At 35.5% G+C, this 123,129-nt stretch overlaps 4 protein-coding genes across 10 annotated transcripts; 2 read left to right on the top strand and 2 right to left on the bottom strand.

Moving 5' to 3' along the window:
* Window positions 1–3,436: 3,436 nt before the first annotated feature.
* LOC123545060 (TAF6-like RNA polymerase II p300/CBP-associated factor-associated factor 65 kDa subunit 6L) lies at window positions 3,437–29,828 on the bottom strand. 3 transcript variants are annotated; one of them, XM_045331330.2, is made up of 13 exons: window positions 29,744–29,828; window positions 23,508–23,675; window positions 22,541–22,627; window positions 21,687–21,849; window positions 21,147–21,197; window positions 20,113–20,201; window positions 19,184–19,261; window positions 15,727–15,828; window positions 10,877–11,001; window positions 9,951–10,083; window positions 8,003–8,131; window positions 4,263–4,667; window positions 3,437–3,999 (listed from the first exon to the last, which is right to left on the bottom strand). In XM_045331330.2, the coding sequence occupies exons 2-13, from the start codon at window positions 23,673–23,675 to the stop codon at window positions 3,454–3,456; spliced, it is 2,076 nt and encodes a 691-aa protein (XP_045187265.2). In that variant the 5' UTR covers window positions 29,744–29,828; the 3' UTR covers window positions 3,437–3,453. The 3 variants fall into 3 exon arrangements, with proteins under 3 accessions (XP_045187265.2, XP_053394893.1, XP_053394903.1); XM_053538918.1 differs by having other exon boundaries at window positions 23,508–23,683; window positions 29,744–29,825; XM_053538928.1 differs by lacking the exon at window positions 29,744–29,828 and adding an exon at window positions 29,534–29,552 and having other exon boundaries at window positions 23,508–23,683.
* On the top strand, window positions 27,552–29,312 carry LOC123524592 (uncharacterized). Its single transcript, XM_045302889.2, has one exon. The coding sequence runs from the start codon at window positions 27,552–27,554 to the stop codon at window positions 29,310–29,312; it is 1,761 nt and encodes a 586-aa protein (XP_045158824.2).
* A 54-nt stretch (window positions 29,829–29,882) lies between the features above and the next one.
* LOC123545059 (pyruvate carboxylase 1-like) lies at window positions 29,883–91,530 on the top strand. 5 transcript variants are annotated; one of them, XM_045331325.2, is made up of 23 exons: window positions 29,883–30,013; window positions 56,772–57,034; window positions 57,603–57,787; window positions 57,997–58,162; window positions 59,229–59,374; window positions 59,717–59,834; window positions 60,303–60,573; window positions 62,297–62,459; window positions 62,633–62,815; window positions 63,622–63,856; window positions 65,163–65,183; window positions 67,361–67,420; window positions 75,166–75,390; window positions 78,196–78,352; window positions 79,539–79,645; window positions 80,189–80,322; window positions 80,918–81,167; window positions 81,444–81,572; window positions 83,434–83,549; window positions 84,550–84,729; window positions 85,372–85,620; window positions 88,623–88,763; window positions 89,199–91,530. In XM_045331325.2, the coding sequence occupies exons 2-23, from the start codon at window positions 56,836–56,838 to the stop codon at window positions 89,457–89,459; spliced, it is 3,696 nt and encodes a 1,231-aa protein (XP_045187260.2). In that variant the 5' UTR covers window positions 29,883–30,013; window positions 56,772–56,835; the 3' UTR covers window positions 89,460–91,530. The 5 variants fall into 5 exon arrangements, with proteins under 5 accessions (XP_045187260.2, XP_045187261.2, XP_045187264.2 ...); XM_053538904.1 differs by lacking the exon at window positions 29,883–30,013 and adding an exon at window positions 55,235–55,360; XM_053538900.1 differs by lacking the exon at window positions 29,883–30,013 and adding an exon at window positions 55,341–55,460.
* Window positions 91,531–97,976: 6,446 nt separating this feature from the next.
* LOC123545061 (mediator of RNA polymerase II transcription subunit 29-like) lies at window positions 97,977–121,066 on the bottom strand. The gene is made up of 4 exons (XM_045331331.2): window positions 120,766–121,066; window positions 105,827–105,885; window positions 101,151–101,235; window positions 97,977–100,065 (listed from the first exon to the last, which is right to left on the bottom strand). The coding sequence occupies exons 1-4, from the start codon at window positions 120,913–120,915 to the stop codon at window positions 99,856–99,858; spliced, it is 504 nt and encodes a 167-aa protein (XP_045187266.2). The 5' UTR covers window positions 120,916–121,066; the 3' UTR covers window positions 97,977–99,855.
* Between the last annotated feature and the right edge of the window lie 2,063 nt (window positions 121,067–123,129).

Here is a 123,129-nt window from a genome sequence, read left to right as displayed (position 1 = left end):
TTTTAAAATCGGACCATCAGTTTCTGTCAAGAAGATTTTTGAAGTTTCCACTATATACATAATGGCCAATTGGAAAAAATAATCTTGATACAGCGTCACCCGAGGATCATTTGTGTGAAACTATTTTAAAATTCAGCAGTTTTTGAAACGAAGATTTTATTATGTTCCACTATGTAGATATAGGGAAAAGTCACCATGACCCCTGATGACCATGTTTTTGACAAATCATAACATCTTAAAAAAATTTTGACCTATAGTCTTGGAACCATATAGGAATGTTATTCAGCATGAGAATTTGTGCGCCTGAGTTTTGTTTTAGATTTCATTCTGTAAGACCAGAGTTATGACCCATGACTAAGCCAAAAATATGCATTAAAGGCATAAGAGATTTTGTCACATGTGCTTCAAAAAGAATTTGACATAGTCTTAAAACCATTTTTAAAGGAAAAATGCTCAAACGTTGTGTTGCATACATCTTAAGAATATTTCATCAAGAGCCACGAAACTGCACAGTGACAGGACGTGGGGACACCAGTGTCCAAGGACACTCATCTAATCTTCAAACAACATCTCCTCTCAAACCATTAGTTAAAACTTGCTGAAACTGGGCTTTGATGTTCCTTTGCTGGTCCTTTTCTGAAGTTTACCGCTTTGTCACACATATATAGGTCACCAAAGCTAAAAATAGAAACATCTTCAAACAGACATTGCCTCAAAGACTGCTGGTACGGTATGAAAATTATTTGGTGTTAACATAATTATGCAACACAAGCACTTATGTATATTTTTAGCTCACCTGAGCAATGCTCGGGTGAGTTTTTGTGATCGTTCGATGTCCGGCGTCTGTCTGTCAACATTTAGCTTGTGTATGCGATAGAGGCTGTATTTTTAAACGGATCTTCATGAAATTTGGTCAGAATGATTATCTTGATGAAATCTAGGCCAGTTTCGAAAATGGGTCATTTGGGGTCAAAAACTAGGTAACTAGGTCAAATCAAAGAAAAACCTTGTGTATGCGATAGAGGCTGTATTTTTCAATTGATCTTCATGAATTTTGGTCAGAATTATTACCTTGATGAAATCTAGGCCAAGTTTGAAATTGGGTCATCTGGGGTCAAAAACTAGGTCACTAGGTCAAATCAAAGAAAAACCTTGTGTATGCAATAGAGGCTGTATTTTTCAACTGATCTTCATGAAATTTTGTCAGAATAATATCCTTGATGAAATCAAGGCCAAGTTCGAAAATGGGTCATCTGGGGTCAAAACTAGGTCAAATCAAAGAAAAACCTTTTGTATGCGATAGCTGTATTTTTCAGTTGATTTTCATGAATTTTGGTCACAATGATTGGCTTGATGAAATCTAGGTCAAGTTCGAATATGGGTCATCTTGGATCAAAAACTAGGTCACTCGGTCAAATTAAAGAAAAAGCTTGTGTATGCAATAGGGACTGCATTTTACATCGAATCTTCATGAAATTTGATCAGAATGTTTGTCTGGATGAAATCTAGGTCAAGTTTGAATGTAGGTCATCTGGTATCAAAAACTAGGTCACCCGATCAAATTAAAGAAAAACCTTGTGTACACAATAAGGGCTGCATTTTACACTGAATATTCATAAAATTTGGTCAGAATGATAGCCTTGGTGAAATCTAAGTGGTCGAAAACTGGTCAAACTAGGTCACTAGTTCAAATCAAAGAAAAACCTTGTGTATGCGATAGAGGCTGTATTTTTCAACTGATCTTCATGAAATTTTGTCAGAATGATAGCCTTGGTGAAATCTAGGTCAAGTTTGAAAATGGGTCATCTGGGGTCAAAAACTAGGTAACTAGGTCAAATCAAGGAAACACCTTGTGTATGCAATAGGGGCTGCATTTTACACTGGATTTTCATAAATTTAGTCAGAATGGTTGCCTTGATGAAATCTAGGTCAAGTTCGAATATGGGTAATCTGGGGTCAAAAGCTAGGTCACTATGTCAAATCAAAGAAAAACCTTGTGTATGCGATAGAGGCTATATTTTTCAATTGATCTTCATGGAATTTGGGCAGAATGATAGCCTTGATGAAATCTAGGTCAAGTTTGAATATGGGTCATCTGGGGTCAAAAAATAGGTCACTAGGTCAAATCTAAGAAAATACTTGTTTACACTCAAGATATTTACTCCAGTTTTAATGAAAACTGGTCAGAATATTTGTTTCCATGAAATCACTAGGTCAAACATGTTTACACTGTTATGGTGTGTTTGTCAGGTGAGCGACCTAGGGCCATCTTGGCCCTCTTGTTCATTAAGCCAATGACCATAATTCTGGTCTGGCTGAGTGAAGTCAAAACAGAACATCAGATTCACAACTTCACATGCTGTATAAAACCCCTCTAATCAAACACTCTTTGAACTAGAAGATGCTTTTGTAGAAAAGCACATGTCTCCCCAAAAGCATAGTAGTAATAGGCAAGAAGTCAATAGGGGACTGGAGCGAAAGTCCGAGACAATGATGGTTGGCTTAGTGACTGAAATGCAATAGGGATCATCTACTCAGCATGTCCAATCATCCCATGAAGCTTCAACGTTCTGCGTCAAGTGGTTCTAAAGTTATGGATTGGAAACGGTTTTCAATGTTCTGATCCCTGTGACCTTGACCTCTGAAAGAATAGCCCAAAGATCAACATGGGTCATGTACTAGGCATGTCCAATCATTCCCTGAAGTTTCAACAGTGGTTCTCAAGTTATGGATCAGAAACAGTTTTCCATGTTCTGGCCCCTGTGACCTTGACCTTTGATCAAGTAACCCCAAATTCAATAGGGGTCATCTACTCTGTAAGTTCTGTAACAAAGCTGAATCATCAACAAATGTGTTCTTACTGGGGTTTATTTGACAATGTATACATTTCCAACAAAACACAAGTTTGTTAAAAGTCCTATATGAGTTTCACTATAGTTGTCTTATTTTTTGTTTTAGCTCCAATAACTCATAAATCACATAAATTGATGCTAAGATTATACTAATCAATTAAATTCATTGAACTGTGTCAGTTGTAGGCCTTTAGTAATATGCGTAGAAGATAGGAATAGTTTAAGAGAGATCTGTGGAAATATTGCACAAGAGTAATTTTGCTTCTTTGTAGCTCTGGCAGTTTCTTTTTTATAACAGTGGAGTAAAACTATCCGAAGGGACTGCTAGACTGCTACACTATGATTTAATTCTACTATGGAAATGAAAAATATTTGATGTAAAATCACTGCATTATTATGACAGACCAAAGTATCAGTTGAAACAACTTGGACAACCACTGTCACACACCCAGTCATAAAGTTCATTTGCACTCAATGTTTCTTTAAATTCACTTGGAGTTGTGAACCTTTTAAGGCAAGTAGCTTTCACTGTAAAAGAGAAATTTATGTCAAAATTTCAAAGACTGTGTAAACAAGAAAAAAAGTCATTTTGATACAAAATTTATTCCGGATAATTATCTTTCTTTTTAAATTTCATAGTGAGAGATTTCCGGCCCACACTACTGTCTGAACTCCCTTCTCCCTCTGAAGAATAAAGACCTAAATGGGAAAATGATGATGGCCCAGTTTCATAGTTTGAAATATCCAAATCAGGACTTAAAGAACTGTGCTTCCTTTTTCTACTATGTTTAGATTCTTTTTCCCTATAATCACCATAGTCACTGAAAGGGGAATCCCCACTAAACTGAGTTAGTTTTGGCCGTTTTGTGAACGTCAGTTTTATTCCTTGTCCGGGTTCTCCTATAGAGCTTTTCACAGCAAGAGACATATCTGCCGCTAAATCTTCCTCTGATTTCTCGGACTGGAAAGAGTTATCAGATTTGTCATTATCTCCCTCTACATCTATCTCTGCATCACTGTCACCAGCAGCACTGATTATTTGACGTTGTTGAGCTATCTGTAACTGTTGGCGACGGTCAGCTTGCCGACATTCATGCTCTCTCTTATACCTTACTGAACGTTCCTTCAACTCCAGCTCTTGTTTAACCTGCAAGTTTAAAATATTTGTTACACATAAGATTAAAGTCATATATAATGTATGGTCAAAGAGAATGGTTTGTCATATATGCTTTTTTCTGAAATACTTGCCCATAACTTAGGCATAGGTACTACAGGTCAATGTTATTTCAATATTAGTAATCCTACCTTTCATGTATTACAGCATAATTACCTTAAGATATTGTCAAATCTGTATAACTGTTCAAACAGTATAAGACACGTTTTCCTCCTTTAAAACTTTAGAATGTCTACCTTAAGATAGCTTTCCTGGTGTCTCAACTTCTTCTCCTCCTGTTCCTGTTTAACTTGTTCCTCTAGTTCTGCCAACAACTCCTCCCCAGACTTCTGACTCTCTGTATCAGTCAGGAATGTCTTTATCTCCCTTGGCGCTGGTTTAAAAACATCTCTTCTCAGTTCTAATATCTCGGGTAACCTCAAAGTCAAACTGTCTCCAAAATATTCCAACATTTCAATGTAAAATGTTACAGGAGATTTATCAAACATAGACATAAATCCACAACTGCTAGATAATCCTTGACCTTTGACCTTAGGTGGTTGAGGAATGCAAACACTGTCATTAGAAGTCTTAGTCTTTCCTGGTAAGTGTTGATCTTTGAACTGTTTGATGTATTTTCTCAGAACATGTTCCACACTCAGCTGCAATACAACAACAATAAAGCTTCTGTGAAAATTACAAATTGAGCTGCACCATGAGAAAACCAACATAGTGCATTTGCAACCAGCATGGATCCAGACCAGCCTGCGCATCCACGTAGTCTGGTCAGGATGCTGTTCGCTTTCAAAGCCTATTGCAATTAGAGAAACCGTTAGCAAATAGCATAGATCCTGACCAGACTACATGGATGCTCAGGCTAGTCTGGATCCATTCTGGTCACAAATGCACTATGTTGGTTTTCTCATGATGCAGCTAAATTATATCACCTGGAATTAAGTGTAACACTGAAATGTTATACTATTACAGTTCGGTATAGCTTGTACAAGACAGTGGTTATACAAACCAAGACAACTATACTGTGTATACATTTTCTTCAAATTTTTCCAAGATAATCATAATACATTATCATATTTGCTGCTTGAAATGTGCCATATATCACAGAATATAAACAGAAATTTACTTACAAGATCTGTCAAATGACAAATGGCCTACTATTTGAAACCCTTCCACCTAATACTCGCTTACATACAAATGCTTTAGCAAAATTTTCTAATTTGAACAATGGGCATAATGTTGCCAAATGTAAGCTGGAGATAATGACAATTGCCATGTGAAGTCATCTCATGATGCAGGAAAGGACTGGAGAAAATGAAAACTTTGGGTCCAGTAGTTCCTGCAATATATGCTTACTGAAACTTTCATAAAATAAAGACTAGAAAATAGATGTGTTTAACTTTGGAAGCATCTGGCCTTGGAGTTTTAGAGCAACTTGCTTACATGAAAAATTTCTCTCAAACAGACACAGATTAAAGGCTGACAACAGAAGTTCTACTTATAGTATAATATAAGCAATAAGTAAAACTTTAACATTACAATAAGCATATTCTAAGTCAAAAAGGGGCCATAATTCAGTCAAAATGCTTGATAGAGTTGCCTCCTCCTTTTTACAGACTGGGGTCATGATGGTAAACAAGTATGCAAAACATGAAAGCAATATCTCAATGGACTTTGAAAATATTTGGGGTGGTACGCAAACTTTAACATTTATTCTAACTCGAAAAGGGGCCATAATTCAGTCAAAATGCTTGATAGAGCTGCCTCCTCCTTTTTACAGACTGGTGTCATGATGGTAAACAAGTATGCAAAATATGAAAGCAATATCTCAATGGACTTTGAAAATATTTGGGGTGGTACGCAAACTTTAACATTTATTCTAAGTCGAAAAGGGGCCATAATTCAGTCAAAATGCTTGATAGAGTTGCCTTGTCCTTTTTACAGACTGGGGTCATGACGGTTAACAAGTATGCAAAATATGAAAGCAATATCTCAATGGACTTTGAAAATATTTGGGGTGGTACGCAAACTTTAACATTTGTGTGACGCTCACGCCGACGCCGGGGCGAGTAGGATAGTTCCACTATTCTTCGAATAGTCGAGCTAAAAAGGACATTCAGAAACTAGACGGTACCTTATTGGAGGAGCATGACCAAAAAAAAAAATCAACAAGAGATCATAGAGTTATCCTGGCACCCATCATTGAGCCATTTTTGAATGTTCCAAATTTCAAGACTAGCTCAAGGTCAAAATCAAGGTCAAATTTCATTTCGGTACACAACACTGTGCATGTGGTCCAAATTTGAAAGCTGTAGCTTGAGAAATGTTGAAGTAGGTCACTAGATCAATTTCAAGGTCAAAGTTCATTTCAAAACTATGCATGTGCTTCAAATTTGGAGGCTGTAGCTTGAGAAATGTGAAAGTAGGTACTTGGTAAAAATCAATGTCAAATTTCAATTCAGAACACAAAAATACGCATGTGGTCCAAATTAGAAGCCTGCAGCTTCAGAAATAAGAAAGTAGGTCACTAGGTCAATCTCAAGATCAAAGTTCATTTTGGTACACAAAACTATGCATGCGGTCCAAATTTGAAGGCTGTAGATTGAGAAATGTGAAAGTAGGTCACTAGGTCAAAATCAATGTGAAATTTCATTTCGGAACAAAAAACTATGTATGTGGTCCAAATTTGAAGCCTGTACCTTCTAAAATGTGAAAGTAGATCACTAGGTCAAGGTAAAGGTCAAAGATTTTTTCGGTGTAAAAAATTATGCATGTGGTCCAAATTTGAAGGCTGTAGCTTGAGAAATGTGAAAGTAGGTCACTATGTCAAAATCAAGATCAAATTTCATTTCTGAACACAAAACTATGTATGTGGTCCAAATTTGAAGCCTGTACCTTCAAAAATGTGAAAGTAGGTCACTAGGTCAATGTCAAGGTCAAATTTTATTTCAGTGCACAAAACTATGCATGTGGTCCAAATTTGAAGGCTGTAGCTACAGAAATGTGAAAGTAGGTCACTAGGTCAAGATCAAGGTCAACTCATGTCAAGGTTCATCTTGCCACTCAAAACTATACATGTGGTCCAAAGATGAATGTTGTAGGTATAATTGACAAGAAGATTTTAAAAGCTTTTCCCTATATAAGTCTATATGAACCATCTGACCCCCGGGGCGGGGCCATATTTAACCCTAGGGTGATTATTTGAACAAACTTGGTAGAGAACCACTAGATGATGCTACATTACAAATAATAAAGCCCTAGGCTTTGTGGTTCGGACAAGAAGATTTTCAAAGTTTTTCCCTATATAAGTCTATGTAAACCATGTGACCCCCCAGGGCGGGGCCATATTTGACCCTAGGGAAATAATTTGAACATTCTTAGCAGAAGACCGCTAGATGATGTCACATACAAAATATCAAAGCCCTAGGCCCTGTGGTTTTGGACAAGAGGTTTTTCAAACTTTTTCCCTATATAAACCATGTGACCCTCAGGGTGGGGCCGTATTTGACCCTAGGGAAATAATTTTAATCATCTTAGTAGAGGACCACTAGATGATGCTACATACCAAACATCAAAGCCCTAGGCTCTGTGGTTTTGGACAAGAAAATTTTCAAAGTTTTTCCCTATATAAATCTATGTGAATTATAAAAATAAACAAAGGGCCATAACTAACTAAAAAATAGTTGAACCAGTCTGATTTTTTAGGGGACACAACTAGGGTACCAATACATCATTCTGACAAAGTTTGGTCAAAATCCCCCCAGTAGTTTCTGGGGAGATGCGATAACGAGAAATTGTTAACGGACAGAAGGCAACGGACCACGGACGCAGAGTGATTTGAATAGCCCACCATCTGATGATGGTGGGCTAAAAATATGAATGGCATTTTACTAATAAAGCATCACTGACTTTGGAATGTAAATGGCTACTACCAGAAGATGGTAACAGATTTTGTACTGTAAGTGTAATGTAAGTTTCATACCAACAGGGCACCATAAACCATAGATGCACTGTGCTGTAGTTCTGATGTCTCTGGACGAGACTTGTTCAATCCAGACATTAAGTATGGCCAGTACATCCCTAGATGTGGCAATACCACTCGCTCAATATTCTGAAAATATAATGTTAATTATAAACAATATAATATACAAATGTAATATATTTGTATATTATCTGAAATTTAGTCAGAGTCAGCTGAATAGTCACTTAATAAATTAAAGTAAAAATTTTGTCTACATGATTATTTCATTGAAATTTATTTAACATTTCCCATGTTCTAACAATGCAAGTCCAGAGTGTATAGGTTATATTTAGTCTACAATGCTTTGACCTACATTGAAAAATATTATATCTACACTTCATACTGATCATATAATATATATATTTTTTTCATCAAAATCCCTTTAATAGTTGAAACTAGTTTTCACCGTATCATTTTGCAAGGGACATAATGAACTTCTATGTACACCCTACACTTCATATGTGGGGCTATAAAAGTCAGTATTGCTGATATTTCATGAGTATTGTATAAAGTGCATCTAAATTTCATCTATTTGACAACACAACACCTTTGCATGACAGTTTTGAGTGTTATTTGAATTGGACCGAAACTGCATGAGGATGGATGGACAGTTCAAACATTACAATTATCATGGATCTTCAACTGCCAGACATTCACTGATCACTATATTTTTTTACTTGTTACTTACAATTGCTCACTAATGAAAGCAATTTCCAAATTTGCAAACATAATTCAAAAAATCTGGAGACAATCCCCTTAAAAAACTCTGCAAACAAACAAAACAAGAGCTGTCACAGGAGACAGCGCGCTCGACTATTTCGATGCTGGATTGTGAAACTGTACACATCTGAGGAAACTGAAGCTGTCATTGGAGAGTTCAATGACTCCAATGGTGGACGAAGATATTGCACAACAGCTTGAGTCTGTGTCAAAAATATTAAGTGATAAGAGAGGTAAATATAAAGTGTATCAAAACAACATATAAGTATAATTCTAAAAAAAAAGGAGGCATAATTCATAAAATATTGATGCAGGAGTTATGCACCTTGTGTCATATGATGAGGGTGATGATGTGGAACAAGTACTTCAAGTTTGGATCAAATGCATTTTGTAATAACTGAGATACTGTGAAAATGCATCAAAATTAACCTTAAATTCTAAGTAAAAGGGGGCATAATTCATGAAACATTGGTGCCAGAGTTATGCACCTTATGTCATATGATGTGGGTGATGATGTTGAACAACTACTTCAAGTATAAATCAAATAATAACAGAGATAGAGTAAAAGTGCATCAAAACTTTAACCTAAAATTCTAAGTAAAAAGGGGGAATAATTCAAGAAAATTTGTGCCAGAGTTATGCACCTTGTGTCATATGATGTGGGTGATGATGTTGAACAATTATTTTAAGTTTGAACCAAATGCATTCAGTAATAACAGAGATAGAGTGAAAGTGCATTAAAACTTTAACCTGAAATTCTAAGTAAAATGGGGGAATAATTCATAAAAAAAATTGTGCCAGAGTTATGCACCTTGTGTCATATGATGTGGGTGATGACGCTGAACAATTATTTTAAGTTTGAATCGAATCCATTCAGTAATAACAGAGATAGAGTGGAAGTGCATCAAAACTTTAACCTGAAAATCTAAAAGAAAAGGGGGGATAAATCATGAAATATTGGTGCAGGAGTTATGGCCCTTATGTCAGATGATGTGGGTGATGATGAGGAATAACTATTTTAAGTTTGAATCAAATCCATCAAGTAATTACAGAGATATGATGAAAAAAGAGAAAGTGTAAAAAAACTTTAACCAAGGTGGGGACGCGGAAAGACGCCAACGCCGGGTCAAGTAGGATAGTTCTCCTTTTACTTCGTATAGTCGAGCTAAAAACTGACTGAATATCTCACCTCTGAACCAAGATAAAGAAGACCCATGATAGCTCCATAATGCGCTGCATATGGTTTGTTGTGATCATACAGTGTCTCACGTAATGTTTTCTCTGTAAATCTCTCTAAATGATTCACTGAGTTACCCCAGACACTGAAAATAGCAAATAAATGTACACTCATTATAACTTCATTTCCTGGTAAATGGCTTAAATAAAGTTTTGTCTCTTCCCAAGTTTCATAAGTATTTCTATAACACGGTGACAGTCAGTTAACTCATCCAGTGTTTCTGGATACTTCACCAGTTCTCACTGACTTTTTGCAAGTAAATGACAAACATGAATTAGAGGTGGAGGAAAACAGACTACAGACATACAGACTTCTGTCAAACTTTCACACTGAACAAATTCCTTGCCACATGACTGAACTTTTGACCTGAAAGTATGGCCTTGACCTTCAATCTCCTAGACATCTGTAGTCATCTCACGACAATAGACAATCATGTTATAACAAAACAATATATATAGTCTACTGACAGCAAGCAGTATATCATGAACATTAACAGTCCTGAGCTAAAGTATTCCCTGGTTATTCATTGAAACAGTTCTCAGTTTTTGAGTTAAATGCGACCTTGACCATTACAGGTCAAGTGACAACAGCCAATCATCTTATGAAATTCGACTACTGTAGACCAAGCAATCTTCAGTTATTGGTGGGAAACTGTTGTAAGTTTCAAGGCCACTGTGAGCTTGGGTTTTGACCTACTGACCCAAAAACAATAGAGGTCATGTAATAACCACAGGCAATCACCCTTTGAAGTCTTGAATACTTTGCAGGGCACAATAACACCAATACTGGGTAACCTGTGGTGACTAGAAATAAACACAAATATACAGGTAAGTGCCACAAAGGCCATGCTTATTTTTATCACGAGACTTATAAATTACCTGATAACATGAGACAGTAGCCTTGCAGCATAATCTTTCAGTGACCACTGATCACACGTGGAGCTACCATTATCTGTAAAAGGCTGCAGAAGACAATACTCTATACCCTGGATCAACTGTGCCAGCTGAAAAAAGAACATTACATTTATTGTAATACATCATAAACTTAGAAATAGAGGTGCAGGGGTTTATGCTTCTAACCTTGACCTCATGAACTTGAATCAACTGAAAGAAAATTTCTAATATTTTTTGCACCTTTTCCACCAAAGCTATACGTTTCCAGACCAGTCTCAAAACACCATCACCTGATTGAGTGTTTCTTAGCACAAATCTGACACTGACCAATGGCAAGGCTGCATTCTCAGTCTGTTTTATAACCTTGGAACTAGGTCAGAAATCCAACAAGAGGACCATGATGGTCCTGAATCGCTCACCTGTCCCAACATGACCCAGTTTTGAACTGAGTATGACGTCGTTTTTTTTCTATTATTTGACATAGTGACCTAGTTTTTGAGCTCATGTGACCCAGTTTTGAATCTGACCTAGATATTATCAAGATGAACATTCAGACCAACTTTCATACAGATCCCATGAAAAATATGGCCTCTAGAGAGGTCACAAGGTTTTTTCATTATTTGACCTACTGACCTAGTTATTGATGGCATGTGACCCAGTTTCAAACTTGACCTAGATATCATCAAGATGAACATTCTGACCAATTTTCATGAAGATCCACTCAAAAGTATGGCCTCTAGAGAGGTCACAAGCTTTTTCTATTTTTAGACCTAATGACCTAGTTTTTGACCGCAGCTGACCCAGTTTCGAAATTGATCTAGATATCATCAAGATGAACATTCAGACCAACTTTCATACAGATCCCATGAAAAATATGGCCTCTAGAGAGGTCACAATGTTTTTTCATTATTTGACCTACTGACCTAGTTATTGATGGCACGTGACCCAGTTTCGAACCTGACCTAGACATCATCAAGATGAACATTCTGTCCAATTTTCATGAAGATCCATTCAAAAGTATGGCCTCTAGAGAGGTCACAAGGTTTTTCTATTATTTGACCTACTGACCTAGTTTTTGAAGGCACGTGACCCAGTTTCGAACTTGACCTAGATATCATCAAGATGAACATTCTGACCAATTTTCATGAAGATCCATTCAAAAGTATGGCCTCTAGAGAGGTCACAAGGTTTTTCTATTATTTGACCTACTGACCTAGTTTCTGAAGGCACGTGACCCAGTTTCGAACTTGACCTAGATATCATCAAGATGAACATTCTGAACAATTTTCATGAAGATCATGTGAAAAATATGGCCTCTAGAGAGGTCACAAGGTTTTTCTATTTTTAGACCTACTGACCTAGTTTTTGACCGCACGTGACCCAGTTTCGAATCTGACCTAGATATCATCAAGATGAACATTCTGACCAACTTTCATAAAGATCCCATGAAAAATATGGCTTCTAGAGAGGTCACAAGGTTTTTTTATTATTTGACCTACTGACCTAGTTATTGATGGCACGTGACCCAGTTTCAAACTTGACCTAGATATCATCAAGGTGAACATTCTGACCAATTTTCATGAAGATCCATTCAAAAGTATGACCTCTATAGAGGTCACAAGGTTTTTCTATTTTTAGACCTAATGACCTAGTTTTTGCCCGCAGCTGACCCAGTTTCGAACTTGGCCTAGATATCATCAAGATGAATATTCAGACCAACTTTCATACAGATCCCATGAAAATTATGGCCTCTAGAGAGGTCGCAAGGTTTTTCTATTATTTGACCTACTGACCTAGTTTTTGAAGGCACGTGACCCAGTTTCGAACTTGACCTAGATATCATCAAGATGAACATTCTGACCAATTTTCATGAAGATCATGTGAAAAATATGGCCTCTAGAGAGGTCACAAGGTTTTTCTATTTTTAGACCTACTGACCTAGTTTTTGACCGCACGTGACCCAGTTTCGAACTTGACCTAGATATCATCAAGATGAACATTCTGACCAACTTTCATAAAGATCCCATGAAAAATGTGACCTCTAGAGAGGTCACAAGCAAAAGTTTACGCACGCACGGACGGACGACGGACGACGGACGCTGCACGATCACAAAAGCTCACACTGTCACTTTCAGGCTGTCTAGCATACCCTGACAAAAAATTAGGGCTAATTTTAGGGCAATTTGTACAAAAAAATAGGGTTAAAATTAGGACTTTGGTACAATTTTAAGGAAATTTTAGGGCTAAATTTAGGAATTTTCAAATTAAAATATGGACTTTAAAGACCATGTAATGTGCTTACCTTTATGTGACTGACATAAAAGTAACTCACAGTGCTTTATTTACAGAAAAGACGTCTACCAGCTTTCCACTGTTTTCAGCTATTGTTGGCTGTATCCTGGAAATAAACAGAAATGAGAATTAACTACTTTGACTAAAAGTACACATTAAAAAGAGCACAGTGTCACTAGCTATACACTTACTACGTCCGACTGTAGAGTTTAATTATGGCCTCCTCTTCTCCCCTTATAGCCATCACAATCCACACCATATTATTTTTTTAAACAATGAAACAATGCCAAAAAGTAAGAAATGCTGTCAACTGGAGTACAGTGTATTGCCAGCAAAAGTGCATATCAGAGTACACAAAATGAGAGTGAACTAAGACAAGTGTTCAACAAACTCATAACTATGATTAATTTGTACAGAAATTATAACACACTTATTACCAACAAATACATAGTTTTACAACATTCAGCATGGACATCAGGTACTTTATATACTTAGAAAATACAAATTAAACCAGCACAGGTCATTAAATTAGCAAATTCACAATCAAAGGCCTGAATGGCCTGAGTCGGCTAATGATTGATGTACTGACAGTATAGTCTACCAGTTTCAGTTTGTTTTTAGTTTTTTACTTAAAATTTCATAACACAGCTCGATATTTACCCAAAATATTATATCCGGATACGATTACACTTTTCTCCAGTTTGAACAATATATTTTACAAATTGTGATGATACGAAGACATTTAGCAGCAATTGGCAGTATCTGACATTGAAGTTTACGGTTAAATTACCTCTTGTTTAAATCTTTTCATAAAAAAGTTATTTGGTTTCGTGAAAGCAGCCAAACATAGATGATCTACTTTCGATTTCAAAAACTACAAGAAAATACAATTTAATGTTTCGCCGATTTGTTTATTTCTCGAAAAATAAGAATTAAAATCATTTTTAATATCAGTAGTAACTAAACAAACCAGTAAGAGCTTCTTCTTCCGATAATTTATCCGTTTACTGACTGCAAAATTCAACCCACGCAAAGTTTATAGAAATCATACGATGCGTGTTTACGTTCAATGTGGGAGAATTAAGGCTGATCGGCTATGTTACCTAACGCATCCAGACGATTCAGATTTTGTTTTTAAAAAACCATTGTGTGCGTTTCTGTAATTTTATATACGTTTTTATACGCTTAGAAATTATTAGACATGCGTATTTGCATTATTTCTATACGTAATTTACGCTAATACGCATCTTATCTGGAGCCCTGTGGAACTATTTTTTGTCTTTCGCTGGATGTTACCCAAGCTTTGTAAGCCTGCGCAATTCTTAAAATGCACATTTATGCTTAATGAGTTACATTCGAGAATTGCACAATTACAAGTCATAAATATGACAGATTACATCGTATATTGGTCATAGCAAAGGGAATTGACACAACTTAACTTCATTCATGCAATGAACTGTTTGAAGTTTGAGAAATCTAATGGAACTACATCCCTTCACTGTGTTATTTGGTCCATTTAGAGAATCGTTGGATAGCAAGGACTCGTCAAAAGGCTTTCAGCCTTTAGCCGACTCAAAAACTGTTTCCAAGCCATACATTTGACATCAGTGCATGCTTATGAGAAAAATCTCAAGAATCGTCTCCTCTTCACCCTTTTCAGCTATCACATTCCACAATAAACAATTTGTTAATTTGAAGCATTGACAGCTCAAAAAATTGCAGTGGGAAAAAATATACATCTAATAGTCTAATAAAAATGTTGATGGGCATCAGTTACATATTTGACTAGAAACTTGTATAGCTTGCAAACAATACATACATGTATAAAGAATAAATCTGAACTGTGATCACATATTACATAATTATGAAGAACAGGCCAAGTAAATAATCAGAATTTGACCTGATTTGTTATTATGTCTACACCTATATACACCTATTAACTAGGTATTACTTCTGCATTATGTGTATGCTACACTTCCAGCGAAGGAGCACTAAATATCCCTCAGATAATCTTCATTGGGAAATAGATCTATCAAGTATCACAATTTACCTTCAGAAATCCTATCTCTGTCATCTAGTCACAACCAATAACAAGCTGAACACATGGATCCACTGGTAAACTGCTTTGAACTGTGCTAAACTGTTTTTTTTTCTGAATTAGAAAAACTTTTAAACAACATTTAAAACATTTTCTCTTTTTGATCATTGCAAAAAAGTTAAAAAATTAGGAATCTTTGTGAAAAAATAGGGCCTTTTTAGGAATTTCCTTTGATTTTTTAAAAAAAATAGGAATTTTAGCCAAATTGAAAAAAAATAGGAAAAAGTAGGAATTTTAGGGACGCTAGACAGCCTGCACTTTGTGACATGTGAGCTAAAAATGAAATCAACTACAATTCAAAACAATAAAAGTGTATATTAGTGAACTTATTTAAATCAAAATCCTAATAAGGTAGGCAATAAACTGAAGTCAATAATGGTGACTTTATAACTGTTGCTGAAATAAAATGTTCTGATAACTGTACATTTAAATTGGAAATACTTACAAATGGCTGAGCTTCGAGGAATAAAGCACTGTTATATACAAGACTCTGTATCATGTATAGAAGCTGGCTAAGCTGCCTTAGGTCATGACTCACTGTCTTCACCTGCAGCAAAATATCAACATATAACACAAGAAACGCGGCAATGCCACGAAACCAGGTTTTCAACACTTTTCATAAGAATAAACAAGAGTGCCAGAATGTCACAATATATGCCCGTCAAAGCAAATTTCTTTACTCTAGCACCTGTATTTGCAGATGTAATTTTAATTTTGTGGTTGTTTAGTAATCATTGTAATTCTTTTGTTTTTCTAAGTCCACAAAAAAACTCCTTACCAGGTAGAGATACCTTAAAATACACCTAAAATTAGAAAGTAACAACTATGTTGTACCACAGAAAAGTGGTCTTGGTTTTTCCCTACGGTCAATTATAAAAAAGTTACAATATAAGTTATTTATAGTAACAACTAAGGGAAATTAATCTTAAAAAAAAAAAAAAAATAAAAAAAAAAAATACAAAAAAAAAAATACAAAAAAAAAATATTGTAAGTCCATACAGAAATCCTTACCAGGTAGAGATTGGTCAAAATAAACCTCAAAATTGGATGTAACATGCATGTTGTACTACAGAAAAGTGGTCTCGATTTTTCCCTACGTCTAGTAATGAAAAAGTAATGAAAGTTATGAAAGAAGATATGCTCCGGACAAAGTTTTCATTCTTGTATCCTTTGACCTCTAAGTGTGACCTTGACCTTAGACCTAGGGACCTGGTTCTTGCGCATGACACTCCGTCTCATGATGGTGAACAATTGTGCCAACATTCATCAAAATCCCTCCATGCATGTAGAAGATATGCTAACCCTAACCCTAACCTAACCCTAACCCTATTTTTAGTAACAATGACCTTGACCTTGATCCCAGAAACCCCAAAATCAATCCCAAGCTACAACTTTATATAAGTTTTCTATACACCAAGTTTTATCATGATAACTCATTCTTAAGTTAAGTTATTGACCGGAAACCCTTTTTCTATTTTAAGTAACAATGACCTTGACCTTGACCCCAGAAACCCCAAAATCAATCCCAGCCTTTGTCTTGATATAAGCTACATACATACCAAGTTTTATTCAAATATCTTTACCGAAACAAAAGTTATTGACCGGAAACACCAGTTTGACGCAGCCGCCGCCGCCCGCACACCCGACCGACATCTACCCCAATCTAATAACTCAGGTTTTCGTTGAAAACCTGGTTAACTAGAAAATGCTTTTGTAAAAAAGCGCATGTCTCCCCCAATGCAAAGTCCTATAGGCAAGAAGTCAATAGGGGTCAGGAGCGAAAGTCAAAGAGACACTGATGGTTGGCTGCAATAGGGATCATCTACTTGGCATGTCCAGTCATCCCGCTAAATTTCAACACTAGTGGCCTAGTGGTTCTCAAGTCACTGTTCAGGCTCCTGTGACCCTGACCTTTGATCAAGTGACCTCAAAATAAATAGGGGTCATGTACTCTGCATGTCCAATCATCCTATTAAGTTTCAACATTGTAGGTCAAGTGGTTCTCAAGTTATTTCCAAAAAATGATTTTACATGAACAGGGCACTGTGACCTTGACCTTTAATAGACTGACCCCAAAATCAATAGGGGTCATCTACTCTGCATGTTCAATCATCCTATGAAGTTTCAACATTCTGGGTCAAGTGGTTCTCAAGTTATTGATCGGAACTGGTTATCAATGTTCAGGCCCCTGTGACCTTGACCTTTAATGGAGTGACCCCAAAAACAATAAGGGTCATTTACTCTGCATGAACAATCATCCTATGAAGTTTCAATATTCTGGGTCGAGAGGTTCTCAAGTTATTGATTGGAAATGGTTTTCCATGTTCAGGTCCCTGTGGCCTTGACCTTTAACAGAGTGACCCTAAAATCGTTAGGGTTCATCTACTCTGCATGACCAATCATCCTACGAAGTTTCATCATTCTGGGTCAAGTGATTCTCAAGTTACTGACCGGAAATGGTTTTCAATGTGCGGGCCCCTGTAACCTTGACCTTTAACAGAGTGACCCCAAAATCGTTAGGGGTCATCAACTCTTTATGACCAATCATCCTATTAAGTTTCAACATTCTGGGTCAAGTGGTTCTCAAGTTACTGACCGGAAATGGTTTTCAATGTTCAGGCCCCTGTGACCTTGACCTTTAATGGAGTGACCCCAAAATCGATAGGGGTCATCTACTTTGCATGTACAATCATCCTATGAAGTTTCAACATTCTGGGTCAAGTGGTTCTCTAGTTATTGATCAGAAATGGTTTTCAATGTTCAGGCCCCTGTGACCTTGACCTTTGACGGAGTGACCCCAAAATCTATAGGGGTCATCTACTCTTCATGACCAATCATCCTATGAAGTTTCAACATTCTGGGTCAAGTGGTTCTCTAGTTATTGATCGGAAATGGTTTTCAATGTTCAGGCCCCTGTGACCTTGACCTTTGACGGAGTGACCCCAAAATCAATAGGGGTCATCTACTCTTCATTACCAATCATCCTATGAAGTTTCAACATTCTGGGTCAAGTGGTTCTCTAGTTATTGATCGGAAATGGTTTTCAATGTTCAGGCCCCTGTGACCTTGACCTTTGACGGAGTGACCCCAAAAACAATAGGGGTCGTCTACTCCAGCAGCCCTACAACCCTATGAAGTTTGAAGGATCTAGGTCAAATGGTTCTCCAGTTATTGCTCGGAAATGAAGTGTGATGGACGGACAGGGCAAAAACAATATGTCTCCTGGGGGAGACATAATAAATCAACAACAGTTAAACATTCCCCTTTATATACTCATTTTAGACAGTGACCTTCTCACTGAGAGTAAGAATCTGTTAGACTGGTATTTTAAAGTACTGTACAACCTCTCCAGAGCGGCCCTCTCTTAAGCAAAAACCTCTCTATAACAACATCATCAAAATTTCCCTAAGCTGAAATATACTATCAAATTTACCTCTCCAGATCAACAACCTCTAAATAACAGTCAATATTTGTATCTCCCAAAGGGTGTTGCTCTACAGAGGTTGCAATGTACAAATCTTTTGTATGAACTTGTTTCTCACAGACTAGGAAAATCTGGATTTGACACCACTATCAAACTTGCCAGACAGATTGCAGCTTCTGGCATTCAGTACAGAATATACTACTGTAGCACAGTACAGGCAACTGATCATCTCTCAGATAATAACAAACCTTGGAATTATATGCAAGGTACTCTGTTACATTTATGATGGTTAAATTTACCTCCATGAACAGTGCACAACTTGTGAATTTAAAACATGTGTCAATACCAACAGAATATTGCTAGAAAATAAATAGCTGTGAGCCATCAATTCAAGACAAAACAAGGAAAGCTGCCGACCGTTAAATGATTATTAAGAGAAATGTTCTATCAAAGAAAAATTACAGAATGATCTACTCACCCCATTGGCTACAAAACTGACAAAATGGGGCAATAGTGTAGATATATTAGCATTGGTTCTTAGGTCTGACAGGGCTGTCTACAATATATAACAGAAAATAGAATATTATTTATATGACTAATTGGGTGTAAACATTTCTGATTCATTTTATAACACAACTGTTACATTATACAATAAATGGTATGGTCTGCACTAGAAAATATAATGCTGACGGAGGAAGAAGTCAATTTCAATATTTCAGTATTTTTTGGTGCATATATAGAGGATATTTGTTTCTTTTGAGTGAATATGGAATATATCTCACTGAGGAGTGAGAAAATTTCAAATATTTTCACGAAATACAAATTTTCTTTTTATTTTAAGCTCAATTACGTTGAGATGTGCATTTTGCAACAATTTTTAATCTCAGCGCAGGAAACAGACACGCGTAAACAGACATGACGTCAGACGTGTTGTGACGTTAGAAAGACGCACACAACATAAAGTTCCATTTTATTTTATTTTTTGCTGTATAACGTTATGACATTCTCATTAAGTAAAATAATTTGAATCGAGAAATATACTATAAAGAACAGCTGAAAAGTTCAAACTGTTTTATAACTAGATATGAATCATAGCTTTCTATTTTTAGTATCTGTGAAATAGAGTGATTTTATGACCATTTTCAGTAATACCTCAACATCATAATTATATGAATTCTCATTGGTCAATTTCACTTATTTCATAACTGTTCAAAAAACATTTTTTCAACAAAAGTGAAAACTCTGCAAAAGCATATGGTATTTTGTACAATGAGCGATAATTCTGGGAAATTAGAATTCATTTATTCATAGTTCATATAATTGTAAATATTACTCATTATTTTCAATAAATCACAGGTAAACTGCTTTATTTCAACAAATACATAAAGAAGAAGAAAAACTCCCTACCTTCATCATTTCTGAATCCAGTCCAAGCACAGCTTGTGTTATTTTATCAAAATATTTCATCAGTGTCCCACTTGCCTCCACTTTGTTACCTACAATGTGAATTCACATTTATTTTAACCTTTACCCTGCTAAATTTTTACAATGGACTAGTCCATCATTCAGTCTGGGAAGTACCATTCATTATTCGAACGGGTGTTAACTAAAAATTTATTTACTTAACAGCGAACAGTGCAGACCATGAACTGCCTGCACGGCAGGCTGATCTTGGTCTGCAAAGGTCGCAAAGGCAGTCATTTGCTGCCAGCAAGCTAAAGGTTACGATACCTGAAGTGACTACTTCCATTAATTGTCTGATAAAATATCCATAATTATTAAATTTGTTACCATAAATAGGGCCCTCAACAAAAATTTACAAATTATAAAAACAACAGAACTATTCAGTCAGTTAAACAATAAACATTATAAAATTTTGATATTTCTCAAACATCAGTTAAGGACATTCAGCTAACCTAGTTGACCTTTTTGGTGTTCCTGTCCTGAATTCTGTTTCAGTACACATATATTCTCCCCAAAAGAGGTAACTGACAACTTCCACACATAAGTCAGAGGTTGAGGATTAATGACCCGATATGCTTTCATCTGTCAAGTAGTCACACAGACAATGTGACCATGTACTGAGCTTATAACAACATTCATATTCTTACACTACTGAGAAGAACCAATGAAAAAGGTTTAATTGTTTTTATCAACAGTGTTTCAGTTATGTAATAATGGGCAGTTAACCTAACCAGTGTTCCTGGATACTGTACCAGCACTAAACTGTTCTCTGCAAGTAACTGCCAACTTCCCCACATCAATCAGACATGGAGAACAAATGATTCTAGACACAATGTCTTTAATTAAACAGTTGTCAAATAGGACATATGCATTACCCAGGGAGCAGACTCACAACCCTGCAGTCCATAGACCTGTGCTCTTCCTACTGAGCTAAGCCGGCGGAGAGGAAGGGGTAAGGGAGGTAAGTAGAATATTACCTTGTGGGTTCTGTGCTGTTTTCTGTACTCCTTCAACAGCCAACCAGTGAACTATACACATTAAATATATAACCATCATTTTAGCCAGTCAGTGAACTATAAACATTAAATATATAACCATCATTTTCAGAACTTTGAGATACATATCTTTCAATAAAGGATATACATAACAGTACATTGTAACTTAGCCAGTACCGTTCGGGTGCAGTTAAACCTCTTTAGAGAAAACAGTACAGTTTAGGTACTTAAACTTCTTCAGAGAAAACACTCGGATAGGTTAATTTGATAAAGAAACTGGTTTGGTGAAAAAGCTAACATTAAATTTTAGACTTTACAGACAGGCAGAAGCCTTACAGAGGTATAAGTATGTGTGTGTGTTCGGGTTTAACGTCTTTCTCAACAATTTTTCAGTCATGTCCACCTGTAACAACAATGCTCAATTTCTGTTAGCCTTCTTTGCCATATGAGTTTTCAGCATAAATTTCCTGGATAAATTTAAAAGATACGTGTTTGAATAACATAAATATTACAATAATTTACCTTTAATTGTTGTATCACCAAGTTGTTTTGGCATGTAGTCATTTACTGCAACATTTGCTAGATTCAACTCTGGATCATCAGTAAAATGTATAGATTCTCCAATATCTGTCTTAATATGATGGAAAGGTGCCGGAGTCTCACTAGACCCATGCCCATGAACAGGCTGAAACATAAAATGAGCCATACCATGAGAAAACCAACATAGTGCCTTTGCAACCAGCATGGATCCAGACCAGACTGCATGGATGCGCAGGCTGGTCTGGATCCATGCTGGTCGCAAAGGCACTTTGTTGGTTTTCTCATGGCATGGCTCAAATAGTGCTTGCTAAATGGTGATACTAAGATTTAAAGATGAAAGATGAAAGTGCATCAAAACTGGAAAACCGGAAATTCTAAGTAACAAATGGGCTTAGTTCCTGGTACTGATGCCATAGAGATAGCCCTCATGTTGTATGATGCTGATGATGATATGGAACAAATTGTTTAAGTCTGAACCAAATCTATTTAATAATAACACAAATAGACGGAAAGTGCACCAACTAAAATTCTAAGTAAAAATGGGGCATTATTCATGAAATATTGGTGCAAGTATTATAGCACTTGCATCACATGACGGGAGTTTGATGAGGAATCACTATTTCTACTAGAAAGTCTGACACAAATCCATCAAGTAATAAAAGAGATAAAGAAAAAGTGCACCAAAACTTTAAGCAAAGGGTGTGTGGGTAGAGACGCCAACACCATAGCAAGTAGGACAGTTCACCATAAACTTTGTTTTGTCAAGCTAAAGTATGACCCAATATTTGAAATTTTACACAAACATTACACTGTCATGCAACCTTACAAGTATTTACCTGTATGTCACTGTGTCTACAAGCTTTGTTGAAGTCATCCGTATGTAAACGCTTTCTTCTAGCATGTCTCATAAACTGAGCACTTTTCTGCAGTATAAAGGCCATAATAAACTTGCAACTTTTAAAATAATTATGTAAAACATTAAATATTTTGCATATATTAATCTCTGACATCAATCAATTTTTTGTTAAATCTTTCCTTTTGAATACAAATTCATTGATTAAAGTAAGACACAGTCTGGCTTGTATTTTGAGTAATATGTATTGCATTTTAATATTATTATATGAATTACTCATTTAGAAATCAATAGCGATAGATAAATTATGCCATGTTTTGATGACACGCAAAAGGATTTTCTGTATGAAAAATAAAGTAAGCACACAAAGCATGTATTAATTTTTGTAATAAACTGCACTTTGTTATTTACTTTACATAATAATGCATCTTCATGTAGAATACATGTACTAACAATCCTGCTCATGTTTCTTTCTTATAAAATGATTAGATATAAACAAACAAGAGTGCCAAACTGGCAAAATATATACCCGTCCCAGCTAATTACTTTTGACTTTCATATTACTCCACTTATTGAGTTGACTATTGTCATCTTTCTCAATTTCAACTAATTCAAGGACCATAACTTCAGACTGACAAAGACTACATACCTAGCCGCTTTTCAACCTAGTTATTACAAAATGCCCATAAACAATGTGACTATAAGTGCTTAAGGTACAAAACGGACACATGGTGGGCTGGTGGTCTAGATGGTTATCAAATCTGAACAAGTCGATAAGAACTACTCAAAGTCTGAGAGCTGACAACTTTTGAAGATGCCGACTGTCTGTCGCCACAAGTTTTCCCATAGAATGTCCCCTTTTACATGTACATATAAAGCATTCATACACATGTTTTTCACATGTAGGTAAATCCTCCCAAAATCAAGCTCCAAGTTTCATAATTAATTACCTGTGTTATTTCTCTCAATCTGTAGCTCACATCTTCTCCTAAAATACCAGCAATAGTATCATCAATATCATCATGGCCACCTGACTCTGCCATCATTACTATAGATTCCTTTGTAACAATGGCATACCTCCTTTCATCAACCACAGACCTCCTCTCACCTTCTGCCATCTTCACACCTGTAAAAGTAAAGTTAGAAGTACTCACTTGTTCTTTTATTGTACAGAACTGCAATTACTGGACTGCATGATAGTTATATTACAACCTTTAGGAAATGTACCATGCTCAAATTTCACTAACATATTTTATAATTAGACAGGAAGTGTCTATCGGCACAATAGTTATGCCTATCATTTTTCTTATTCGCATGACAGTCTTGCTGACAAGTACCTTTATCTGCACAGAGTGCGTGTCGACTTAAGACTACATCTGCTATTTTGGCATAAGGTATATCACAGTTAAGGTAGTTCTGCACGTTTGGATCGAAATGTTTTCTACAATGTAGAATTTGATTAAACTCTGATTTTTCAAAACTCCAGAATATACCTAGAAAATTCAGCAAATAAAAAAGATAGGGTCGTGTGCTTGATTTTTTGCTAGACTGATTTGAAAAATTTGAACCTCACGCAATATTTCATAATGGGAGTCTATGGGAAAATCATAAATTTCATAAAATTTTCGGTAATAGAAATTTTTCTACAATGTAGATTTTGATGAAACTTCTCACACTTTTAAATAAACACATGGTCTATAATTTGGTGAAATAAAATGTATAGGTCCGTGTGCTTATTTTTGAGATATTTGACCAAGATTAAAGTGAACTGGACATTTCACGCTAACATTAAGACATTTTTTTAAATTTTTTAACGTGTCATATGTTTGATATCATATTTTGACTTTTAGAAATATAGCAATAGTGCCATTGTAATAAATTTACTCACAGGTTTTGATTAAATCATAAAATTATTTTCATTTCCGTACGCCGAATCCAGGCTTTATTCTACGTTTTCCGGATAAATGACGTAACGCCATCACTTCCGGTTTATCAAAAGTGCAGAACTACCTTAAATGACTTTTAGTATTTTATTAGCATCATGCTGATTGTTTCAAATATTGAATCAAATGATGTAAAATAGATAATAAAACAACATCACGAAAATGGTAATATTACCCAGACTCATAGGCCATACTGGTTTTCAATTAATTTAATAATTAAATTAGTCAATAATTATCAATTAATTGCAGAACAAATAAATCAAATGAATGCACCAAAAATCGTAAAATTTCGTACCTTAGATAACATGTTATTATACCTTAATTCTGTGTTTCTAACTTTTCAGGTTATGTTTGTAATTCAATATGTCGCAGATAAAACAAAATAATTATACCATCATTATTGCACATTGTCGCAGCTTGTTAGCTTATCAAAGGGTTGCAAGAAATAACTGGTACTATTGAGATATGATAAGCAGAAACAAGAGCTGTCAGTAAGACAGCATGCTCGACTTTTCTCAGTGCTTAAATCTGAATTAGAGCTTTGCCAGTAAAAAAAATTCTAAGTTAAAAAGGGACATAACTCTGTCAAAATTCAAATCAGAGTTATGGAAATTGTGTCTCCTGGTGTAGACTTTGATAGTAAATAACTATTTTGAGTTTCAAGTCAAAAGCTTTAACAGTAACAGAGATATCTGACTTTTAACAAAAAATTCTAAGTTAAAAAGGGGCATATTTCTGTCAAAATTCAAATCTGAGTTATGGATATTGTTTCTCCTGGTGTAGACTTTGATGGTAAGTAAGTATTTTAAGTTTCAAGTCAAAAGCTTTGATAGTAACAGAGATATTTATCAAAAACTTTAACCAAAAATTCTAAGTTAAAAAATTCTGTCAAAATTCAAACCAGAGTTATGGGAATTGTGTCTCTTGGTGCAGACTTTGATTGTATATAACTATTTTGAGTTTCAAGTCAAAAGCTTTGATAGTAACAGAGATATTTGACTTTATCAAAATTTTTAAAAAAAATTCTAAGTTAAAAAGGGGCATAATTCTGTCAAAATTCAAATCAGAGTTATGGGGATTGTTTCTCCTGGTGTAGACTTTGATAGTAAATAAATATTTTAAGTTTCAAGTCAATAGCTTTGATAGTAACAGAGATATTTGACTTTTTCAAAAACTTTAAACAACAGCAATGACGACGCCGGGGCGAGTGCAATAGCTCTACTTTTTCTTCGAAAAGTAGAGCTAAAAAATCATGAATAATTAATAACTTAATTTTTCATATGTACGGTATAGTATGTTTAGTCATATGGAACACAAGTAAAATCAACATGTTCCACTTTCAAGGCATGATTCTTGTGCATATAATGAAAATAATCATCATGATGGTTACCACGATGGTCCCGAGGATAAAGAATATTACCCACACTACCACTATGCAGATAAAGCAACTGTCGGCAAGTCATAGTTGTGCGGACTGAGAAAATGAATGGCAAGCCCGTCGTGCTGATAGCCATGGCCAACTAAATAATTATGCATTTACATTGAGTAACCAGTTTTCAAACCAGGGCCCTATTACGAATTTAGGGAAATTACTTAATATAATTAATAACTTTTACAGGACATGATAAAACTGTTATCAAGTCAAGTGGTGACTTAGAGCCTTTTAAAGGTAATGAACTTTTTATGTTAATGTAGTTCTTGATGTTACAGGCTGAAAATATTTCAGTCCTGACCGTGAATCAAACCCTGGACCTCTCACACCTAAGGCGGACACTCTACCTATAAAAGCTAGCTCAATAGCAAGGAAGTATGTTCACCCTTATACTCTACCCTACTACATACACCCCCTCAATTTTAGAATTCATCCTCAAATTCCTGGAATCTGAACCTCTGTGGGATGTTCCAAGGTGTCCATTTATATTTATGAGTTATTTACGTTGGGAGCCAAATGCAACAGACTTAAAATATTTCAGTCTTGACCTGAAATCAAACCCCTGACCTCTCACACTTAAGGCTGACACTACCACGTCGCCATAAAAGCTAGCTCAATTGCAAGGCAGTATAAGTGCACCCTTACACTTTAGCCCAACTAATTGTGCACAAAGGGCTCTTTGATATATATAGAGACTCCGCCCACAACCCACTAACCATTCAAAACATTGCAGAATGTTTTCCTTCAAACCATTAAGTTTAAATTCCGTCAATTTCACCACAGTTTTGATCCTAACTACTTGAGACGTAGAGGCAGTTATTCTGTGAAATTGGTCTTGCCTTAGTCTTGCAGTCGGAAAACTGAGACTACCTTATACTCTACCCTACTATCACTTCATCACTTTATAGCAAATACCAGTAATATCCTTGCCCAGGATATATCTATACAATACAACAATACAAATCTATTTAAATATTAAAATCTGTGCATATAATATATATTATAAACAGGAAAACATTAGCTATGTATAGCTATTTACCGACAATCTACACCAAATCTGTTTAATCTTGATTTTAGTGAAAATAATTCGACGTTCAGCTTGCGCATACTGGCGTGTACAAACGGTAAACGTTAATCGTGTACCATACATACATAGGTTAATTCACCAGAAAATTCGTAATTTTGGATATTATTTGATAATTTTTACATAAATCAATGAGGAATTGAATCCCTTTTGATACATGTTTTATTTGAATTTATGGCCAATTCGTTAAATAATGGGCATTTAAAACTACAGCATGGAAAATGTCGGCAGCAATGAAAATTTGATCGGAAATTGCTTCAACTATTTTGGCCTTTTGAGTGTTTGACGCGAGTGTGTGTATAGAGATTTGACTGTGGTGTGGCTTGACTTAGCAAACGCATACGGTTCAATACCCCATGAGCTGATCAAGAAGTCATTAGAACACTACCATATTCCTGACCATGCAAGAAGCCTCATCATGAACTACTTTGACAACATTCATCTGAGGTTCTCATGTAGTAGGTTCACCACTAACTGGTTGCAACTACAGAAGGGAATTGTCACAGGCTGTACGATCTCCGTCATACTATTTGTAATGGGTATGAATATGATCCTCAAGGCAGCTGAAAGGGAGACAAGAGGACCCAAGACAAGTAGTGGCATCAGGCTTCCATCAAATCGAGGCTTCATGGATGACATGACCGTGACAACAGAGAGCCACATTCAGACCAGATGGATCCTTAAGGCACTTGACAAGACAATAACATGGGCTAGAATGCAATTCAAGCCAGCAAAGTCGAGATGTCTGATCGTTAAGAAGGGAAAAGTGATGAACAAGTTTAAATTGTTTATACAGGATGAAGAAATCCCAGCACTTGCCAATAATCCAATAAAGTGCTTAGGGAAGTGGTTTGATTCCTCCATGACAGACAAAGACAGTAAAAACAGACTCCACCAGCAGGTTCATGATGGCTTACGTAGAATTGACAAGTGTGAGCTTCAAGGAAAGTTCAAGGCGTGGATATACCAGCACAGTTTCCTGCCAAGACTTGTCTGGCCATTGATGGTGTACGAGTTACCACTTACTACTGTTGAGAAATTGGAACAAGCCATCAGCAAACATCTGAGGAGATGGTTGGGACTACCCCCTTCCTTCACAAGTATTGGTTTATACGGACACTCGAACAAACTCCAGTTACCAATTAACTCCCTTGTAGAAGAGTTTAAGGTCGCAAAAGCTCGTCTATTGCTCACACTGCGAGACTCCAAAGATAACAAGATCAGTGGTGCAGGCATAGACATCCGAACTGGTAGAAAGAGGTCAGTAAGCCATGAAGTTGAAAGGGCTGAAAGTAGTCTCAAACACCAAGACATTGTTGGCTCTACGAACAGAGGAAGAGAAGGTCTAGGTACAAGAAGCCATCAAAGTTGGGCGGACGCTAACCTTCAAGAGAGAAGATCTATGGTACAGTCAGAGATTAGACAGTCTGAGGAGCAAGAAAGGTCAGCAAAGGCAGTTCAGTTTGGTAGTCAAGGCAACTGGACAAAATGGACAGTACCAGAGAGGAAACTCACTTGGAACGAGTTGTGGACTTACGAACCACTCCAGCTAAGCTTTCTCCTACGTTCAGTATATGACATGCTCCCAACGCCAACAAATTTGTACCAGTGGAAGCTGACAGAAGACCAAACTTGTCCACTTTGTGAGAAGAAAGGGTCGTTGCGCCATATTCTATCAGGCTGCCCTACCGCTTTGTCTCAGGGGCGGTACAGATGGCGGCATGACAAGGTCCTCGGCGAATTGGCACATGTCCTTGAAAAGGAAAGAAGGAAAGTTAAACCTCTGATTCCAAAAAGCCATTTAATCAACTTTGTTAGAGAAGGAGAGAAGAAACCTGTGTCCACAGTAGAGAGAGGTATCTTGCAGAACTCTAAAAGCTGGGACCTGCGGGCAGATCTAGGAAAGAAGTTACAATTTCCTGAAGAAATCGCCCACACAACTCTCAGACCTGACATCGTTATTTGGTCCAGAAATCCAAAGACAGTAATTATGGTGGAGTTAACAGTGCCTTGGGAAGAGAGAGTTGAAGAGTCGAATGAGTTAAAGAGGGAAAAGTACGAAGAGCTAGCCAACACATGCAGAGGGAACGGTTGGAAAACATGGGTCTTCCCTGTAGAAGTAGGATGCCGCGGCTTCCCATCCAGTTCAGTGTGGAGAATGCTTGGGGCATTGGGCATCAAAGGAGCAACAAGGAAGACATCAGTCCATGTCCTCAGCAAAGCTGCTGAGAGAGCCTCATGTTGGCTTTGGCTACAGCGTAGCAATACATGCTGGAAGCCAACACAGATGGGGTAGGGGTTGATCGCCCTACCTGCCCCACCATCAAGAGGGTGTTCCAAGTTAAGGGGCGAAACACCTGTTGACGGATGGAACTCGGCTGATGACGTCTGTGTATGCAGTATATCTGTATTTATCACATATTGCCCATATGAAAAAATTATCTCAATTATCCGAGTCAATATTTCCTAAGATCACGTCAAATTAGTTGGACTAATCTCGATTTTATTCTATGCTACCTGGAAAAATGACGTGATTCCATTACTTTTAGTTTATCAAATGTGCAGAACTACCTTGAGTTGTGGTAGGTTCAACTTATCCGAAATTAAATTAGACAGATACTATGTCACATACATTATAAATGCGGACTACTTTCAAGTATCCTATGCAATTTGGCGCATTTTTCTTCTTCAGAAGAAGAAATCAAGATATTTGAATTTTCTGTTTACCTTGACACCTCTATATTCTTGAAATTATTACTTTTTTTATCATAAAAAAAAAAGTGTTGCTTTTGTGCTAGCTTTACAATTGACAAATTCGAATTTGTAAAAAATAATTATTTAGATTAGAAATGACCTGAATGAAATTAAAAGGTTTCCTTATATTTTTCGACAAATTCTGATTTATAAAACCCATTTTTGAATCATACAGTCATTTTGTTACGAATCTTAGACTCCAAGGTGAAGGCCGCTTCTGCATGGGTTCATGAATGTCAATTGGTAATTTTATCAAAGATTTAGTGATTGTTATTGATATACTTGTTGTCAGGAGTTAAACTTGTATTTTATTGATTCTTTATGAACACAAGAAGTAATTGCAATATGCTTTGAACTTGCTGAATTAATATTATTTTTCAACTTTGGTAATAAATTTCCTTATCCAGGTCCCAGAAAAGTCACATTGCCATTGGCTATGGATATATAAGTTATTGCTAGATTTAGCTTTAAAACCAATAACAATAATGCAAAATATGTAAAAATCAAATGCAAAATGGTCATAATCGTGACTCAATGGTTTATGTGATGAAGACAATATAAAAACTGTATAACCAGTGATAATAAATTAAAAATTTGACAAATCAAGGGTTCATCGCAACAAGGGCGTATCTACATATAATTATTATATGTAGATACGCCCTTATTGCATTGAACCCTCGAAATGTGATAAGCACGTGCTGTGTTACTTGTATGTATGTTATGCATGTTTCAGTTGCGCATTGATTAACTTTATATTTTAATTTTGTAACAGTACCTTTTAGTTTGTTTTGTCTGCTCTTATTCTTTTATTGACTTCTGAAATGCAGCAGTTAATCATTCCATAACAAGGCTGATTTGATGTGGTAGATGGCGTAAACCATTTTCTAAAAACATAAGGGCTGTGTATTGAATGGAAAAAATCGATATGATACGTATTGCAATAAAGAAGGTAGTCCAAATAATAGGACGTTTCAGGACAGCATGATAATTTTTGACTGTCCCTGTAAAAGAAATATACAGATATGGGTGAGGCTTAGAGGGATGACAACTAAAAAATATCAGATCATAAAATAAGTCATCCTGATAAGCCAAATGAGTAAGGCTATAAAGAAGGATCAATACACGATACGTATTGAAGATTCAATACAACATCTAGTCATGTTAGTAGGACCTATAACTTCAAAGCTACTACATGACGAGTCCAAAATAATTGCTTGTTTCAGGTAACATGACCGTGAGAAACTGAAAATGTCTAGTTGTGTCGGCTCCTGTAAAATTTGAAGTCATTTAAATTGTAAAAGAAACGTTATGGCACAATCTTTTTATCTAATACATGTATCAGTCTATATTTCAGAACTACACGTTAGGAAAATGCATATATTTCTGCTTAAAGTCACAAATTTCGACTGAGAACTTGACCCTTATGCAAGGCCTTTATTAGTATACCAGATCTTTAACTTTGTTTTGTTTTTACTTATTTCTTTAATTATTAAGATTGTTAAAATTAAAACAGCAACACGCGCAGTAACAACATCTGTGTAAATGGAATTCCCTGCAACTGAAATTATGTAGCAGGTGCACCCAAAATGAAAAACTACCGTCGTTACGTATGGATTTCATTTCATTTTAGTGGGTAATTCCCAGTCAGTGCGAGAATGAAAATAAAAAGCCAATGAAAAGCGAGATTCCTTAAACATGTTAAATCACGTGCTTCATTTACATGAGACGTCATGCTTGTTGGCGGATGTCTTTGAACTTAGCTGTCAAAACAAAAAGTGGTTTACGCAATGACTGTTTGGGGATATAATGGCAGCCCGAGGTTACAAAATTGTACTTTTCTTTTAATTTCTCTGAAAAGTTTATTGTAAACTGATAAAAAATGAAGAAGTTTGATTTTATTTTGTGTTAAAAAGGGCGTATCGGTGTAAACATGAATATTCAATTCATATCAATAATACCAGTATGTTGATCCAGCCCTAAAAAACACATTTGTGTTCTTCTTCAAATTCAGTGTTTTAACCTCTATTTGCTTTTAACAAGTTTTTTAGGCCTAGGCCAAGATTAAGAGATGTATTTCAGGTTTAATCAAATTTGTATGCATTACTCATTACTGTATTACTGCTGTGATTTGCTAATGTTGTAACTCTATTTGATAGGTACACTTTTTTTGTTATTAAATACACTTTTGATATTTATGTTGGTCAATAGCTATACATAGCCAATGTTGTTTATATAATTATATAACACCGACTTTTAAATAAAATTTGTATCTTGTATCTTGACAAAACCAAAATAGCTTGCTGGATATGGAAAATACAATGTTAATGGTTTGACATGTTCTACCAATGTCCATTTTATTTGGTTGCAACTGAACAGATTCGTAAATTTCTTCTGATTGGTTTTGTTTATTGATTACATGCAATATCAAAATTTAACATGGTTGTTTTTTATCGTAATTGATGGCGATTAAAGTGATCAGAGAAAATAATTACAGTGTGAAAAATCAATGCACCAGATAGGACACCTGGTAGATTGGATTATCGATCAAAATTGGTAATAACGAGGTAATTAACACCGTTTTGTTGTGTTATGTCAACCAGCCTTAGATAATCGAGGCATGCACTTCCTGTATTGGATCTCGCACGTCTCTGTCGGTAAACAACAGTGTGTTTTACAGTAGGTAAAGCAAATTTTTGATAATGTTTTTTGCAGCTTCAGTATAGAATAATCGCCAGTATCTCTTGACATTTTTGGATTTTTTTCCGACATTTACGTAAAATCATCTCCATCTGGCAGTGAATTTTTTAACGTGTGCGTCCTAGACGCATAATCATTTCCATGGATGCACGTTTTCAAGTAATGTGCATCCACAGGACGCATTAAATTTATATCAAAAAAGTCTAATGATGTTTGTTTTCTCAGTTTTCTAGGGGAATCTACAAATTTGCCAGACTTTTTTACCCTTGCACTGGATAGTAATTTTATAATGTTGCTTCTGATTGGTTCTCATATCAGTTCTAAACAAACTTTGCAGCTCTAAATTTATTACTTCAGTACAGGTGTACAGGTAAACAAACATGGTCACAGAAACAGATGCCTCCAAGAAAAAGCCAAAACTCAAGGCAAAACAACCAACGCTGTCAGGTTTTTTTCAATACTAATAAGGATAACCTTGCACATCAGACTCGGCGACCGAGTTTATTGAAGCAACCTGTGTTACATAATTATGTTTCTAAATGAAATATTTTGTATTATAAATTATACATTATATGATATGGCATGAAATTTTTCCTTTAATATGTCAATATATGATATAAGGGAAAAGTTTCTTCTGTACCTGTGGTCCAGCTTGAACAGGACTGATGGAAGATAAAATGAAGAGACTCCACAGTTTTATGTGCAAATCAGCAAATAGAATGCTAATTAACATATATGATATGCTTCTAAATCTTTCACATACTTCTGTGCCTCCACATTGATCAGAGTCTTTTGAAAGCTTTCACTCACAACTAAGGCCTGTTTCAAGATTTTATTTATAATGTGGCTAACCGTATGACAGTTGAAAATGAGTAGAAAGAAAATTTTATGATTCACATTGAAACAGATATATTTGCACTTTGTAACTGAAGATTTTGGTACATAGTTTGCTTATTTAAAATCACTTACAAGTGTAATATAGAGCTGTCATCGATAGAAACGATATCGATGTATCGATGATATTTTTTGACCAATGGATTATCATACACATTTTAAAGTATCAATACATTTAGAAATAAATAGATCCACAAAATCTCTAAAAAAGCTTCTTCTTTCCCACCCGAAATCCTCGTTTTTCCTGCCCAAAAGCTCCATGTGGTTCTGGAACGATCTGTGTATGAAAAGAATTGGAACCACTGCCTTACCCTTGCATGATCGTAAGAGGCGACTAATAGGGTCTTAACACTTGGTTTTGCAGTAACTCTGTGATTCCAGCAGGTATGCAAATTTTGATTCCATACCTCATGTTTTTATTTCGATGTAAATGAGATGTGGAACCAAAATTTGTAGTCCTGTTTGGCACCATATAACCTATACTGTGTTGGTGCGCCGTAAAACCCAAATAAATAAATAAATAAATAATTCCTGCCCAAAAGTACTTTGCTATTATTATTATGCCCCTTTTTCGACATAATATCAGGATTGTTAAAAAAAAAGAACAACATTGCTGCCAAAGTTTAGAATAGAAAAAATCTTCAAACATATTTTCCTAAACTGTTGGTTTGATTAAATAATTATTTAATAAATAATTTTGCAGTAACGTTCATTGGGTGACCCTTTGCCATTATAATATAAATTAGTCAAAAACATCTATTACAAATAAATAGATCCACAAAATCTCTAAAAAAGCTTCTTCTTTCCCACCCGAAATCCTCGTTTTTCCTGCCCAAAAGCTCCATGTGGTTCATTGGGTGACCCTTTGCCATTATAATATAAATTAGTCAAAAACATGACAAATAGAGGGTTTGGTAAGTTTTGGAAATTCTAAAGTCATCCCATCAGAAACTGCTGGCGCAGTTCAAAATAACTTCAGTCTCATGAATGTTTTCTGGGTGACCTACCAGTAGTGTTCAGAATAATACAATTTGTCAAAAAACATCAATAATTATGGGTTTTCCTATATATGTGTATACATTGTAGAAACTTCGATAGATCCTTGTGTCAGAAAGTACTAGCCGAATAATATTATTTTGAAATATATTTGAAAATTTATTTTACTAGGATTGTTCAGATTAAACAGATTTGTAAGCAGCCAGAGGGTATGGTCACTTTTCCCCCATGTACACTTAACAAAATTCCTAATTGGTCAGTTTATATTGTATTACTTTTTTGTTAATAATGCATGTATTCATACGAAATTTCACCTACCGACATTTGAAATGGTACTGCAGCTAATTATTAATTTATTTTTGGCGACTCACAGCCAAAGTAACCGCATTAGGCGTTTTGACTAACATGATATATTTTGCACGTGCAGGGCGTGTGCACCAACATGCACGTGTTCGTTTACACTTTTGGCATTAGTGACGAAAGGCCTACTAGAAAAACACATATAGTGGTGAAATTGACACATGAGCAACGCAATCGAGCTGTCGGAATGTTGCTAGCTTGTGTAATTATTTTTGCAATTTCAAAAGAATTTTGATATAATTTGTTTGTAGCTGTTACTTTGATGGTTATTTCCATTTTTAACCTTATTTCCGTTTATAAGAACCTTCAATCGTTTGTTATCTACCATCCGTGCTCTTTTGGCAAAATTTAACCCAAGGACAATTCATTGAAGTGACCGATTTTGAATTTTGTTGTAAAATTCCGACAGCCCGGGCGCGTTGCTCTTGTGTCAATTTCACAATGATATATGTGTTTTTCTAGCAGGACTTTCGTCAGTAATGCCAAAAGTGCTCACTAACAAGTGCATATTGGTGCGCATGCCCTGCACGTGCAAAATATGCAATATTGGTAAAAACGCCCAATGCGGTTACGCTGGCCATGAGTCGGCCAAAAATAAATCAATAATTAGCTGCAGTACCTATTCAAATGTCGGTATGTGAAATTTCTTGTAAATACATGCATTATTAACAAAATAGTTATACAATATAAACTGACCAATTAGGAATTTTGTTGAGTGTATGTGTACATGTATTATAGATGAAGTTCTTAAAACCTTACAAGACAACCTTATCTAATTTAAATTAGTAATTTTGTAACCATGTACTTCTTGAACAAGTTGATGTGGTGTAAGACAGAACTCTGTAAATAATGGCTTGTTTGATGCAAGTTTTCTTGTATGATTGATTTTAATTCCTCTGGGGATCTTCATTGATCAACAACAGCTTCATGTTTTCTTACAGAGAGTTGTAAGACAATGTTCTAACTGTAGCAATAGTCAGAGGAATTTTTGGTTTAGTGTTTTGAATGTAAGTCATCTAGTTCTTGGACTAAAAACCTCATTTTTGTAAAAACATCCAGAAGGACTTCTCTACAAACTTTTGCTATCCTAAAATGAGTTAAAAAGTTTGATATGTGAGCAGAGCTGTAAGGGACTAATATTTTCAGTTTGAATTGCGAAGATAAAGTGAAAGTATGTATTAATAGCACTGATAGTCAGTTTCTGTCCAAAGGTAACCATTCAAAAATACACAGCAAGTCATATTACATTTTAATTGCTTAGAATCTGAAAATTGGTGATAATGTTTAGTGGACAGAATGATTTAACCCAGTAGTACATCTATATATATATTTTTTTCCCTCATCTCTTTGTTCTTACAAATTAATATTTAAAAAAAAACTACATGGTACTTGCAGGTGTATTATAGATACTTTTTTGTTAAAAATTAACCTTACAATATAAAAGTAATGCCTATAGTATTATCCTACGAATTGTTACACCTCCTTTGACCAAGTGCGGAGCAAGTGTTTCAATGTGAAATCCTTCTTTCTGTTTTGGTACCAAATTCTAACTGAATAGCTGATAGTCAATTTAATATTCAAGTTACAAAAAAGTGTAGATCCTTTGTCACATGAGTATTAATTTTGTATAATCAAATGCAGATCTCGTAACAGTAAAATTGCTATTCCACATAGGATTATTGTACCCCCCGACAACAAAGTTGTAAGGGGGGGTATACTGGTTTCAGGTTGTCTGTCTGTCCGTCTGTCTGTCCGTCCGTCTGTCTGTCCGTAGACACAATCTTGTGCGCACCATCTCTCCTCATCCCCTTGACACAATTTAATGAAACTTCACACAAGTGATCAGTAACAACAGTAGTTGTGCATGGGGCATGTTAGGTTCTTTCAGAGAAAAAATTTGCAGAGTTACGGGACTTTGTTTTTTGTTACTAAACTATATACATAGACACAATCTTGTGTGCACCATCTCTCCTCATCCCCTTGACACAATTTAATGAAACTTCACACAAGTGATCAGTACCAACCCTAGTTGTGCATGGGGCATGTTAGGTTCTTTCAACGACAAAAATTGCAGAGTTATGGGACTTTGTTTCTTGTTAACATACTATGTACATACAGTCTGCATATGCAGTCTTGTGCGCGCCTAATCTTCCGAACCCTTGCACACAATTTAATGAAACTTCACACAAGTGATCAGTACCAACCCTAGTTGTGCATGGTGCATGTTACGTCCTTTTAGATAAATATTCTGCATAGTTATGGGACTTTGTTTTTTGTTACTATACTGTATACATACAGTCTATATACATACAGTCCACATAATTATGCAATCTTGTGTGCGTCAAATTGCAATGTACTGTTTCAGTGCATGCGGGGAGTACATTCATCACCTTTAGTGATAGCTCAAGTTACATTCTATGATATTTTTGAAAAGGCCAAAGATATTGTCTTTGTTTATCCTTTTATGAAAAACAGTATCATAATCAAATAAATTAATGAAATACCTTCTAAATTATTGTACCCCCCGACAACAAAGTTGTAAGGGGGGGTATACTGGTTTCAGGTTGTCTGTCTGTCTGTCTGTCTGTCTGTCCGTCTGGCCGTCTGTCCGTAGACGCAATCTTGTGCGCACCATCTCTCCTTATCCCCTTGACAGAATTTAATGAAACTTCACACAAGTGATCAGTACCAACAGTAGTTGTGCATGGGGCATGTTAGGTTCTTTTAGAAAAAAAAATTGCAGAGTTATGGGACTTTGTTTTTTTGTTATAATACTATATACATAGACACAATCTTGTGCGCACCATCTCTCCTCATCCCCTTGACACAATTTAATGAAACTTCACACAAGTGATCAGTACCAACAGTAGTTGTGCATGGGGCATGTTAGGTTCTTTTAGAAAAAAAATTTGCAGAGTTATGGGACTTTTGTTTTTTTGTTACTATACTATATACATAGACACAATCTTGTGCGCACCGTCTCTCCTCATCCCCTTGACACAATTTAATGAAACTTCACACAAGTGATCAGTAACAACAGTAGTTGTGCATGGGGCATGTTAGGTTCTTTCAGAAAAAAAAATTTGCAGAGTTATGGGACTTTGTTTTTTTGTTACTATACTATTTACATAGACACAATCTTGTGCGCACCATCTCTCCTCATCCCCTTGACACAATTTAATGAAACTTCACACAAGTGATCAGTAACAACAGTAGTTGTGCATGGGGCATTTTAGGTTCTTTCAGCAACAAAAATTGCAGAGTTATTGGACTTTGTTTCTTGTTAACATACTATGTACATACAGTCTGCATATGCAATCTTGTGCGTGCCTAATCTACCAAACCCTTACACACAATTTAATGAAACTTCACACAAGTGATCAGTACCAACCCTAGTTGTGCATGGTGCATGTTACATTCTTTTAGATAATTATTCTGCATAGTTATGGGACTTTGTTTTTTTGTTACTATACTGTATACATACAGTCTATATACATACAGTCCACATAATTATGCAATCTTGTGTGCGTCAAATTGCAATGTACTGTGTCAGTGCATGCGGGGGGTACATTCATCACCTTTAGTGATAGCTCTAGTTTTTGTCTGTTTAGGAATTTTTCTTATTTTACATATATTATATATATTATCTGAATTTAGAAAGAACATCAGGGTTTTTTCCTGCTGTTTTAGGAACATAGCCTATACCCTAAAATTGGGAATTTTGATGCGTAAATGCCCCAAAATGGGAAATATTTAGTCCAGTAGGATATAGTAGGGATGTGTTTAAGCACTTTCTCATAAGCTTGTTAATAATAAAAAAAAATTATTGTACAACCTCTTTAACATAATGACATTACAAAATTGTCCATAATTTGGTCAATGTTTGTGCAATTTTGATGATTTTTTTTTTTCAGAATATAGATTGGGAATTTTTGCACTCATTTTGGGAAAAATACATACTTTTTGGCATTGGGAATATAGCCGAATAACGGCTATAAAAATGGCCAAATAAAACCTTGAACATGCTTTACCTTAAGAACCTGTTTGTATTTTAATTGCCCTAAAGATGTTTCAGATGTGATCAAACATTTTTGACAACGGGGAAACTCAAAAGTGAAGTTTTTGTATCTAGTTGCATCCATGTGATGGGGTTCATGCATATAACAAAATGATATTATATCTATTTTTCTAACATGTATTCTGTAGATTTTTTATGCCCCCCCAAAGGGAGGCATATTAGTTTTCAACTGTCCGTTCGTTCGTTCGTTAGTCACAACGTTAACTTTTTGCATGAAGGCACTTTACTCGCGAACCACTGCACCCAGGACCTTCAAACTTCACATGCTGATAGTACTCATCGAGTACACGACCCATACTGACATTGGGGTCAAAGGTCAAGGTCACAGGGGCTAATGTTAACTTTTTGCATGGTGGCACTTCACTCGCGAACCACTGCACCCTGGACCTTCAAACTTCACATGCTGATAGTACTCATTGAGTACACAACCCTACTGACTTTAGGGTCACCAGGTCAAAGGTCAAGGTCACAGGGGCCAACGTTAACTTTTTGCATGAAGGCACTTTACTCGCGAACCACTGCACCCAGGACCTTCAAACTTCACATGCTGATAGTATTCATCCAGTACACAACCCCTACTGACTTTGGGGTCACCAGGTTAAAGGTCAAGGTCACAGGGGCCAACGTTAACGTTTTGCATGAAGGCACTTTACTCGCGAACCACTGCATCCAGGACCTTCAAACTTCACATGCTGATAGTACTCATCGAGTACACGACCCCTACTGACTTTGGGGTCAACAGGTCAAAGGTCAAGGTGAGCTTTTGTGATCGTGCGGTGTCCGTCGTCCGTGTGTGCGTCCGTAAACTTTTGCTTGTGACCACTCTAGAGGTCACATTTTTCATGGGATCTTTATGAAAATTGGTCAGAATGTTCATCTTGATGATATCTAGGTCAAGTTCCAAACTGGGTCACATGCCTTCAAAAACTAGGTCAGTAGGTCTAAAAATAGAAAAACCTTGTGACCTCTCTAGAGGCCATATATTTCACAAGATCTTCATGAAAATTGGTCAGAATGTTCACCTTGATGATATCTAGGTCAAGTTTGAAACTGGGTCACGTGCCATCAAAAACTAGGTCAGTAGGTCTAAAAATAGAAAAACCTTGTGACCTCTCTAGAGGCCATATATTTCACAAGATCTTCATGAAAATTGGTCAGAACGTTCATCTTGATGATATCTAGGTCAGTTTCGAAACTGGGTCACATGCGGTCAAAAACTAGGCCAGTAGGTATAAAAATAGAAAAACCTTGTGACCTCTCTAGAGGCCAAATTTTCATGAGATCTTCATGAAAATTAGTGAGAATGTTCACCTTGATGATATCTAGGTAAAATTCAAAACAGGGTCACGTACCTTCGAAAACTAGGTCAATAGGTCAAATAATAGAAAAACCTTGTGACCTCTCTAGAGACCATATTTTTCAATGGATCTTCTTGAAAATTGGTCAGAGTTTTTATCTTGATAATATCTAGGTCAAGTTCAAAACTGGGTCTTATGAGCTCAAAAACTAGGTCACTATGTCAAATAATAGAAAAAACGACGTCATACTCAAAACTTGGTCATGTGGGAAGAGGTGAGCGATTCTGGACCATCATGGTCTTCTTGTTTGCATGAAGGCACTTTACTCGCGAACCACTGCACCCAGGACCTTCAAACTTAAAAATCTGATAGTACTTACTGAGTACACGACCCGTATTGACTTTGGGGTCACCAGGTCAAAGGTCAAGGTCACAGGGGCCAACGTAAACTTTTTGCATGAAGGCACTTTACTCGCGAACCACTGCACCCAGGACCTTCAAACTTCACATTCTAATGGTACTTATTGAGTACACGACCCCTATTGACTTTGGGGTCGTCACGTCAAAGGTCAAGGTCACCAGGTCAAAGGTCAAGGCACTGCGGGGGGCATTTTTCACCATTAGTGACAGGCACTTTACTTGCGAACCACTGCACCCAGGACCTTCAAACTTCACATGCTGATAGTACTTATTGAGTATTGATTTTGGGGTCGCCACGTCAAAGGTCAAGGTCACCAGGTCAAAGGTCAAGGCACTGTGGGGGGCATTTGTCACCATTAGTGACAGCTCTTGTTTTATGGTTATTGTGTAATCTGTTTTACCTTTAACCTAAGTTGTACTTTGAAAACTGAAAGAGTATAGCACCGTTGCTGCATTGGAAGGTCTGCTCAATATAGTGTCAAGACTGGTGGAAACATTTGTTGTGTCAGGGGTCACACTGTCGATCGCCACTTGAGCCATTTGCGACAAAAAATTAAACGTGGCTCCGAAATTTTCTAATTGGCGAAAATGGCCCGAAGCTATGTCTGTCTACAAAATTACAAATATTGCCAGTTTTACGAACCAAAAGGTGTGAAAAATCGATAATCTGTGTAGACACAACATCCGTTATTGAAAGGGAGGGAGCCAATTTGCAATTTGTTTATTTGATCAGGCAGTTAATTGGCGATAATTAGATTACTGAATAACAAACTGGATAATTATAATCTTCATTTTGTGCACTTGATACGATTTTATGAGCAGTCGGCCGTTAGACAAATTTTCTATGATTGCCGAGGGTTAGTTTGAGCAAAAACAAATAAAAATGCTTTAGACAAGCAGAAATTGTAGGTATTGAATAGCTATGATGATAGAAAAGCAATAAAACATAGGTATTTTATCAAATATTTAATTCTAACTTATGTTTTCCGAATTTGTCACCCGTTTTCGCGACCGCGATTTTCGGATATTTCTGTCATTTCTGGCAAGATTTTTTAGTGCAATCTTAATAAAAAGTCTTCATTTAAGAAAAATATGACAAATGTTGCAAAAGAAGCTCTAATTTTGAAGTAATTTTCGAGAATAAAAGATGCGAAGGCATCGAACCCCACCCACTTGTAGGCAATGTGCAAAATAAGACACTGTTTTTTTTTTTAAACATTTTTTTTTTCTTTTTTGACATCTTTATTTTAAATGTGATTTTCAGAATATTTTTTATTAAAGGGCAGATGTTTGTAAAAATGATAATATTAGAAATTAACACAAATTGATTTTTTAAATAGCTTTTTAAAGAGTTAATTACTAAGAAATATGTAATAACTACATAAATTTCTTGAGTAGTATGAGTACTTTGGTACATATAATGTAGTCCTACAAGAACGTCAGTGCTATGCGCTTCGCCGTTGTTGGCCTTATAATTATCTTCGGAAAAAGCAGTGGCTCAGAGATAAAAATTCCCAGTGTGACCCCTGTGTGTTAACTACTTGTGGGAAGATATTTTGGTTTGGTTATCTGTCCAGCTTTATGTTCATCAGACAGTTGCGAGTTGTCCGCTGTGTATCTTTTTCAGTCCCTGGAACATGACATAAATGTTGACCATAATTAAGGTGACATTTTGGTCATGCCAGTTCAAGGTCAATATTGAATGGTAAGATCAAAGGTCAAGTAGTGATATTTCATGCAAGTTGTAACTTAACCATGTGGAAGGATTTTCAAACAACTTACCATGACATAATATGTTCAGACGCGGTGCAAAATGCAACCATCAGTCCTGTTGGTTCAAGGTCAAGGTCTTGCAGTCGGATTAAAAAATGATTTATAATTCTTAAAGTTTCAATTTAAATGAAACCTGGGGTGATATGTACTTTATTAAAAAGCAATCTGTAGCTCTAATTTAACTGTATTTTAATTCCATCAGTAGATATTTCATATTGCTTAATATGTGACTTAAATGACAGTTTATAGAGATAGCACCTAAGTTTTTCAAATCATAGGTTTGAAGTTAAAAAGCTTTGAAATGAAGACAAATGTCCATATATTTCTCAAAAACAGAAATAAAGATAATATTTTAACCAGAATTTTGTGGAGTTATGAGCATTTAATATTTTCATGTTAAAGAAAATTTTGTGATCAAGGAAATGTAACTCTTCTTGAACATGGAGAGCATAAACATCAAAGGGACATAATGTAGTGAATATTTTCTAATTGGGTGCATTTGACTTAAAATTCAACTTTGATCTGGATTGCTAAATACTGATCCATGATACTGTGTGCTAAAAAATTAGAACATCTGGAACAGTCTAATAACAGCAAAACTATGCTTTAGCAGAATGCAAATAGTTAAGCTGTAACTGGGACTCGAACCCAGGACCTCTCACACCTAAGGCAGACACTCTACCACTTTCCTATAACAGCAGCAGCTAATAGCTATGCAGTTTAATTGCCTGGATTACATTGCGTGAACTGGAACAATAATAGATGAACTCCGGATTATCGGCGTATTCGCTTTGTTACCTAACGGCAATTTTCGTGTAAAGAAAAAATATAATCTAAGTCTGCCAACATCATAATCGGTCAAATCTGCCCAAATTTCTCTGATGTGTTGTTCAGAGTATGAACTTACTAACTGGTAGTACCAGTGAAATATAACTTACACTGAATCTTTTATATTTGCCCTTTTAGCAGCTGTCGAAAGGAAAAGCCCGTGAGCTTTGTCCAAATATAAGTAATTATCATGTCTCCCACCACACAGTAGTGTGGGAGACATATTGATTTACTCCAGTCTGTGTGTGTGTCTGTCACAAAGCTTGTCCGCACTCTAAGTCGAACATTTCTCAACCGATTTTCACCAAACTTGAACAAAATGTGTTTGACCATGAGACCTCAGCCAAGTTCGATAACTAGCCAAATCGGTCCAGGCATTTTGGAGTTACGGCCCTTGAATTATCGAAAAATCGGCCTTTTTACTCTTGTCCGCACTCTAAGTCGAACATTTCTCATCCGATCTTCACCAAACTTGAACAAAATGTGTTTGACCATGAGACCTCGGCCAAGTTCGATAACTAGCCAAATCGGTCCAGGCATTTTAGAGTTACGGCCCTTGAATTACCGGAAAAATCCGTCTGTTTACTCTTGTCCGCTCTCTAAGTCGAAAATTTCTCATCCGATCTTCACCAAACTTGAACAAAATGTGTTTGGCCATAAGACCTTACCCAAGTTTATAACTAGCCAAATCGGCCCAGGCACTTTCGATTTATGGCCCTTGAATTACTGATTGGATCCACTCATCCAGACCATCTAATTGGATCCACTCGTCTAAAACATCTAGAGAAACTAACATTTTTCATAGGGGCAGTTGTGGGAGACATGTGCTTTTCTCAAAAGCATCTCTAGTTTTACCAGTTTTGAGGGGATTTCAATTGGTGGGAAATTACAGTTACAAACTAAATACCTTTCTGCAACACATGAAGTCATCAGCATTCACTGTCAATCGGTATTATGACTAAGATCGAGTGTCAATCATACATTTCAAAGATTATAGACAGAGTCTTTTGTTTACAATTTTAGCTCGACTATTCAAAGAATAGTCTAGCTATTCTACTCACACTGGCGTTGGCGTCGGCGTCAGCATCACACCTTGGTTTTTGCATGCAAGTACATACAGCCATCAATTAAAGGCATAAAGCTTTGAAGCTTATTTTTTCTTTTTCTAGGTCAATTACCAACCTCTCTGGGTCAAGTCCCATAACTCTGACATGTATTTTGAGCAAATTATGCCCCCTTTTGGACTTAGAAAATTTTGGTTAAAGTTTTACATGCAAGTTACTATCTCCAAAACTAATGCAGATATTGAATTGAAACTTCACATGTGTCTTCAGGGTTATAAAACTAGTTGATAGCAGCAAGTCCCATAACTCTGACCTTTATTTTGGCCAAATTATGCCCCCTTTTGGACTTAGAAAATTCTGGTTAAAGTTTTGCGTGCAAGTACATACACTACAGCTATGTCTAAAAGGCATATAGATTTGAAACTTATTTTTTCTTTTCCTAGGTCAATTACCAACCTCTCTGGGTCAAGTCCCATAACTCTGACATGTATTTTAGGCAAATTATGCCCCCTTTTGGACTTAGAAAATTCTGGTTAAAGTTTTACATGCAAGTTACTATCTCCAAAACTAATGCAGATATTGAATTGAAACTTCTCATGTGTCTTCGTGGGTTATAAAACTAGTTGATAGCAGCAAGTCCCATAACTCCGACCTTTATTTTGGCCAAATTATGCCCCCTTTTGGACTTAGAAAATTCTGGTTAAAGTTTTGCGTGCAAGTACATACAGCTATTACCAAAAGGCATATAAATTTGAAACTTATTTTTTTCTTTTTCTAGATCAATTACCAACCTCACTGGATCAAGTCCCATAACTCTGACATGTATTTTGAGCAAATTATTCCCCTTTTGGGACTTCGGAATTTCTGGTTTAATAAAGTTTTACATGCAAGTTACTATCTCCAAAACTAATGCAGATATTGAATTGAAACTTCACATGTGTCTTCGGGGTTATAAAACTAGCTGATAGCAGCAAGTCCTATAACTGATATGCATTTTGGTCAAATTATGTCCCCTTTTGAACTGAAAACTCTTTTGATATTTAACCTTTTTGGGTAATATTTTCCTGCTTCTGGGACAATATTTCGAATAGTCGAGCTTGGCTGTCTTACGGACAGCTCTTGTTATCATAGCCGGTGCATTTGTAAAAATCACTTTAGTTTGAAAAATCAAAGTATGCGAAGAGCTATGGTACGGTCTCTACAGTTTAATCGAAAAAGATTTCATGAATTAATAGATAATGTTTAGCATTACTTTAAGACAGTAGAAGAGATAAATTTGGAGTCAGTTTTGAGGACTCTAGTACAAAGTCCAAAGGAAGTGATTTAAAATTTGACAGATGAGTTACTGCCTTACATGATGTACTACAATTTAGTACACATAGGAAAATTCTGTTATTATAATGGGCAGTTTTGAAAATGTACGAAAAACTTCAAAAAGGTATGATTTAATTGTATAGAATTTACTTAATACTTTTACAAAGAAAAACATTCTGCATATGTATAGTAGTCGCAACTTGACCTCGATGGTTGACCTTGTAGTGTTTATCTATGTGTTATTTATATCCAGACCCTTGATATTAAGGGATAAGTATTTAGACCCAAGACTGGGATGGTTTATACACTTTACTATCAAACAGGCACATACACTCTCACTGACCATATTACAGAATAGTATATAATATATAGAGGCAATGCAATAAGAGATGCTGTTCTCTGATTCGCTGAGAGGCGGAGCTTAACATGAATAGATTAAATACTACATCCCTGCCTTCTTTTAGATTTGTCCTTGCGATAAATATCTGAAATTGTATATAATATTCCACTGTTAATTTATATTTGCCTTCAACATGAATGGGCTGCTTTTGTCCAAACCCGGCTGTACATTTTCCAGGTTCACCCTGGAAATGATGCTGGTAATACCTGGTATTACATGGTAATCCATGGAAATCCCTGGTAAATGATGACTTTTCCATATTCTGTTACATGAAATGTGGTATAATTTCCATGTAATGCGGAATTTTATTTCCAGCCTTTTCCAGCATAGGCTGGACTATGATGGAAAGAGGCTGGACAACAGAGGTAAAAGGCTGGAAACCTCTGGAAATGATTCCATGGCATCATGGAAAGTGGAACTTAGTAATTTTTAAGGCTGGAAAAATATGGAAAAAACTTTGAAATTTTACAGACCACCATGGAAAGAACTTAGTTATTTTTTAATCAAAATAACTGAGGAATAAATTTTAAGTGCTTCTTTTTCAGTCCAGGGTGGTAAAGGCTGATCATGACTATTGCAAGCTTGCAGAAAGCTTACGCAAGCTTGCGTGTATTAACATACAGAATTCTGCAAGCTTGCGATAGCTTTGCAAGCTTACGCAAGCTTTTTTAGTTGCAAGCTTGCGCAAGCTTTTTCTGTTAAAGCTGGACTTAGAAAATTTCATGCCAGTTGTAAGGTGGGAAGCAGTAAAAAATTCTAAGTTGAGAAACATGGAAAAAATTATAAAAGTCATTATTTGATGATAATTTATTTTTATTTTAACATATTGGTATTCAAATTAAATGACATGAAACAAAGAATCTAAATATCAGGTAAACATTTATTTTTTCTATATATGTCTATATAAGGGCATGTCACACTAAATACCAAAACTATCAATTTGTCTGTAGCATGCACAATATAAATAAGACAATAAAATATGACAAAAAAATATCTTTAACACTTTTTTTATACATTTTATGTTGAGAATGTCTGAATTGATCATAAAGAGAAAACTGTACAAGTGTACATGTAAGTATATAAGTCATATGGAATAATATATGATATACAGGTGATATTCTCTTAACTTTTACTCAGTAGCAAAGCTGCCATTTTTAGAGGATGGGGTTAGTTTTATATAATCTGACAATTTTTTTTTTCAAATTTTTCTGTCCAAAAAGAGGAAATCAGCTGAAAAAGGAAAAATCACATCCTTGAAATTTTAAACTAATACTAAAATTTATTGAAATATCATGCTTTTTTTCTCCTAGAAAACAACAGCTGCAGCAACAGTAATTGCATGAAATAGTACAATTCTTTTCACAAATTCATTAAAAGTTACCTGGCAAAGGGATTCCTAGATAAGTGATAAATCATTTGGGTCTATTAATCTACTACAGTGTATGTATATTGCTTGTCTCACTACAGGAGATTATCTCATGCAGACTGATAAGATCTGGCACATGCTTTATATTTAGAAACTCATAACAAGAGATCAACCAATGAAAATAAAGTCAGGGAACTACTTCTGGGGGCTGTACATGTACCACAAAAAGTAATCCATAGTTTTTTTCTGTTTTATATCAGAGTAATCTTCAAAATTTATGAGTATGTGATTGAATGGAATAAAATCTTCCTCTAGTACAAAAATATTTTAACATCATAGATGTATCATTACTTTCATTAGCTGACTGTAAATGGCACATTTGCCCAAGAATATCAAAATTTCAAATCTACACAGGAAGTTCTTTGACAGAGAGCAGAATAGATTAAATATTTGGGAGAGTGTTTCCCTAAATATTTTACTATGTGCAGCTTATTTCATCTTGGAAGTTAACAATAATTAACAGAATGCACCAGGTGAGTTCATAAAATTTATTTATTTTCAAAAAGTAATTTAGATTACCTTTAACAATGTCAAAACTAGAACAATGGATTCTAACAGGAAGCAGGTGGTTTAGTTTTCACTGTGTAATGCAACAAAATTAATGATTTTTACTTCATGTCATTTTGTTCCACTGCAACTATTATGCAGCTGCAATTTCTAATTTATCATGCTTTTAATTTATAAGAAGGAAAATTGGATATTCTTTTTAAATGAAAATATCAAATGGAGTAAAAAAAAAGGCCAGTAGAGTTATCTCCACTGGTGGCACTACTGAGTAAACAATGCTACCACTCTGCTGACTACAATATGACACAGTATATTCAGGGAATATTTGGTTTAAATCAATGTTTTTAACCTGTTATTATATGAAAATTATTTTTTAACAGGAAGAAATGTTTATGGATAATTTAGTTATCATTACCTTTATTGAAACAGCAGAACATTATATCGAAAATTTAGCAAAAATACACATATAGGAGAGATCGTGTTTGTATACAAATTCTATTTTTAGAACTGATAAGACAGTGATCGGGTGGGCAGAAGCCGACCGTCCATGTTTTTTGTAAACAGTGATGTTTTTCTAACGGTCTAAACTTTCTTAAAACACAAATTACATAAATAATTTTTTGATCAATGGAAAGGTTATAAAACAAGCAATTTATTAATTACTTTTAATTGTTATTTCGAAATAAAATGGATTAATTATGAACGCTTAACTTACACTGTTTTTCTAAAGGTTGTGAAAATCATTACGCCGCTTTTAAAAGTATATGTCATTTAAAACGGTTATTGATTGAAAAAAGATATTTGGATACAAAAATATGAAGATTGTTAGTATTTCAAATCTTTTTGAATTTTGAAAATCCATAAATGAGCAAAAAAGTTATTAAAAATTAAAAATTCTGATTCAATACGCAAACGGTGTTAAAATCATTTGTTTTGCCAACCACCAGATAAACAGATGTTAACGCGTGACGTTACGGCGATCTCTCCTATTAAGCCGCTTTTTGTTATTTATAGGTACTTTTATTGTAAAACTACATTTATCACTTAGTCTAGTTCTTTTCAATATTAATATGATTTTCAAATTTTCAACAAAAAAGTAGCATCTTTAATAATGGGAATTGCATGTCTAGTCCAAGTCTGTTATAACTTTTTAGAATTTTTATTTTTAGAATTTTATTCATAGAATACTATGAAGCAAAAAAAAAAAAAGTACAAACAGTACTGTCAACTGATGAATGCATCAGAGACATTTTTTGGCCTCATTATTCATCACAAGGTACAGTTTCAATTTTAGATCATTATAACCAATAATAAACTATGAAAAAATTATGGACATCTAAGTGTTAAATTAAATCTATTTTTCAGGTATAGCATCATATGTGTATATAAAGTATCAGCACACATGAATGAATTGAGACATGTTTAGTGACCCAATGTGTTGTGTTCAAAGGCTGCATCCAACAGTTCAAAGACATGTAAGTATACTGGCATTATATATTACTAATATACCAGTACACACACTACCATAGTTCTAGGTCAATTGACAATTTTCCCCAAACATGACTGAATGTATCAACCGATTTCCAGCAGGACCCATAGCAGGTTTTATAATTATTCCCCTTGTATCAAGTCCAGACCAATATTATTATATATAATGGTTAAAAAGTACCAAATTAAGTAATCACTTGGCAGTCATCACAACTTGGGATGTCAGTGCAGGTAACTGGTAGAAATAAAACTTAATTAATCACTAACCCAAAACACTGAAAATATCTGTCTGCCTTCATTGGAACCTTACTCTACCAACATTTGAAATCAAATTGAGAAATAAAGCTTCGTGAAAATGCAACAAGTAATGTTATTACTTGCTTAAATCTGCAGTGTTGCCTGTATCATAAAGATGCACTAACTTTGAATACCATGTAAGATATTAATTTTATTTTGAAACTATGAGCTATGGACAATACTAATGAAGAAACTGCTTTAATGGTTTAATATCTAGTGATTCATTATTTCAACAGGTCATAGCAGTGGAGCAAATGGTGGCAAATGATGGCTTTGTGGTGGTTAGTGAAAAACTGTGGCAATCTACACTGGTGGTGGCAAACACTGACAGAAAATTTCTGGACCAGCAGTGACATTAAGTTGAAAATAATGACATATTTTACATTGTACTGAAGATGTAATTGCGAAAATTATTCAAGAAATAATATATCATTCAGTGATTTGTCGCTGAATAAATCATTGTTTGGAGTTCAGATGTGAAGGAATTATATCACGAGGGCGCAACATTACTGAAAGGATTTTCTTCAAACTTTCACAAGTGAACAATCTTGACGGGTAGATACAACTACAATAACATTGCATCCAAAATCTGTGGCACAGAAACCAGTAGGGGACTATGTATTGCCTTGCAATACTTCAGCACCTTGTTGTTTTATATGTGTAACCTGTAAATGATTATTGGTGTGTTTTATAAAGTTAAGAAGTCCTAGATGAAATTTTTAGTTTTTAATTTTAGCCTCACCTATGGACATGCACTGCTTAGGGGAGCTCATTTGTGATCATCCTTTGTCCAAGACCGTGAATCAAACCTACAACCTGCTGCACAAAGCATTTTCATTTAGGATATAATCATATGGGGTATAACTTTTTGCTATTTCAGACTGGAATATTTTCCAGGTTATACCAGGCTCATTTTCCAGCATTCCCTGGAAAATTTACCATGGTAAAACCTGGAACATTTTCCAGCCTAATCCAGGCTATGCTGGAAAATGTTCCAGGCTTTTCCAGACTTTGGTTAAAAAACGGTCCGAATACTCCAGGTTCATGGAAAAACAGGAATTTTATTCCTGGCAGCCTGGAAAATGTTCCAGATTTTACCATGGTATATTTTCCAGGGATGCTGGTACATCATGGTACATATTCCAGCCTTGGCTTTTTCAAATTTTCCGCATTGATAATTTGGTTAGGCTGGAAAAGGCTGGAAACTTAGTCCGAATACTCCAGGCTTTTTTTCCCCATGGAATTCCATGGTAAACCCTGGAACTATTTCACCCGGGAAAGGGTAGGCTTTTATTTCCGATTTTTCAAGTTTTGCGTTGGTGACATCTTATCAATCACTGACTGGCTAATAATGTTAATTGAACTTCCCGTATCGATCAAAACTTTCGTGTCAGTGTCATTGATTTTAACATTTATTCTCGGCACATTCTTTGATTTCACAGATCTGATTTCTTCACGCATTCCGTATGTAACTTCCGAGTCAGAGCTTTCAAAATTGTCAGAATTTTCGCTATCATGCTCTTTTATTTCATGTAATTGTTGTGATCTTCTGCTGTTTTGTTGAATTCGTTTGTAACAGACTGATAACAGGTGATTCTTTTTATGACAGTAATTACATGTAAGTCCATAAGCGAGGCACTTTCCTTGGTGCGGGTAATTTCCACCACAGTTTCTACAGGTGTTCGGATTTTGAAACTGACGTCGTTGTTTAGGTCGCGGGTGACGTTGTTGTTGACGTGCAGGCACACGCATTGGTTGTTGTTGTTGTTTTTGTTGTTGTTGACTTTGTTTCATCTTAATCCTTTGAATACCATCTTGATGCGTACTTCTTTCAGTTTCTGATGCTTGTTTTCTAGCTATTTCCATAGATCTTCCAAGAATTAAAATATCTTGCAATGATCTTTCTTCTTCCAGGCATTTTGTTCTGAGGGTTTTAGAGGTGCATCCTTGAATGATCTGACTTTTTATTTCGTCGTACTTATTTGAAAATTCACAAAGTTCTGATTTTTGACGGAGACGCGTACAAAACTGATCGATTGATTCATCCGATGTTTGTTTGATATTTCTAAATTCAAAACGTTCGAATTCCCTGTTCTTTTTTGGTTCGAAATATGCTTTAAGTTTCGTTTTTGTGTCTGCGTAATTGTCCTCACTGGCACTCAAATCTAAAGTTTCATAAATGTCGTATACGTTGTCGCCGGCATAATGGAGTAGAGTGCTTTTTTCCTTTTATTTGTATCCATTTTCATTCCGACAAATAAATTTTCGAGTTTTGCAACGTACTTATTCCATCCCAGGCACCAATGGAGAGTTCATGTACGTCAAATTTTGGAAACGTTGGTATTCCAGCCATTTTCCGTTTTACTGAATATGTTAATTCGACTTTTGTTTAGAAGTACACATTTCCCTAACTATATTTTACTTAAATTTATCCTCGTCGCCATTATGTAGTGTTTATCTATGTGTTATTTATATCCAGACCCTTGATATTAAGGGATAAGTATTTAGACCCAAGACTGGGATGGTTTATACACTTTACTATCAAACAGGCACATACACTCTCACTGACCATATTACAGAATAGTATATAATATATAGAGGCAATGCAATATGAGATGCTGTTCTCTGATTCGCTGAGAGGCGGAGCTTAACATGAATAGATTAAATACTACAGACCTTAGGCTGATTATTCATATCGATTACTTCATTGTAGAAATCAAGGGTGCTTAGGGTAGCTGTGTATATTTATATGGGATTAGTTTGTATACAGTGCAGTATCAAAGTATATATACTTACATAAGATCAGTTAAAACTTTCCAATACACTAATTTGTATTGACACAAATTTATATTTCCTTTTTCTGGTGCAGCTCGTGTTTTACGTACACTCCTTTTCAATAATAGGTTGTGCCTCATTATGTATTATAATGCAAAGTTCAACCATCGGGGTTAAGTTGCGTCTACTATATCAACTAAACATTCTTTTACTTACATTATAGAGCAGTTTCTTAGATTTTTGATGATTTGCACTTGCCATTGTAAGTAGCCTGTATTTTTATCCCTGAGCGATGACGATATATGATATAGATTTGGTGTTTTGAATTTCTGTCTGGCTGTTCATCTGTCCATTTGTCTGTGCATGCATCTGTCAGTCTGTCTTAAACTGAAAATGCTTTTAATTCAAAAGGTATTTAATCTGGAGTCACAAAATTTCACATAATAATTTATAAGCCTATGACCTTTGCTCACATAATTTAGTATTATCACTGTAGCATGGTTGTGCACATGCAACTTAAAGTCAAGATATCTTAACTAACATTAGAGTTACTGCCCTTGAATTGTTTAAAAATCCTTAAATTTCAAGATAAACAAAGTAGCCAATTAATAAGAGTTTCATTAGTTAAAGCATTCCAACGGTGAAATCTGAAGTTATACAAGTACAAAAGTTGCTGCAAGATGCAGCAAAAGGAAACTCCGCGCCAAACAAAGCAGTGTATGTAGTACTGATAGAACAGGAGATTATATAACGATACTTGTGTCTTTGTTGCAGACCCTAGGCAAACAGACATTCTGATGAGGTTTCATGAATGTTGGAGAAAAAATATTGTCTTTATAGTGGGAGCAGGATTTTTATTGTTGTATTTAATGACCTAAATATTGACTAATCATGACCCATATGCGAAATTGACTTCTAATTTTTTGCATTTGGAATCAGAAAGATCTAATACATATCAGTTGTTACAGATGGAATGAAATGTATTGTATACACAAGGTTGTGCTTACATTCAGACTTACGTAGTTGTTCATCCAGAGTGACTGAGTTTCAAACTTCTTTCAGATGTTATCAAGACCATTATTCTGATAAATGTCTAATCAGGAATGTGGGCTCTATATGATACTTTTAAGTTAAAAAAATAGGAAAGACTCAGATGTACAATGAATGAAACACAACAAACATCATTTTATCCCGCCTAGGGGCGTGAAACTCACAGTTTGATAGGACCAAAAAAATTATAACACAAGTGTTATATGTTGACGATTACGTTGTTGTATTACTTATATGGTATTGTTGTTGTTATTGTTATTTTCTTCACCTCCTCCTTTGGAGAACAGCTTCTGGATTTAGCAAATCATACTGGATTTATTTAATGTTTAAAATCTAATTTTAAGACAAACAGACCTAATTTAGCAAATCATACTGGATTTTTTATGTTTAAAATGTAATTTTAAGACAGACAGAGACCTAATTTAGCAAATCATACTGGATTTTTTGTGTGTTTAAAATGTAATTTTAAGACAAACAGACCTAATTTAGCAAATCATACTGGATTTTTTTTGTGTTTAAAATGTAATTTTAAGACAAACAGTCCTAATTTAGCAAATCATACAGGATTTTTTTATGTTTAAAATGTAATTTTAAGACAAACAGACCTAATTTAGCAAATCATAAGGAATATTTTTGTGTTTTAAATGTAATTTTAAGACAAACAGAGACCTAATTTAGCAAATCATACTGGATTTTTGTGTGTTTAAAATCTAATTTTAAGACAAACAGACCTAATTTAGCAAATCATACTGGATTTTTTTATGTTTAAAATCTAATTTTAAGACAAACAGTCCTAATTTAGCAAATCATACAGGAATTTTTTATGTTTAAAATGTAATTTTAAGACAAACAGACCTAATTTAGCAAATCATACTGGAATTTTTTTGTGTTTAAAATGTAATTTTAAGACAAACAGTCCTAATTTAGCAAATCATACTGGATTTTTTTGTGTTTAAAATGTAATTTTAAGACAAACAGAGACCTAATTTAGCAAATCATACTGGATTTTTTGTGTGTTTAAAATGTAATTTTAAGACAAACAGACCTAATTTAGCAAATCATACAGGATTTTTTTTGTGTTTAAAATCTAATTTTAAGACAAACAGACCTAATTTGGCAAATCATACTGGATTTTTGTGTGTTTAAAATGTAATTTTAAGACAAACAGAGACCTAATTTAGCAAATTATACTGGATTTTTTGTGTGTTTAAAATGTAATTTTAAGACAAACAGAAACCTAATTAGCAAATTATACTGGATTTTTTGTGTTTAAAGTCTAATTTTAAGACAAACAGAGACCTAATTTAGCAAATCATACTGGATTTTTTTTATATAAAATGTAATTTTAAGACAACGTAGACCTAATTTAGCAAATCATACTGGATTTTTTGTGTGTTTAAAATGTTATTTTAAGACAAACAGACCTAATTTAGCAAATCATACAGGAATTTTTTTGTGTTTAAAATCTAATTTTAAGACAAACAGACCTAATTTAGCAAACCATACTGGATTTTTTTTGTGTTTAAAATGTAATTTTAAGACAAACAGAGACCTGATTTACAGAGACCTTATTTAGCAAATCATACTGGATTTTTTTAAGTTTAAAATCTAATTTTAAGACAAACAGAGACCTAATTTAGCAAATCATACAGGAATTTTTTTATGTTTAAAATCTAATTTTAAGACAAGGAGGGGCCTATTTTAAGCACTGGAAACCTGTTAAAATGTGCTTTATCAGTAATCTTGATAATGCTTATTTTGATCTTTATTCTGTGTTCTATTTTATGGACACACTATTTACTCACAGTATGTTGACTTTGTTTTTGTTCATTCTATGTTGAAGGCTCATGGGTTAAACACATTATTTATGTTTGCTTGATAGCTGAAATACATTTTGGACAGTAAACAATACATCCTATAATAAAGGTAAAATAATATGACTTAGCAATCAAACATTAGTTAGTTACATTGTTTTACACTGAGGATACAGTAGGATGATATAGATATTTTATATTCATGATTAAAGGTAAGACAAAGTTGCAGTGATAACTATTAATAAATAGTAGAAATCTTAGAAAATTGTTAAATATGACAAGTAATGAGAAATTGTGTCACAGTTTATATCTGGAGAAGAAATGTTAAAAAATTAGCTCATGTTATGTTTTGTAATTTTATTAGATAAGATATCTCTATAATAACAAGAGGGTCATTGACCCTAAAGCACTCACCTGTGTACAAGGCTTCAAGTGTGTTTATAGAAGTACAGAGTTAGGTTTCTTCTATGTATTTACATAAACTTTATATGAAGACAATGGCTCCATTCAAGTAAGAGCAGTATCAGCTTGACTTTTGCATGTCAAAGCTCACAGAGCTTTAGGAATATAAATTATAGTGTTTGCATTGTAAAATTTTTTAATGAATTCATATCATTATGATTTATTCAACCACATTTTATGAGACTAAAGAACGCTTAAGTTTGCTGAATTTTAAACAGGATCTGCAGCTGCAAGTTTCACTGATTTATAGCTTTGTACTGTAGGAATTTCTTCACTATCTTATATCAGATTAGTTTTAGAACACTGTACCAATGCCTACAAAATATCAAAAAGCACAGATAAATATTAAATTAATATTTGAATATGCAGCTGAAGTCTTTACATAATAAATGATTTTACATCAAAACATGTAAAACTGTATTTCACTGATACCAGCTGTTTTATAGAATCATTTATTCATAACTTTAAATACTTCAGTGAAAATACCCTGCGAATTTGAATACTAGTACTTTGATATAAATATGTAGGTGTGCACTTCTAATATTTATAACCCCTTTGAAGAAGGTGGGGTATATTGTTTTGTAGATGTTGGTATGTCGGTCGGTCTGTAGACCAGTCTGTTTCCACTACATTAACCCAGAACAGTTGAACTGTTACAGGATAATAACTTTAGAACAATTGAACCTAAGATCATGAAACTTAATAAGGAGGTTGATCATGACCAGCAGATAACCCCTATCGATTTTGAGGTCAGTATGTCAAAGGTCAAGGTCACATTGACGTAAAACAGTGGAACTTTTTTGCCATATAACTAGAGAATGCTTTGGTCAAAGATCACATTTGATACAGAGTTTACTAATGACACATAATTATTGTTTTGAGGTCAGTATGTCAAATGTCCAGTGTACAGTGACCAAATAATTTCTGTTCCTTATGCAATTAATGAATGAATGAAAGTGGGCAATTTGTGTTCTATGTAACGAGCTCTTGTTCTGCTTAAACTTTAAAAATCTTAAGGGTCTGTAAATCAAATTAAAAGCTATTTTTCTTTATCATTTCAGGAGTTAATAGTCTGCTTTTATAGATAACTAAGTTTGTGAAGAGTGCTAGTGAGTGGTTAACAAGATGCTGCGCCTGCAGACCCGGGCTGCACAACTGCGTCATGTTGCCAGCTTGCAACTGTCTGATGGTCCGGCAGGGCTTAAACCTAGACCAGGGTTCAAGTTGCCTGCAGGTGTATGTGCCAATTCTAACTATGCCTCAGGACGGGTCTCGCCTAACAAGGAAGTTGGACAGATTAAAAAGCTGATGGTTGCCAACAGAGGTAAAATATAATATTTGTTATACCGGTAAAAGTTCATTCATATGTGAACTGCTATCGTTCAAAAAGCCTGTTTTGAATTCCTGTACATTGCCTTTGAAAAAACAATGTATTCACTTTCAAGTCTTTACTGAAAGCAATTTGTGTACAAAAGTGTATGTTTACTGTCAGACAAATATCTGTGCTATGCAAGGACACAGGCTGAAATCTAAAACCTTTGGAAAACTGAAGTACCTATGCCATACATGGAGTTAACATACAATGGCGACCACAAATCAGCATGTCATTCTATTGAATTTTGGAAGTTTAAACAAATTATTATCTTTTAAACCCTTGTCATGCTGGACACCATTGATTCTGCCTTGGCGGCCAGTGTAGATCATGATCAGCCTGCACATCTGTGCAGTCTGATCGTGATCTGCATTGTTCACTACTCAGCCAGTATCTTTTTGATAATCACCCCTTTAAACAGTTAATGGTACTGTCCAAATTGAAAGATAACAGTATGACATAGTTTAAAAAAAAAATTGAAACAACAATATTTACATCTATAGTTCTGGCCATTTTGCAGGTGAGATAGCTATACGAGTGTTTCGAGCTTGTACAGAAATGAATATCCGGACCGTGGCTATCTACTCCGAGCAGGACAAAATGCATATGCACAGACAAAAGGCTGATGAGTCGTACTTGATAGGGGTGGGACTTCCTCCAGTAGCCGCATACCTCAATATACCAGAGATTATTCATGTTGCCAAGGTAAGCTTTGGTGAAGTGGTACTAGCCGAGACTTTTGTGTAAAAATTAAGTCTAAGCAAGAAAAAAAAGCTAGATCTACTATTTAAAGGTTTAGCCAAATGCTAACAATTTAAAGAATTATTCTCGTGAGTGATTTAATATGAAGTGTACAGTAAGAAGGTCACACTTATTCAAGTGAAAGTAAAGTTGATTTTCGCCTTGTATTGTAGGAGCATGGTGTAGATGCCATCCATCCTGGCTACGGCTTTCTGTCAGAGAGGTCTGACTTTGCACAGTCAGTGCTGGATGCAGGGATTAGATTTATTGGCCCATCACCTGAGGTTGTACGACGTATGGGCGATAAAGTTGAGGCTAGGGAGGCTGCCATTGAAGCTGGTTTGTCCTGCCATTTAATATAATTTATGATTTAACACTTACTATTAGTACTGATGTTGTACATCTGTTTTTGTTTTAACATGATTGTCTTTTAATCAGTAGCCTCATTGAAGTTTATTATGCAGATTGAGATAAGATTTAGAGATTAAGAATTAATTTTCATAGACCTTTCTAGGAAAAATGAAACACGTCTGATTCAATGTTTTGTATTTTGTTTTTGGCATTGAATTTTTGTTTTACACAATTGAAATGAAAGAAAACAGTGTATGTGTGTAGGCTCAGAAGCTGGTTGACGATGCGGTGAAGTACTAAGTGGTTTCTGGATACAAATGAAACCTATTGTTTTATCCACCTATTTCATACCAAGGTTTTTCAATGATTTCTCTTTAAATACAAGTCAATGCCGTGAATATCATTCATTGTTATAAAGAACAAGTATGGTAATTAGAACTTCTTTAATTTTAAAAATATAATTTAATGGTTTTGAATTACTAGTATTCATTAAACAGCAATTTTGTTAGAGTATTTTCCCTTGTAAACTTCATTAATTTTTGACTACAAAAAAAAAATCAAGTTTATCATTATACTAGATTGTTACAAAACTTTCAGAATATCTTAGTTAACAGGAAAGCAACATTTCATTTGCAAAAAATTTGTAAAGTTTCTAAAAATGTTTATTTTCGAAATTGTAATCGTGGCTGATTTTACAATGTGAAAAATACTTTTTTTGGCAGTAAGCTTGACATTATTAAAGATATTCTATAACTTCAAAAAGCTCCCTGCTACCACCATCAGAGACCTTTACAGTAATGTTCACCGAGTATGTTGATCTTGTAAATTAAAGCTGAAATTCACAAAAAAGGCTGTCACAGACCATGTGGATCAGTCAGTAGTGTGTATGTCTAGCTGTAACTTGTGCCTGGCTAAAAACAGTATTAAGCACCATACTATTTGGAGACAATATATGACAAATATGTACTGCCAGTCTCTCTGACACAACCAGTGTTGTTCGTGCTCCGTATAAAAAATACTAAACTGTGTTGCAGTATGTCTCATCTATTATCAGGTGTACAAGTTGTACCAGGGACACCAGGGCCTGTTGAGAGTGCGGAACATGCATTAGAATTCTGTGAGACGTACGGACTGCCGGTGATCTTTAAGGCTGCATATGGTGGTGGAGGTCGTGGTATGAGGGTTGTAAAAAATATGGAGGTAAGTAATTTGTACCTGGAAGGTAGCCTAGGATGCACTTTACATTGAACACCTGGCTCTGTAGAGTTTACTGAATGTGCATTGAGTTTTGTTATACTTGCAGATATTTTGGTCACTTTTATTCTGCTATCTCGGTTCTGCAAAAATGGATTAGATTTGATAGATGTTTGATATATAACATATGTTTTTGATGTTTTATTTAAACAAGAATTATCTCACTAAATTCCAGATATATTGAATGTTCTTGTTCTCAGAATAGTTTCATTTTAGTTAATAAGGTTTTCGAAGTATTGCTTTTCAGAAACCTTTTGTTTCATGTAAAAAGTTATTAATGTTTTACAGGATATCAAAGAAAACTTTCACCGTGCCACATCAGAGGCCCAGTCAGCTTTTGGTAATGGTTCATTGTTCTTGGAGAAGTTCATTGAGAGGCCCAGACATATTGAAGTACAAATCTTAGGTAATGTATTTGAAAAGTTGCAATTTGGTACATTTTAGGGTACAAGTAGAATTTGAGAAGCTTGCCTCAAGAACATCTCCTTAACAACCAATTCAGTTTCAAATAATCTTCTTGGCCATCCATACAGAATTTTGGAAAAACTTAAAAATCTTATGAAAATCTTAAAAAGGTATAAGATAGGACCTTTCTTTAGGATGAGACATAAACTTATCATGTGATGAGATATATCTTTGACGCATTGATGTGAAATTTGGTAAGATATTAGAAAAGCATACTTTGGTATCATTGTGGTTGTCTTTTTGCCAAGCCTGGGAAAGTCTTATCCCTAATGGATCACTACTCCATTACAGTTGTTTTCAAAATCCTGCTGATGGAACAGGATGACAGGATAAAGTTTCTACTATATCTTGATATAAATGTTTACAGTAGTAGAAAGGTTTTGACGACGATGATTTTGCTGTATTACAGGTGACTATGCCGGTAACGTGGTTCACCTGTATGAGAGAGATTGTTCTGTACAGAGACGTCACCAGAAGGTTGTCGAGATTGCCCCCGCTCCTCAGCTGTCCAGAGATATACAAGAGAAGATGACCTCTGATGCTATACGACTTGCTAAACTTGTTGGGTACGAGAACGCAGGAACTGTGGAGTTTCTGCTCGATAACAAGGGAAACTATTACTTCATTGAAGTGAATGCCAGATTGCAAGTAGAACACACTGTCACTGAAAACGTTACTGGGTAAGAATCGAAAGATCAGCTTGAAATGTATTTCTTATATAGTTTTATATTGTGATATTAATTGAATATTAATTTAGTGATCTTTGTAGTAGTATCAGACCAAGAAAGTGGGCATGAAAACCAAAATAATGAATTTCATTCAAGTGGATAAATGTGGTAGCTTTATTTGTTTGTTAAAAATTATTAAAAGTTCAGCATAGCTTATTATGTTAATTTGATATAAAATATGTCTTGCTATTTACTTTTAGCTTAACCTAAAAGCTGGGACTGACTAGGAAAGATAACACATAATTTGTACCTTCAGTTTTTCAGACATGCTCGCCAGTATTATCTACATTATTTTCATGTGTCTTTTATAGAAAGAGAAATTTACATTAGGCAGAAATTACAAAGTACAAAGTAATAATCATTCACTTTTAAAGCATTCTTTAAAACATATACTGTCAGGATATGACATAGCATTGTCAGGATACTGGTTATATGACCCAGGGAAATTCCTACGCCTTTAGTATCCTGAACAATGGTTTGGGTCCAATCGCTAAGGTGACTATGTCTTAGACTAGCTGACAAACGATGTAGAATGTCCTTTGTTAAAACGTAGAGCTGGTGAGACCAAATATCTCATATATAGAATTTTCCTCTGGCTACCTTGCCTAAATGATTCGTGTACCAATGATTCGTAAATGATTTCTTATTATGATCTAGACAATTTCAGGGATCAGGCAAATCACTAAATGTTTCAAACTAACAATCTTCAGTTAAAAATGATTAGCTCAAACTTCTATATGCTGGAGACTCTATCTTGACTGGTCTTTTTGTTGAAGTTCCCATCAGACAATGTCTTTGAATCAACAACATACGAGTCCTATCACATAGATGCTCGGCCTCTGTCCTCTCAAACTCTATATGATTGCCCTGACTCCTGGATGCTCAGCGCCTATATGCTATCATATGTAGCATTCAGCTACTTATAGGTATATCTCCGATGCCTTGGCTGTACTTCGCCAGTAATGCTGAACCATCTATAAGTTGGAACTCTCTTACTATCTCAGTAGATTACCAAACTCTGGGTCTCTGTCTCAGCTTCCCGATGCTCAGCCTATATATGCTATCGTCTATAGCATTCAATTACCTTTAAGGTTAAACTCCTATGCGCTGGCCCTATAGCTCGAAACCTTATCGAAATTCTGCTACTCTTCTTTAGTCTAAGAACTTCCAAGGTCTTCTTTTTAATAATTTATCCGCCCTGATAGGGTAACTGCAATAGTCTCCTTCTCAAGGTACTGGGATAAATTATTAGTTGAATCCTAGATGTGTCTTCTTCAACCGCTGGATACCGAATGAGCTCTCTGTCACCCATCTACCTATTTATACTCCAGCAGACGTGCTATTTTTAGAACTTGTTTCTGATTGGTCCAAATTTAAACATAACGTTTTACAACCAGTACTTGCTCTATCAAATATCTGGTTCCCTTTAACTTTTATATATGACATAATGTGCAAAGCTGGGACCCAGCCATCCACATAATGAACCCAAATCAGCCATAAATGACCCAAATTCTATTATTAGTAGCAATTCAACAATAATTATAGCAATGATAACATGAAAAGGGAGTCGAGCACTATCCGTGCTTATGTGTTACGTCTTCAATATATCAGATATACAAATTATTCTGACAAGCATGTACATTATATATACATTGCTTGGATTCGATTATTATAGGGTTGATTTAGTACAGTCCCAGATTAAAGTATCAGAGGGGAAAACACTACCTGAGATAGGTCTGACACAGGACAAGATCCACCTCACCGGCTGTGCTATACAGTGTAGAATGACCACTGAGGATCCAGCCAGAGGTTTCCAACCAGACACGGGCAGAATCGAGGTTTGCATTTATAGTAGATTTTAAAGATTGTTTCAGATTTAATCAGAAGTAAAATACATTACAAAAAATCTTTTATTCAGTCATAAAAGAAATTAATATTTATCTTACATGGGTATAGAAATTGTTGCTTCTGTTGGTAAAAGGAAGTTTTGCACAGCAAGTTGCAATTGCAGGTGTTCAGAAGTGGTGAGGGATTTGGGATCCGTCTAGACAGTGCTCTAGGATTTGCTGGAGCTATTATCTCCCCTTTCTATGACTCTCTACTGGTGAAGGTGATTGCTCATGCTGTAGACCATCCATCTGCTTGTGCTAAGATGTTGAGAACTTTAAAAGAGTTCAGGATCAGAGGGGTCAAGGTAAGAGGCTGAGAAATTATTACTGCAAATGTTATATATCAATAGTTTGTGTATATTTACAATAGGATTTGAGACTTCAATATATATATTGAAGTTTATTCATATCAGGCAGGTGACATTATTTTAAATGACATTTTAATGTGTACGTTATGTTGAAATGTTCATTAACAACATTTTCAGTTTTAGTCAGTCTAAAGAACAAATTAATGTTGACTATATAGTGATAGTAATTGTAATGGGTAGGGTAATATAAAGATTATTATCCCCCCCCCCAACACACACACACACCAGAAGGTGAGGAGGATATGGCAAAGGCCTCTGTCTGTTCATGAGTCTGTCTGTAACACTTTCGTCCAGACCATAACTACAAAATTGTTAAAGGAATTGGGTTAAAGTTTCACCCAATGAGCTCTGATCTAAAGTTATACAGTATCTTCTCTGCCGAGTTGATGAATATTTCTGGATACAAATCTGATGACTATTAAGTATGCAGTTTTAATTTAGAGTCTTACGACCTGTGTATTACAGCTAATTATATAGTTACTACACACTGAAGTACAGTATTAGATTGTGTTATACCCATCGGCAAGCAGATGCTAGATTTTAACAAAAAGAAAAGCCAGTTCTGGGTTTGTGAGTGAAAAGGGTATGGTTTTATATATAATGTAATCAAGTAAACCTAGACCTGTCAATAAGTTACTTGTCATGCACTTCATGCTTTACAAATGGTTCATATACCTTGTCAATAGAAGGATCTTATTAACATAGACATTTTTGTATGATCAGTAACATGTATTTTATTGCAGACCAACATACCATTCTTGCTAAATGTTCTGGAGAACCCCCAGTTTCTGTCTGGTGTTGTGGACACTTACTTCATTGACGAGAATCCTCAGTTGTTCCAGTTCTATCCCTCCCAGAATCGAGCCCAGAAGTTACTCCATTATCTAGCCCAGGTGATGGTTAATGGCCCGTCCACACCATTAGCTACAAATCTAAAGCCATCGGACACCATTCCGTCGGTACCAGTGATACCATTTGGTAGGTTTATGTTTATGATGTGTTAAATGTAACACGTTTGATGTTTAACTGCTGTGGCACCCACTTCGCTGCTATTATATGTAGCTCTATATTTTTCACAGTTCCTGATCTGCTGGTCTGGTAACCATGTTTACTTTTGACAGTTGATACAGTTTTATCTTCTGTGTAGTTTAATTAGTTAGGCCTCACTCGGGGCGTAGAATTCTTCATTTAAGGGAGGTCGGTGGTTCTACCCAGTTGCCCGCCTGTGATGAAATAGTGCATGGAGGGGCAGCTAGGGTCTTCCTCCACCATCAAACGAAAGTCGCCATATGACCTATAATTGTGTCAGTGTGATGTTAATCCCAACAAAACAAATATGTAGTTAGACCATTGCTGATTTAACATGCCATAAACTAGAATCATAAATTGGCACTTTCAAAATATTAGTGCAGCTACTGGTACTTAAAGCCACAAATGTTTTATGTATGTAATATGTTAAAGGCTTATATGTAATGTTTTACTGAGTTTCCCATTCAGAATGTAAAACAACATTTGATGTGGCCTGGCATTAAAGCAGATTTCATTGTTCATAACTTATATAATAATGTAATATTTCCCAATATATATTTGATCAAACCCAAGTATGCTAATCACCTTCATTCCTTTGTATATATCCAATATATACCCATGATTAATTTGAAAAATAATCAATACAGGCTGATTTTAGGTGATAAATCAGATTGTTTTAATCATAAACATTTTGTTTTCTTATAATTGTTAGCTGACCTAAACTGAAGGTCACAGAAAGGATATCCTGTTCATTAAGGCCCTTTCCTTTATTCTGAATATTCATTGATAAATCCTCTGTTCACTGATAAATTCACTGTTCACTGAGAAATCCTCTGTTAATTGATAAATCCTCTGTTCACTGATAAATTCACTGTTCATTGATAAATTCTCTGTTCACTCATAAATTCACTGTTCACTGAGAAATCCTCTGTTTATTGATAAATTGACTGTGCAGAGATAAATTCACTGTTCATTGATAAATTTTCTGTTCGCGATAAATTCACTGTTCACTGAGAAATCCTCTGTTCATTGATAAATTCACTGTGCAGTAATAAATAATCTGTCCACTAATAAGTATTAAATGTTTTCATATATAATTTACTGACAATCATTCTTGTAACAATATTTGATATGTTATATTGCAAATACATTACACTATAAAATGCAACTTTTATGTGCTCTATGTCAATATATTTAAAAAGCTAGTTAAGTTTCTATAAATCTTTCACTAACAATATTTTGATGGTTACCATAGAAACAGAAAATGGAGAAGCAGGTACTATTGTCTCCTACATTACTTAGTTCTTGTTGTACTGCTTACAGTTCTACAAATTTCTTTTCATTATGCAATCATTCAACTCACCAAGTCCACCTGAGATTATATTGAGTTATTTCAGTTTAAATATTTGTTATGGCTCATTAGTGAAATTAAGTTAAATAATACGCTACAGTGTCAATGTATTTTAAAACTTTCTGTCTTTGCATGTATGTGAGTTACGAAGTGTTAAAAGTTTGATGATTATTAGGTCTTTAGAACTGTGATGGACCTGTAAATATTTTGATTTATCCACCTTATGAAAGCATCAGTATCTTCAAATTTTTTTATGAAACTGTAGGGATTATTAAACTTTATTGTCTCATGCCCTTTTTAGCTCATCTGATTTTTTGAAAAAAAATGATGAGTTATTGTCATCACTTGAGCGGTTGTCGGCGTCGGCGTCTGCGTCGGCGTTGCCTGGTTAAGTTTTATGTTTAGGTCAGCTTTTCTCCTAAACTATTAAAGCTATTGCTTTGAAACTTGGAATACTTGTTCACCATCATAAGCTGACCCTGTATAGCAAGAAACATAACTCCATCTTGCTTTTTGCAAGATTTATGGCCCCTTTTGTACTTAGAAAATATCAGATTTCTTGGTTAAGTTTTATGTTTAGGTCAACTTTTCTCCTAAACTATCAAAGCTATTGCTTTGAAACTTGGAATACTTGTTCACCATCATAAGCAGACCCTGTACATCAAGAAACATAACTCCATCTTGCTTTTTGCAAGATTTATTGCCCCTTTTGGACTTAGAAAATCAGTTTTCTTGGTTAAGTTTTATGTTTAGGTCAGCTTTTATCCTAAACTATCTAAGCTATTGCTTTAAAACTTGCAACACTTGTTCACCATCATAAGTTGACCCTGTACATCAAGAAACATAACTCCATCCTGCTTTTTGCAAGATTTATGGCCCCTTTTTGACTTAGAAAATATCAGATTTTTTGGTTAAGTTTTATGTTTAGGTCAACTTTTTCTCTTAAACTATCAAAGCTATTGCTTTGAAACTTGCAACACTTGTTGACCATCATAAGCTGACCCTGTACAGCAAGCAACATAACTCCATCCTGCTTTTTGCAATAATTATTGCCCCTTTTGGACTTAGAAAATCATTTTCTTGGTTGAGTATTATGTTTAAGTCAACTTTTCTCATAAACTATCAAAGCTATTGCTTTAAAACTTGCAACAGTTTTTCACCATCATAAGTGGACACTGAACATCAAGAAACATAACTCTATCCTGCTTTTTGCAAGAATGATGGCCCTTTTTAGACTTAGAAAATCATGGGTAGGACAATATTTCTATTACACAAAAAAAATCAGATGAGCGTCAGCACCCGCAAGGCGGTGCTCTTGTTAAAGAATAAAGGGTGACATAAACTTAGGCTGTGTCTACCTATACTTTGGTTTTGTTCCACAGTCATCATGAGATTCTGATTTTACGTGGTACAGATGTTTCAAAAACAAAACAACCTGCCACATGTAAGACCCAGGCCTGTAGCTCTAAGGTCAGGGGTCTGTTTTATGTCCTCTTTAAGTAATGAGGGCAAAATCCAGATGTTTCTTGTTTGGTGTGAAAAAAAGACCTCTGTACAGGAGTTGGAAAGGTATTGACAGTTATATTACTGGTCTTTTTGGTAGGGTGAAGGACGTAAATTAATGCATATTTTAAAATGTGTACCAGTATTGTAAGAATGGGCCCATGTTTTCATGTTGTAGGTGCTTTCACCTTGACCTAACATTTATTTGTACATTGGACTGTTGGACATTTTGGATGAGTTTTTCTACACAGCATGCTATTTTCTAGATTCAGAGTAGGGAAACTAGGCACTTTATATAGATAGTTGAAACTTTTTGTTGAAAGTTAGCTACCCATGCATGAGACCACACCATACAGTAGCATGTTAAAAGGAATCCTAAACAATTTAAACATTAAAAGCAGAAATCTAAAAAAAAAATGTGAAAAGTACAGTTTTCTTGATATTTGGCTTGCAGTATATTTCTGTTTGTAAATGAAAAGTAAACAGCAGTATGTGGAAATGTCTTTGAGTTTGTTCTCAATGAAAAAATACAGACCCTCGGTAATGTAGGAGGCTTGTGAATGAAATGACAAGTGTTCTTTTATTTATTACTGACGTAGAATGGGGATACGGACTATCAGATTCGTCCCAGTCAGAATCATCTTCTGACTCGGATTCAGGTATTTATAGAATATTATATAGCTTACACACATGTATATGTAAAGTGCATAATTATAGACTAAAACTAATATACCTTTTGTTGTATAATTAACATGTTATACCCTGTAAGTACATACAGTGAGACATCGCTTGCTCGAGTATCAGTGACTCAAGCATCAAGGCTTACGAGTCCCTGCTTGTTTCCTGGTGTTTTCTTTGTTTATATCACTCGGAACTCTAGATAATTTCAGCCTTTTGCTAATTCCCTTCCAACCTTGAGCGTGTTTTACTGTATGTACAAATTATGGTTTTCAATTGACATAATGTCAATTGAAAACCATATTTTCTTGTACAGTTATCAAGTACAGACTCTTTCATGGCTTTGTGCATGATAAAGTTAGAGGTGACAGTTTTCATTTTACTGTGAACAATTCTGTGCTCTAGGTCACTCAGTTTATCAAAAGCTTTCATTCCTAGTGTAAAGACATTTTTTAGCTCGACTATTTGAAGAATAAGTAGAGCTATCCTACTCACCACGGCGTCAGCGTCACACCTTGGTTAAGTTTTTCGAGATAAAGCTTTGAAACTTTCAACACTTGTGTACCATCATCATGTCCAGTTTTAGGCAAGAGTACATAACTCTACCAAGGATTTTGTCTGAATTATGGCCCCTTTTAACTTACAAATCTTGGTTTAGTTTTTCGTACCAGTTCATATTTTGTGGAAACTGTTTGACATATGGCTTTGAAACTTTTATCACTTGTTCATTATAACAGTCTCTATCTGTAGGCAAGACTACATAACTCTGTCAACTATTTTGGCTGAATTATGGCCCTTTTTGGACTTGGAAATTGGTTCAGTTTTCATACAAGTCGATGTTTTGTCAAAATTATTTGACATGTGGCTTTGAAACTTGGAACACTTGTTTATTATCATGATCTCCATCTGTAGGCAAGAGTACATAACTCTGTCGAGTATTTTGACTGAATTATGGCCCTTTTTGGACTTGGAAATCATTTCAGTTTTCATACAAGTCCAAATTTTGTCAAAACTATTTGACATATGGCTTTGAAACTTTGAACACTTGCTTATCATCATAATCTCCATCTACATAGCCCTTTTTGGACTTGAAATCAGTTAAATTTTTCGTACAAGTCCATATTTTGTCTAACCTGTTTGTCATATGGCTTTGAAATATTGACCACTTGTTTACCATCAAAGTCTATATATGTAGGCAAGACTACACAACTAAGTGAAGGACTTTGGCTCAGTTATGGCCCTTTTTAATCCCCCGCCGTGGCGGAGGGATTATAGGAATGGTCTGAGTCCTTCCGTCCGTCCGTCTTTCCGTCCGTAACAAAATCGTGTCCGGTCCATATCTCCTAAACCCCTTGAAGGATTTTCATGAAACTTGGGTCAAATGATCACCTCATCAAGATGATGTGCAGAACCCATGAGTCAGCCTTGTCGGTTCAAGGTCAAGGTCACAACTCAAGGTCAAAGGTTTGAGCCTGCCATTTTGTGTCCGCTCTATATCTCATAAACCCCTTGAAGGAATTTTATAAAACTTGGGTCAAATGATCACCTCATCAAGACGATGTGTAGAACCCATGAGTCAGCCATGCCGGCTCAAGGTCAAGGTCACAACTTAGGGTCAAAAATTTTGAGCCTTCCATTTTGTGTCCGCTCTATATCTTCTAAACTCCTTGAAGGATTTTCATGAAACTTCGGTCAAATGATCACCTCATCAAGACGATGTGCAGAACCCATGGGTCAGCCTTGTCGGCTCAAGGTCAAGGTCACAACTCAAGGTCAAAGGTTTGAGCCTTCCATTTTGTGTCCGCTCTATATCTCCTAAACCCCTTGAAGGAATTTTATCAAACTTGGGTCAAATGATCACCTAATCTAGACGATGTGCAGAACCCATGAGTCAGTCATGCCGGCTCAAGGTCAAGGTCACAACTTAGGGCCAAAGGTTTGAGCCTTCCATTTCGTGTCCGCTCTATATCTCCTAAACCCCTTGAAGGAATTTTATAAAACTTGGGTAAAATGATTACCTCATCAAAACGATGTGCAGAAATTATGAGTCAACCATGCCAGCTCAAGGTCAAGGTCACAACTTAGGGCCAAAGGTTTGAGCCTTCCATTTCGTGTCCGCTCTATATCTCCTAAACCCCTTGAAGGAATTTTATAAAACTTGGGTAAAATGATTACCTCATCAAAACGATATGCAGAAATTATGAGTCAACCATGCCAGCTCAAGGTCAAGGTCACAACTAAGGGTCGAAGGTTTGAGCCTTCCATTTTGTGTCCACTGTATCTCCTAAACCTCTTGAAGGATTTTCATCAAACTTGGGTCAAATGATCACCTCATCAAGAACTCATGAGTCAGCCATGTCAACTCAAGGTCAAGGTCACAACTGAAGGTCAAAGGTTTCAGCTCTGTATCTCCTAAACCCCTTGAAGGATTTTGATGAAACTTGGGTCAAATGATCACCTCACCAAGACGTTGTGCAGAATTCATGAGTCAGCCATGTCAGTTCAAGGTCAAGGTCACAGCTAAAATCAAAGGTTTACCCTTTCACTATCCATAGCAGTGGCGGGGCATTTAGCTGTCTTTCAGACTGCCTTGTTTGACATAGAAATTAGTTAAGTTTCGCATAGCATTCCATATTTTGTCTAAACTGTTTGATATATGGCTTTGAAACTTTGAATACTTGCTTACCATCATGGTCACACATTGCCATATAGTGCAATACTTATCCAGTTCCACAAATACAGGTACATTGTTTGTCTTATCTATTTTTCTTCTTTTGTCTGAAATTCTGTGGTAATATTTTGACCCCATACTTACATCAATTCTTGAAATAGTTGAGCGCGCTGTCAACAGACAGCTCTTGTTTATTTGTACAGTGAAGTATATAAGTTATTGTTACTAGTGAAAGGGCTAAAATAAAGATAATATTTTTTATATTGTTTGCATATCAGACAGCAGATTATGCAGTTAATAATATATATTTAATATTCTCAAAGAATATAGTCTTAGAGCATTTCATGTCCATGACTTTAAAGGCGTTGAATATATTAATTCAGAACAACAAACAGTTCAGTGTGATAGTAATATCCCAGGATGATCAATTTTCTTGGGTATTTTCTGGTAAAGCTCAATGCCCTATTACATGCATGTGGAATTGGCATGTTAAGCTTTTGTGTACTAACCATTATTGTATGTTAATACCAAGGTGAAGTATTTAGATAATATACAGTGTTTTAGTGTTTTAAGTTTTATAAGTTTTACTGTAGTTATGGCCCTTGACTTAGTTAATAATATGCATACAGTGACAGGTGTGGGAGCACCAGTGTCCTATGGACACACATCTAGTTTTATTTTCGTAACATGACTGTTATAGGTCTTATGACCTAGCAGAATGAAAGATGTTGTTAGTATGGTATGTCATAACCTGTATCAACACTTCTTTACTGAAGCAGTTAAAATATATTTTGTCAGAGAAGTAATTAAAATCTTGCCATATCTTTCCTTTATACTAATGGTATTAGTCAATGGTATTTTTTAATATGTTAATATAGCTAAAATTGTGTAGAGGTGTGTGTACTTGATTTGAGGAGTGGTTTGTGTCTGTTAAGTAGACATTTGGATAAGCAAACGTTTACAACATTTGTGGCCTGTATTTGACAAAATCCTTGTTAAACCCTAAACATATGTGTGAATAAAAATTGAGTATAATTTATTATATTTATTTATGCAAAATAGAACCTCAACACGGCAGTATTGGTAAAGAAAAGTAAATAGAAACAGACAGTTTCTATTGCCGATTATATCTCGCACGTTATGACTGTAGGGATGTGTATCTGTATTAGCAACTTGATAACTTTTTATTCAGTGGATGTTGTTGACTTTTTTGCATTTATTTTCAGAATAGTCATGGATTTTCTAAGCTGTATTAGATGTTTTTTCTTTGCTGAACAGATCTGTATTTTATAATCTAATCATTAGATTCTTGAAGAGTTTAGTGGAATTACTGGATGACACTTATATATTTTGTGCTTTTTTTTGTGCATCTGATTTAAGGATTTACTGGTGATATTGTGTCCTTGATGCCTGCTTTGAGTACATGTTCCTTACTATTCTAAGGTAGGTAGATCAAGTAGTAATTTCATGTTTTAGCTCACATGCACAATGACACCAACTTTTTCTTAGATAATTGCTGCGAGTGACAAACTATAAAGCCAAATTTATTTTACGCTTGTTTATATGATGTCAAAATATAGAACTGTTAATTGGTTGAAGGTTATGGACACTTTTAGAAGATTTAGAGGTAATCCAATTGTTATGATAACTTGCTCCATCTACAACTGTTTAGGACACTTTTAAAGATTGAGTTTCCGTTGATTAAATTAGTTTCCTTGCGAAGTATATGTCAGTAAGTGCCAAAAAGCTGCACCAAATTTTTTTCAGTAATTGAATGGCTTATGTCATTGGTCCTTTGTTTTTGCAGTGAATATGGCCTGGTTTTGCCTGCATTAGTTTAGGGGCCAGTTCCTGAGAACCAATAATAAAACATTTTTTTAGTTGGCTTCACTTGTGTTTTACAGGAGTTAAATTTTGTTTGATATTTACTGAATTTTAAGTGTAACTACCGTATTGCGAATGTTGTTTAATAATTATAAATTTTCCTGAAATAATAACTTTATCTTCTGTGAACTGTAAGGTATGCTAATGACCTATCTGAAATGAATATTTGCAATGGTCTGGGTTTCTATGGTTTTGAAGTTCGCCAATAAATGTGTTTTCCGCCTAATCCTGAAACTTCTTATATTAATTGTTTGTAAAGTTGTTGGTAGGTTTTTTGATGTAATGCTTTTGATCTTTTAGAAGCTGAATGACACAGCAGTATCTGTTGAATTCACTTTTTTTCTAGCTAGCTGACTGGAGAAACTGACTTAAGATTAGCAAAAACAAAATGTATGACCTCAAGCTTCAGTCAAATGTAAAACAGAATGATGCATGGCTTAAATATTCTATCAGTTGAAAAAAGCATTTAGTTTAGCATAGCAACACCATTATATATTATATTACCAGTAGATAAGTTAACAAGGCATTGTGTTATAATCTGGAAATTTTATAAACAGTTTTCAGTACAAGTGCACATGTATACTGTGAAATCATCTCATTTTGCTGGCATCAAATTTCATGGTTTGGGCAAAAATGGCTATTTCAATAGGACACAAATTGGTGGATTTTAATAATTAATAGTCAGATAACGGGAATTTTAATTGTTTTTTTGTGTTAAATTTTGTGGACTGACCAGTTATGAAATCCATGAAAATTAGTCCCCTACATATATTAATGATTTCACAATGATACATTATAGACTATTGATATGGTGCAACATGTTGTTATATATGAGCCGTGCCATGAGAAAACCAACATAGTGGGTGTGCCACCAGCATGGATCCAGACCAGCCTGCGCATCCGCGCAGTCTGGTCAGGATCCATGCTGTTCGCTAACAGTTTCTCCAATTCCAATAGGCTTTAAAAGCGAACAGCATGGAGCCTGACCAGACTGCGCGGATGCGCAGGCTGGTCTGGATCCATGCTGGTCGCACACCCACTATGTTGGTTTTCTCATGGCACGGCTCATATTAACATTAAGTGTTGTTAGACTTTCACTGCATATGAGTAAATTTATGCAAAAGAATTACATCATGTTTCCATTTCAAGAAGTAAGAATGTAGTGTTATTTTCATAGCACAATAAGAGCAAGGTGCAATCTAAAACGGGCAGGGTGCTGTTATTTTAAATCTTTGGAAGGGTGATGCAGCAGTGGTTGCATTTTTCAATGTTAATATGTATGCCTTTCATCCCATTATTTGATGTGTTTCCAAAACCAGTAATAGCTTGCAAGGGACTTACTTTACTTTATATTTTGTTCAAATGTTCATGCTATTTATCATAAAAATTTACTCTAGACAGTTAGACTTCCTGAAGGAATTATGGAGGTATTGCATATGAGTCTTATTGCAACATCAGGTGTAAAAGAAGTATAAATGGACATTCTACACTTGCTACAATTTCAAAATTCACTAAAATTTGTACATTTTTCATTTTTTCTTTCTGTTGAAATTGCAATAGGAAAAAGCTGCATTGAAATTTACATAAATAAGTAACAGTCTCTTATTTCCTGTTTCAATTTGAATTAAAACTTGCATGAAACAATCTGAAGTGCAACTTAATCATTTGGCTGCTTATGCACGATTATCAAATTGGCACCTTTTTGACATTACAAGGAACAATACTTTTATCAATACTTCATTGATATATTGTGCCATGATGTAATCTGCTGAACCTGGCATTGCAGAGGCCTTTCTACATGATTCATTCAAAAATAGGACAGGTAATGGGATGGGATTATGCATTTACTGCAGATCAAAGGCAGGATGGCAAATTTTAAGGGCAACATGACAGCAGTAAAAAGGGCAGGATGGGATGCCCTGCTGTGTTGCTATAGAAATACCATGAAAGAATTATTCAGAAAATTTCAAATTCAGGAATGGATCTATTTGATTATTTGCTTAATTATGTGAGTGTTTGCTCAACTTTCTTTTGATCAGTTATTTGTTACTAGAGTGAAGTTACTAGATTGTGATTAACCAAACCTGATTCATTTATATGAAATCTTATTGAGAGTAATCCAAATTAAAGAAGCTGTGAGGCTTTTAAATATTTATTGATGCCTATCAAAAGCAAGTATATCATAACCATGGGTTAAAAAAAACACCAATCACTGAGATTGAGCCATGTAAGAAATAAATCAGTTTGACAATTGTGACAGGTGTAAATTGTGTTAACACATTATCACAGCCAAATATTGGCACTGCTTTGATTAGACAACAACTGGGGCCTCCATGGCCGAGTGGGTAAGGTCCCTGACTTCAAATCACTTGCCCTCACTGATATGGGTTCGAGCCTCACACTTCATGTGAGAAAGCCATCCAGCTGGCTTATAGAAGGTCGGTGGTTCTACCCAGGTACCTGCTCGTGATGAAATAATGCACGGAGGGGCACCTGGGGTCTTCCTCCACTATCAATGCTGGAAAGTCGCCATATGACCTATAATTGTGTCGATGCAACATTAAACCCAACAAAATTGATTAGGCAACAATATGTTTCCACTTCGACATGCCAACAGGTAAATGCAGTAATATTAGAAACTGTTGTGACTTCAAATTCACTTTAACAGAACTGGAGTTGCAGTATGTCCAGTTTGTCTTAAATAGGATCAAAATACATTATTTACAGAGAATCTTGATGGAACTTGAATCTCAAAACAAGCAAGTTTCAACTGAGGTTTATCATTAGAATGAATGTATTGTCAACTTGCCTGTTTATGTGTTTACTCCATGTTTCAGCATGCTTGTGGTTTATCTTTTGAACTGTATATTATACTTGTATTATATGATAGACTTTAAAGGAATATAGTATGATAAGTTCCAACCTTACCACTTAAATAAAACTGTTTGATGACTTGTAAAAATTCATTTATTTTTCAAATTCCCTTTGATGTACCATTATAAACCTTGGAATGTACCATTATAAACCTTGAACCATTATTTTATGTTTGAGTGTATCAAGGATGTAAATTGAGTATATATATATATATATATGGGGTTATAAATCACTTGAGTGTATATATATGGGGTTATAAATCACATGTACATTATTGCTTATGTTATTCCTCTCCAGTTCCGGACCCACCTCCTGGCCTTAGAAATGTTCTCAAGAGTGAAGGTCCAGAAGCATTTGCCAAAAAGGTGAGAGAGAACCGTGGACTGCTTCTCATGGATACAACATTCCGAGATGCTCACCAGTCGCTTCTGGCAACCAGAGTGAGAACGCATGATCTCAAAAGAATCTCACCATATGTCAGTCATAGATTCAACAACCTTTACAGTTTAGAAAACTGGGGAGGTGAGTGTCTCATTTGAGCAGTTAAAAACACCCAAGAAAAAAATCCAGCATAGATATTCTAAAAAAAAAAGTTACTAAAGAGAGGCATATTTTTATTGCATAATAATTGAAATCAGTGAGAATTTAGATTGAATAGACAGTAAGGAAGGTAAAATTCTGTTTGTTTATTCACAGAAATGATGAACATGCAAGTTACAAATTTGTTTTGATTTACACAGTAGATACACAGCAATGTGCCATATGGAAGACAGTTAGTGTATTTGAAACTTTGAAACTGTTATTTTGTCGAGCCCGCTTGCGGATGCGAAGACATAGTTGTCCAAATGGCTGTTTGGTGTATGTGCGTGCGTCCGTCCGGATTTGTTTGTTCGGACCATAACTTTGACATGCATGGAGCAATCTTGTTTATATTTTGCATGAATGTTAACCTCAGTGAGACCGAGTGTCATGCGCAAACCCCAGATTCCTATCTCAAAGGTCAAGGTCACACTTACAGGTCAAAGGTCAAATTCAAAAATGACTTTGTCTGGAGCATTTCTTCTTCATGCATGGAGGGATTTTGATGTAACATGGCACAAATGTTCACCACCATGAGACGGAGTGTCATGCGCAAGAACCAGGTCCCTAGGTCCAAGGTCAAGGTCACACTTAGAGGTCAAAAGTCAGATACAAGAATGACTTTGTCTGGAGCATTTCTTTTTGATGCACAGAGGGATTTTGATGTAACTTGGCACAATTGTTCATCATCATGAGACGGAGTGTCATGCGCAAGATCCTAGAATTACTTCCCTTTGTTGTTACTATAAATAGCTTATATTTGTAACTTTTTTATTACTGGTCATAGGGAAAAATGAGGACCACTTTTCTGTAGTACAACATGCATGTTACATCCAATTTTCAGGTGAATTTTGACCTACCGGTATCTCTACTGGTGAGGATTTTTGTGTAGACTTTAAATTTTTTTTTTTTTTTTTTTTTAAGATTTATGTCCCTTAGTTGTTACTTTAAATAACTTATATTGTAACTTTTTGCAATCTCTTTTTTATTTGGCATAAATGTTTGCCTCAATGAGACAGGGAGTGTCATGTGCAACTCCCAGTCCTTTTGACAGCTGGCGGGCTCGACATGTTGCCCGTGGGCATCTAGTTTGATTAAACGCCTATTTTTAAAAAAACATACTCAATGGCGTTTTACAAACACATAAAAAAAATTACGTCTAAAAATTAAAACATTTTAAAAGATGTTAGAAATAAATGAGCATAAATATCATTGTGAATAAACTATTAAGTAAGTATTAAACAGAAGATCAGGCATTATATTGATATATAGACAGTGACAAAAGTGTTAAATAGTCGAAACAATTCATAGATCCTTTTATACCAAGAAAATCTGTCCAATATTTCATCATTATTATTTACCTTTAATTAACCAGGTTTTCAACGAAAACCTGAGTTATTAGATTGGGGTAGATGTCGGTCGGGCGGGCGGCGGCGGTGGCGGCGGCGGCGGCGTCAAACTGGTGTTTCCGGTCAATAACTTTTGTTTCGGTAAAGATATTTGAATAAAACTTGGTATGTATGTAGCTTATATCAAGACAAAGGCTGGAATTGATTTTGGGGTTTCTGGGGTCAAGGTCAAGGTCACTGTTACTTAAAATAGAAAAAGGGTTTCTGGTCAATAACTTTTGTTTCGGTAAAGATATTTGAATAAAACTTGGTATGTATGTAGCTTATATCAAGACAAAGGCTGGGATTGATTTTGGGGTTTCTGGGGTCAAGGTCAAGGTCACTGTTACTTTAAATAGAAAAAGGGTTTCCGGTCAATAACTTAACTTAGGAATGAGCTATCATGATGAAACTTGGTGTATAGAAAACTTATATAAAGTTGTAGCTTGGGATTGATTTTGGGGTTTCTGGGATCAAGGTCAAGGTCATTGTTACTAAAAATAGGGTTAGGTTAGGGTTATGGTTAGCATGTCTTCTACATGCATGGAGGGATTTTGATGAAAGTTGGCACAATTGTTCACCATCATGAGACAGAGTGTCATGCACAAGAACCAGGTCCCTAGGTCTAAGGTCAAGGTCACACTTAGAGGTCAAAGGATACAAGAATGAAAACTTTGTCCGGAGCATATCTTCTTCATGCATAGAGGGATTTTGATGTAACTTGGCACAATTATACACCATCATGAGACGAAGTTTCTTGCCCAGTTCCCTTCTTTAGAATTACTTCCCTTTGTTGTTACTATAAAAAGCTTATATTGTAACTTTTTCATTACTAGACGCAGGGAAAAATCGAGATCACTTTTCTGTAGTACAACATGCATATTACATTCAATTTTGAGGTGTATTTTGACCAATCTCTACCTGGTAAGGATTTCTGTGTGGACTTACAATTTTTTTTTTTTTCTTTTTTTTTTTTTTTTTCTTTTTTTTTAAGATTAACTTCCCTTAGTTGTTACTATAAATAACTTATATTGTAACTTTTTTATAATTGACCGTAGGGAAAAACCAAGACCACTTTTCTGTGGTACAACATAGTTGTTACTTTCTAATTTTAGGTGTATTTTAAGGTATCTCTACCTGGTAAGGAGTTTTTTCGTGGACTTAGAAAAACAAAAGAATTACAATGATTACTAAACAACCACAAAATTAAAATTACATCTGCTAATACAGGTGCTAGAGTAAAGAAATTTGCTGTGACGGGCGTATATTGTGACATTCTGGCACTCTTGTTTATTCTTATAGAAAGTGTTGAAAACCTGGTTTCGTGGCATTGCCGCGTTTCTTGTTTTGATTCTATTAGGTGCAACATTTGACGTGGCATTAAGATTTCTACACGAGTGTCCCTGGGACAGACTGAGGACGCTACGAGAGCTTATCCCTAACATCCCCTTCCAGATGTTACTGAGAGGGGCAAATGCTGTTGGATATACTAACTATCCAGATAATGTTGTATACAAGTGAGTCCATTCAAGACACGTTTCTCAAAATTTGTCAGGTGTTATGTTATTATATACCTTTTGTAAAAGATAGAGTATATTTATGTCTCCCACCACACAGTGGTGTGGGAGACATATTAATTTACTCCTGTCTGTCAGTCTGTCACAAATCTTGTCCGCGCTCTAAGTCGAACATTTCTCATCCGATCTTCACCAAACTTGAACAAAATGTGTTTGCCAATAAGTCCTCAGCCAAGTTCAATAACTAGCAAAATCGGCCCAGGAACTTTGGAATTATGGCCCTTGAAACTTGATATTCAAAGCACTGAAAGTCTGATAAGGCAGTTGAGTGATAATCAAAGCACTGAAAGGCTGATAAGGCAGTTGAGTGATAATCAAAGCACTGAAAGTCTGATAAGGCAGTTGAGTGATAATCAAAGCACTGAAAGTCTGATAAGGCAGTTGAGGTCTTGGTGCATGGTTGACTCATACACTACTATTCAGATGATTAGGAGTTGTGGGAGACATGTGCTTTTCTCAAAAGCAGCTCTAGTACTTGTGGTGTTTTCAATCAATAACTGGAGAGTGTTTTGTCAGTAGGTCACAATGACCCTGAGACTTGAAAGAGTTTCTGAGCAATAATTTGATATGACTTGGATTATGGATATCAAACATGATTGCCATTTGCTAGGTGTATTTTAGGGTCAGTAGGTTAAAGGCTTAGGCTGCATGCAGTAACCTTGAGATTAAAACAGATACCAACTGATTTATATGTATGTAAATTCTACAGTTTTATAATATTGAAGTGCAGTATAATAGTTCATATTAATGTACTAGGAAGTGTTTTGAAACTGTTCACAGAATTTTGACCCATGCTTTATATACTTAAAGAGCCTAATAAAGTTACACATACAGTAACATTGTATAATCATGGTCTCTGTTGGATAAGACAGGACTTTCCTGAAGGGGGATATGGTTTAACCTTTAGCCAGCTGGTGGCAAGTGATTTTGCCTTTGCAAACAGTGCAGACCATGATCAGCCTGCATGGATGTGTCGCTATTCAGTCAGTAAATTTTCAGTTAACACCCCTTTGAAAAATAAGTGGTTCTGCCCAAATGGAATGATGGACCAATCCATTTTATAAATTTAGCAAAGTAAAGGGTAATTAGAAATCAGTTTATTATCCATAGGATATTTTGTTTTCAGATTCTGTGAGGAAGCAGTAAGAAGTGGTATGGACATTTTCAGGATATTTGATTCACTCAATTACCTACCAAATATTGTGGTTGGTATGGAGGCTGTCGGAAATGCTGGTAAATATTTTGTTGGACTTCTACTTTGTCATTAATACAGTAAACCGCGGATCACCCGAGATAGTGAGGGGATGAGCTAAAATTCTCAGACTGTCCAGGGTTTCGGGTATTGTAAATACAGAAAATATAATGAAATCAGTCAGGGATCTTGTGAAATGTTGTAGTGAACCTGAGTGTTTGAATCATTGATGCTCAGGCCAGCAATATTAAGCTGAAGATAATGATTTTCTGCAGAAAACTGAGAAAAACATGTAAATGTTTATTGCTGATAGAGTGTTAATGAACAAGTGTGTGATGCACTTGGAATGCCTCCTGGCAAATATTTTGCATAAATGAATATTGAAACTACTAACTGCCTGGGAGAATGTCAGACTTAAGTATCTCACATAGGGGAAGTACTAGGAGAATCTGTTTGAATGGCCTGACAGTTCTGTGAGTCTAAGTACTGGAATAGGATGTTGTGACACCATTTCAGCGTCAGACCTTCTTTTGTACAATTTGCCTACCCTTTAACTAAACAAATATAAATATTATGATCTACAGGTGGTGTTATTGAAGCTGCCATTTCCTACACAGGCGACGTGTCTGACCCAACAAAGACCAAATACAATCTAGATTATTATGTAAATCTTGCCTCAGAGCTAGTCAAAGCAGGAACACATGTACTTGCTATCAAGGTATATTTCCACCTATTGTTCTGTTTCTTACTATTTCAATTTTAGAAGCATTTAATAACTAAATATTTGTGCTAATATTTCAAAAAGGCCATGCCAGCTTATATTAGAGACCATTTACACTGTTCAGATTTGTTTTGAACTTTTGTTTGTATCTGTAGTACAAGTGAAATTACAATAAAGCAAGAGTAAGAACAGACTGACAAGTTTATACTGAGCCTTTATATACAGTTGCATGGTAGAAGTAGGTAAAATGCCAGGATTGGAATAGCAATTTCATAAATAAAGTTACTTCTGGACTGTCTTTATATATCAAATTTATGTCAGTAAATATTTTGTAGACTAGTAAATGTTACTTTAACCTTTAGCCTGCTGGCGGCAAGGGGTTCTGCCTATGTGGCCAGTGCAGACCAAGATCAGCCTGCACATCCGTGCAGTCTGATCATGGTCTGCACTGTTCGCTATTCAGTCAGTAAATTTTCAGTGAACACCCCTTTGAATAATAAATGGTATTGCCCAAACTGAATGATGGACTGGTCCAATATAGAAATTTAGCAGGGTAAGGGTTAAACATTTATGTAGCTGTGTGTGTTTCCAGGATATGGCTGGCATTCTAAAACCTAAAGCAGCAACGTTACTCGTAGGAACCTTACGTGAAAAGTTTCCTGATATGCCTATCCATGTTCACACACACGACACAGCTGGTGCGGGAGTTGCTTCTATGCTAGCGGCCTACGAGGCTGGTGCAGATGTTGTGGATGTAGCCTGTGACTCTATGTCTGGGATGACATCACAACCCAGTATGGGAGCTGTTGTTGCTGCTCTGGAGAAAACTGACAGTGACACTGGTAATGTGATACTTTAACGACTTTTCTTCAGAAAAAATTGTGAAAATGAACCAAAATATTCATCAAATGCATACATATTCACAAAATCTTAGATCTGTATATCTTATATTTTGATAGTAATTCTTTCCTGATACAGAAATTTTGTATAAAAGTAATGTTTTGTAACTTAGGTAAATCAACAAAACAATAAATCTTGGAACTATGTCTTTAAAATAATTTACTGGTTCATAGTTATACCATTTGAACTGCTTTATGAGAAGTAAACTATTTGAACAGGAATTCTGCTGGATGATGTGTCAGCGTACTCTGCATACTGGGAGCAGGCTAGGAATCTGTATGCACCATTTGAATGTGCAGTTACCATGAAGAGTGGAAATGCCGATACATACAGAAATGAAATTCCAGGTAACACATCACTGTGAATTGGAACAAAGATCACACATTTTTTTTAGCTCCACTATTCTGAAAATAGGGGTGCTATTCTACTCGCCCCAGCATTTGCGTTGGCGTGAGCTTTTTGGTTAAAGTTTTTTGGCAACCTTTGTTTTTCTTTGTTACTATTGCTTATATCTTACTGTAACTTCAGCATGCAAACAAAGTATGTGAAGGGGCTGGGCCCATTATACCCAAGGTCAAGGTCACCAAGGTGTTATACTTCGGTTATTTTTAAGGTTAAAGTTTTTCGGCAACCTTTGTTTTTCTGTCATATCTTTGTTACTATTGCTTATATCTTACTGTAAGTTCACATAAACATTGTCCAGCATACAAACAAAGTATGTGCAGAGGCTGGGCACATTATACCCAAGGTCAAGGTCACGAAGTTGTTATACTTGGAATTATTTTCATGTTAAATTTTTTCGAAAGCTTCGTTTATAGACATATCTTTGGTACTTTAAAAGATAATGACTTGAAATTAAAAACATTTCTTTATAATCATCATCTGCATGTGTGGTTACAATCCCCATAACTCTAATTGTATAAAGTTTTTTGGCAATCTTCGCTTTCTGGATATAACTTTAGTACAATATAAGATAATGACTTGAAACTTAAAATGTATCTTTATCATCATCATCTGCATTTGTGGTAACAAATCCAATAACTCTAATTTGTGTTCTTGACAGAATTATGCCCCTTTCATACATTAAGCTTTTGGGCAAACTTTGTTTTCTGGACATAACTTTAGTACAAATAAGATAATGACTTGAAACTTAAAATGTATCTTTATCATCATCATCTGCATTAGTGGAAACAATCCTCATAACTCTTATTTGTATTTTTGACCAAACTATGCCCCTTTCATACTTAAATGTTTTGACAAATTCCGTTTTCTGGACATAACTTTGGTACTACATACATTGAGACATGAATTCATTTTACTGTCAAATCGCCGAATAGTGGAGCGTGCTGTCTTACGGAGAGCTCTTGTTATTATATATAATTTATTATAGCATACAATGTTATTTAACCTTTTGGCTCCTGTGGAAGTTGGCAGTTACAGGCAACAAACAACACAGTCAGAAATCGAGGACCATGTCTTTCTTAATTTATTTACAACTGTTTTAAGCTTTATTGCTTTTGTTAACGGGTAAACCTGTCATACTCTAAAGAAATAATTTTTTGTGTACCCTTTTATCTAATTGAATATAAATGGAGGTAATTATTAGCTGATCTGATTTTTTGAAAAAATATGAGTTATTGTCATCACTTGGTCGGCATTGGCATTGCCTGGTTAAGTTTTATGTTTAGGTCAGCTTTTCTCCAAAACTATCAAAGCTATTGCTTTAAAACTTGCAACACTTGTTCACCATCAATAGCTGACTCTGTACAGCAAGAAACATAACTCCATCCTGCTTTTTGCATAATTATGGCCCCTTTTGGACTTAGAAAATATCAGATTTCTTGGTTAAGTTTTATGTTTAGGTCAACTTTTCTCCTAAACTATCAAAGCTATTGCTTGCAACACTTGTTCACCATCAAAAGCTGACTCTATACAGCAAGAAGCATAACTCCATCCTGCTTTTTGCAAGAATTATGGCCCCTTTTGGACTTAGAAAATCAGATTTCTTGGTTAAGTTTTGTGTTAAGGTCAGCTTTTCTCCTAAACTGTCAAAGCTATTTTTGCAAGAATTATGGCCCCTTTTGGACAATCATGGGTAGGACAATATTTCTATTATACAGAGACAAAAAAAAACAGATGAGTGTCTGCATCCGCAAGGTGGTGCTCTTGTTTTATGTTGTAATATAACTGTCTGTGTTGTACTTGTAGGTGGTCAGTATACCAATATACAGTTCCAGGCTTTCAGTCTCGGTCTTGCTGACCAGTTTGAGGAGGTCAAGAAAATGTATGTAGAGGCAAATAAGCTATTGGGGGATATTCCTAAGGTATATATCTTACATAATTGATGACAAATGCAGGACTTCTTTAATTCATGTAAAATAAATAAAAGAATACTTTAATTAATGAAAAATTGAATAAGAGGAATATTCCATTTCATGGTAAGTAGATATTGATAAGTGTGTGTCTTACTTTGAGAGAGTCCTGGATAATTAATAGGGATTACCTGTTACCCCCATGAACAGCTCAGTAGCCAGAAGAGTAGCCACTGTTACCCTCATGAATGGCTCAGTAACCAGAAGAGTAGCCACTGTTACCCCCATGAAGGGCTCGGTAACCAGAAGAGTAGCCACTGTTACCCCCATGAAGGGCCCAGTAACCAGAAGAGTAGCCACTGTTACCCCCATGAAGGGCCCAGTAACCAGAAGAGTAGCCACTGTTACTCCCACGAACAGCTCAGTAACCAGAAGAGTAGCCACTGTTACCCCCACGAACAGCTCAGTAACCAGTAGAGTAGCCACTGTTACTCCCATGAACAGCTCAGTAACCAGAAGAGTAGCCACTGTTACCCCCATGAACAGCTCAGTAACCAGAAGAGTAGCCACTGTTACTCCCATGAACAGCTCAGTAACCAGAAGAGTAGCCACTGTTACTCCCATGAACAGCTCAGTAACCAGAAGAGTAGCCACTGTTACCCCCATGAACAGCTCAGTAACCAGAAGAGTAGCCACTGTTACTCCCATGAACAGCTCAGTAACCAGAAGAGTAGCCACTGTTACTCCCATGAACAGCTCAGTAACCAGAAGAGTAGCCACTAAAGTGATTTAAAGATGATAGTACAGTTAGCAGAAGGTTCCTTTGGCTTTTCTTGTGTAAAGCACCATCAAAGATTTAAAGCTGTACAAAATGTTAATAGTTTATAGATCTCTAAGGATAGGGGTGTCAAAGTCACATTACCTGGTTTAATTTGTAGTCATATGCTATACCACAGAGTCACAGATGCATCCAAAATTTAGCACTTTCTTTGATGAAGGTTGTCTCTTTTAGGTAACACCATCATCAAAGGTTGTTGGAGATATGGCCCAGTTCATGGTACAGAATAAACTTACAGCACAAGCTGTTGAAGATAGAGCAGAGGAGTTATCTTTCCCAGTTTCTGTTATAGAATATTTCCAAGGATACCTTGGGGAGCCCCCTGGTGGATATCCAGAACCACTTAGGACTAGGGTAAATACTTTAGAACTTTTGCATTTTAGTTTTTTTTCTTTACAGGTAAGGTGTATGTATAACAGATCCTGAAAATATTATGTTACATCAGCACATTCAACGTAATAAGTGATTTCATTGAAAATGATGTTGCAAAGTTGGCTGAAATATGTTTTGGCTAAGACTGTCGTAACTGGAAACATTACATATCGTGCTGTTACTTTTTCTTGTGAATATTTAAGCAGTTTTTCATTTTGATACTTTACACTAATAATAATAGTTCTACTTAGTGGTTAACTATTTGAGAATTGGTTCTATTAGACAATATCAGCATGCATTAAGACGCATTCCCATCTATCATACAGGTATAGTCCATGTTTATTGGCATAGGAAATAGTGAGATTTTCTGTCCTTTCATTCTTCTGTGGTAATGTTTATTTGATATGTATCTAATGCCAGTTTTCAATTTGTTAGGACAAATTACTTCAGAAGTGTGAATTCCTTAGACCTATGAATTGGTTTAATTTTATTTCCTATTATTTGGCTTGGTTGCATTCTACAGGTGCTTTAAAAGGATCTTCTTATAAATTTTATTAAGATTTAAATAGATAACAAACTACATCTTACAAGTTGTTTATATCCTGTCTTAATGTGTATGTGCAGATATTGCAAGGCAAACCCAGGATAGAGGGTAGACCAGGAGAGACTCTCAAACCTTTGGACTTTAACAAACTGAGGTCAGATTTGTTAGAAGAACATGGCAAGACAGTGAGAGAAGTTGATGTGATCAGTGCATCATTGTACCCCAAAGTTACCAAAGAGTACCTGGAATTTAAAGAAAAATATGGACCAGTGGATGCTCTTGATACTAAACTTTTCTTGGTTGGTCCAAATGTTGCCCAAGAATTTGAGGTAATTAATTAAAAAAAATTTTCAGAACATTTTATGTTGAGCACATCCTTCCAAAATCATGGGGTATTTATATTATAGAAATATTGAAAAACTGAATCAACTTTACTCAGACTGTTGAAGCACAAAATGGAAATTTGGTTTTCAATATAATGAAACACATTAATCAATACTTAACTTTTATTAACCTTTTTCCTGCTCCTATTCATTTTAATTTGGCTGTTTCACTCATTATTAGTCCCCTACTGGTCGAAACCCAGTTTCGGGGACTATAGGAATGCCCTGTCCATCTGTCATTCCGTCCGTCTGCAATTTTGTGTCCGGTCCATAGCTAAATCATTCATTAAGGGATTTTAATATTACTTGGCACAAATGTTCCCCATGATGAGAGGACATGTCTTGCGCAAAACCCGGACCCCTGGCTCAGAGGTCAAGGTCAAGATTGGAGGTCAAAGGTCAACAGGGCTTTTTTCCTGTCTGGTCCATAACTCTGCCATCCATGAAGGGATTTTAATATTACTTGGCACAAATGTACCTCATAATACGACAATGTGTCATGTACAACTTTCAGACCCCTAGCTCAAAAGTCAAGGTCACACTTGGCAGTCAAATGTTAACATGGCATGAACAGGGTCTGTTTCGTGTCCGGTCCATAACTCTGTCATTCATTAAGGGATTTTAATACTACTTGGCACAAATGTTCCCCATGATGAGACGATGTGTGATGCACAAAACCTGGACCGACCCCTAGCTCAAAGGTCAAGGTCACAATTGGAGGTCAAAGGTCAACATGGTTTTATTCCCTGTCCGATCCAGAACTCTGTCATCGATCAAGGGATTACAGTATCACTTGGCACAAATGTTCCCCATGATACGACGTGTCATGCGCAACACCAAGAGCCCTAGCTTAAAGGTCAAGGTCACACTTGGAGATCAAAGGTCAACAGGATTTTTTCCTGTCCGGTCTATAACTTTGTCATGCAAAACAGGATTTAAATATCAGCTGAAAGGTCAAGGTCACACTTGGAAGTCAAAGGCCAAAAGGGCTTTTTTCCTGTCCAATCTGTAACTCGAAAATCCTTTAAGGGATTTTAATATTACTTGGCACAAATGTTCACCACCATGAGACGGAGTGTCTTGCGCAAGAACCAGGTCCCTAGGTCTAAGGTCAAGGTCACAGAGGCCAAAGTTCAGATACAAGAATGACTTTGTCCGAAGCATTTCTTCCTCATGCATGGAGGGATTTTGATGTAACTTGGCACAAATGTTCACCGCCATGAGACGGATTGTCATGCGCAAGAACCAGGTCCCAAGTTCTAAGGTCAAGGTCACACTTTGAGGTCAAAGGTCAAATTCAAGAATGACTGTCCGGAGCATTTCTTCTTCATGTATGGAGGGATTTTGATGTAACTTGGTACAAATGTTCACCACCCTTGTTTTTAAAATAACTTCCCTTTGTTTTACTATATATAGCTTATATTGCATGTTTATTACTGGCCGTAGGGAAAAACCAAGACCACTTTTCTGTGGTACAACATGCATGTTACATCCAATTTTTAGGTGTATTTTGACCTATCTCTACCTGGTAAAGAGTTTTATGTGAACTTATATTATATAGTAATTTTTATGCCCCCACTTTGGGGGGGGCATATAGATTTGCTCTTGTATGTCCGTCCTTCCGTCCGTCCTTCCGAAAATGTTGTGTCGCGCGTAGCTCTGAAAGCATTTGACGTAGAGTCACAAAACTTTACAGGAATGTTGGTCAGCATGTGTAGTTGTGCACCTGGGGTTTCGCGTCCGGATTCATTCAGTCATGTAGAAGTTATGGCCCCTGACTTTGTAAAAATTGGTCATTTTAATGTTGTGTCGTGCCTAGCTCCAAAAGTATATGACCTAGAGTCACAAAACTTTACAGGAATGTTGGTCAGCATGTGTAGTTGTGCACCTGGGGTTTCGCGTCCGGATTCATCCAGACATGTAGAAGTTATGGCCCCTGACTTAGTAAAAAATTGGTTATTTTAATGTTGTGTCGCGCATAGTTCCAAAAGTATTTGACCTAGAATCACCAAAGTTTACAGGAATGTTGGTCAGCATGTGTAGTTGTGCACCTGGGGTTTCGCGTCCGGATTCATGCAGTCATGTAGAAGTTATGGCCCCTGACTTTGTAAAAATTGGTCATTTTAATGTTGTGTCGTGCCTAGCTCCATAAGTATATGACCTAGAGTCACAAAACTTTACAGGCATGTTGGTCAGCATGTGTAGTTGTGCACCTGGGGTTTCGCGTCCGGATTCATCCAGTCCTGTAGGAGTTATGGCCCCTGACTTAGTAAAAAATTTGTCATTTTAATGTTGTGTCGCGCATAGCCCCAAAAGTATTTGACCTAGAATCACCAAAGTTTGCAGGAATGTTGGTCAGCATGTGTAGTTGTGCACCTGGGGTTTCGCATCCGGATTCATTCAGTATTGTAGGAGTTCTGGCCCCTGACTAATGTCAAGTAGTGGTGGCATCTGTGTCCCATGGACACATTTCTAGTTTATATTTTTTTTTTTTAAGGATTAACTTCCCTTTGTTGCTACTATAAGTAACTTATATTATAACCTTTTTTATATCTGGCCAAAAAAATTCCATATGAAAATACAGGTGCTAGTGTAAAGAAATTTGCTATGATGGGCATATATTGTGACATTCTGGCACTCTTGTTTATATTTATAGATGTTACGAAATAATCAACAACTGTAGGTTTTTGTATATGCAAATTTTAATCCAAGTGTTTTGTTATAACATATTGTATATATAGCACAGTATTGTTTTTACGTCATTGACAGATATCAGTTCATTATATTATACTGCAGTAGATAAAATTAGGTGCCTTCCAGTAGGGGACTTTGTTTTGCATGGCAATACTTCATTCACTTATTTAAACCAAAAGTGTTCTTCGGTTACTTTCCTCTATACAATATAAGTCACAACAGAACATTAGTTAGACAATATATTCATACCCTAGGTTGAGATAGAGACAGGGAAGACTTTATCTATCAAGACGTTGGCTGTCGGCGATCTTGACAAGGAAGGTAAACGTGAGGTGTTCTTTGAGCTGAATGGCCAGCTTAGGTCAGTCTTCATCCGGGACAATGAAGCTACCAAGGTAGGAGCTATTTCATGTCAGTAAGAATTTTGGGTTACATGCCTAGTTAACAGGTACCTCAGGGCTTGACAAATCCACCCATCCACTCGTAAAGACAAGTGGAAATTAGTTGTTATAAGACTTACTGAACATAATTGTTTTCATGTTTTCACATGTACTCATTTCCATAGTTACTAAATGTAGAGGTTTTCACTATAGCAGACAAAACCAGTAATTCTTATGAGAAAATCTCCCGAAACTATATGAACAATGGACTAAAGAGTATTTGAAAATAAGCCCCAGTTATTCTATTTATCTGTGTCTTGATTACTGAGTATGCTGACTGTAATTAATGTCTAACTTTTAAAAGAAATTTTTATCATCCTTTAGAAAAATGTACTTAATATTTTTTGACATTTTTGCTCTATCTAAGATAATGTCGTGCTCTTTTCACAGGAGATGCATTTCCATCCTAAAGCCCTGAAAGGAGTTCATGGATCTGTAGGAGCTCCTATGCCAGGTAACGTCATAGAGGTGAAAGTCAAGGTTGGAGACACGGTCGAGAAAGGTCAACCACTTCTGGTGTTGTCTGCGATGAAGATGGAAATGGTCGTAAACGCACCAGTAACAGGAACTGTTAAACAGATATTGGTGGAAAATGGAATGAAACTCGAGGGTGACGACTTGTTAATGGATATTGAACATAAGCAGGAATAGTTCACATACAGTTTACGTTTGAAATGATGAAAATTTAGATGTAATATAAATGTGGTGATTAGTTAAAACTTAATTGATGTTTGTGTGCGTGTTGTTGAGTGATCAAGTGTTAAGAAGTTGTGGTTGTAGTGTAGTAACCAAGTACGGTTTGACTGTTCAGTCTATTGGTGGGACATTAAATACTAATTCCATACTTGCCATATAATAATAAATTGAAGAACCAAAAAATCTTCGAAAATTTCTATGTTTATTTTTTTCAGTTTTAAAAAAAAAACAGAACAGTAAAGAATTTCAAAAACAGGTTCAAGATAACTATTTTATTTTGTAAACTTACAATGACAGACTTCCAGTTTTATAAAACTTAGAAAGCTGTAAATATACTGGCTACTTTTGATACATTAACTACTTAGGGCATTTAGATACTGTCTCAAAGTGGGTCAGAAAATATAGTGGTAATCTAGTAGATTTATCTCTACTAAAATGACTGGACATTTAAAATGCAATACTACAATAAAGGGAAACATAAGTGATCTGTCAGAGATATAATGATATTGACATATCTTATTATAAATTGTATAATCAATGATAAGGTTGCAACATGTATTTTTTCTCTGAGGGTAAATTTTGATAAATGATGGGGATCTTTTTTTCAGCTTAGACCATGCATGAATAATTATGTATATAGAATATATATAGTGTGTTCTAATTGAATTAAGTTGAAGCTAAAACAAACAGTAACTTACAACAATTTGTATCACAGGGTATTCATTTTCATGACAGCTTTTCAGTTTTAAAAACCTTTTTACCTGCTTCTACCATGGAATGTTTTGAACAAGCTGAAACCTAGTGTTGGCAATATTAGATACATTTGCTTTAAACATTTGTTTGTTTGAAGTACACTATTATTAGTGCATAATTGCATAATAAGATTTTGTAGATATATATATTAAGCATTGCATGTTTGTACTTGGAAATTTCTTTTGTTAGCTTTCTGCGTATATTGTAGAGAATTTTATTTGATATTGTAGAAGATACTTTAGAAGACTATAACCAGATATTACAGTTTGTGTTCTGTTAAGACTTAAGTGTCGGGATATATCACTTTCATGAAATATGGATATTATTTATATCAGTATATCGCGGAGTGTGGTTATGTTGATTGGTATTACATGGTATAACAAGGCTTAAATAGTATAAAACATGCCTTTTTCTTGTTGACCATCAATAGAATCTAGAGGGAATTTATGCTAGAATATGTAGAAAATGCAGGAAGTTGTGTTCAGACAGTGCTTATTCACATTAGAATATACATTTTATGCACTATTTTCTATTAGCTTTGTGTCATTTACTATCAGTTTATGTAAAATTTCACGATTACCACCTTAACCTGCAACACAAGATACAGCAAATACTATGAAGTGAAATGTATGAATTATGAATCTTGTTAGAGATTTTGATGAAAGGTGTTGTTATAATATTGTTAGATGGTTTTTTTTCTGCTTCTGTACTGTATTGCTATAAGATTTATTATTAAAGATAATGTTACCTCCGTAGCTGAAAGGGCATTAATATTTAACCTTGCCATATTTGCTTTAATAATCTGAATTCCTGCTTTTTGATCTCTCCTTTCTGGCAGATTTCTGTTTTTCATTTTTTAATATAAGAATTAATACATGTACATTTTATGTGTTCATATATTGGCAGTTGGATAAGTGTGCATTTCTAAACAATATTTTGAGATACATTTCATTATTTACAACTTAATGTTTCTTTAGTAATATTTGTTTATAAAATAAGTCATAATATCATTTTTAAAAGGTGTTTTCTCATTTATGTCTGAAGATGCAGAAGTTACATACCTTATGCATTTACTTAGAAGTGCTTTTTTTTCAGTTCCCCTTTTGAACATGAAGTTTTTGATTGGTGCACTAATTTTGTTGATGTACTGCATTTTTGTAGTAGGAGGCCTTTTTTGTTCTGCATGTTTAATATATTGTTAATCTTTTAGTGATCATATATTTCCTTTTTGATTTATACATATATTGTCATAATAATAAACAGTGAAAATTCAGCTGGTTAAGAGTGTTTTATTAGTCCTAAAAATGTGTTGAAGGAAAACACATTGTAAAGATTTTGCATGTTCCAGGTGTGAAGTATCTGAGCAGGTTCAACTAAACGACTGAAATATATTGAACCTACAGTACTGTTCTGAAACTTCATGGAATGATAGCCCATTGTCAGTTGTGTCACAGTGACGTTAACACTAAAATGTCACAAGGTTCTATTTAAGACAGGGGTACAGCTTGCTTAAGCCTATGACCCTCCTTTTATACCTAAATTTGAAGACATAATTATTATGAAGTTAAGTGAATGGCAAGCTTAGGGAATTCTCATGCCATTATGTTGACATCTAATGTAGGCCTTCTTTCAAATGTTCCCTTTGAAGGCCACTGCACACCAGCTTCAGTCAGGATTCCAATGCTTTTTAGCTCACCTGTCACAAAGTGACAAGGTGAGCTTTTGTGATCGCGCATTGTCCATTGTCCGTCCGTCCGTGCGTCTGTAAACTTTTGCTTGTGACCACTCTAGAGGTCACATTTTTCATGGGATCTTTATGAAAGTTGGTCAGAATGTTCATCTTGATGATATCTAGGTCAAGTTCGAAACTGGGTCATGTGCGGTAAAAAAACTAGGTCAGTAGGTCTAAAAATAGAAAAACCTTGTGACCTCTCTAGAGGCCATATGTTTCACAGGATCTTCATGAAAGTTGGTCAGAATGTTCATCTTGATGATATCTAGGTCAAGTTCAAAAGTGGGTCACATGCCATCAAAAACTAGGTCAGTAGGTCTAAAAATAGAAAAACCTTGTGACCTCTCTTGAGGCCATATATTTCACAAGATCTTCATGAAAATTGGTCAGAACGTTCACCTTGATGATATCTAGGTCAAGTTAGAAACTGGGTCACGTGCCTTCAAAAACTAGGTCAGTAGGTCAAATAATAGAAAAACCTTGTGACCTCTCTAAAGGCCATATTTTTCATGGGATCTGTATGAAAGTTATTCTGAATGTTCATCTTGATGATATCTAGGTCAAGTTTGAAACTGGGTCATGTGCGGTCAAAAACTAGGTCAGTAGGTCTAAAAATAGAAAAACCTTGTGACCTCTCTAGAGGCCATATATTTCACAAGATCTTCATGAAAATTGGTCAGAACGTTCACCTGGATGATATCTAGGCCAAGTTCGAAAGTGGGTCACGTGCTGTCAAATTCTAGGTCAGTAGGTCAAATAATAGAAAAACCTTGTGACCTCTCTAGAGGCAATATTTTTCATGGGATCTGTATGAAAGTTGGTCTGAATGTTCATCTTGATGATATCTAGGTCAAGTTCGAAAGTGGGTCACGTGCCTTCAAAAACTAGGTAAGTAGGTCAAATAATAGAAAAACCTTGTGACCTCTCTAAAGGCCATATTTTTCATGGGATCTGTATGAAAATTGGTTTGAATGTTCATCCTGATGATGTCTAGGTCAAGTTCGAAGCAGGGTCATGTGCGGTCCAAAACTAGGTCAGTAGGTCTAAAAATAGAAAAACCTTGTGACCTCTCTAGAGGCCATACTTGTGAATGGATCTCCATAAAAATTGGTCAGAATGTTCACCTTGATGATATCTAGGTCAAGTTTGAAACTGGGTCACGTGCCTTAAAAAACTAGGACAGTAGGTCAAATAATAAAAAAACCTTTTGACCTATCTAGAGGCCATACTTTTCATGGGATCTGTATGAAAGTTGGTCTGAATGTTCACCTTGATGATATCTAGGTCAAGTTTGAAACTGGGTCAACTGCGGTCAAAAACTAGGTCAGTAGGTCTAAAATTATTAAAATCTTTTGACCTCTCTAGAGGCCATATTTTTTCAATGGATCTTCATGAAAATTGATCTGAATGTTCACCTTGATGATATCTAGGTTAGTTTCGAAACTGGGTCACGTGCGGTCAAAAACTAGGCCAGTTGATATAAAAATAGAGAAACCTTGTGACCTCTCTAGAGGCCATATTTTTCATGAGATCTTCATGGAAATTAGTGAGAATGTTCACCTTGATGATATCTAGGTAGAGTTCAAAACAGGGTCATGTACCTTCGAAAACTAGGTCAATAGGTAAAATAATAGAAAAACCTTGTGACCTCTCTAGAGACCGTATTTTTCAATGGATCTTCATGAAAATTGGTCAGAATTTTTATCTTGCTAATATCTAGGTCAAGTTCAAAACTGGGTCACATGAGCTCAGAAACTAGGTCACTATGTCAAATACTAGGAAAAACGATGTCATACTCAAAACTGGGTCATGTGGGAAGAGGTGAGCGATTCAGGACCATCATGGTCCTCTTTGTTTTTTAACTATTCCTGTAGATGCCCTGTGCCTTTTCAACATGTGCACTTATCTTCAAAGACTGATTGCCTTATAACAATATGGTAACAATTGTTATATATCAATAACAATAGTGACAATGGCAACAATTAAAACTTGTGTCAATCAAATTAAAGCTTGTTCAAACTGAGTATGCTTTTATCTGGAGCAGTTTAAAGTTATCTGCACATATATCCCAAAATGAATTTTAAGACGCATAATGAGACCATGTGTCGTGTGCAAGATCCAGACCCCTAGCTCTAAGGTCAAGGTCACACTTAGAGGTTAAAGTTTTAAATTATCTTGTTTCTTGTCCGGTCCTTAACTCTGCCATCGATGAAGAGATTTCACAATTACTTGGCATAAATGTTCCCTATAATGAGATGACCTGTCATGCACAAGACCGAGACCCCTAGCTCCAAGGACAAGGTCACTCCTAGAAGTCACAGGTTAACTTGGTCTGTTCTTGTCTGGTCAATATTGCCATTTATCAAAGGATTTTAAAATTACTTTGCACAAATGTTCCCCGCAAGTTAATTTATCATATGCAAGGCCCAGACCCTTAGCTCCAAGGTCAAGGTCATCAGTCCATGTAAATTCTTGTTTGGGCTGTAAGTTCAACATTCATCAGGGGATTTGAAAATAATTTGACACAGTTGTTTACCATATTGTGTCGCACTTATGACCTAGGTCAAGGTCACAGAATGATTCATACCTAAACTATTCTGGCATATTTTGCATTGACAACTGTAGCATTCTTGGGCATGCTCCCATCACCACCTGCTTATATTCCAAATTTCAAGTCGGTCGTAACCTTCAATATTTTTTAAGTTACGCTCTGGACACAAAATATGATGGACAGATTTTACCTTGCTGTGAACTTGACCTTTGACCTACTGAACCTGGTCTCATTATCATCTACCTATATGCTAAGTTTAAATGCAATACCTTTAATGGATAAAGTTATGCTCTGGACACAAATTATGCCAGAAGGACTGACACATAAGCCATCAAACAATACATCCGGTTTCCAAAAAGGGCATGTAGAAATTGGGCAGAACTGTCAAAAATAATGACAAAAAAATATATAATTTTTTTTACATCAAAAATCTTTCTCCATTCCTCCACCAATACTACTGACGTTGTGAAAGTGAAATAAAGTCATTACATAAAATTGATAATACACTAGTGTAATGAAGCTTTGACGTTGATGTTTATAGTATATGGGACATTGGTCAAATTGACTTGTCTGTAATAGTTAAAGTAGAATTTTTGATGTTTCTGCAGGAAAAGTTTACATGTGATAAAAAGAATATTGCATTTGTGACTTTCCACATTCAATTTCTTAAACTCGCTGAATAAAATTGATAAAATGTTTGGCAGAATCTCACATTTTATTGTTTAATAAATTCAATATGAAAAGACACGCATGTAATATCCTCTATTTATTGGATGATACATTTAATACATGTTTTGATCATACAGGTTGATGAAATTTTTAAAAGACTGTTTTAATCTAGGTTTAAGGGAACTGCCATCAAATGATTCTTTTTTTTTTTCATGCAAGTACATAACAACAAATTATTTGAATAATTCATGTATTTTTGTTGCCCATATCTAACAAGAGCTGTCACAGGAGACAGCGCGCTCGACTATTTCGATGCTGGATAGTGAAACTGGGCACATCAGAGGAAACTAGAGCTGTCACTGGAGTGTTTAATGACTCCAATTGTGGATGAAGATATTGCACAATAGCCCGAGTCTATGTCAAAAATATCAACTTAAAGTAATAAGAGAGGTAAAGATAAAATGTATCAAGACACTATATAAGTATATCCTAAGCAAAAAGGGGCATAATTCATTAAATATTGGTGCAAGAGTTATGCAGATTGTGTCATATAGTGTGGGTGATAATGTTGAACAACTATTTTAAGTTTGAATCATATCCATTCAGTAATAACAGAGACAGAGTGAAAGTGCATCAAAACTTTAACCTAAAATTCTAAGTAAAAAGGGGGAATAATTAATGAAAAATTGGTGCCAGAGTTATGCACCTTGTGTCATATGGTGTGGGTGATGATGTTGAACAACTATTTTAAGTTTGAATCAAATCCATTCAGTAATAACAGAGACAGAGTGAAAGTGCATTAAAACTTTAACCTAAAATTCTAAGTAAAAAGGGGAAATAATTCATGAAAAATTGGTCCCAGAGTTATGCACCTTGTGTCATATGATAAGGGTAATGATGCTGAACAATTGTTTAAGTTTGAATCAGATCCATTCAGTAATAACAGAGATAGAATGAAAGTGCATAAAACTTTAACCTGAAAGTCTAAGTAAAAAGGGGAATAATTCATGAAAAATTGTGCCAGAGTTAAGCATCTTGTGTCATATGATGTGGGTGATGATGCTGAACAACTATTTTAAGTTTGAATCAAATCCATTCAGTAATAACAGAGGTAGAGTGAAAGTGCACCAAAACTTTAACCTGAAATTCTAAGTAAAAAGGGGGAATAATTCATGAAAAAATGGTGCCAGAGTTATGCACCTTGTGTCATATGATGTGGGTGATGATGTTGAACAACTGTTTTAAGTTTGAATCAAATCCATTCAGTAATAACAGAGATAGAGTGAAAGTGCATCAAAACTTTAACCTGAAAATCTAAGTGAAAAGGGGGGATAATTCATGAAATATTGGTGCCAGAGTTATGACCCTTATGTCAGATGATGTGGATGATGATGAGGAATAAGTATTTCAAGTTTGAATCAAATCCTTCAAGTAATTACAGAGATAAGTTGAAAAAAGAGAAAGTGCACCAAAACTTTAACCAAGGTGGGGACGCGGAAAGACGCCGACGCCGGGGCGAGTAGGATAGCTCTCCTTATACTTCGTATAGTCAAGCTAAAAACGGAAACAAGAGCACCGCCATGCAGAGCAATATACGCTCAAAGGTATGACCTTTGACCTTGAAGCTAGCCATCCGAAACATACACTCTGCATGTCATCTTGATGTGGTGAACACTTGTGCCAAGTTTCTTTAAAAAACTTCAAGCAGTTCAAGAGCGGACATGAAACAAAACCATATGACCTTTGACCCCTAAGTGTGACCTTGACCCTGAAGCAAGCCATTCACAACATGCACTCTGCATGTCATCTTGACGTTGTGAACATTTGTGTCAAGTTTCTTTGAAATCCTCCAAAGGGTTCAAGAGTTACAGAGTGGACATGAAATTGCTAACAGACAGACGGACACCGGCATCATAACATAATATGTCCCTTCGGTCATATAAAAATACATTTAACATGTAACACAGTATAGGTGACTGGAACAGAAACTGAAGAAAATTTGTATTATCATCATAGAGAATGGAAATAATTAAACAAGTAACAGTAAATATGATTTAAAATGTAAAATTACCACATTTCCTATAGGAAACCAATGAAAAACCAACTGATTGGAATACATTAAGTTAACGATCTATTCTCCACCTTACTAATACACACCTGTTTTAAGAAGTAATCCTGATTACATTAGTAAAGTAAATTGTAATTTAATGAATGTCATATAAAAAACGGACATAATCACAAGTTACAGCATACTGACTACATTTGGAATAAATAACTGTGTATAATGTCAGGAGAGTAATCAGTTACCTAAAAAAGAATTTATTGTTTTCTATTTTATTTGTAAAACATTAACTTACATGAAATGAATGTGGTACTGTTGAGATTTTATAGAGGTTTGTATCTAAAAATTCTGATGTGATGTTTATCTGGAGGCATTCCCTTTCACTTCTTCAACAAGATCTGATCAGTATGCTACTATCTCAATTTGCGTAGAATTTAATGAAAGTGCTGCCATGTATATACATAAACAGGGAAGTGTAAGGGGAAGGGTGCTCTGTAGTTTGCCAGATCTCTGTGCCAGTATCTATGCTTATCATTGAGTCAATTCCATGAAATACAACAATCTAAGTAAAATTTTACTTATTTATATCAAATTGCAAGCACACTTCAGGCCCTCAGATAGGTAATTGAGTCCAAAACTTATGTTTTTGACAAAAAAGACAGGTAAGATTATTTTTGTACATGCATATACATAGTAAAATATATTAAGTGCCTAAAATCTGCAATGTTGTTTTTCTACACAATTCAAATACAAAAACATTCTGAAGTTTTGAAACCTTCAAATTTCATGTAGAAGAAATACAACTATTATAAATTGAAGATGTTTGCCTCTTCATAAATACACATCATAAAATCTCCTTTTTACTGTCCATATAGAAAGTTGATTAATGATAAATTGCACAATAATGCTAAATAACTGAGTTGAAAGTACTGCAAATCTTAATCAAAGGCCTGAATGGCCTGAGTCGGCTAATGATTGATGTACTGACAGTATAGTTTACCAGTTTCAGTTTGTTTTTAGTTTTTTTTCTTAAAATTTCATAACACAGCTCGATATTTACCCAAAATATTATATCCGGATACGATTACACTTTTCTCCAGTTTGAACAATATATTTTATAAGTTGTGATGATACGAAGACATTTAGCAGCAATTGGCAGTATCTGACATTGAAGTTTACGGTTAAATTACCTCTTATTTAAATCTTTTCATAAAAAATTTGTTTCTTTTTGCCAAACATAGACGATCTACTTTCGATTTCAAAAACTACAAGAAAATACAATTTAATGTTTCGCCGATTTGTTTATTTCTCGAAAAATAAGAATTAAAATCATTTTTAATATCTGTAGTAACTAAACAAACCAGTAAGAGCTTCTTCTTCCGATAATTTATCCGTTTACTGACTGCAAAATTCATGTGTGTGTGTGTAGAAACCCACGCAAAGTTTATAGAAATCATACGATGCGTGTATACGTTCAATGTGGGAGAATTAAGGCTGATCGGGATCGGCTATGTTACCTAACGCATCCAGACGATTCAGATTTTGTTTTTAAAAAAGCATTGTGTGCATTTCTGTAATTTTATATACGTTTAGAAATTATTAGACATGCGTATTTGCATTATTTCTATACATAATTTACGCTAATACGCATCTTATCTGGAGCCCTGTGGAACTATTTTTGATCTTTCGCTGGATGTTACGCAAGCTTTGTAAGCCTGCGCAATTCATAAAATGCACATTTATGCTTAATGAGTTACATTCGAGTATTGCACAATTACAAGTCATAAATATGACAGATTACATCGTATATTGGTCATAGCAAAGGGAATTCACGCAACTTAACTTCATTCTTGCAGTGAACTGTTTGAAGTTTGAGAAATCTAATGGAACTACATCGCTTCACTGTGTTATTTGGTCCATTTAGACTTAGAGAATCGCTGGATAGCAAGGACTCGTCAAAACGATTACATCGTTTAGCCGACTCAAAAATCTTCAGGTATAAATATTATTTCCCAAACTTTTAACCATAACTAATACAAGCCACACATTTCCATCCATATCTGTAATTGTTGCCATTGCTCTCACATACCTTGTCATTTCAGACATCAAGAAATTTGTCAAGTATGGCATGGCACATTTTGTACATCAATAACTAGTTTTAATACTAAATGATCATCTTATTTTGGTACTTGAAATTTGAATAAACAACACTTAGTAATTTTGTAAATGTCAAGTTCACAAAACATGTCTGCAGCAGTTTTAAATTTACACAAGAGACAAACTATTGTAAAGTCCTACAAATACATCCAAACAAAATTTCAGTTGTGCTAATAAGATACTGTCTGCCTTCTGTAGTGCGTGTTATAATTTCCAAACACAGCTTAGCTCAACTAATACTCGTGTTTCAGTACATATTCCCACACATTTATCCAACTACATTCCTTGTTAAGCACAAGTAAGAAATACTAAATGATCCTTACATCAGATCTAGGCAGCACATCTGACATCCAGAAGGATACAGTGCCTTTCTCCAGGTTTGCAAAAACTATTGCCAAGTACAATTCCAAACACATAAGAAATTACTTCACCTTTCAGTCAACTTTTTTGTAAACTCATTTAACATTTCATACATGTCTTTTGCACAAGTGATCTGATGTTTGACTGTGACCAGGAATTGTGGGTACGGTACCGACTGCTGTTCCGACATCGTCATGTCTGACTTTGGTATTGTGACTGGGAGTGGCGTGTATTTGTTACTATCTATCTGCTGTGCCTGCATCTCTAGCGCTAAACGCTGAAATATCAAAACAGAAAGTTTGATCTATCATAATTCTCTTTTGGCTTTTAAATGATGTTTAATGCGCCAAAAATTTGATTAATATTAACTGCATACACAAAAGATATTTTATTAATTTACTGTATGCCTGAAGAGTAAAAATATTTGAACGATGTGTATCCATGACACTGGTGCCCCTAAAATACTGTCACTCTAAGGTCAAGTTACTAGTTTACAATGCAAGACTAAGTAAACTTATGTATGATCTTGGCTTGGGGATGTAGGACAAGTGCAAACCTATAGTTCCCAAAACTGGTGTCAACCAGTAGGGGACTTAATATAAATGTCCAACATAGAACTATATGAGCCACACTATGATAAAACCAACATAACGCATTTGCGACTAGCATGGATCCAGACCAGCCATCGCATTATTGCTGTTCGCTAACGGTTTCTCTAATTGCAATAGGCTTTGAAAGCGAACAGCATGGGTCCTGGTCGCAAACGCACTTATATAATGTTGGTTTTCTCATGGCGCGACTCAAATAAAGAAAGTACTGTGAAATCACTAAGGACTGCTTTTCATGCATTTTGTGGTTGCATTAATCAAATATATTCAATCCTGTCAAACAAATTAAATTCACATTAATTTCATCTTCAAAATTTGAAATCAACAAATTCATACGCTCAAGAAACGGCCTTCTTTTGTAAATGGCAGTAAAGTTGGTAAGCAGCTAGTAGTTGGTAGTTTAACAATCAAACTAACTACATACTAGTTGCCAGTTGCTGATACAGAATTTATTCGAAAATTTGGTTATTTGTTTAAACTCAAAATAAAACACAGTCCAGCAAATGTTATCAATTTGAAAACCAGTTTTTATTCAGCCAAGTATCCAACTTCTTACTGGAAGGTAGTTAGTTGTTCAAATTTTGAAAAAGTCTGAATCTAATCCTACAATTTAGTACTTAATTTGCTCTTAGAAATCAGTATCAAACACTGGCAACTAGTATGTAGGTAGTTATTCGACTGATCAACTACCAACTGCCTACCAACTTTACTGTCATGCCTTGAAAATGAAATGATTCACAGTATTATAAATTACCAAGTTGACTTCTAGCTGATCACAGATGGCATAAAATTCCTCAATACTTTTCTCATACACTTGTTGTAGACCCTCCTGCAGTTTACTGAAATAAAAAAAAAATAATCTGGCACTACTGTCTGATCCATCTTCTGTCAAGAAGTTTTTCGTTAAACGACATTGTCATTCATATTATACTTTGTTTCCTACAGAATAGAACCTTTCTAAATTTTCAAAATGTTGTGATTACTTATCTCAGTATATTTTCCATTGTAAATTCCAGCCATTTTGTACACCAAAAAGTTTCAGAATAAGCATTTTATTCATAGATGGATTGCTATAAATCTGTTACCATTTTAGAAACATTTCAATGTCCGAAAAGATCTGTTGTTTTTTTAAAGTCACATATTTTAATCAAAGCCTTGAAATGTCCGATGGTTGCGGGTTTTTGCTAGATTTATTTTCTGTTTAAATGCCAGTCTATGAACATACAGGAATGAGAAACAAATACAAATTTTATGTGCCTCATATCTAGGGGTGTAACGATACATCGAACTATCGATGCATTGCGATACTAAGTGTCCCGATAGCATGCATCGATAGAAAAGTCACGATCCAATAACAATCGCCGATAGTTCCTTCAACAATCGATAGTTTCGATAGTTTTGAAATTTTAGTAAATACAGAAATAATTTATAATTTATAAACCAAGAGCCAGCTTTCATTTGCGCTTCGGAAAATGTTTACGTCTCCATTACAATAATTACCCTCACGGAATTTAACTACCATAAAGGACTGAGAAGTCTGGAGATAATTAATAAATTTAGTTTCTTAGAAACTTTGATTAAATATATTTAAATAACCTGTTAATCTTAGATGAGAAAATGTACTATGAACATGGAGAAAGAAGGATACTTGTATTATACAGCAAACTGTTCAGTAGGGCCCTTCATTTAGTGCTGGTACACCTTAAACCGATCCGTTAATTTTCGTCTTTTTCGATGCTTTGGGTTATTAAACATGTTGACACTCGCAACAAAATGGCCGATTCGTTTGAGTATACCTTGCATAGGTTTATTGTTTTACTTATTGTTCCAAAGCTAAGGAAGTCAAGAAATATTTAATGTTAGAATTATTTCTGTCCATTTCATTTATACAAACATCTAAATGTGTGTTAACAGCAATTATAAACAGTGCCGTCTCTTACACTGTGTAACAATGCCAGTTGGTAGCTTTACTGTATAAAATAGGATGGCCGATAACTATTGCAATAGTATCACAATAGTAACCTGCAATAGAATAGTATCCCAATAGTTTTTAAGCAATATCAATAGTATTGCGATAGTCAAAATTGGCCTCAATAGTCACCCCTACTCATATCTAAGATGAACTCTGCCTGACCTAGCTTGTGATATAATCATGGGCTGGAATACCTTATCATTGATAGATCTTATATAATCTAAATGGTCAGTGTGAGTGGATACAGGTTGTTTAAGAACTGCTTGTTCATTGATAATTCATCCGCATTGTTCATGAATGGGACTACTTTGTGTAGCACATTCACATCCTTTGGATGTGATTCGGAATAAAATGAAGATGCTATGATTGTCAGAAATACACTTTAACTTTGGTAGCGGGATAAATCCGCAACCAAAAATGTTCATGGGTCTGAATTTTACACAGGGAAAATACATTTTTTAGTTATGAAACTTACAGCACAAAAGATAACTGAACAAGGAGCTGCGTTCAATAAACGCTCGATGCCCCTGGTGGCATCCTTGTCGATAGATTTTGCACCTAAGTCCAAAACAAGCTCAAGGTCAAACTGAGGTCAGGTGATGTGTGAAGATGAGGAATGGTCACAGTTTACATCTGTATTAGTATCAATTCGTTCTTGTAAGGGGTATTGATGCTAGACAAAACGGTCCCATTTGGTTAACCAAGAGATGGCCCATATAAAGCAACCTAAGTCCAAAATGAGGTCAAGGTCAAACTGAGGTCAGGTGATGTCTGAAGATGAGGAATGGTCACAGGTTACATCTGCATTAGTATCAAGTCATTCTAGTAAGGGGTATTGATGCTAGACGAAAAGGTCCCATTTGGTTAACCTCGTACGGACGGACGAACGAACAGACGGACAGGACAATCACTATATGCCTCTCGCCTCAGTAGAAATAAAACAAGAGCTGTCTGATGACAGCGCGCTCAACTATTCGAAGAATTGATTGATGAATGGGGTCAAAATATTTCCACGGATATTCAGACAAAAGAAATAAATAGATTAGACAAACAATGTTCCTGTATTACTTTGATTTCGATAAGTCTTGCACTAAATGACAATAATTATATCAGGCAATTTCAAAGTCCAAAAAGGGCCATAATTCAGTCAAAATAGTTATGTACTCTTGCCTACAGATGGAAATCATAATGATAAACAAGTGTTCAAAGTTTAAAAGCCATATGTCAAATAGTTTTGACAAAACATGGACTTGTATGAAAACAGAACCAATTTCAAAGCGCAAAAAGGGCCATCATTCAGCCAAAATGTTGACAGAGTTATTTTCTCTTTCCTATAGTTAGAGACTAGCTATTATACTAAACAAGTGATAAAAGTTTCAAAGCCATATGTCAAACAATTTACAAAAAATATGAACTGGTACGAAAAACTTAACCAAGATTTCTAAGTCAAAAGGGGCCATAATTCAGCCAAAATCCTTGATGGAGTTATGTACTCTTGCCTATAACTGGACATGGTGATGGTAAACAGGTGTTGAAAGTTTCAAAGCTTTATCTCAAAAGACTTTGTCAAAATATGAACTGGTACGAAATATTAACCAAGATTTCTAAGTCGAAAGGGGCCATAATTTGGCCAAAATCCCTGACGGAATTATGTACTCTTGCCTATAACTGGCCATTGTGATGGTAAACAAGTGTTGAAAGTTTCAAAGCTTTATCTTAAAAGACTTTGTCAAAATATGAACTGGTACGAAAAACTTAACCATGATTTCTAAGTCAAAAGGGGCCGTAATTCAGCCAAAATCCTTCATGGAGTTATGTACTCTTGCTTATAACTGGCCATGGTGATGGTAAACAAGTGTTGAAAGTTTCAAAGCTTTATCTTAAAAGACTTTGTCAAAATATGAACTGGTACGAAAAACTTAACCATGATTTCTAAGTCAAAAGGGGCCATAATTCAGCCAAAATCCTTGATGGAGTTATGTGCTCTTGCCTATAACTGGCCATGATGATGGTAAACAAGTGTTGAAAGTTTCAAAGCTTTATCTCAAAAGACTTTGTCAAAATGTGGACTGGTACGAAAGACTTAACCCAGGTGTGACGCCGACACCGTCACCGACGCCGATGCCATGGTGAGCAGGATAGCTCTACTTATTCTTCGAATAGTCGAGCTAAAAACATCCTACTACGACCACGGCAGTTCTTAAGAATGATGTATCATTACTCTGGAACTTGTTAAATAAAATCAGAATTCATGAAAACCCTGTTACTGATTTGTCGATCAAACACTGTCTGGTAATCTTAAAGCAGCATGCCTCCAGATTTGGCTGAAAAATAATCTTTCTTTCAAATTGAAGTTTGGTCATATTACGAACATTAGAATATGAATTTTTGTTTCTAAAATATTTTTAAAATTCCAAATCAAGAAAAAAAGATGACCGCATGGAAAAACATCGAAATTTAAACAAAGTAACGATCACACATAACACTGAATAACCGTCTTCATTGTATGGAAACACGCGGTGACCGGTAACTCAGTTTTAATGCATGACATGCTTATTTCTTTACTCTATCACGTTTTACAAAATATGTAATATTGGGAATGCGGTGGGTTGGGTAACGCCGATGTCAGGATTTTCGTTTCGGACCGATTGAGTTATCAAAATTTCAGGAGCACTGCGCATGGGGAATCGAATCCTGGACTGCCGCGGCAATAAAGACATTTTCCCGCCGTCATAACCAATAGCGCTATAGCTGAAGTAGTGAATAATGACTTCAAAATATAGATATTTATAATGGAGACAGTTTACCAGGTGTAAAAGCGTGACAAACGTTTTTCGATTTTCATCGCAAAAAGTAGTAAAAACAGCAAATTCTCATGTGTTTCCGTAACATAAAGTTTGTCAGTAATTAAGTTTTAAAGCCTTCTTAAGAAATATAGCATTTATTTCAAGATATCTAAAAAAAAATTTAAAAAATTTTGTCGAACGATTTGGAGACATGCTGCTTTAAACTCTTTCATAACAATTTCATATATAATACTGCATATATGCAAGTGCTCCACAGATCCTGTATATTTTATACTAAAACGATTATGACTTTTAGTGAACTAAAAATGGAGTAGTATCCATATTAGGAGCTGCATTAATTATTGAAGCAATGAAGTAAAAGATGGAAGTTGCAATGTATAGTGCCCACTGAATGGTCTAGTGGACCAGGTGAGGCTCTTATTCAGAACTTCAACTTCACTTGCTACAGAAAAGCAGCCAGGGTTTCAGACCTCTATGGCAGGGGGAAATCCCTAACCCCAGCCTTTAATGAAATCTCTGCATATCCTTGTATTACAAACTAGTAAATCAGTAATTGCAAGGAAGGATTAAATTTTGTGAATTATTCAAGGCATAGATTTAGCCCACCACACCAAATGTTTCAGTTTATTTTCTAGGTAAAGAATAACTTACTGGCCTTCCTCTGACATGGAGTTTTGATGTAGAATCTGTCCTGCTACTTTCATCAGAGCCTGAAAAGTTAAAAAATACAGTTACTATCAAAACATCTGGAGAAGAGAAGATAAAAGAAAATGCTTTGCTAGCTGTTTAACTTGCATGCAGGAAATACTGTAATAGGGCCAGTACATCTGAATAATGTACGGTCAAACTTTGTTTGCTTGACTCATTTGGAACAGCAAGATTTTTCGAGTTACTGTAGTGCAAGTCATCGAATAAAATGCATGAATTATGTAGGGATTTTGCCTCGACTTGAAGACGAGTTCGAGCAAAGGGTGATTTACAAATGGTCTGAGTTTAAGTTAATGAAGTTGACTGTAGTACTTTCTAGAAAAGTTTTTTTCTCACATCTTATTTTCGTGATAAAAATTTCAAAATCCTGAGGAATATTAAGAGGATTTTCACCCAAAGTATAATTCAAAACAGCTATAAAGCTTGAATTCTTAACTACACAAATAAGTATGTTGTCTTATCAAATTGTGAAATAAATGATGCAAAAATAGCCAAGTCTACAGTACATTTTTTTATAACACATTCTTGAACGCACATGAATGTAATAGCTAAACTGTTCTCCTAGTGTGAATAGGTGGACAATGATCATTGTCCAAGTCGCTCACCAAAGTACCAGTATATATCAGATTAAAACAAGAAGCTGCGTTCAATAAACGCTTGATGCCCCCGGTGGCATCCTTGTCGATACAAAGCAACCTAAGTCCAAAATGAGGTCAAAATCAAGGTCAAGGTCAAACTGAGGTTAGGTGATGTCTGAAGATGAGGAATGATCACAGGTTACATCTGCATTAGCATCAAGTCATTCTAGTAAGGGGTATTGATGCTAGAGGAAACGGTCCCATTTGGTTAACCAAGAGATGGCCTATATAAAGCAACGTGTCCAAAATGAGGTCAAGGTCAAACTGAGGTCAGGTGATGTCTGAAGATGAGGAATGGTCACAGGTTACATCTGCAATAGTATCAAGTCATCCTAGTAAGGGGTATTGATGCTAGACGAAAGGTCCCATTTGGTTAACCTCCAATGGACAGACGAACGGACGAACAGACAGGACAATCAATATATGCCTCCTGCTACAGTAGATGCTGAGGGCATAAAACAAACAAATGATTGCTCTCAAAACTAAAAGTAGTAGTATCACTGACCTTTAAGGTAAGCATTGCATGTGACATGATGTATTGATGTATTATATGGTGAATTCTATGTCAAGTAATTGAATACCCATTCATACATAAAAATGTCCTAGATGGACAAGACAAAATAACCTCTAGTAGTGATCTATTTTTTACAATCTAGATTACCAAGCTTTCAAATTTCCATAGGTAATATAAAGATAAACATTCTGCCAGATTTCATTCAAATCCAGTAGGAATACTGCATATAGAAAGTTATTGTAAGAAGATTTTTTTACCCAAGATACCCTAGTTCCAAGCTCGACTTAGATATTGCAAAGGACAAAATATCATAAAGAACAAGTAACACCGCCTCTGGAGCATTAACAATTTTTTTCTCCAGTAACATTGTTTCTGATCCCAGAAGACCAAGTTTCAAATTTGACCAAAATTTCAAATGACCCAATATTTAACTTCTCAGAGATTTTATTGAGGTAAACGTTCTGTCAAAGTTCCATGAAAACTAGTACAAGATTTTGACCTCTAGAGTTTGTAATGTAGAACTGTGGATGATGGACATACGATAATCTACCTATATATTAACAGCCTACCTTTAGCCTGTGGTTCAGGTGAGCTCATATGTAAGGCAATTAACCTAAAATATACCACAAAATTGATGACAGTGCAAAAGTTGTGCATAAATGTCTCATATGATGAAACATACAGAACATGTTACCACCATTACATTAGTGATGTATAATAATGCTTAAATTCTATAAACAGCCTTGTGCATTAAAGCCAGCTTTGCAACATATTTGGAAATTAATCCAACAGGAAACCTATAAAAGAAAAGTCAGCTGAGTGGAAGTTTCCTTGTACATATTAATATTATTACCGGTTTAACATTTTTCAGTCATGTAACAGCATTCAGCCAGCCTTGTGCTACTAAATTCTTTACTTGGTCTAGAACTTACACATCAATGATGTGGCAAGAAAGTGGCACAAAAAAGTGGATTTCATAAATCAAAATGAAATATAATATCTTGTTCCCCTGTCATATTCATTAAATGATATAGAGTTGTCCTTATGTACCTGTCATGAGGTCAACAGAAAAATACTTTCTGCCTGTAATTCCTATACTGACCAGTAACATATCACAATTTGAATATTAAAGTTGCCCTTGTTAGATGAGATATCACGAATAGGGGATGATCAAAATCCCCTCAGCAGAAATAAAAAGGTATTCAAAATCCCCTCAATGGATAGTCAAAACCCCCTTGGCAAAAATGATGGGATGGTCAAAATCCCCTCAATATGATAATAATCCCCTTTCCTCAAACTTCTAATTTTTCTTTGATCTTTGTCATTATGAAGACAGCAATTGTGTTGAGTTAGAGGAGACTATTAGGAAATAGCAGTTATGTGGAGAAGGGGAAAAGACACAGTAACTGAATAAAACATTGTCTTATTTTTGATAATTGCATTTTTCTTTTAAAGAGCTATGTAAACATGAGCTGTCACAGGAGACAGCGTGCTCGGCTATTCCGATGCTGGATAGTGAAACTGGCCACATCTGAGGAAACTGGAGCTCTGGAGTGTTTAATGACTCCAATGATGGATAAAGATATGCCACAATAGCTTGAGTCTGTGTCAACAATATTAAGTAATAAGAGAAGTAAAGATAAAGTGTATCAAAACACTATGTAAGTATAATTCTAAACAAAAAGGGGGCATCATTTATAAAAAAATTGGTGGATGAGTTATGCACCTTGTGTCATATGATGTGGGTAATGATGTGGAACAACTACTTTAAGTCTGAATCAAATCCATTTCGTAATAACTGAGATATAGTGAAAATGCATCAAAATTAACCTTAAATTCTAAGTAAAAGGGGACATAAATCTTGAAAAATTGGTGCCAGAGTTATGCACCTTGTGTCATACTGATGTGGGTGATAAGGCGGAACAATCTTTTAAGTTTGAATCAAATCCATTTAGTAATAACTGAGATAGGGCAGCCCTTTTTTTACGCCGATTTTGGGGCCGATATTCGGCCCCATTCCCCAGGCAAAATAATATACTTTTATCCCCAACTGCACTAAAAAATTCCCTAACTGCAAGTCGTTTTTGATCAGTGAATATTCCCACCACCGAGTGATTAATAGATATGCATTTTTTTTACTGACAGTGTCTCTATGTATATGCGTTCTAAACGCCGCAGTTGGAACATCTCAGATATTACCGTTAGCATTGTTTAAATTAATCAGGGATCTCCCTTTCCAAAGAAAAGCGTTTCCAGAATTAAATAACAAGCCAATTCGTGGGACAGATATTCATAAGTTACTTTAAATAACAAGCAGATTCACGGAAGTAATGAACGAAAAAAAAATCTGAAGATAAGTCAAGCATTTGCAAAGAATTTAAAATGCGTGATCGTAAAAGACACATACGTAAGATTTCAGTTCATTTCAGTCGATGCAAATATTTCAATCGTGTTCATTTCATTCGATGCAAAGATTTCAATCGTGTTCATGTAGGTTACATTATAGTCGCGTTCGGAAAATTTAAGTGAAGAAAGTTTGAGATACAAATGAACTAAAGCACTTCCTTTGGTTCCTTCAGGTGCCCAATGTAAAGCATTGATACACTGGGATGAATTCTTTAAAGCACCTCCCAGGAGCTTCAAAACAAGGTGCTAATCATACCTTTAAGTGGTATTTTCGCTATACAGTAACATGTATCAAAAAGATTTTACGGTAAATTGAAATTTATATATAATGAAATTTTAAGCATTTAAAAAGCTTTTTAAATGTCATAAAATACAATAGACAACTCTGTTTTTGATAAATGACCTTATATTAAGTTTGAAATACAAAGGTCAAAAATAAATAGCTAAATATTAATGCTTTATAAACATCTAAGTAGTGAAAAAATGCCCATTAAAGGGAGATAATTCAAAAATTGCAAACTTTTAAAAGAATAATTTTATACATTGAGCAATTATTTTTGCTGGAAAATGATGAAAACATTTTAATGAGAAGATAAAAAACTATTTTTGATCCAATGTGATATTAGGATGAAATGGTTCAAGGGCAAATTGCTTGGTTAAAATATATAAAATTAAATAGAGATTTAAAAGAAAAAATAATGGCTACTAATTCTGGCACTTTGGGCTATGAAATGGTTCCAAGATTTTGCAATTGGCTAAAGTCATGGCTAAAAGTGTGAAAGAGCCAGGGGAGGCCCTGCAGATCTTACTCAATCTGTGTTTTTGTTTTTTTTAATAAAAAATATCCCCAATTTGGCATTTTACGACGTAAATTTCCCCTTCTGAAAGGACCCGCCACCCTTCCCCAAAACCATAACAAGAGGACCATGATGGTCCTGAATCGCTCACTTGCCCCCACATGAACTGAGTATGACGTCGTTTTTTTCTATCATTTGACATAGTGACCTAGTTTTTGAGCTCATGTGACCTACTTCTGAACTTGACCTAGATATCATCAAGATAAAAATTCTGACCAATTTTCATGTAGACCCATTGAAAAATATGGCCTCTAGAGAGGTCAAAAGGTTTTTCTATTATTTGACATAATAACCTAGTTTTTGAAGGCATGTGACCCAGTTTTGTACTTGACCTAGATATCATCAAGGTGAACATTCTCACCAATTTTCATGATGATCTCATGAAAAATATGGCCTCCAGAGAGGTCACAAGGTTTTTCTATTTTTAGATGTACTGACCTAGTTTTGACCGCATGTGACCCAGTTTCGAACTTGACCTAGATATAAAGGTGAACATTCTCACCAATTTTCATGAAGATCCATTGAAAAATATGGCCTCTAGAGAGGTCAAAAGGTTTTTCTATGTTGAGACCTAGTGACCTAGTTTTTGACCGCAGTTGACCCAGTTTCAAACTTGACTTAGATATCATCAAGATGAACATTCAGACCAACTTTCAGACAGATCCCATGAAAACTATGGCCTCTAGAGTGGTCACAAGGTTTTTCTATTATTTGACCTATTGACCAAGTTTTTGATCGCATGTGACCCAGTTTCAAATTTGACCTAGATATTATCAAGATGAACATTCTGACCAATTTTCATGCATATCCCATGAAAAATATGGCTTCTACAGAGGTCACAAGGTTTTTCTATTATTTGACTTACTGACCTAGTTTTGATCGCACGTGACCCAGTTTCGAACTTGATCTACATATCATCAAGATGAACATTCTGACCAATTTTCATACAGATCCCATGAAAAATATGACCTCCAGAGAGGTCACAAGGATTTTCTATTATTTGACCTAATAACCTAGTTTTGGATCGCACGTGACCCAGTTTCAAACTCGACTTAGATATCATCAAGGTGAACATTCTGAATAATTTTCATGAAGATCCCATGAAAAATATGGCCTCTAGGGAGGTCATAAGAATTTTCTATTTTTAGACCTACTGACCTAGTTTTGGACCGCAGTTGATCCAATTTGGAACTTGACCTTGATATCAACAAGATGAACATTCTGACCAATTTTCATGCAGATCCCATGAAAAATATGGCCTCTACAGAGGTCACAAGGTTTTTCTATTATTTGACCTACTGACCTAGTTTTTGACGGCACATGACCCAGTTCGAACCTGACCTAGATATCATCAAGGTGAACATTCAGACCAACTTTCATGAAGATCTTGTGAAAAATATGGCCTCTAGAGAGGTCACAAGGTTTTTCTATTTTTAGACCTACTGACCTAGTTTTTGATGGCACGTGACCCAGTTTCTAACTTGACCTAGATATCATCAAGGTGAACATTCTGACCAACTTTCATAAAGATCCCATTAAAAATGTGACCTCTAGAGTGGTCACAAGCAAAAGTTTACGGACGCACGCACGCACGGACGCAGCGCGATCACAAAAGCTCACCTTGTCACTTTGTGACAGGTGAGCTAAAAAAAGGGCTGTAGGGTGAAAGTCTATCAAAACTTTAACCATAAATTCTCAGTAAAAAGGATAATTCATGAAATATTGGTGTGAGAGTTATGGCCCTTGTGCCATATGATGTGGGTAATGATGAGGAATAACCATTTTAAGTTTAAAGCAAATCCATCAAGTAATTACAGAGATAAGGAGAAAAAAGAGAAAGTGTAAAAAAAACTTTAATCAAGGTGGGGTGCAGAAGGACGCTGACACCGGGTTGAGTAGGATAGCTCTCAATATACTGTATAGTCCAGCTACAAATAACATATAACATTTCAATTCTTTCTTTTCTTATAGCGCATACTTTTGGTAATGTTGCACACACTGAAATAATTCATTTAGCAGTTCATTTATTTCATTCTTATCACCAGTCCAAGATCACTCAACAAGTCCTTAATTAAGAGACTGAAGCTATTGTCAATTTGATCAATTAAGGGGTTTATCACTAACATGATTAAATAATTGACCCTGACAAACCATTACCATTATTTGTTTTTATATTTTTCTATATTGATATTTTTTTCAACAAGCTGAAATAGTAATTATGTCTTGATTTTATTAAAATTTATAAAATCAGAATGATAATACGGTTTCAAGAATGAAATTTTGCCTCACAATTTCATATCACTCAAGGGGATTTTGACTAAGCATCAAGGGGATTTTGACTACACATTGAGGGGATTTTGTCTACACAATCATTTTTGCCGAACAGATTATGATCACCCTGTCATTTTTGTTGAGGGTATTTTGACCACTATGTCATTTTTCAGCGAAGGGGCTTTTGACTGAGAGGATTTTGATGTACAAAGTCACTACACTCAATGAGACATCAGCTGATTGGTTACAAAATGTACTGCTTTGAATCATAAAAGTTTCTTTAAAATCTTGAAAAGTAATGTTTTCTGTGCAATTTGAAGTATTTTATAGCTGCCTGGCTCAATATCTAACTCTGAATGTAGTGAAGTAAGTACTAGTTGGAAATTCACTACTGAATTCCATGCACAGTTGAGGGTGGTTGTCTTTGAATGGAAAAAGAAAAAATATGGATCGGGCATACCTTAGTCTTAACTAATTTGACGTGATCCAAGGAAATATTGAGTTATATTTTTATGGGCAATATCTCCACTCACGTCTAACACTTGAAAGACCAGAATAGTGGAGGATATTTCCGATTAAATTTTCATCGCTGCCGATTTGGGTTTAAATATGCTGATTTTGTTGCAAATACAAATAAAACTTGCACACATGTATCTAAAGGGGATTCAATTCATCATTAATTAATGTAAAAATTATCAAATAATTTCCAAAAGTACAAATGTTCTGATGGGTTAAACCTAAGTATGTACAGTACACAATTAACTGTAGCGGTTCTCGTATCAGGTGGCCACGGTAGCTCAATTGGTAGAGTAAGTCGAAGGTCTGAGGTTAGAGTCCAGTTCGGGGCTGCATATATATTTTCCTGAGACTGTTACAATTGGAGGTTCTACCGAGATGTTCACCATATGAGCCCATGCGGGGCGAAGCAGTTTGGCTGGGCATGTGCATCTGAATTCAGTTAACAGTCTGCGGCAGACGTACATTGGCCAGGAGTGCCAATGTCTCACAATAGTGGGGAAGGTGTGTAGCGGTTTTTCGTATCGGGTGGCCTCAGTAGCTCAATTGGTAAAGGGTCGCCACGGTAAACTTTCTGAAAAGAGGGTACATGTACCAACATACGTCAGTAAATGTGGGTACAATATACCGGTAAAAAAGTTGGGTACAAACCATACATACTTTTATTCAGCCTGTAATATTATTGACAGTGGCTTGTTTTACACATGCACCACAGGGATACAGCTAGAGCTTACATTAGAGGTCACTTCTCCTCCAGGAAAAGTAGAAAATTGGGGAGACTTCTAGGTGAAGTAAAGTGTTTCCTTCAAATTTATCATTTCAAACTCAACATAAAACCCACAGCTGCAAGTAAACTTGTGAAGTGATTTGGAAAGATTGCTATACTGTTCTTGTTTATGGATAAGAACTATTAATGTGATCATTTGTTTTCTTAGATACATCATTTCCCATGCAATTACTTCATTCCATAATTCTGAAAAAAGCTGCTTTAAAAGAGTTTTTATAAAAAATGTATTTTATACTTCTTTGTTCTCACATATAGTCATCAACTGAGCACGAACAGTATCAGCCTTGAATAACAAGAGCACCGCCTTGCGGGTGCTGACGCTCATCTGATTTTTTTTGTATAATAGAAATATTGTCCTACCCATGATTTTCTAAGTCTAAAAAGGGCCATCATTCTTGCAAAAAGCAGGATAGAGTTATGTTTCTTGATGTACAGTGTCCACTTATGATTGTGAAAAACTGTTGCAAGTTTTAAAGCAATAGGTTTGATAGTTTATGAGAAAAGTTGCCTTAAACATAATACTCAACCAAGAAAATGATTTTCTAAGTCCAAAAGGGGCAATAATTATTGCAAAAAGCAGGATGGAGTTATGTTGCTTGCTGTACAGGGTCAGCTTATGATGGTGAACAAGTGTTGCAAGTTTCAAAGCAATAGCTTTGATAGTTTAAGAGAAAAAGTTGACCTAAACATAAAACTTAACCAAGAAATCTGATATTTTCTAAGTCCAAAAGGGGCCATAAATCTTGCAAAAAGCAGGATGGAGTGTTGTTTCTTGCTGTACAGGGTCAGCTTATGATGGTGAACAAGTGTTGCAAGTTTTAAAGCAATAGCTTTGATAGTTTAGGATAAAAGCTGACCTAAACATAAAACTTAACCAAGAAAACTGATTTTCTAAGTCCAAAAGGGGCAATAATTCTTGCAAAAAGCAAGATGGAGTTATGTTTCTTGATGTACAGGGTCAGATTATGATGGTGAACAAGTATTCCAAGTTTCAAAGCAATAGCTTTGATAGTTTAGGAGAAAAGTTGACCTAAACATAAAACTTAACCAAGAAATCTGATATTTTCTAAGTACAAAAGGGGCCATAAATCTTGCAAAAAGCAAGATGGAGTTATGTTTCTTGCTATACAGGGTCAGCTTATGATGGTGAACAAGTCTTCCAAGTTTCAAAGCAATAGCTTTGATAGTTTAGGAGAAAAGCTGACCTAAACATAAAACTTAACCAGGCAACGCCGACGCAGACGCCGACGCCGACGCCGACACCGACGCCGACGCCGACAACCGCTCAAGTGATGACAATAACTCATCATTTTTTTTCAAAAAATCAGATGAGCTAAAAAGTAATTTGTACACAGCAAACCTGTCAATGCAACCTGTCAATTTCTAAATATCTATAAACAAGCAGCTTACGAGTCTTCCCTTTACAATGGAGACCAAATAATTGTGTGCTAGATGCAGCCGACCGCTTAATTATTCAACTTACTGAAAAAAAGTTCAAAATTGTTGTAACCATGTCGCTGATCGGTGTGACACCTAGCAAATTGTCAACAGCTGAATTGCAGTAATTTGCATGTGTGGATCAAAAATAAAGTCAGGTTACTTAAATTTCACCTCTTTATGGACGAACAATGTATTTTCTGTTAGATTTTTTACGTGTGCATTGTACTCGCGGATTTTTAAAACATGCGTGCAGATAAAAAGCCTAGATTTCCGTGCATATAGAATCGGACGAAATCAACACCCGTATACATTTTTGTATTTTGTTTTCGCTATTTTAAGTGAAAAAAAGTTAAGTTTACAATATCACTCATATATATAAGGATTACGGTACCGTAATCGTAGCCACTGCCATTAAAAAGCACCCTGTGCAAGTTTAATGTTTTTGAACTAGGCCACTGTGCTATTCCAGAAAATATCCGCACCCCCCTATGGAAGGCATTTCAACCCCCAAATACGTACTCACCTTGGACACACCCATAAAACACCCCCTTGGACAAGCATAAGAATGGAAAACACCCCCGTGGACAAAGTAATTTTTACACAGTGTATCCCCTGGACAACCTATACCTCAGTTGTAAATGGGCTTTTATTTAAGCCGATATCAAAAACATGAAATACAAAATATCAAAACACATTTAGTTAGTTGACTAGAATTGTTAAAACACAGGGGCATAGGGACCATTTGAGCATTGGGGCGGCAGAGGGGGTGGGTTTGGGAGGGCATGTCCCCCTCCTATAAATGGGGTCCGAGGTGGCCCCGGGAAAATTTTGCATATAGCTAGAGTAAATGGTGTAATCTGGCGACTTCTTGGACTGCTCAGTATCTGTTGAACATACTCGTTTTTTTTTTCCGAGTTTTCACCCCTATTTACAGTTTACTATGTTTAAACACTGTAATGGCGGTACAATGTTAGATACGGACAATGTCTTGCCAGGGTAAAACCAGTAATGTCTAAGTAGGGGATCGAGCACAAGACCCTGACTTAAAGGGGTAATTCAATCCTTATAGCATTTTAGTCATTAAATGGCATTATAAAGGTAAAACGCAATTCACTGTTTTCTTTGAACCATTGAGGGTCCTTTTTACCAAATGATCGATTTGGAAATGCAAAATTGCGAGGCTGATTGGCCTTTTATATTTTTATGTAGAAGCTGTAATACTTGTTAATTTTACTAGATCTGTAAAATCTACGAGGATTTTTCTACATTTTATGCGTTGAATTTAATCATTATGATTGGTGCCTTTGATTTTCAAACATGTTTAAGTGTCAAAAATATTTAATTTAATATATTTTATGTAAAGGCATCTAAAGATCCCGATTTGCGTTTGTGTTTTACTCAATATAATATTATACTTTCCTTTCTTGGGAGAATTTGAGACACAACATTAATTGCATTAACATTGCAATTAATTGCAATTTTGGCAGTAAACAATTATAAACGATTAACTTTCATTAATTAAATTAATGTATTGCCAATAATCCGAGTCTTGGTCATTGCGGATTATCGATTTTGTACAATACCCTGTCACCAAGCAAGGTGTCAGTGATATGACAAGATTCTGTGTACATATCAGTCGCCGATGCACTTCATGATAAATGGAAGACCGCTGTATTTATTTTCAATTATATTTTCTAGCCTTTTCAAAAATTTACGAGTTCAGCATTTCGCCGCTCCTCGAAATATTGGGGCGGCAGGTGCCGCCCCTGCCCCTACGCCCTTGAAACATAGATCATATAAATTTTATTTTATCTGGGAAATAAAATAGAAGAGATCGTGTTTGTACACAAATCCATTACATATTCTACTTTTAGAACTGATAAGACAAAGATTGGGTGGGCAGACGCCGAGTGTCCATGTTTTTTTGTTAACAGTGATGTTTTTCTAGCGGCTTAAACTTTCTTAAAACACAAATGATATCAATAATTTTTTGATCAATGGAAAGGATATAAAACAAGCTATTTATTGATAACTTTTAATTATTATTTCGAAATAAAATGGATTAATTATGAACACTTAACTTGCAGTGTTTTTCTAAAAGTTTGGAGCATCGCTACGCAGCAATTAAAATCATATGTCATTTAAAACGATTATTCATTTTCAAAAGATATTTGAATAAAAAAATATGAAAATCGTAAGCATTTCAAAACTTTTTGAATTTTTAAAATACACAAATGAACGAAAAAGTTATTAAAAATTCTGATTCCATATACAAACGATGTAAAAATATTTTGTTTTGCCCACCACCAGATAAACAGGTGTTGATGCGTGACGTCAGGGCGATCTGGCCTATTCCGCCAAATACTATAGAAGGCATTTTTCCAGAAAAAACACTCCCCTGGACAAGCCATCTCAAAAGACCCCCTTGACAACCTGTGGCAGGCATTTTTCCTAAAAACACCCCCCTGGACAAGCCGTCTCAAAAGCCCCCCTGGACAGGGATGTTAGTCAAAACGTCCCCTAGTCAAAACACCCCCCATTTTGGTCAAAACGTCCCCCTTTTCTAGTCAAAACAACCCCCCTTCCAAAAATTACCAGGTCAAAACACACCTCCCCCCCCCCATTAAAAATTACATAGTAAATGCATATTAATTAAGTTGGTAAATATCAAATGTTCATTATATTGTTTTACATGCATAGTCTTTAATTAAAATGTTGTAAACCATTAGTTTTAGAATGTTATAGCATTGTTGTGAAATTATATCTGGTGTTTATATTGTGAAAAAGTGATGTTTCTGTTATTTATTAATAAAATTAAATGAAATTATAATGTTGTTATGTTATAAATGAAATTGTTACAACTGCATGAGGACAAAGGGATAATGGATCATAAAACAAGATGTTTGTAAACAAGTATCTAAAGTTTAATCGCACAATAATTAAATAACGTGGAAAAAGTAATAACTATTATATTCAACCACTAATTTACTTAGTATCCTAGTGTATGTATACTGTCTGTCTCTGTGAATAAATGTGTTGGATTGTTATTTGTTTAAATATCGGTGCTTTTATAAGATAATGTATTTATGGAGTATCCTTGCATTAAGTGTAGAAACTAAGTCAGACCGCATCAACATGCCATTGCCTGCGACTCGTGTTGCAGCTGGCAACACAGAACCTGTGACACAGGTAAGTTATATTCATGTTATTATGATTATTATTGATTTCTTGAATTACTAGACTTCAGTAAACAATATCTTTTGCGGAATACTTATCATATTGTCTAACTACTTTTTTGGCAAATATATAATTTTCTGGCTGAACTATACATCATATATACATTATTCAGATATATACATTATTTAAGGAACAAAAAGGCCCATTAATAACCTAGAATTATACAGTTTGTATGTTTACATTCCATTAGCTGACCAAAATCTGATTACCTACTTTTTACCATTTAATAATATTTTTATCTTATTTTATAAAATATTGTAAAATCTGGTCAGAAAGAAATAAACAATATACAGATCATAATCACATTATGAAAGCAAACAAATTCAAATATACAAGTAATCAATGCATTGTCAAGTTAATCCAATCAGAGGAGGTAATATGTTATAACAGGAACAGATTGCAATAGGTGTTAATTCAATCAAGAGATTCTGTATATTGAATGGAATGAGAAATAAATGATAAATATTTATTTTAAAGTACCAGAAATAAAAAGAAATAATGGGTCATTCCATGAGGAAACCTGTATTAGTGACAAAAAAAATCGAAATTAAGATAAAAAATATTCATTAAGAACATTCTTTTATCATTAAAATCTTAAAATTTGAAGTAATTATCTTCACTATTTCAAGAGTTACAAATTGAAAGCATTATGACATTGCCTTGTATGGCATGTATTTTTCAAGTCATAAATATAACAAATTATACGTATCACGTCTAAACATCATACATCTGAATATTTAATAACCATTTTACATGGTATTACTGAAAAATAACTTGAGCGTATATTTTTGGTTTTATATTGGACCTGTAATGTAAAATATGGCAGAATTTGATTTGCCTTAGATAACTGTTTTGCAATATATATGTTTCTAGTTTCTGCATGAATATTAGAAAAATAATGGTTTTCCAGTATTTTAAATACTTATTACGCAATTACTATATCATGTCACTAATAGGTTTTCTCATGGAATGGCCCATATATAGATTATTTACTATTTATTTTGACAGAACATATAAAATTTTAGTATCTGTAATCATTCAGTCATTGCAGGTATTTCAGCAGCAGCAGAGGAATCAGAGAATTTGAAGAGGTTAGTGTCAGAGTTTGCCTACGTAGGATTCGTAGGATTCAGCGGGAAAAGTATAGGTCCATGCATTGGCCAGAGCTTTGGACAGGTGATTATGTTCATGCTATTAGTATTTCACTGCCTTGATGAAAATGTTTCTGAATTTTATAAGACTCTTCTCTTCCAGCAACAGCATGATAAGAGATTTTTTTCGAAAAATTATTTACAGTTTGTGTAAAAGGTATTATTATTTATAGTTTGTGTAAAAAGGTATTATTCTTTTCAGTAATATCATTCTCTTACTATATTTTTACAGTTACTTATGCATAATTTGTCATTTCTATCTCCTATAAATGTTTCTTATGTCTTTTACAGCTACCGTGCAGGGGGTATGTCTGCGAGTTCCTTGCTAAAAAAGATGAGCACCATTTACCTTGCTAAAAAAGATGAGCACCATTTACAAACCCAGGCTCACCACAACAGTACAGGAGGAGGAATAATTGTGATAAAAACATTAACTAGCATAGGAGTGAATTTGACTTCTTGATGTTGTGTAACTGGAACACTGTGAATTAATATTGCGATATGATATTGTAAATTTGACTTCTTGGTGTAGAACAGTGAATGAATAGTGTGATATTGATTTTTACTTAGTAACTATGCAGTTGTGACTGTTCTGATGTTTTATTAATGTTTTATAAATAAAGTTATAACTCTGATCTGGATTGTATAGAAGAAAAGATTTTCCCTTCACAAATGTTCACACCTTATCACTGGTGATTAATGGGTTTATAACACCTACTAATATTAAGCCCTCAGCTCAATTAATGCACAACCATGTATAGTTGATAGGTGTTGATTGCATTAATTCAGGTGCTAATAAATCAACTTTGTGTATTATCAAAACACAATCCATACGTTTCAAAGCCTTTAAAAGATATGAATTAATTAAAAAGAATTAATAATAATACAAAAAAATAGGGGGACATTTTGACCAAATTCTAAACTGAATGGAGGACGTTCTGACCACAATGTGGGGCATTTTGACCAGGGGACGTTTTGACTAGGGGACGTTTTGACTTGATACCCTGGACAGACACCCCTAATTTTTCTCGCGAATACGCGTTTCAAAATAAAACCTACACTTACAACAAGAGATTCTTTCAATCTTGGTAAAAGAAGCTGCTTTATCTTTATAATTGGATCTACTTCTGCTTCCTTTTGTGCTTGAACCTGTGCAGCAGGGTTTTGTGGAGGAGCTGAAGGATTGGCAGATTGCTGACCCATGGGTGCCGCCATTTTCCTGCTTACGCTAAAGTCTGGATTCCGGAATTACCTAGGCGTACGGTAATTACACAATAAGCCTCAAACGATTGTTATTTCTTGCATACCAGACGGGGATTTCCGGTGTTTTTACCGGTGCTGGAAAAATCCATTTTACACCCCGGGGTGTAAGATGACTCTCGTGCTTTAAATGACGTATTTCAAACTACGATTTATGTAGTAATTCATATTTTATTTAAGAAAACGGAATAAAAATCCAATACCTTGACAGTTCCTTTTTATTCCTGATGGTATATTTCTCGATTCAAAACACGTTATTTTATCAAAAAATCATAACGTTAAGCTGCAACTGATACATCAAAACCGGAACTAAACATTGTTATTTGTCTTTGAAACTTCATGACGTCTTTCCTGTTTACGGACGTTGGTTTCCCGCGCTTTGTTTAAATACGCTGCCTTAAGAAATAGTTCTAAAAAGAAAGCCGTTCTATTGATTTTATTTTTATTATTATATCTTGATATCGGTATGCAAGAAAAAGATTCTGTCACTGGTTATAGGTGCAGATGGGAATATCCTGCTCTCGGGTAACTGTTTAGGCGGTAACTCGGTAGGAACCTCGTTACCGCCTAAACAGTTACCCTCGAGGCCGGAAATTTCCATCTGCACCTGCAACCAGTGAAAGAATCTTATAGTACAGCCATTAACTGTTACATATTTGTTAACTATGCAAACAGATATAGGACCTATATAGGACCCTGTAGTTTTCTGTTTATTCTTCCTTCGTGTTTGTCTTCAAGTAATGAAATATATCTTCTTTTCCCGGTGAGGCGCAGAGCAGCATGAAAGCAGGACCATTGTGACTAGTTACATGAGTGAGGAAGGAACCCAGTGAAGTTAAACAGGTTAAACGATGGAGGAATGGAAGAACGATACCTTTATAACTTGTATTCTACAGTATTGTGGCATTAACCTCATTGCGGGGAAGGCCGGGGTGGGGGTGCATAAAATCACCCGCATTGAGTGTACGCACGCATTGAATGTACACTATTAAACCTATGTTACACCTAACCCTATACCTTTAGTCAGTATATAGTACATCCAATACGTGCGTACATCCAATATGGGCGATTTATGTCGGAGATGAAGGTGGGGAGGGGGGACGAGTGGACGCTCCCTGTGGGCGTGAGTAAAAAAAAAAGGAAAAATATCAAGCAGGGAATGCAATGTTCCGCAGCCTCCCCAAAACGAAACCCACAGCACGCAGACGTGCACATCACACACACGCACACACACACTCGTGTACACAGAGCAAAGGCACGAGGATAAAACGAACAAATAAAGGAACACAGTGGAGCACCGCCTTGGAACGACCAGTGGCAAAAACACCACTGGGGAGCTTAAACCGGTTTATGGTGAGCACCCAACCTCACTCTAACTCCCACTGTGTTTCAAAGATACGGGACAGTGTAAATAAAATTAATCCCCTCCAGGTGAATCTCTAACTCATGTAATGGAAACGAAAGGGCATGGCATGTAAAACACAAAAATGTTCCTGTATAAATATATAAAAACATTTTGTCAATGGCAATAAGCTCATGGACAATCCTGTATAACATGACTACCTTAATTAGCCATCTTCCTCCGGTGGTCAAGTTTTTCCCAGCAGGTCTTGTCGAGCATTGCGGTGGCACTGCTTCTACGACCGTAGTCCACATGAAACGGATCTGGCATTTCCGTGTTGCACCCCTTCGACCTAGTGGTGTTGAATTGTGTTTGAGGGTTCCAAACGGCGGAGGCGTTTCAGAAGCAATGAAGCGAATAGGAAACAAGCCGGATTCAAGTACTTACAAAATATAATAAACACGGAATACAAGATTAGTTTACGTACATATGAAATTAAAATGCAAAAACAGATTCACCGGAAGACCAGAGCACAGCAAACACATTCAGAGCAATACACCGCAAAGAATGCCCGCAACAATTAGAAACTGTAGTCGAAAGAGAAAGTAGACAAGTTGTGCAAAAATTCAAAAAGTACATTTTCATTGTATGCAAGATATAAAAACGAGGATGGGGGTAAAGACAGGGGTTGGGGGAGTAGAAAATGGAAGGATGAATATCCAACAGGAAAGCCACATTCGAAAAGCGCAGGCTTTCCATACCATAAACCGCATCAGTTCTCTCATAAGAATGGACACACACACAAAGCAATTAAAACAAACACAAGT

Source organism: Mercenaria mercenaria, chromosome 1 (genome assembly GCF_021730395.1).
Source record: "Mercenaria mercenaria strain notata chromosome 1, MADL_Memer_1, whole genome shotgun sequence".
In the NCBI taxonomy this organism is placed as follows: domain Eukaryota; kingdom Metazoa; phylum Mollusca; class Bivalvia; order Venerida; family Veneridae; genus Mercenaria; species Mercenaria mercenaria.
This window is presented reverse-complemented; position numbering and strand designations above follow the sequence as displayed.

Excerpts from the sequence above, each read along its gene's own strand:
- LOC123545060 (XM_045331330.2), bottom strand. The coding sequence starts at position 23,675 with ATGGCAGAAGGTGAGAGGAGGTCTGTGGTTGATGAAAGGAGGTATGCC. Across the intron at positions 21,198-21,686 it reads TGGTGATACAACAATTAAAG|TTCACTGGTTGGCTGTTGAA; the intron begins GTAAATTATTGT and ends TAATGTGTATAG. Across the intron at positions 10,084-10,876 it reads CTACTGTCTCATGTTATCAG|TGTCTGGGGTAACTCAGTGA; the intron begins GTAATTTATAAG and ends TGCTATTTTCAG.
- LOC123524592 (XM_045302889.2), top strand. The coding sequence starts at position 27,552 with ATGGGTATGAATATGATCCTCAAGGCAGCTGAAAGGGAGACAAGAGGA.
- LOC123545059 (XM_045331325.2), top strand. The coding sequence starts at position 56,836 with ATGCTGCGCCTGCAGACCCGGGCTGCACAACTGCGTCATGTTGCCAGC. Across the intron at positions 75,391-78,195 it reads CAGTTTAGAAAACTGGGGAG|GTGCAACATTTGACGTGGCA; the intron begins GTGAGTGTCTCA and ends TGATTCTATTAG. Across the intron at positions 78,353-79,538 it reads CCAGATAATGTTGTATACAA|ATTCTGTGAGGAAGCAGTAA; the intron begins GTGAGTCCATTC and ends TTTTGTTTTCAG.
- LOC123545061 (XM_045331331.2), bottom strand. The coding sequence starts at position 120,915 with ATGGCGGCACCCATGGGTCAGCAATCTGCCAATCCTTCAGCTCCTCCA. Across the intron at positions 101,236-105,826 it reads TCCATGTCAGAGGAAGGCCA|TAAACTGCAGGAGGGTCTAC; the intron begins GTAAGTTATTCT and ends TTTTTATTTCAG. Across the intron at positions 100,066-101,150 it reads ATCAGCTAGAAGTCAACTTG|CGTTTAGCGCTAGAGATGCA; the intron begins GTAATTTATAAT and ends TTGATATTTCAG.